The 144,179-nt window shown below is 37.2% G+C and overlaps 1 pseudogene; it reads right to left on the reverse strand.

Annotated features, from left to right (window-relative positions):
* Positions 1-42,204: 42,204 nt before the first annotated feature.
* LOC109084937 lies at positions 42,205-113,114 on the reverse strand (annotated as a pseudogene).
* Between the last annotated feature and the right edge of the window lie 31,065 nt (positions 113,115-144,179).

The raw sequence follows: 144,179 nt of genomic DNA on the forward strand, positions 1-144,179 counted from the left end.
AAGTCAAATACTCCATTTCAAATTCATCAAAAAATTACCACCTAAAGGGATAAAAAGAATAACTTGTCAGGGATATTGCAAATAAGCTGCTGCAGTTGTTCATACTGTGTGTTTTCATCATATTTAAACTGAACAATCATATTTAACTTACTTGATTCGCGTCGTGGCCATTAAACCTCAGTGGGCCTTAGTTTCTAATAGTTTTTATGTCGAAGTCCGTTTTATTCCAATTATACTTCGGTTACCACACCTCAATATTGTTCTGATGTTGTATTCAAGATATGTGGTCAGGTTTTTGTCCTTAAGAAATGGTATTTGTGTAGGATTAATTCATTACTCATCTCATCCAGCACCTGTTGCTAATTCCAAACGTCACTCATCAGATTCAAGCATTCACTAGCCCCGTAAGCCCCCAGTTTCTTAATTTTTAATTATTTCAAATATACAATTATTCCTATGATGCAAAGCTGAATTTTCATCAGCCATTACTACAGTCCTCAGTGTCATAGATCCTTTCATAATCATTCTAGAGTTCTGATTTGCTGCTCAAGAAACTTCTTATATAGAAATATTTATGCCAGCTTGTTATGCACATGCTGGCGAATCTATTTCACAAACATTTAATAAGGCATTTAGACATTTGATTAAAATAAAAATTAGCTTCCCTCCCAACATTACCAATATGCTACACGCCCCACAATCACTGAGATTGTGGCAAGATATAACTCTTTGAGGTTGCTGTAGCTCTATCATATCTCATCACTTTGATTAATTTACTTTCAAGTAATATCTATATTGGATCTGAAATGCAAACTCCCCAATGGGGAAGTCGTGGCCTAACGGTTACAAAGTTGGACTTGTAACCCAAAGGTTGTGGGTTCGAGTCTCGTACTGGCGTTCAATACCATGACTGAGGTGACCTTGAGCAAGGCACCCAACCCAGAACTGTTCCCTGGGCGCCGCAGCAAAAAACAATTGGCTGCCAGGCTCCCGGTTTATGTGTTCTGTGTCCCTGTTGTTCACTGCATGTGGCATTTTGGATGGGATAAATGCAGAGACTATTCCATGAGTATGGGTCACCATACTTGGCCACATCACGTTTTGCTCTCAATACACATGCTCATGCACCTTTTCTACTGCTAATGACACTAAGCCCAACATTGTAAGCAAAGCACCTGCTTTTTCTTGTTCCACAAATCAGTGCAACATCTGGAATAAATTGCTCCATCCCGCTATCTTTCAAATAATCAGTTCAATAAATTCTCCTTCGATACACTGCTCAAACAGAAATTTGAAGAGCAAACTAACTGCCATATAATACCATAGTCATGTGAGCTTTATAGACTGTTCTAACTCATCCCAAGCAATTCATTTATTACACATTCATCTTCAAGAGAATCATCGGAGAGTCCCTACGCTGTCAAAGTCAAAACCTTGCGAGTGGTTGATTTGTTTACTCCAGAATTCCCGCCGACAAGATGTTCCCTTCCCTCGCAAAAATCAGACACTTATAAGAAAGAGAAAACAATCTTTAATGGTTTTCCCTGGAAAGGGGCCGACTGTAAATTGAATTTAAATAATTTTTTCTGAAATCACATATTAGCATCTTAGCTGCTTAACACTTCACTCGCTCTCTTTGTTTGGTAAAGTGCCTTTAAAGTGCCCCAGTTCTTTTAGAACATGGATTTTGTCTATTTTTTGGGGGTTTGGGCCAGTCTTTGTATTGAAGATGCATTTGATAGCTGATAGACAAGGAATGTAAGGTCAGTCAACATTTCCAGTCCCTTGTTCGATGAAATTAGACCCCTTAAGAACATTTTGACTGAACTCCAAAAAGTGTATTAAAGGACTAAAGACTCCCCCACAACTGCATCCATGTTAGGAGTAAATCAATAAGCTGGTGCTTATAATGGCTCTGATTTACACCAAATACATCCATCTTGGAATATTTGATGAAAGGTTATTGACTTTTCTTTGTAAGAGATTTAGAAGCTGATGTTCACAAGGTGTTTTAAAAATTCAACAGAAATAAAGGATTCCTATGTATAGTTTTACAGTTTTATGTTAAAAATCATGATTGTTTTACCAGCAACCATTAAGGTCACAATGGTTTGTTTCTATCAAATCTGTCTTATATTTCAATACCGTATTACTGTATTTTGAACATTCTGATCCCTATTGCAAGTGGGGGTCAATGGGGGGCCCGCTTTTAGTGGTTGGCCCTGCTGGAAGTTTGAACATAATTTTCTTGTGGTTCCAAAATAATCAATCACATGGCTTTTAAGTCTCAGGTTGTTGAGAAAACAAAATCCCTTTACAGTAAATTCAACCAGAGCCACTGAACCAGAGCTGTGATTACTACTTGGAAAAATTTCCCTTGGAACACCACTTTAAGTCATACTTCCAAAACTGCCTACAAAACTACAAGTTCATTTCTCTGGGGAAGCGAGTGTATGAAAAATTATGAAAAACATGGTCACACCCAAAGGGGATTCACTTCACATTCACTTTTAACCAAGAATGCTTCAAATGAGACAAAGTTCCCACATTACCTGATAAAATTCTTCACAACCATTTGTGAGGCAGGTGTATAAAATGATTTATTAACTATCTCCTCATAATCGTACCGCACCACTGCATAACATAGCATAATTTTTCCTCCACAATTTGGTTTTCTGGAGACAATGTAGACAAACAACTACAAAAGCCAACCATTTCACACCCGTTGTGTAACAGGCTGAATGATATCACAGATCATGCAACTCCTTGAGCAAAGATGTTCTATTTTTTTAGGGTTTTTGCCAGTTGGACAAAAAGAACATAGGTAAAATCCCACAGACATCAATGAAGAAAGGGCAGAAACCCAAAATTTAAAACTGAAATACCATGCGCAATTAGCTGTTTGGGCTTGGCCCATTATGCAACAACTTAGAACACCCTAAAACTCACAATGCTCAGCTACTCACAACTACATAGCAACAGCACTGCAAGCACTCACAAAATATTCTTTATAGTGGCGGGTTTGGAAGGCCATTTGTTTTTTTCTGAAATTGCATTTGTTTTATATAAACATATTCGCTTGAAAGATGTGTATGATTATGCTTGTCATGTTCTTTATTTGTAAGTCGCTTTGGATAAAAGAGTCAGTTGAAAGATTAAATTAACAAGTAAATAAGAACAATTAACATCTGCTTTAATGTGGTGTTATCACGGATAAAACACATTCACGCATAAAATATTTTTATTCATCCTTGTATATTACAACCTATCACGTGAAGGCTGGGATAAACTACATGATTTCTGCCCTGATTTCCCCCTGATTTACAGTCTGGAGAAGTTGACGCTAGTTCCCCGAAAGTCAGAGCCGTATGCAGATTTGAATTGACAGATTTCATAGAAATTTATGTAGTGTATGAAGGTCACAGACTCCCATTTTTATCTTTATATGGGATTTTTCCGAACTTAATTTCCTATATACTGTAAGTGATTGATTGCCTATATCTTTATTATGATGTTTTTGAATAATAGATTATGTATGATGTACTTTATGTATTTTAATCAGAATACATTAGTTGTTCTGTTCATAATGAATGAATAAATATAAATATGAAATAAAACAAAAACAACTAATTGAATATCTATTCATTACAAGTCATCATATAGGTATTATATTCATTATATCAATTAATTAAACTAATTCATCAGTTAATTAGCATTATTTATTATTTCATATTTACTGATTATTATTTATAGTGTCAGTACAGACATTATGATAACAAGAAAAATAATAAAGCTAATAAAAATATTATCATGATTATTATGAATGTTATGAATAATATCAAACAATTAAACAATATTAAAATTATACAGTGGCTGATATATATAAAAACAGGTATGCTGATAGTCATTTCGCACTGCTACAAGTGTGATATTGCATTTATACAACAGTTCGACGGCACGAGTGAGTAAATGCATAAAAACAACATCAGAGTGCCTTTAAAAACCCTCTTTTGTCCTTCTGCCACAGATGCAAAACTCAAATCAACCGTTTAACAGCCAAAATCATCTAAGAATCCAGCTGCTGTGATGTTGGTTATTCAAAACAAAAGAACACAAGAAAAAAATAGTAAATCAATAGCTTTAAAGATTAATTTATATTTAATTTGGAATTAGTGTTTGATAACTTTATACAATATCTGTATATGTCCTACTTGCTGTAGGGCACAGGTAGCTAAATAGGACATTTATTTATTGTTTTTATGTGAAGATTGTTTAAAAAGTTCGCTTAAATTAGAAGTTGTTATTTAAGTCTACTAACTGTTATAATTGATAGCTCTCAATTATACTGTAATGTTGAATGGCTGTAGTCGATGGTTAAATATTAGGGGGGAAAAACAGTTTCCAGGAGAAATCATTAAAAAATCAAGATCTTTCCCTCTTGCCATAACAAGATAAAATCAATTCAGTTTCCACATTATGAAATTGCTGTAAAATGTTGGGTTATAAAAAAAAAACAAAAAAAATTTAAAAAGGGGTTTTACCAATTAGAAAATTTTATATTATTTTAATTTTATATTTATAATATTTATATATTATTTATATAATATAAATATAATATTATTTAAATTTTTATGTAAATTTAAAAAAATTTTTTAAATTTGAAATTTTATTAGTTCAAAGGGCTGAATTTGGTTTGAATCATTAGTTTTTGGTTTAACGATTGTTTTATGAAATTTTTCTGGAATTTTTGGTTCAATTGGATTCTTTTCCAAGTTTTCTACAAGGCATTAATATTTTATCTAGCTTAGTTCCCCACATTAAGTTGAATAAAGTGAATAAATGTATCTTTGTTTAGTGGGTTTTTTGGGGAAATTTTTCATTTTACTAAGTCCAGGGCCATCCTCACTATGTCCAGGCTGTGTTGCCCAGAACAGAACAGGACTGCAAACACTGAAAAAAATAACTTCAGATTGTCATTTTGACTTACTGTACAGGTCCTGGACTGAATTATGCTTGACATTTTTTTTCCTTCCTTTATTAATTTTTTTTTTCAGTACTGTTCAAAAGACAGTGCATCTCCCCGAGTCCCCTGGAAAGAGAGCAGTGAATGTTCTTTTCGCATGGAGGGAAAAGGAGGGCTTAAAAGGGCGTTCTCCATTAGCACCAATCCGCTGGTAAGCTGCCTTCCCTGGGTGTCTGTAACCAGAGGAAGAGATTACAGCACTTTGTTTATTCACATCCTTTAATATTAAAGCACAAAAAAGTGCTTTCACTGAAAGTTGAATCCCCTCCTCAGGAGATTGTGCACACACTTGCTGACACACAAACCGGCATTTTTAATTACATGACGTGTACAAAACTATGCCACATTTTTCCAGACCTTGCATGAGACTGACAGTTTTTACAGCAACTTGTTCATATAAAATTCTGATATTAGATCAAGTAATGTGTAATCTAGCACACATTTTGTATGTTTAGTTAGACTTACTTTCAATTATAATTAATGTAATTAATGGTCATTTAATGCTTTCCCTTTTTTTTTGGACTTAAAAAAAAATCAAATGTATAAATAAATATGCCAATTAACAATTATTTCTTATTCAAAGTTGTTTAATTTGACGCTAAATAGCCTGAAATTTGCCACCCAGGAGCATTAAAATATCAAATCAGAGAATCAGAATCAGAATGAGCTTTATTTTCCAGGAATGTTTACACATACAGATTTGTTTTTTTGACAGAAGCTCCACAGTGAACAGAATGACAGTGACAAGACAGGACGCCAGATAATTAAAAGAAATATACAAATATACAAAATAGACAATGTAAAAAAATGCAAAAAACAATATAATAATAAGACAATTATGTATGTACAGGGATGATATGTGCAAATTTGAAAAAGAAAAAAGTATGTGTGTTAAATATATAATGTATAATAGTGGGTTTTGTTTCCATATTTATTGTTAAATGTTCATGAGATGGATTGCCTGAGGGAAGAAAATGTTCCTGTGTCTGGCCGTTCTGGTGCGCAGTGCTCTGTAGCGTCGACCAGATGGCAACAGTTCAAAGAGGGAGTGTGCTGGGTGTGAGGGGTCCAGAGTGATTTTGCTAGCCCTTTTGCTCACTCTGGATCAGTACAGTTCTTGAAGAGTAGGGAGGGTTGTACCAGTGATTCGGCTCAGCAGTCCGGACTATCCTCATGTAGTCTCTGAGGTCAGATTTGTAGTTTGAGCTTAGCCAGAACAGTTATAGAAGTTCAGACTAACGTTGCATCTGTATGCATAGAGTAACTTTTCAGAGTTCCTGTGGCAGGGATGAATTTAGCTGGCAAAGGAAGGTACAACCTCTGCTGGCTTTTTTTAAAAGGGGCCAATGTGTGTCCATTCAGGTCCTGAAGATGGTGGTGCCCAGGATCCTGAATGACTCCACTGCTTACAGTGCTGTCCATGATGGTGAGGGGGAGTTGCAGGAGAGTTTTCCCTGAAAGTCCACGATCATTTTCACACTTTTGATGTGTCTAAGGCTCGGCGCTGTCTGAATGGGGCTGATAAGAAAGGTGTCTGCAAACTTAGGACTTGACAGGGGTTTAGAGGTGCAGTATTGGTAGAGAGAGAAGAGCAGTGGGGAGAGGACAACCCTGAGGTGCCTGATCGTATGGTGCTGGATGAGGAATTTTCCCGCTTTACTAGTGCTGCCTGTCTGTCAGGACCTGTTGATCCACTGACAGCAGAGTGGCATGAGCTGGGTTAATGTGCAGGAGGAGGTTTGGGATTATATGTTAAAGCCACAGTCCAAACGGATCCTGCATAAGTCCCTGGTCAATCAGATGTGCAGGATGTAGTACAGTCCCATGTTGCTGTATCATCCACAGGCTGTTTGCTCTGTAGACAAACTGCAGGGGGGCAGGTATCCAGTGATTCTTCAGATGCCAAAACTAGTCTTTCAAAATGATTTCATGGCTACAGACGTTAGGAGCCAAGGTGGTCCAGTCATTAAGTCCAGAATTTGGGGTTTCTCTTTTGGGACAGGGATGATGGAGGAGCATTTGAAGATGAGGGGATTTGCACACAGTTCCAGTGGATCTGCTTTTTCTGAATTTTTTGTGTGAAGATGGGGGGCCAGCTAATACCAGGTTTCTAGACAGGATGGTGTCAGCAACATCTGGGCCTGGCAGCCTTCTTTCCTCTTTATTCTTTCTCTCTCAAGACCTGGCAATACACCATCTCTTGATCTGGAAGTGCAGGTGTGGGGAGAGGGGGGGTTGCAGGAGGTGTGAAATGTGGTGTTTCTTTTCAAACTCCTGCACAAAGCCTGCTCAGACCATCTTCCAGCTGCTGGATTCTTCACAGCGCTGGGGGATGGTAGTCTCGTAATTGGTGATGTTCTTTGTGACCTCTCTACACTGAAGCAGGGCCACTGGAAAGAGAATTGGCTCCTTTAGCTTCTCCTTAGAATAATTCCTCTTTGCCACCTTGATATCCTTTTCCGTGCGTATATATGGTCTGTTTCTTATGTAAGAATCTGTCTCTATTCTTATGGTGCAAGTATGCTTGACTGGGATGTATGTCTGCTGTACATCTAAAAAAAAAACAACAATAAATCTACGCTTACCATACAAGAGCTGGGCTAATATTTTGTAATACTTTTTTTAATAATTCTTTTTAGTAGTTAATATGCTTTTATTTTAGTAAGGATACATTAAACTATTCTAAAGTGAGAGTAAAGATACTTGTAATAAAAGAGCAAAAACTTATTCTTTCTTCAAAAGAAGGCTTTCTTTTCATCAAATAATACTTGAATAAAATGTATCACAGTTTCCATAAAAATATTAAGAAGCTGCTTATAGCAGTATTTATAATAATAAAAATGTTTCTTTGAGCACCAAATCAGCATATTAGAAATGTGATTCTCTGCAGGATCATGTGACACTCGAAAAAAAGCTATTTTAATTCTATAATAATGTTTCACAATATTACTTGCATTTTTACTGTATTTTTGATCAAATAAATGCAGCCTTGGTGAGAATAAATTACATTTTTTCAAAAAGCATTACAAAATTGTATAAACTCCCAAGCTTTAAGATTAATAAATACATGTAAAAGGGCTTGACATTTTAGATTCTGCCAATACGCTAGAGCATTTTTCCAGGTTCCTACCCAAACCAACAAATGTATGAATAACACACTCTATGTTTTTATAACTATACACAAATCAGTCTAGCCTGTATAATTCCATCTCTTTTTTTCCTCCTCCGCCATACATGCACAGGGTGCCACCACTGCCTGTTCTGATTTAGTTGTGCCTGACCTTTGTGCCCATAAGTCCACACATGAAATCTCAAGTGGAGGATTTATGAGGACATGACAGCCATATTTTAGCATGACTCTACAACCTATGTTCCTTGTGAAAAGAGAGTGAAAAGCAACGCTTCTCTTCTTCGATATCCCCTCTTGATCCTCTTCTCTATTCCCACTGAGCAGATCTGGCTTTCTAAACCCTGATATGGGAAACCCTAGCCACATGTGCTGTCAAGCATCTACTGTTACGCCTATATGTCTACACTAGCGCTTTCTACCAATGGTACATCTATCTCTTTCTTTCTTTCTGAAACTTTGTATCAGGTTGGGGAAGTCAGCGGGGCTAATAAAATTCATGCCAGTTCATTTCATACACATTATATTTATAAGCAAAATCATCTTTGTTTTTAGATGAATGAGGAAATGAGTGCCTGAGTAGCTCTTGTAGTATATCAAACAGTGGGAGGGGTATCTATCAGCTGGGCTGTATGTATTCCAATGGATACAGGCAGTGTAGATAAATGCCATTGATACTAGAGGAATGGAGTGATTTAGGCTTTGATATGCTGTGATCGCCTCCACTCTCATCCAGTGTAGATATAGTATCTAAAATTCCCCAAGTTTGAACTCAAATATTGTACTTCTAAGTAGGATTATTGATGAATAAACAAACTCTTCACACACACAGTCACAGCATTTTTTTATAGGGCCGTTTAATTAGTCCTAAATCCTACTCCAAACTCCTCCTTCATATGTATATAGATTTGACACTATTTCTTTCTTTCTTTTCTTTTATTTTTTCCTCTCAGTGCTGTAGAGTCCTTGAACTCTTTGTAATGTTGCACCTCGTGTGTGTGTGTGTGTGTGTGTGTGTGTGTTTGTGTGTGTGTGTGTGTGTAAAAAAGTGTGTGTGCGCTTGTATGTGTGTGGTGTCTGCATCAGCAACTCAGAGTCTAACTACAGGTGACTACAGAGTTCCCTTTCCCACCTCTCCACGCAGATCTGGAGAGGGCCAGTGAAATTAGGATGAGTAAAATGCTGATAGCAGGACCTGTATGAGATAACTCTAAACCTTGCCATCTGTCCACTGCCTCCTCTCTTCTCCAGCTCGTGAGTAAAATAGCATTTACTGATACTGCACTTACTTATCACACATCCTTTAGATGTGGCTAAGTACATATTCTGATTATAATGGATGCTATCTGATGCAGGTATAGGTGCAGGTATTATGGCAAAATCTCATCCAAAAAGCTAAAGTACAGCTTCTGACATTATATAAGCAAAAAGATGCTCCAATTTTAGTTTGCATTAAATGTATGCTTTTCTGTTTAAAATTTTGTTGGATTTTAGTTATTTCTAGACTATTCCAATATTATATTACATTATATTATATTATATTATATCATGACATTATATCATATCATAGCATATCATATCATATCATATCATAGCATCATATTATATTATATTATAAAAGTTCTCCAAAAATATAGTTAACAAATCTGTTAAAAATAAATTTCAAATGAATTTCAAAAAGTTCAAGATCTAGCCTCTATTGTATTTCTTTATAAGTCTTCATCAAGACCGTACTTAATTGACCAAAAATACAGTACAAAAAAAAAAAAGGTTCCCCATTGTTTCCAGGAAGAATCTAAACATCCACGGAACAATGGTTCTTTTTAGATTATTAAAATGTTTCTTTCTACACTGGTTCTTTAAGATTCTCTTTCTCTCTACTTGAAAGGTACTTAGGGAAAAGCCCGTGGAAGTTCTCTTTGGAACCTTTTTATTTAGTGTATATTGAGTATACATGACCTATGTATATACTCGGACCTACATGAGTTAGAAGAGGTATAAGAATTTGTTTAGTGGTTGTCTACTGTAGCCCTACTGCAGCCCACGCCACAAAATATAGTTTATATGATTTTAAGATCAATCCTAATCTAGGTATTGACTTTTCTGTATTGAGAATTGCTGCTATAAAGCCTCAATCTCTTAAAAAGCAAAACAAAGGGATTACAACCATTTTCTTTTCTATCAGACTAATGTGGAGGTGTTGCAGGAAAAAGTAGTGTAAATGCTTTTCTACAATATCAACGGTGCAGTTTCTACAGGCTTCTACAGTAGGTCATTAGTAGCATAGCGGTCCATAGAGCCTCAACATGGCTGTCTCTACCTCCTGTCAAACGTACTGTGCATTTATATTCTAACTCAGCACTTTTAGGCCTTTGCTTATCCATATATAAAGTCGCTCTGATTCTTTTTTTGTTCCTACAATGTGAAATTAATAATTAATGATGTAAATGTCCGCCTGATCTACTCTATCACCTTTAGAATACAAACAATGGCCCTGAACGCAGGTAGAAAGGAATGTGATGGTGATGGGAGGGGTTTCTATGTAACAGGAGGAAATAAAATAATCTGGCTTAAAAATGATTTTCCTTATGTCAACAAAAGAGGGCTTTTGCTTTTGTTTTTCTTTTTCTGATAACTTGTCTATTTTCTGCATTTTGGAACATGAAGCGGTGAGAATTCCCCACTGAGAAAAATGTATTTACATCTGACTGGTTGGCTTTGAGATGGAGGTGGGGTGGTGCATTTATCAAATGGCTGGCTTGACAGTACATGAGCAATTGCTGGTTTGATTGGTGGCTTGAAGGATCTCTAAAAAGATGGCCTTCCAGCTAGCCTGTTGACGGGTATATCAAAATGGGGCTTGTCCCAGTAAGCCAGTAATGGATAGATGCACCTGGTCCTAAAGACTCTCTTTCACAGAGGAAGAGATACTATATAGCCAGATATTAGCTGCCAATTGTACTGACAATGGTAAAGAGTTAAAACTTGTGTGCCATGTTCAGTATTTAAATATATTTGTAATTACACATTTGTAATGAATTTGGTAGCCTAGTACATTTAAATATATTAAACTTTAAATGTACATCGCATTAATTGTGAAGCTAAATTTTATAATCAAGTATTTTATATATTTATATAAAAGAAGGCCAAATACCAAAAGTATTTGATATTTGCCTACCTTTTGTGCTTAAAACTTTTAATTTGACATTACAAAGTGCACTTTCTTTTAAGAAATAACTCATGAAAGTGTACTCTTTTAATGTATTAATTTATTTTTATGTTATCTGTGTATATACAGGTGTGTATATATACATGTATATAGATTTGAAGTGGTCTAGCAAGGCACATTCTCCAGTAATAAGCACACTTCTTTTCTACAAGGAATAGCTAAGTAATAACCATTTGGTTTGAAGTTTCTAATGTTCAGCATGAGTTCTCAGGAAAAACATTTGGATGATTCTTAATAAATAGGATTCTCTTTCTTATATATACATTCTGACTACCATCAGTCCCTTCTAGATATGATAATGAGGAATACATTGTGGATTGTACAAATGGCTGTAGAACCAGCTTTGGTGATTTTCTATTCAAGCCAAAATACAGCTAATTATGACCAAATATCCAACAGTGACTGCCACTTAACTGGTAAAATGATATAATTAAACCATAATGATGCCATTCTCTAAAGTATATCTGATATTCAGATGAAAGCAACGAGGAGTTGTAGTAACAAATCTTATTAGGGTTTGTTGAACTTATGGCCAAGCACTTAATAAAGTACAAACATTCACTGGTCTGAACGAAGTGCACGAAAATAACAGGATTGAAAATTGCAAAATACATTCCACTGGATTTATTCTCACTGAATGATATAAAATAAAAGCAGGATTACACCAAATTCAAAAAATGTACACAGTGGATCAAGTGGGGCGATAATACTGCTTGGGGCTAATAAGAGATGAGACTGTACTTTCTTTGATTATAGGTATAGATGCCGCACATTTAGGAGGGTAAATGTATATCGCTTTTGTTTTAATTAAAACGCTCTCTCTGTAGGCCAATAGCTTGACATTTCATTGCTGAAAGTGTATTACATCTTGTACCGATGTACTTAAGGAAGTGAACATGAGCACACACAGGAAGAGGAAATAAATAAGTCAATTCTTTTTCATCATGTCACTTCTTCCTTGTAATTACAAGGCCCAACACATCAATCTTTCTGAATTTTTTTTTAAAGGGGTGGTTGTGCGTGAGCAAATATGCTCTATGATGAAAAGGGATATTTAGGTACATAATGATGCCAGTAATTGCTGTAGGAGCTTCTTAGCCTTTTATTTTCTACTTTTCTTCTTCCTCTGTCTTGGCTTATTATACTTACTCTCCCCTACATCTTTCATCCGTTGGATTCACTGCATTAGAGGAATAAAAGCAGAGTACATTGGTGAATATGTGTGCGCGTGCATATATATATACACACATACACACACACACATGAGGCTACATATACACACACACACATGCACATACACACACATGTTCATGCACACACACACACACACATATATATATATATATACATATATATATATATATATATATATATATATATATCTATATATCACTGGTTTGCATGCTGTGTATAGAATGTTTTTCTTCACTTTACTTTGCACATAGGATTCTCCAGTGGCCATCTCTTTGCTGTGATGCCTTTTATCTGCCAGAAGTTTTTGAATTGAACTACCATGCTGAATCTAAGGTGGCTGGATATACTGCTCAGCACTCAGAAGAGGGATGTGCCATTCCATTATTATAACTGTAATAAGTTGGGAGATTATATAAAAATATCCCACACAAACCTGTGAGATATACTTCACTGGTTCATACTGCTGCATACATATCATATAGCGTTTTAAAGGGATGTAGAGTGCTATATTGTTGATTGTGTCAACTAAGGTGCATGTTTTACTATGCATTCTATTCTCCTCTAATGTTAGGTGAATATAACTAGATTTTAGCTGTGGGAAGAGCTCTATTGATAGTCAATATATTTTGATATAGTCTTCCAATCTAACTTTGTCTTCTATGCTACTGCTGCTTTGGTCTTGGAATTTGTACAGTATTTGTATAATCTCTACATTTGCTGTGGTTTCTCATGGTGGGGAATTGGTACTTGGTATATATGTGATGATAGTGGATAGTTCTTTACAAAATTTAAACTATGCTATCATTTACTCAGGCTTCTTGCTGTCAAGCAAAACTCTATATCAGTTTCTTCGCAACAATCTAACACTATAAAGTATTATTTATAATATATTGTTTCAGGTCTGATACACCTGTTTAAGACCTGGCAAGGTAATTTGTCATGTGTGTGCTTTTTTTTTTTAGTGATGCTTGATAGTGCTTAAGCTTCCTGAGGCCTAGATACGCCTAAGGTAAAGCCTAGCGGATAATCTACACTGAAAACCATTTTAGGCATACATTACTTGAGACTGCAAAAGATTGGTGATGTCTGTCTTTGGGTCCAGGTGCACTAAGATAATTACTTAAAGTAGTTTCTATGGCTTACTGCTTCGTGCATTGGCCTGGAATAAACTCTAGTCTCACTTGATACATGCTTGACCTATAACTCCTCTGCTATTTGTTTCTTTGTACTCATTTTTTTGTTCGCTAATTTGGTGTACCAAAACATTGTCTGTACTCTTAGGCCTGCTTTACATTTGCTCGAAAAGCAGTGCATATTTTTTTTGACGCCCAAAATAATGGGCTTTTTAAACAAGTGTAGCTGTGAGTTCCTTTTAGTGCTGAAGCTATTTTTGCAGCATATAGCAGGCTGGAATATTCAGTGAATCTATTTTTAAACATTTTTTATGAAAACAATCTTGAAAAACGGGCTTTTATGAAGCAACAAAATAATGGAGGTGATGCAAGTTCCCCACTCCATAATCATCCGCCTGAATACAGAGATTTAAGAACTTATAGCTGCAGTTTGGGTTTAGCCTTGGGATAAGTCAAATAGACTTCTAGCCTAATAGACTAAAACATATCTTGTCTTGCTTATTCATATACAGAAAATAAGACATTTGAAGTCATTTTTAAAAATTCTGGATAAGGAAGATGCATAGATATCCGTGCCAAACATTGCATTAAAACTGAGTGATCTTATAAAACTTTCAGTAAAATTTTTATTTTTGTATGTAACTTGTGTCCTACCCTGATTAATTTGAGTGAATATAAATTTTTATCACACACATTTACAGAACACACCAGAAGTGCATTGAGCCTAATTATCACACATTATGATGGGGAAAATCAAAGGTTTTAAAAACCCCTTGTCACGGGTTTTAAAACAATTATTTTGACCCCAAACCAGGCAATTCAGAAACAGTTGGAGTGCTGTTTTTGATTTCCTCTGAAAAAGAGGAAAAGGAGGGGGTTTAAAATTTGATTTATCTGACTTTAAATTACTTGGGAAAATTTAAAGGACCCAAACTCTGTCCAGATACATGACTTAGTTTAAGGATGCATTAATCCACAACTGCAGAATAGTTGACTTCACCTTTTTAAATCAAATTGCTCTAATTAAAAAACTTTCGATGAGTAACGATGTTAAAATGACCTACTTTAACTGTAACCCAGTCCATTTATTCTTATTGCTTTGATTCTTTTTAGGGGGTGCTCACTCTCAGACATTTAATCAGAGAAAATCACTTGACGTTTCCTTAAAAACACAAACATTGGATTATAAAATGAAACATTTAGGAGCCAAATTAATTCAAAACCGGGGCTCACACTAAAAGGATTTTTAGGCTGATTTATCCTCGATTTTCCCCCTCCTGAGAAACGAGAGAAAAAATCTTGTAGAGGACATTGGTCGGTTCCGCTGATCGGCATGGAGTGTTTCGCAATGTGAGACATTTGCAGATCGAGTCTTACATCTCTCGATCTGCTCGCACAAATCGGGGCCTCCCCGATTAAATCAAACATGTTTGATATTTAGGACTTTAAATGATCACGGCTATGATTACATCAGTACTTTCACAACAGCTAATACGCAAACTCAAAACAAACTGCTATACGGATCTGTTGGTTAGTGGAGATGAAGGAAACTGCTCATGGAAGTTTTGCAATAACAGGGCTGTCTGTATAATGTGTTGAAAGCATACCACAACCGTAAGGACAAAGAAAAGCTTTGGGGCAAAATCGCATCAGTTTTGAGCATACCGGGTGAGTGTAGAAAGCTGCTAGCACGCTAGCTATAATATGTAAACATTAGCTGCTGAAATGTCAATGATGATCTTCTTGGTGAGGTGATAAAAGGGGTGGTGCTTCTTGTGTGATGATATTTTTTATATTTTGTTGTGTTTTGTGATGTGCCACGATTTTTTTTATCTTGTTAGTAGGTGCACATTTAAGATTTCAGGGAAGAAAATCTGCGAAGATTCTTCTTATGTGTGTGCTGCAACCAGATTTCATAATCGGTTAGGATTTTAATCTCCTGTAGTCCGAGCCTGGCTTAAGTTGACAAATTGCATATTTGCTCAATTCATCATGCTGTGATGAATGGTCATTTTAATGCAGTATGTGCAACAATTTAAAGTGTTAGTTAGAGTTTTGTTTATCTTTAAAACACAAATGAACTTCATCAAATGCATCAAAAGTCTCATGGATTTGGAACGACAGGAGGTGAGTAAATGATGACCGAATTTTAATTTTGGTCGGACTAGAATATATGTGCCATATACTGTAATATCTTACACTTTTCCCTAATGAAGTCAGTCTGCAGCCATCTCTTTTCAGAATATTCCCTGTAGATCCAAATGGGCTGCAAGATCATTCACAACGCTGGACAAGGGGGAATATCCTCTAGTCGTAGTAGTATGGGAAGGTCAATTGGGACATAAGTACCCCCTAATTTGGTTAATATCTCACTCCATGCGAGCTCACAAAAAAATATCAGCTCTCAAGGGGCATGAACCAAATCCGCAGGACCAAAAGGGATTCCCCGCTCTTCCATGTTGACCCAGAAGTACAAGCCAATTGCAAAGGGTTTTCATTTTTGCCCTACTGCGCAACGCATCGCATCGAACAGAAGCTGGAGGTCTAAGTGAGGACAGCCGTGCACACTATTAACTACCCAATGAGTGATCTCAGTGACCTCTCCACAAAAAGCCTGCTTTTTTGGACATCCTGGGACGGGCCAAAAGTTTAGCTCTAGCCTATCTCAATATGTCTTGTTTGAGCAGCTCATTCCCAGGGACTTGCCATGAGCGCTTGGCATGCTGAGCAAGGAGCTGGCAGGGGCCAGACTGAGGACAATAGCAAAAAAGAGACAGGTTAGTCTTTTCTCGTCTGGCTAATCTTACACTCATTTCTTGCACCCATTTGTACAGCTGGGGGATTGACCTGGAAGAGATCCGCAAGTAGTTGCTTCAGGGTTGGTCCACAACACAGGAAGACTGCCAGGGGTTTGGGCACCAAGACCCTTGGTCCCTTTGACCCACTGGTGTGTCCCCACTTGTTCCTCACTGCCTTTTTGAGAAATGTCAGCCTACATGAGCGCACAAGCATATGGGTATACACATTGCACGCTAGTAGCTAAGACTATACTAAAAAGCTGTCTACCTCCCGTCATCTCTTTTTTTTTCCCCCGTTCTGAGGTTTATTTATTTCTGCCAGTGCCACTTGGCCTGCCTAGGTGAAGCTGTCACAAAAAGTGAGCGCAAGGTTTTCTTTTTGACAAAGGACAACGCAGTCCCATCCAAGATGGTGTGGGGGACCATCACGCTGAGAGAGGGCTCTGTAACATGCCAGGAGGGAGGAACAATCTCACTTAAAAAGCTTTGGTTTACATAAAAGCACCACATCTCTCCCCAGAGGGTTCTCTGCTCAGCCACGCAGTCAGCGTGTGAACATTAGCTGAAAACTGTCACAACACACCACCTAGTGCATTAATTGTGAAACGCCATCAACCAAGAAAGTTAATTACAAGCCACACAGCGTGGTCGAAGCCCTTAATCAGGTAGTTGATCACAACTTCTGCCTATTTCACCTGCTACTCTAAACGTTGTCACCCCTGCCTCGTTCAATCTCCCAAACATTTAAATAGCACACCATGCTTGTTGTCGTTGCAGTTCATGTGCCAATGCTCACATGCACTGTCACAAACATTACATAGTGGCTCGCTTTCCACCAGCACGTACTAGCCACAGACTCTAGCTGTGCCATCAAATTGTCAAAGGCATAACCTGTAATTATGTTCCTGTCAATTACAAGGAGCTTGGGGAGTTTGACTGGAAATTCAAATTACAAAGACAACAAAAACACAGGCTGAAGAATTATGGAGTACTTGATAGGGGTCTATTAAAAAAAAGTAAAACCGGGCTATTCCCACTATAATCAACTATGTCCTACCAAGTGTTTCGACATATACTGTTGTTTGGGTTTCGGCACTATTGCCTCCCTCCTTCCTTGGGATGTTTGCTCAAGGCAGCTTCGAAGGGCCCTTTGTTGTACGTATTGACAAATATGTTTGTAGGTCCCCTTGTCTCTCTTAGCAGGTCGTCCTAACGTGCGTACTTAAAAGATAAAGGTCCATTCTGTAGAAACCCAGCACCAGAGAAAACGAATCCAGCCACTTCTCCCAAAAGCCTCTGTCCAACCCGACGTTGTCTCAAGTCAATATACCCAAGTTGTTTTTGTTTTTTGTAAGATAATTAGGCCATCTTAATAAATAGTATCACACACTTTTTTTGGAGAGGGTTGGCTTGCACAGAACTAGCAAGATCCTTCCTATACACACAAAAGACCGAAACTGTGTGTTGATTACACGTATTAATCTACAGGGCTCACACACTAAGGATGGCCTACTGTCCCAGTGCCAGTGTGAGAGTATGAGGGGCCAGCTGATGTAAAGATTGCTTGTTCTTTTGGCCAATTTTGCATTCCACATTGTCTTTGTACTTTGACTTGTATTTTTGGTGTTGAATTGTACTCTGTTCTGGCTGATCACCAAACACAATTTTTTATTAACTAATGAACTAATGACAAAAAAAAAAATGAAGTTTGCTTAAATTAAAGCTAGAAATTAATGTCTTTAAAAAAGCACACTAAAACTTTTGAACACAGTTAACGGAATTGTCATTTTGCATAAGTTTTTTTTTTTTTTTCGTGATCCAGTTTGTTTCCGATATATCCATCAGAGTATATTTTGTCTGTGATTGTATATCGAATAAAGCAGCTATAAGTTAGTTAAGACATCGTATAATACTCAATTTCTTAACCACACTAATATTACAATGAGCACTATTCATTATTAGAGTGGTTTCCCGTGGTCACCACCATTTGTTTCTTCAAATCTCTTTTAACATCTATAAAAGAGCCTTCTGTTATGCCCCTTTTTTAACAAGATGTAACTTGAATCTAATGTCTCTCCTGAATGTGTCCGATGAATGTTTATCAACTCGAAATAGCCATGAAGAGTCGCTTATTATTAGGTTTTGCAAAGTGTCGCTTTTTGGGGGCAGGGGGTCTTAAAAGTGCTGTAATCTCAGGGGTGTGTTCCCTTACATGTAACATAAGTTCTTTTTTGCTTAATCTCTGGCAACCAACAACAAACCAGAAGGCAGATCTCGCCGTAAGTCTAAGATGTCGATCCTCTGCTTTATGCGTAGCCATAAGAAAAAACAAGAGAGAGAGATAAACAACCTGAGCGGACCGACTCGAAAAGAGACTGGTATTTCAATTCTTAAAGACAGCGTACAGCATAGTGTCACTAATCGGGCAGAGACAGGTCAGACTGCGATTGCATCAATTTTAACAGGCTCGTTACGAGATGCATTGGCGTATTGACATCTAAAGTCACCGAGTAGTTGTGAATAGAGAGCAGAGGTAGCGACTCTATGCAGATTTTGTTTGATATACTAGGCGGGGTCCTGTGCATGTGACGTTATTCACCTCGAATGATGCCTAACGTGTAATGAACATCCAGAATGTTTAGGAAAAAGTAGTTTGAATCATTTACTTACTTGTGCAGGTTCTTCACTGGGGGGGGGGAAACGATAGATAGTAGGGGTTGGTGGGTTCACCTCTACTCTCAGGGGGTTGTCATGCGCGCCACTCTACCAGCTAAACAGTCTGAACGTATGGGATTGGGCGCACAGCAGTCGATCGCGCACCCGCTACAAAAGGCAAAAACGGCAGAGTACATGGAACATCAGGACACAAACTCGCGAGTGAGCTGAGATCCTGGTAATAGGCCCGCCTGGATCAGAAAAGATAGTCGCCGGTGGATGGCGGGCTAACCGCCTAATATAGTTATGTACTATGGGGACGGAACACACATAACTGGGCAAACTCCTTGTATTTTGAATCCTGGTTAATGGATGCCCTTGCTTACATTAGGTGAATATAAGAAAAAAAAAGACTGGCCTGCTATTTTTATCCATCCTAAGAGGGTTATGGGTTAATTGCACAATATTAAACATAACACAAACATGAGTTCTCTGTAGGACAATCTCACAAAAGAATAACAGAAAATGTGAATTTCTGGAACATAATTATCCCTTAAAAAGAATCTCAATCAGTCCCGGCAACTTCCTGTTCCTGGTTTCCCAGGACCGGTATTAGAGATTACTTTTTTTCGTCATATGAGAGTAAAGAAGTGTTGTAAAATTAGACCAATTTTCTCATCATTCCTGTTAATCCTAAATGTAAAGAGGTGCACTTTAAAATTCTGAATCTATATCTCCAACAAAAGAATTTTAGAGGAGAGTTATGTTGGGATCCAATTTATGTCAAAGGATGTAACAGGTAGATGATAGAACCGGTTGAGACACTTGTTTTTTCATATGCAGTTTGAGTAAAAAAATTTTTAAAAAATTTTGCTTTTGAGATGGATAAACAAAGAATCCTGTAAGGTTGATACGTCGGGGGAATTTTTTAAAATTTGGGCTATTAATAAAGGAAAAAAAAGGATCCTAGTATTAATAGGTTTGTTTTTTGCTGAAATTTTATTCCCAAAAAGGGAAATTTTTCAAAATCCCCCCAAAAAATTGTGGTTTTAAAGGAGGATTTTAAAAAGAAATTTTTGGGAGCCCGGAGAAGGATAAAAATCCAAAAAGCAGTGTATTTTTTCTCCTTTTGGAAGATTTTGATTTTATAAATTGAAATTTCCAAATCCCCTACTTTTTTATTTATTTGTTTATTTAATTTTTTTTGTATTTTTTTTTAATTTTTTTTTTTTTCTTTTGTTTTATTTTTTACCAGGCTTAACTTTCTTGCCTGCTTATATGAATAGATATTTTGGGTTTAATATTTGTATGTACCTCAGGTTTGTTGTAATCTAAACTTCAATGACTTTTTTTTTTTAAGGTTTAAAAAATGTTAAAAAAAAAAAAAAAAAAAAAAAAAAAAAAAAATTTTTCCTCAGTGTTTCGTAAAAAAAAACTTTTTTTATCCTTCCCTTTGTGGCTCCCTTGATTTTTTTTTTTTTTTTTTGCCCATTTTAAAAATATAAGGGAAATTCAAATGCAGGGACATCCACACTCAAAACATACTGCATTTCGTCATTTTGTTTCTCTGAAATTTTTTAACTTTTTTTTTGATTTTATATGTTTTTTAAAACAAGCCTATGAAGACAAAGCAATTGATTATTTTTTATTTGTTTTTATGAATTTTTTGGGAGACTCCTTTTCCAAAAAATGCATTTTATAAATCATGAATTTGGAATTTTTTATAATAATTGGGGCGGAATTTATTTTTGCTTTTGGGGCTGGGGGCGACAAGGGGAAGACTTTGGGGAAGAAATATAAATATGCAGGTTTAGTAGTTTAACCTTTGGGTGTGGGGCAGCATTCCCCCCGAGTAACTGCACCCTTCTTTTGTTTTCTTTAAAATAAAACCCCCACTTTTGGGTTTTTCAAAAACCACATCCTTCCCCTGCCAACCGACAGTTTTTAGAAACGGCTTGTGGTTTTTTTCATTTTCTTTTTGAAAAATCTCTTTAAAAACATGGGGGGAAAACAAATACTAAGGGAGTTTTTTTTTGATCCTTGTAATTTTACTTGCCATTGCCAATTTAAAAAAACAATCTGGAACCTACAATGTTTGCTTCCCCACAGCTGTTGCTGCTTGTGGTAAATAAAAAAAAATTGACACCCCCCAGGGACCCAAGGGGTTTACCTAGTTTTCCTTTTTTTTCATTAATATAGCTCTTTTCTGCAGTAACAGCTTTTAATGAAGAGACACATACAGGTGTTCCCAGAGGAGCAAAGTAAACTGATTTATATGCAGCTCGCTGGGTCATTACCACATGCTAACCGCTGCAAAACTTGAGAGGAAGTGAGTTTCAGTGCATATAGACATAACATGCAAAATGTATCGATCTATACACAGCCAGGCATCATTGTGCTGAACTAGTACTGCTGCTGCAGCAGCACTTTTTCTGCATCTGTTTTTCAAAATGCAGATGATCCATGCAGCAGTGTGGCAGTGGCAGCAGCTGACTGACCCAGTTTCAGACTCCGGCAGAAATTCAAAGTTTTCACTCAGCACTTCTCAGGTGGCCGAGGGGCAGGGAAAAGATCCCATTCCTATGAAATCCATCCTTCTCTCACTGATTCTGTGTCTTTCCTACAATGTTACTAGGAACTGAGGTATTGTCCTCATGACTAGGACAGGAATTTGTGTGGTCCTCAGGAACCCTGTAGGCCGTTGCACTATGGTTTTGTAACTTCCCTTATAGTATGCAGTGACCTATCCTCTGCTGTTCTATCCTCTGCGTAATGAGAATAAAGTAACGGGGGATGGAGACCTTGTATCATTTGTTGAATATTTTTGTCAAGATTGTCATTTAACACTAATTTAGTGCTTAGAATTAATTAGTATAGTAGTAGTAGTAGTAGTAATATAGAATTTACATAAGATATTGCATTTACATAAGTTTTTCATTAACATTTATTAATGTTTTATGAATGATAATAACAATAAATATTTACATACAAATGTGGGGCATAATTAACTTAATTTAAAAAATTGTTAATAATAATAATAATAATAATGTCATTGTTATAATTATCACTATTCTCAGATTGTGTTTAATTGTGTTTATTATTTATTATTTTCATAATTTTCAAATAATGGTTTATTAAAATATTTAATGGTTTATTTAAATAATTAATTAATGAGCATATGGGGCGATTACTTCTATTCAATCTTAAATTGATTGTGAGCCCAAGTTTTATTTGTTTTTATTAAAAGCTGTAGGGGATGTTAATTATATTCCTTAATAACTAAGCTCACGTTGATTCATTTATCTATAGTTGTTTGCTCAATTCTGTTAATTCTTAGATGCAAAAAAAAAAAAAAAAACTAATTTAAAAACTTTATGGCTTTCTTGCACTTGAAAAATACCCAGGTGCTCCATTTTGAGCTTCTGAGCCGAGCGAAATAGTAATTGAATAACGTCCGAGAAATATTTCAATTAAGTCTTCTGAAGGATTACGCAGGGGCATGTCTTTAAAATAAATCGCCCCCCCCTAAAAACCTTTTTGGTAGGGGAGGGGCCCCTCCCCCGGGAAAAAAAAAGGGGCTGTGAATTTACGTCCCCTCCGGCAGGGCGGTGTGCCTTTACAAAAGGCCGACTCTAGGAGAGATGTGGGAATTTGGGGGGGATCAGAAAACCCGGGGAAATTTTAATCCATTCGGCCGGGATTAAGGGTTTGGGGAAAACGCCCTTCTCTTTGGTCGCTCCGTCGTGTGCTGGAGATTTTAATTTGGGGTGAGAGGTAGGGGGAGTAACTCCTGCAGTGGAGAAGATCAAAATTTGAGGACTTTTAAAATTTTTAAAGGAATCAGCGGCGCAGTGGGGACAAAAGTCGGGGTTTGGACTAACGCTCGGGGTTTTGGGCCCTCCATGTCGAGTTTTATACAATTTCTCTAGATTGATTTAAAAAGGCTTTTGGGGGGAGAGGGTGAAATGCTTTTTACAGGGCCCTGGGTTTTGTCTAGGTCAGTACTACCCCTCTTTTTTGACGGCTTTAGAAAAGGAACCCGGGTTACAGAGGGGTGGCTAGGGATTTTTTTTTTAATATTCTTGGATATGGTAATTCAAAAGGGGCTTGGAACCCACAGGTGCCGAAATCTTTTTTTTAAAAAGGGCCCCATAAAAATTCCATCCCCGGGGACCGAAGGGAAATTCCCGGGGTGCTGACTCGCGGGCCCCCTGCACCCCCCTTTACCCACTAAGCCCCAAAATTTTTAAAATGAGCAGGATCATCAGCGGGGTTAATGTGTTTTTATTGCCCAGGGGGAACCTTTTTAAAAACCCTCCCGTTTGCCTTTAAACCCCAAACCTCCCCCCATTCTCTAGAAAATTGGAGGACAGGAAAAAGGGGAAAAAAAAGAAAAGCCCTTTAAATTCCCGGGGGGGAGGGAAAGGCTGTTTTTGGGAAACTGGATGAGGAAAAAAACTTTTTGACAAAGATCCCTAGCTCTGGGACCTGAAACAAATTAAAAAAATTTTAAAAGGGAAATCTCTTCCCTCTTTTCCCTTTCCCCTCCATCCATTTGTTGCTGGATTTTGGGTTATTGGTGAATATTACATTGCTCAAAGAGAGAATGGCACAATGACACCTCTATACATCATCAATCCCAATCTAAAACTTGTCTGTTAATGATTTTAGCCCAGTCTCGAGCTTTGATACCGAACTCCCACTCATATGAGCACACTGAACTTTTACTCTAATGCACTATTGTTTATCATAATGATTGCATTAGCTGAATCACAAATAATGTCTCTGATGCCAGTTAATGGGATGAACGGAAAGCTGCAATAACTGATCAAATAAACAACTTTTGAAATGTTCCAGAGGCACATTCATTGCTTCAAATGCCTTGACACTGATAGACTGATTTATGTTAGTTATTTATCTGGAAATGCTGTGGTTATTAACTATCATGTCTAAATACAGGATATTTACCATAGTAAATATACTGCAACATTATAAATCACCATAACCAGGGATCCACAGAGTATCCAAAATTATGGTAGATTGATATATTATTTTGATGTTATAGCTGATAACATAAATGGCTGCTGTGTATAAAAGAGTCTGTGCTATTTTGTAAATAATAATAATAATAAATATAAATATGAATTTAAAAATAAAATTAACTTATATTTGATGATTGCTCAGTCATGATCAATTGAAAATGGACATAAACATCGCTTTTAATAGCTTCCTATAGAATTAACTGCCAGCAAAGTTAATTCGTTGTCACCAGTATACAACTCTGATTTTGTAAATGAGATGCAGAGTAAAAGGGCTCTATAAACAAAAAAAAAGCATGTTGTTCAGACTGAACATCTCATTATGTTCCATTTAGCTTTACCTAGAATGCTTGCAGATGTCCTACTGAGATCTAATATCACTGTAGCTCGTTGTATTAGAAAAACCCGATCTGGAACATCTGACAACATTTATTTTTTTATTTTAAAAAGGAAAAAAGTGTGCATAGAAGTAATAAAAATGTTTCCTTAACCAGTATTTTTTGTTGTTACTGTAGTCAGATTGGAATGTATTTAATTTAGGGCTCACAGGGTGAGTGGTAATATGCATTCCTGTAATTAAAGCAGCTCCTGCCAAGAAGGACAGTGTTGTGCATTCCTCTTCCAGCTGTCTTACAATGTGTGTCCATAGACCTGATGATCTCTCTTGCACACTCATCTGCCCTGGAAATGCATGGAATATTTAAGAGACACTGGTATTCCAAGCCATTCACCCAAAAGCAGTGTCTGAGCCCAGGAACATCCTCTAATGCTACCAAAACCCCAAATTGTATGAGTTGTGTCCACACCAAGAGTAGTCCATAATTTTTCCTGCAAACTACTCTGATGACTTGGCTAGGTGTTTTGTGGAACCATTCATGACACTAGGGAATTCACACAAGCTGTTTTACTACACGCCTAATGTAAATTTCCCCCGATATTCTCTCTGGGCGAAAAGGAATCATCACTAATTGCTTCCAGAAAGTTAATCATCTTGCAAACATACATCCAAACATTGTGGTGCCGAGTTTACTCTCTGCTATCATATTACCTAAAAAACTTTGACATTTTGCCACCATTTTGGAGGTAAGTAAATCATTCAAACTTATTGCTAGCTGTTTGCAGATGATTATGCATATCATCCCTGTGTGTACATTTGTGCAATTTCAGTAATTATTCAATATATCATTAAGCCGTACACCAAAATATTGACAAAAAATGTTTTTCAAAATAGTTTCCATTTATGGTTCAAGAAAGTCATATAGGGTTTGAAATAACATGAGGGTGAGTTAACGTTGATAGATCGAGAATTATTCTAATTATTTTGATGACACCATCCATTTCAATTAAAGTCTAATATTGCTACGCAATTTTATGTCTACATCTCTGCAAAGCAGAAAAGTTTTTATATCCACTTTGCCATTCTGGACACCTCAGATCTCTCGGCTGCACGTGCCCCGAGCTATCAGGTCTAGCTGAGGAATTGCACTCTGAACTGAAGTGGCCATTGAGAGATGGTAATATGTGGGAAGAGATGTAAAAAATGAAAAGGGAAAAAACAATGTCGGTTTTCTCAATTCAATGTTTGCCAGGAGACTCCTGCTCCCTTCCATGCACTCCCCTGTCCAGAAAAGTAGGATTACGTCCTCCCACTGAGGCCGAGTAAATCTCATAAACCCCAATTACTGTGCTATTTGGTGTCGATATGGGTTTACATTTAATGACAGCATTAAAATGCAATTAGTATTAGTATCCAGAACAAACTATGTGCATCCAATGAAATTCCCAGCACTGTAAATGACGCCGCTCTCGTCACATCGACGCCCTTCTTATTCTTTACACATCACTTGAGTGGCTGCTTGGCAGGGTTGAAATGGGCGCTTGTTGTTTTGCTGCCCATTGCTCCTGCGAATCCAACAACAACACTTAATAGCTCAGATATTTTTTAAACCCTACCGTCGTAAGACAATGTCGATTGATGGAGTTTATTTTATTTTATTTTATTTTTATTTTATTTTTATTTTATAGTTTATTTTTTTTATTTTATTTTATTTTAATACCTTAGACAGAGAAATTCATTCACTTACCCAAAATTAAAAGTCTATAGTTACACTGGTTAAAAAGAAGATACAAAAGCACTATAAAGTGCATAAAAGTGGTCCCTAACCGTATGAGTATTATTAATTGTTATTATTATCTTTTTTTCTCAGTGTGGGTGTCCATCCAAGTTCACACTAAACTGGTCAGAAACTGAATAAATTTCAAAGGTCTGATCCAGTTTTCCTTGAGCATCAATTCACCTGGTACTGTATCGGGGTTGCAGTTGTTAATCGTCTGAAAAGAACGTTGTTTGAGTGAATAACATACAGATGAACCATATGTTATAATACTTTATATGTCCTTTGTTGAAGAATCGTTGACAAAGCGTTGATGTATTACCCTGGAGGAAAAAACTCTTACAGTGACAGGTGTTTGGAGTGAGAGGTGGGGTGGGTACTAATCATTCAGGTTTTTTCATTTTAGGGCGCGTACGATTTCCGTTAAAACGGAATAACTGTCCGTATTCAAAAGAAAACCAATTTCAATCTCCCAACTTGGAACACGATTTAAACATAGTGTTGGACTAATAGCTGAGCGCAGAGGTGTCCTCCTGGCATTGGACCTACTGAAATGGAGGCATTAAGCTGTGGGTTTTGTGTCTAGAGAAACAGTTTTCTGTCAATATCCTCCATTGTAACCTCACACGATGGTCGGAACCAAAGACTGTCTCGTCCCTGATAGGAATTATAGTCATCTTTACATGGTGGCCAAACCATACAGAAATGCGCTCAGAGAGATCAGCCGCTTGCATTGTGAGATGGCCCCACAGCATACTGATTGCTATTTCTCGCGATTCTGATCTGAAAGAAGATGAGTGTCCCTCAGCATAAACAGCAAGCTTGCCACAAAATTACAAAGCACTGTTTGTTCATCGCAGGATGGCTGCTAATGATATATTTTTCATCTCCACTCAAAAAAAAAGTCCCCTACTATTGATGTCACAATGTGAGAACATCGGCACAATACAGATGGTGTACCAATGCACAGAAGCTGGAGGAACTCACAGGAACATCACCATTAAATACCTTACCAAGTCGATGCCATAAATGGACAAATCTCTTTGCTGAAATAAACTGATCCAAAACCACAGTAACAAGCCAATTTCCTGTAACTTGACTAACTCTTGTACTTTTTTTTTTGTGTTTCTACAGCCTGTTCTATTTAAAGCAAGCATTCAAGGGAAACATAGAGCAACAGGTTGCAAAGAGCAAAAATAGAAAAAAAAACCATACAAAAAAAAATAAAAAAACTAAAATAAAAAAAGAAAATAATAAAATAATGACATTAGCACTGGCTTACACATACAGTGGAACAAGAGTCTATTGGTCACACAGCCACAACGAGACCACGCAGCCCCACGTGTTGAAGAGGAAGTCGGGGCCTAATGGTTAGAGCGTCGACTCCCATCGAGGTTGTGATTCGAGTCTCGAAGCCGGCAGAGTGTGGCTGTGGCTGGGAGTGGTCGCATTGTCAGATTCTCAGCTCCACCGTCATACCATGTCTTAGGTGCCCCCTGTTATCTGCAGCAGCGACCCCACCACTGTATCCCCTGGCGCCCGCCGTGCGCATAAAAGGGCTGCCCAGGGCGTCTGGTCGTGTGTTCACAGGGTGTATTGTGTGGTTGTTCCTGCTCTGTGTGCACTTCGGATGGTTCAAAATGCAGAGCACAAGTTCTCGATATGGTCACCATGACTTGGCGTGAATATGTCTGCACGTCCGTCTCATCCTGATTCCCTCTGTGTGTGCGAGTCTGGTGGGGGGGGGTAGCGCGAGGCCTGTGCAATGCCATCTTTTGGACACCCGCTTGCATTTGTTGTCGACCAGTGTGAAAGACAGTTGCATTCAACTTGCATGTCCGCATGATAGGCCAAAAAATCAACCACAACAGTATTACAGAAGCACAAATTTTGAAAAGTACAAAAAAAACTTACAGCTTGGATTATATTTGACATCTGACCTTAAATGGAGTATCCGCATTGTAGACACGCCTGACAAAACATTTAATGGAAAAAAGGCTGGGACGAAATGCAGTCAGGGTCAAGGTTGCTTTAAGAGGATGGTAAGATCTTGAATTATAATGAAAGAGGTCAGTACAAGGAAATCACTACATGGGGTAGGAGCGTCAGACACTGTGCTGAGCCCAATCTGGTTCATCTTCACCCACAGGAACAGCTGGATCAGGCGAAATGACCAGCAGCCAACAGCCGCCACGTCAGCACAACTGACCTCCAAGGGATAGAGTCTGAAAAGGTTTTTACACAGTTTTCCATTTCATGAAACCCCACTACCTACATGTTTGATTCAGGATTGTGCACTTTTTTTCCTGCTCGTACAAGCCAAATTGGTTCCCATCGTAGCGATTTCTCTCCCCTCGTCTCTCTCTACCCATACAAATATTAACAGCACGCAGAACATATAGGCCGCACAGCACAGGGAAGTAAGCATATCAGATAGGCAAATCGGCAGTGAGTCACATTTTAGGGGATTTTCATTTATGCCTGGGCACATGCGATGCCAATGAAGCCTGGTTCGACGACAATACCGATGAGGAAGAATCCGACTCCTGTACAGTATTGTGGTCCATGGAGAACACGTGCAAAAAATATCGAAATTATATGTCTTTCTCCTTTTCCAGTGTTCCATGTGGGGATGTAAGCCCCTTAGGGCCGTATTCTTTAAGTGAGAATAGGAAACTATTTCACTAGCCTCTGCACTTATTAGGTAGAGATCTTGTGGAACAAAAATGTGTTTATTTTATTTCAGAGGATAATGAATGGTGACAGTAAGCGCTACATTCGCGACTGTTTCAAATGTCTCGCTGGGCCTCCGTTGACTAGATGTGTGAGTTCTTGATCTAATCTCTGCTTTAAGTAGCCGTGGAATATGTCAAACCTAACACTCTCCTCCATTAATAGCGGTCACTAAACCAGTTTTATCATTTTCCAGAACACTCTTTCCTTGCTAGTAACGCTGATGCACTTATCCCTTCCTTGACCAGATGTACAAAACCCCAGCTTGTACAGCTGCATTACTGCACTCAGAACAGATTAACAGTCAGAAACCAAATCAAGATTTTCTCCCAACGAATTAACTTAACTTCTGTTGAATGGAGGCCAATGGGGATCAATTTACTAATGCCATGAAATCTGCATAAATGTGAAGCTGTAATGAATTATGTAAATTTGGCAATATTTGCGACAACACAGGATGACGTTTCGAAGATGGGAATATTTATAGTTTGTCGGCCCTTAGGCATATATACAGACATATAATTATGGGCACCCCAAAAAATAAAAGCAGGGAATAAACATGAAACAAAATTAGTTTCTTTAAACATCACCTTGTGCCTTTCTTTTAGAAATGCAGAGTAATAAATGGCTGTTTTGTACATGTAACAATCTGCAAACTATACAAAGCCTGCCAAGTTCCATGCCAAGGGAGTTAATTTCTCCAACAAGAAAACCTTTGACTGAAAACTGCCATTTGTTTTTAGTCCTGCCATTTCTTTTACGTCGTGACATTAGCAATGATCTCCATGTTTTCACATTTATCATAATGCCCCTCTATGTTGTGCTTTGGTCTGCCCTGCGAGTGAACAATTGGGACTATGTGAAGTTACCATTTCGATTTTTTACAATACGACACCATAGTTAAACAAAGTGGGGTTACATTGCTTACACAGGCGTTAAGTGGCTTGACCAACTCACAACCGAGGTGACGTGGGCCACTGACCAATCTGAGTAGACTGAGGACGTTTTTGTGGAAAGTACGGCGTTAGTCAAGAGACCGGCACTAAAAACAGAATGTTGTGTAACGGTTTAGCAGCGGGGGCAAAAAAAATCTAAAATTCCCCTCTTCTAACAATACCTTCAATGACTTTAATGTTAGCATTATAGGTATCAGTGAGTGAAATGTGCCTTGCGGTTGGGAATTGAACTGCATTGCTTGAAAATGTATCTATTTTCTCTTCCACAAGAACAAGTGGGTGCTGCAACTGTGTTGCTCAGTTTTGGATGCGAGACCTATAACATCATGAGCTTTGGTCAAGGGGAACGTGGTTTCCCATGATCCTTATCACCACACACAATGTTCCACAGGTAAAGGTGACAATAAGCTAGCCCAGTTTACAATAAACACACCACATGAGGGGATGAGGAGACTTGTACAACACCAGATCATACAAGGCAGTTTTTCAAACACCAAGGACAATCACACTGGGCATCCGACTGAAGCTCTATATAGACGAAATACACAGGCTTTTTATGTGGTGGTGGAAGTATACAAAGCCTAGTCAAGCCCAGAAGCATTATATTTTAGTCATCTTAGTCTAGTCGGTGTAGCATTCCATCTTCTGTGACACACAAACCCAAAGAAATGACCAGAAACAGAAATAAGGCACACTTCCCGAGTCCAGTAGGTTTAGGATTTCAATACTAAACCCTAAAAATGCATTTCATTTGCTACCTACTGCTGTTGCTTATCAATTAGCCATGTACTTGCATACTCTCGATTAATCATGGAAGCATTCATCATTGATGCTGCTTGAGGAATTTAAATCTGTAGTATATCACGCCAGCAGCGAACGAGCCCAAATAGTTCCTCCTTGATCTTGAAGAGAGCTCAATTAAGGGGATAATTTTCTGGCAATTCCCCTCGGGCTTTGGTGGGATTAACACTGCCTCATAACCCCTGGGAGGAATCGATACTGACTGTCTGTTGTGTGCCTACTCAGACCCGTTCCCGCGTCCACTTCTTAAAGTGGTCAGCTCTTTAGTTCTCGCCATTTAAACACATCAAGCTTGACCCTGGGACCCAATCATTGGCGTCGAGTATCCACCCCCCACCCCCTACAGAGGCATCCAGGGGGTGTCTGACCGGCTCCACTCAACGGGTGCTATACGGCTCCAGTATCCTGTTTTTTCTTTTCCTTTTTTCTTCGATTTTTGTTTTGTTTTTCTTAGTATATATATAATATATAGATATTAATATATATATATATATAGATAATAATAGATATATATCAATATTATTCTCTTAGATTTTTAGTCTACTTTTAGTAATGTTTTAGGTGAGGAGGTGGCCACCACAATGACATTTTACAACTAATAGCACCTTAGTCAAATTATCTAATATTTTAAGAGACTTAAAGTGAGTGTAGTTAAAATAACAATTCATCATCATCATGTATACATGTTATAAATCCTCAATCATCATCATAATAATCTTTAGAAGGAATAATAATGAACGATCATAATTATCAAAAAGGAGGAGAAAAAAAGGCTCTCATTAAAAGAATGAATTAATCAAAAAAGAAAATTCTTCAATTTGGAATAATCCTTTATATAATAACCATAATAACAGTAATCAATAATATAGTAATAAATCTTCCTTTTCATTTTTCCTTCTTAATTTTTTTTTATTTTTATAATATTAGTTTATATTTTAAATCATATTTTAGATTTTTTAAATAATAATAAAAGATAATGCCAACCTACTTGACCTTTAATATATATTATTAAATCAGATATATATTATATATATATAGATATATATATGAATCAAAGAAAAACATAATTTTTGGGTATAAGGATTGCCCCACATGACAATTGTACAACCTGAACTAATGTTGCTTTGGTCAATTATCTAATAACAATTTCATCATCATTGTCATCCTCAATCATCAATCATAATAAATAGATTTTTCTGTAGAAACAATATAAGAGAGGGGGAGGGAGTTACTCCAAGCTTTAAGATTTTCTTTCTTTTCTATAATTATTATTTTTTTTTTTTTAATGAGCCCCTTTTCTTCATTATGATATGATCTCACCTTGACATTTTGTCTTTAAAAAACTAAATGAATTTTATATAGAAATGTATCCTAACGTGTATTCAACTTATTGCATGGATGAATTGCATATTTATTTTTTATTTTTTAAATAAAAAAAATGAATTTCTTTCTTAATGACTGGCTCTTCATCATGTGAGCGGAAGACTGTGATGTTCAGTTGTGATTATTTGCTGCAGTTGAGTTGTGATCAGCTGTTTTTTATCCGAAACTTCCATCGGTCCGAGGAGCATCAGCCAAACAGCCTGGTAGCACATCTACCTCTCTGCTGCATGTTGTGCAGATAAATGCATTACACATTCAGCAGATCTAACGTGTATCTGGTTTCCTCCATGTTACTCATTGCAGGCTGAGTGTCATGTGGTTGTTCGAGCAATGTGTAATTACTGAGATAGGTACAACAAAGCACAGTGCAATAGGGATAGGACTAGCAATACAAAATTGTCAAACGACAGTTCAGCGTCGGTGTCCCAGATGTCTTTCTCAGCGCTATTCAGAGGAATGAAACTCCTCAGTTTGGGCTTTTTCATTCCATAGCTAAAACTTCACATGGCAGTATGGTGAAATTCAAAGAAGAACGTTTGCCAAGGTGCAAGATATAAGATCAAAGAAAATTGATTGCGCAAAATGTAGCTTTGTGAATGATTAGCATGGTAACAAGTGATTGGTCAAACTATTTGGGGTCAGATACTGGAGTATGTCAACCATTAAAGAGCCTAAACACATCAGAATGCATGGGAAACCTTTACTGTTGAAATGTGAATCTTTTATGTATTGATTTATTTGTCTTTTCTGTCTATCTACCTTAGTCAAAAGTATGAATAGTGCACTTCTGTGATCAGCTGTCAACATCTTCTTCATTCATCTAGTATCCCCAGACCATCAAAGCCTCTGGGATTCTCTGTTGTCTGCCTATTTTTATGAGTAATATCCCACATCTTTTGCAAGAGTGTGTGACTGATAATGAGTGTCACAATGCTGTCCCCATCTCTCCCCCAAGCCTTAAGCCACAATGGGCCTATTCTCCCCATCTGTTGAGTATGTTCACGCTTTGCATGACTGTGCGGTGAGATCTGAGGCTGAGCCTCCATCATCTCTGACCTCTGCATCCAGAAAGAGGCCACATAAAATCCAGCACTCAACCTGCTAGACTCCCTTTCATTTAAACACTGTAAATTCAATTGAAACTAAATGAGTTTTGTGCTTTTATGTGTGTGGTCAAACATTTTACTGAATACTTAAATATTATGTCGCGTACACCATCGATGTGGCCTGTGCACCCTCATGTTATTAAATTATTTCAAAATAAATGCATAGAGAAACTTACATTCTTCTTCTTGTCTTCTAATTCTAATAATAATAATAATATTACATTTTATTTTTACTAAATATTAGAATTTAGTACTATTATTATTATTATGTATAAAATGAATAGTCAGTACTATCTAAGATATTTATTTGTGTAAAGCCTTTTATATTTTATATTAAATTACATTTGGACACCAGTCCTCCTCATATAACAGAAAATAGAAGTTGTGTAACAAACAAATAAAATAATAATGATAATATGTTTCTGTACAGCTTTTTTCTTTTTTTAATTGGTTAACCTGACACAGTTACACAAATAACAATCGTTCACAATATAAAGGCAAGGATGAAAATAATGCAATATTTTCAAATTAAAAGCTCAGTCTAAAATTCCATAAGGGTCTGTTTTGTTTCTCCTGTTCTGGAAATACAGTGCTAATCCATTTATCTTGCCTTTGACCTTTGAAATTGTCTTCCAGGCCTCAGATGCCATAAACTCTGGTGGTCGCCTGCGTCATTTTGAGCTCTATACCGCACCTGCAGTCATTTCGTCATCATAAATGAAATCTCTGTCCTTCCAAAATATGAGGGTGTCATGCCACAGGCCAGCTAATAGCTTGCACCCCTATTACTCATCCTGCTCCCCCGCATGCCTTTGAGGAAACCATCATGTCTGCCAGATCCATCAGAAGGAGGCATCAGCCAGCCTGTGAAAATTGATCATCTGCTCAGGAGATGGAGAGGATGGCTGAGAGGGGACATATTTTACTGGCTCCCCTTTAAATACTTAATGCCATAAGGTGCCATGAGCCCGGCCGTAAAATAAAAAAAAAAGGAAATGTTCAGATCCATGGCAGTCAAAGCGCTCAGACTGAAATTGCCTTTAGGTGTAGCAGGGATATATAAAGAGCAGCTGAAAGGCTTTTAATAAACACAATACAATATCCCAGAAGTCCAGTCACACTATCACCTCCATTCACCACTAAACCTGATATTCCAGAGCACAAGCCTAATATTGACCTTTGAATTCCACATATGTTTGCATTGGACATGGAGATACCGGTAGATCCAGTGAGCCTATTGCCACTCGTCAGCGTTTTGACCGAGGGGGGCAAAGATGTCATCCATTCAGCATGTTGATAAGATGGCTGATTATTAAGGTTGTATAACAGGCGCGCTGGATCCCCTGGCAAAGAAAAGCGCTCAGACATCATTATTGCATCAACAGTGCAGGGGAGGGTAATTACACCCAGACAAACTTTTCTTGCACCTTTCCAATTATACGTAACATCACGTTCCAGGGGTATTTTATAACCAGCAAGGAATTAGTATATTAAAAAAGGAAAAAAACAAAATCATAATATAAGGAAGAGGACACACACACACATGCCCATAGATTCACACAGATATCAGAATGTGGTTAAGTGTAGCTGCATGTTCTGGCAGTACCATTACTGGTAAAAGAATATTCTGGGCCAAGCACAAGCTTAAGCTCTGCTAAAGGCATTATAAATGTTGATTACCGCTAATAAATAAAAGAAATCAAACTCCTACTCTTTGTTTTCTTTTAAAAACAGAAAGGTAAGCATCTACTAATACAAAATAAATCAATATTGGCCAAATCATTTTAAAAAACTATTAATCTTTTTTTGCTAAAACTTGAGTATTATTTGAGCTGTAAAAGCTAATTAAATAATCATTTTTTAGAAACATTTTAGAGCTTATGGCATTGTAAATGTAAAAAAAAAAAACGCGTGTAAAATTAGATACAATCTCTCGCTATTAAGGAAAGTTCCCAATATATATATATTTTACTGACCAAAATCATGTTAACACAGTTCTTTCTGTCTCTTTCTTTCTTTCTTTCTCTTTCTTTATTCTTTCTTTCTTTCTCCGTTCTTTCTTTTCATTCATTCTTCTTTCTTTCTTTTAATGTTTTGTTGCGATGCTGTGTTATTTTTAATATCATTGGCAAGTTCATAAAAAATAAAATCATTGACACCTTTATGTTTTGTATGATTTATGTATTACATTATAGTTTAGTTTTAGTATTTTTTGGTATAATCATTTTTTTATTATTGTTATTATTTTTAAATATATTATTATTACATTATTTAATAGTATTTCAGTTATTTTATATTATTATCTTGTAAATGTTATATGTAATAACCACCAGCTGTACATTGAAACGGTGATGTATTTGAACATTAATGTTTGCCTATTATTATTTATTTATTTATTGTATTTTTGACAATGAGGGACACTTGCGAATTATTTATTGTCCTATGCAACATCATGCATAAAGGACTGACCTCAGCTTGTACTGAACCCAGAATATTCCTTTAATGAAACAGAATGACTGCTAATCAACTGCCTTTAGTACAAATTATTCTAACTTTCAATGTCTTAGTGTTTGTTTTGTTAGAGTGAGCTGCGATTCAAAACTTTAGGGAAACTTTGAGTAGGTTTCACGCTGAGCTGTTTTCTATTAGTGAAAGCTGCTGACATCTGGAATGCGTTCAAGTCATGTAGAGCTGTAGCCACCTGATGAATGAACGCTATATGACAGCTCCTCTCGCTTCATTAATGTCAAACATACGCCCCCACGAATCCCACATATGCACTTCAAGCCCAGTGGGCAGTGTCTCACCTTTTCCCTCACTTTCTCATCCGTTATATATATGCTAGGACACTTAAAATGTCACATTACCAAAGGCAGAAAACTCACAGGACTTACGCTCTTACTGGGATAAATTCTGGAAGATCTGTGTGAGGTGTTTGATGAGTTGTGAGGGAATATGGCACGCATCCTTGCCCAAAACGCCCAAGTAAAGCAACACTACCTTCGTGAAGGTTGGAAAATGGCCACCTGGCAAATTTGTCTACTCAACAGGATGTGCAGGTGTGGAGCAAAAAGTGAGGAACAAGGACTAACACACGCAGTCTTGAATCTGAACTGTTAACAGTGTAATATTAAAAAATTTTCTGTTAATTCCTGTATTTTTATAAGTCAAAATGTTTGTATTCCATAAATTGTTATACTTGATAATATGGTTATTGTGTTAACAATTATACTCAGGGGATGTGTTTCTACTTGGTAAAATAATAGTAAAGTAGAAATGAAAAGTGATTTTTTTTCTAGGTTTTTTTTCTTTTTTTTTAAGGAAGGGGTCTCATGCTCGATGAGCTGCGACGTTAATTGCATTTAATCAAAATACGGAAAACATACACTAGGATTTTGAACTATACAACAACACCAACACAAAACAGTTCTCTATTTTAATGTTTTTTTTTATTTATTTCTGTGATGGCAAAGCAGCTATTAATTCAGTCTTCAGTGTCACATGATCCTTCAGAAATCATTCTAATATGCTGATTTGGTGCTCAAGAAACATTCATTATTATTATCAATGTTGTAAAACATTGGCTGTTTTAAATACTTTTTGTGATTAAGTTTATTCAGGATTCTTGATGAATCGAAAGTTCAAAAGCACAACATTTACAGATGATAGAGAACTCTTTGGGAACATTTTACCATATATATATCATACAATATACGATATATATAATATATATATACTCATATAATATCATGTGTGTGTGTGTGTGTTGTGTTGTGTGATGTGTTGTTGGGTTTGTGTGTTTTCTGTCACTTTTTATCAGTGAGAATCCTGCTAAATTTGTTTGTTATGTACACTCTGGATGACTTTACAAGAGCTGCGTAAAACTTCTATTCAACGTGCAAACCAGTCTCTTAGTGTATAAAGGCAAAGAAACTGAGACCGACTGTAGTGACTTTGGATACTTGAAATGTGACAGAACACACAAACAACATCTGCTTAAAACGAACAGCTTGGCAACGCTCGAGTTGTGCTTCATCACGTCCTATCAAAAATATTCCTAATGAGATTCGCCAACTCTCACTTTTTTCAGTACATGCAAATTTATAAAGTTATAGTATAGGAGGGGGATATTGAAACACTACGACGATGTTTCGTCGAATAGCTTAATACAGAGCGATGTTACATTAGGCATCTAAACCGGCGGCGGTCATAATCCTTCTTAAGTGGGGGGAATGATGGAAGAGATCGATTCCTTTTCTCAGCTATTTACCACGTTTTATCTTGAGAATTATTTTCATTATCAAGGGTTTGATTAATTCAATTCTGCCGATTCTTTTAAGCTTGATCTTATGGGTGCAACTATTGTTCCTCCACTAAAATCTTCGCAATGCTAGCAGTCTTCTTGACCCCTTTTCATTTAGTTCTTTAGGAATATAAATCGTGCAAGACACATACACACGAAACTGGAAGTACATGGAGCAGCTGCATTGTTGTGTTGCCCTCAAAAAGCAACAACATCTTGGGTATTGTTTAGCAGGATATAGTATTCTGGCACAGAGAAATGGCCATGCCGCGTGGCCAGAGCCATCCAACTTGCTGCCAAAGTCTTTTGTAGACAAGCTTTTGAAAAACGCTAGGTTAAGATTCCCCTCGAGTTAATACATAAATATCAGAGTACTGCAGAGATTAATTTCATAAAACCATTAGCATCTATTTGTTTAACTCCCAAAGGGGCCATGCTTAACTTTCATGGTTTGAGGCTTGGGGAATGTCTTTTTAATAACACGAGCCAAGATCCCTGTCATGGCACGGGTCTCAAACAAATCTCCCACCCTCTCCTTCCTCTCACGCTCTGTCCTTGTCATAGCATAATATTTATATTAAGTCATGCGCTTTAGCGTGGGTCCCAAACAATTCTCAAGGGTCCTCCATTAGCTCTTGTCTCCCTGTTTGTTTGTGAATACATAAAAAATACATGATTTACAATGCAACATTTACATCATCGAAAATTGGGATGTCAAAATTCAGAATTGAAGTAATCTCACTTTCATGTGTAACTTGAACTGATTGGCTACGCCGATCAGGAAGCTCATTTGAAATGAGAATAAGAGGGTTTTACTGATTGCACATCCAGCCTGGCTAGAAATATATCTTCAATAGATTAGCTATCGAGTTGAATCTTCATAAAAAAAAGTATACGAAATGTTAATTCTACTACTCTCACATTCCAATTCAAAATGCGATGTATAGTATCTGCTTGCTACCTTATATCCAAGAATGTATTTATCAAGAAAGTAGCGAACTATGTTCGAAAAAAGCAGAATCAACCATTTATGGTCATTCATGACAATGTTGTCATTTACAGTAGGTTAATTACATGTGTGAATAATAATGTGTAAATTGAATGTGAAATTTGAATTCAGTCTGATGGCGCATAACCCTGTAAATCTAGAGCCCAGGCTCATCACGGAAACAAAATTGAAGGCCCGACAGACCAGCTATAAAGATTGCTTATATTTCCACAAATATAGGGCGTCCTATACACAGTTCAAAGCAAAAGCAAAAAAAAAAACAAAAAGGGCTATGTAACAGAACTCACTAGGTAATGACCAACATGTTTCTCAACTGAGGAAAATACTTTTTTGACCAATGAAATATCCTCCGACACTTGTCAGAAAAATAATAAAAATTTGACAATTCCTTTGTACTTACATTTTTTTTTTTTTCCAACCTAAAAGACAAAAAAAACAAAAAACAACAAACTCTTCTAAATGGAACCTCATTAGCTCTCTTTGGTCCTACAAGGAGAAATTACAGGTACAACTGAAAGTGGGGGTGACGAGCACACAGCTGCCTTGGATATAGAAAAATAGGTGCCCTTTTCATGAAGTCTCACTACACGAGGTACGTAGTGAAAATAAAGAAAGGAGATTATAAATAAAATATACCAGTTTTACAGCGAACATATACAAATGGCCTCTGGTTTGTGATTCCTCTGACACATAGCACACAGTGCCTGACCTTGGGAGATTCCACGTCATTTTGTCTAGGTGCGTCTCTGGCATCTTTGTCGAGAAGCTGTAATCACCCCTGCGGCACCGTGAACTCGAATTCACTCCACAGCACAAACTGTCTTGACTGAAAAGCTTCGCTATATCAAACCAAAAATTATAAGCCACTGCACAAGCAGCAAAAATTTTTTCAAGATTCTGTCCATTGAACCGTACGGTTTGGCCATCAATGTGGGATTGATTGATCGAGCGTTTAATCTCAAATTGGCTCAAATTGCTGCTCCCAGGGGCCCCGGATCTGAACTGGAGAGGGATAGATGTGGCCTGCGAGGGGGTCCCCCATAGTCCCGTTGTGAGATCAGAGCGTGCCGGGAGGCTGATCTGAGTGTGCTGCATCTGCTTACGAAGCTCGGAATTTTACTATGTTGCTGACCGATAGCCTTTCCCGCCCGCATTCAATTCAACAGGCCTTTGCGTGTGCTCAATGCCTGAGTTTAGCGAGAGGGAAGGATTTAGGTGAGCAGATGATTGGCATCTAACCAGGGTACTCTATGGACCGATAGAGACGCACACTACAAACCAGCTGGTTCACATGTAGGACGCATCGTAAATGATGCGTTTTTGGAAGCAAAACCAAAACTTTTAGCTAAATCCTCCATGATGTGCTGCGCTCCAACGGCTCCACATTTCGCGTTCTTCTATAAGAAAAATGCCAACTGTTGGCACGCTGGGTTTGAGGTTAACAATTGCATTGGGTTCCCCAGCAATAATGAAAACGTGTTGTGTGGCGTTTAAAATAGTGTCACATTAAGGTTTGCTCAGTAAATAAACAAAACTGTGTAATGGTAGAGTTTTTGTGGCAAAGCCCATTAAAGCAAGTCCGAAAAGGGTCTAGTCAGGCACTCCCTCAAAGTACTTACACTACAAAATGCGTAAGCGCTTTAATTGTCATTAACACATTCAGTTGAAGAGTGTCGACAATGGCTTTTATGGCAACTACAATACTGCAGTGTAAACCTCATCTTTGAGCTCAGCACAACAAAGGTGGAAGAACCACAACGAAACGCGCCGTCCTGGTGAGAGATCCTTGTATTACATTCACCAACGCGCTTTGAATCAAAGTTTCACAGCACTGCTGCTGATTTCCACAGTACGTGAGTAAAGTCTATACAGCGCACCTCAAATTCTGCTCCATTATTAGTCAGTCCCTTGCCCAACTTAGCTGTGATTGCACAAAGAATCTATTACCTAAAAATATACAATATTGACTTGTTTTCAAAAGCAGTATACTCCTTGACACCACAACATTGTATGTTTTAACGTCAGTCACCTGCTATGAACCAACTGATACGGACAAAACATGTAAAGTGGCTTAAAACAATAATCAAATGCCTAACCTTTTTTTTTTTTTTTTTTCATTTTTCCATCTTTATGGAAACGTTTTATGGTAAGTCATATCAGTAATAACAAGTACACATTCAACAACAGCACTGATAAATCCATTCATGGTGGTCAATATACAAGACTATTGCCACTGTATATTCTTACATAAAAAAAAAAAACACGCCACCTGCAGTTTTACCCATTCTCTTGTACTAATTTCACATCTAATTGTCATGTAGGATCATAAATAGACCTAACATCTCTCAGGCGGTTCTTAAACACAACCAGCCACTCTCAGGAAGCTTGACGTGACCGAGCAGTGTATATTTCTGCTCGATATAAAAAGACCAGGTCGGCCTGACTCTCGGCAATGCTTCTCTTGAGAAGCGTCATGTAGATTAGTGCGGGCTGGAGGACAACCCGCTCCTCTGTCGACTTTTCACGCTCTGGTTTCGGTCACGCTTTCTCATTCCAAGAGCCATTTTACCCTGTTTGTCAGTTCGTAACACAATCCGAGAAAACACCTAACACAATCAATCGTGCAAAGAGTAACGTCCCACCTGCCCCTTGTGTGGATATTACAAACCAAATATCCTAAATTGACTCACAGTAGCGAAATCTTCTATCCCTCCTAGTGACTGGATTTTGCTTATTTTGTATTCACCCCTTATTTAAAAAAGGACATCATGAACTTTATAGCAATCTATGAGCCAATCAAACTTTTTTGTGAACGATACAGACAGTCCATACAAAGCACTAAAAATCCCTTAGAATGCTCCATCTCAATCACGCGATGAGTTCTTTAGAGCATCCGGATTCACGTCTGTTTCAGATTCTCTCCCTCTCTTCTCGTCCTCCCTCTTGCCGTTTGCATTTTTCCTGTCTCCGTCACATCTCGGTGGTTTCCAGCACGCTATCGCCAAATCCTTCGCCGAAATAACAAAGAATTATTTCCTGTTCTGTCAGTTTCTTGGAGGTTAAAAAAGACAGAATGTTTTTTTTTTCTTGTCGATGAGTTTTTTGTTGTATTTTTTTTGTTTTATTTTGCTGTGTCACACACTTTGCGGCTGTGCTCCGTGCTGAGAGTTCTGGTTCATCGTTCGGGGGGAGCGCTGAGCAGACGCGCGTTCGTGCATTGCGCACTCGAGCTTCTCTCGTCCCGTGAAGAGTAGCATCTGGACTCTCATAGTCTGTCTACTGCTCCTAGCTTTTCTGATGGCCCACACAAGGAGATTCCCAAACTAATTTAACATCCCAAAGCAAAACACACGTCTCATAAATCACAGCAATGATGCATGTGAAACCCGAGAGGTATTTCATTACCTATGCAAAAGGAAACTGAGAAAGGCCATATTAAACACAACACGATGGTCTGATTATATCAAAGAGATCGGATCTAAACAGCAGCGCAAATGTCTGGTGATCGTATTGTGATGAGAGCTGAGGGCAAATTATCCTAGAAAGATCATGCATTTCTATAGAGTGTGGCAGTGTGCAAGAAGATCATATCACAGCGCTCTTACTCGATGTGCATTCTAGCGACAGATTCGAGCGAGCTGTACCCGCAGCTGTGAATTCGGTCCACGTATCGCGCCATCTGGAGGCGTCCAACCCTCACTGCCAATCGTACAAGAGTTGAAATCTGGATTGTTTCGGTCAAGCAGTGGGCCTTATTGGTCTAAGGAAAAGGAAGAGACAAATATGAATGTTATGTAGGCACAGAACCATTATTTTTAGGTACTGGTATATGATACTGTCCTCAGTTGACCTTTTATGGCAAAAGTATATATGTATGTATGTATGTATGTATCTGTCTGTCTGTCTTGAGCCTTCGTCTGTTCCTGAAAAAGTAAAAAAATAATTAACTAATCATCTATCTATCTATCTATTTAATCTATCTAAGCTATCTATCTATCTATCTTATCCTTCATGCCTTGCATGGATTATATGGTAAAGAAGGCAGGATAGTCCATGCCATAATGTCAATAGTTTTTATATAAAGATTTGATATACTTTGTGTTTATTTTGTTTATTTTGTTTTATAAACTAAATGTTTCTAGTTGATACAGGGTTATTAAATAATAATATTTAATAACTAATAATCATAAAATTATCATGATAATAATAAGACAAACCTTGGTCTGCATCCTTCCATTTTTAATCTGTTCTACTGGTTTTAATAAGTGTCTAGTCAATACATTACAACTTTAAGCTGAAAACTGGAATCTTTACTTAATTGAGAAATATTTTGCATGCTAACATGACATTGTTTATCAGTTTAATTTGTTAATTAAAACATTTTTTAAATATAGGTTTTTCAATGCATAAGATTCGTGTAGCATATTGAAACTGAGAATCTGAATCTCACTGATATTGGTTTTTGTTCCAACCCTAACTAACATTCCAGACAACGACACATGGTTTTATTGTATTATAGTTATTTAGGCGAACTGCTGTTTCTTTGCATTACTTGTAAAGATGTTTTAGGTGGACCAAGGGCTTTTCCAAGTTGAAAAGTCATATCTTCAGTGTGAGACACAGATCAGTATGACACTGTAAAACACACACTTCCTCTGCTACTACCACACTGGGGACGGGAGTTCCCACAAGGCTTTTAAAGTCCTCAAACACTCATTATGACATTGATTTAAAGTCCTTGTTATCGAACATGAAGGCCGGCGGTCATGTGGGTATCACTTTATTGATCCCCGTTAGCTTGATTTTTTCATCAATAATCCCTAGCAGATTAAATCAATTGCCGGACGGTATAGAATTGTTCACCAAATTTACTCGTGAACCTATAAAAGGGCTCAAAAGAAACTGCAGGGTATTGTGCAGGAGTATAAACCATAACGCGACTTGTCATGCGTCGTACAAGCAAACGCTGGTCTGTGAACAGCATCATTTTTCCTTGAGCAGAGTGGATCATTGCGGGCCGTAAAAAAAAAAAAAAATGCTGAATGGGGCGTCCTCACTCGTACAGGTTCCCATTGGTGTTTTTAATGGTGTTAGGCTTTCGGAGTGCATCTCCCGTCAAGGTATGCCGACGATGCTGATTCTCTGTGGATGCAGTGCCTCAGGGGTGAACCCCACGGGGAAATGCCCGTCTGCCAGCTAGGTGACCAACAGGAGGCAGGGCTACATGAAGCCCCAACGAGGCTGCTAGTCCGATCGGGGGCGGGAAGACGTTATCCCTCCTCTGTAGGCCTTTATGACCTGCAAGAGGCCGAGGCGAGAGGAAAAATTATAAACAGTCGCCTGAAAGGAACAACCAACAGGCTTTAGCGAGACAGAGATACAAAACAGCAACGGAAAAAACAAGTAGCGAGGCCATTACACAAACGAAATGCCACACAAAGCCCTGCCTGCAACTCCCAGCTCTCCATTTGCCTCATTCCTTTAATCAGGACCTAAAATAAGCCAGCAGCTTTGGCTGGATAAATCTGTTGTGGTGTAACCTCCAGTATACAAACTACAAAAGAGGAATAGGTGCTAACCAGAGGTGATTATTCTTGCGCACTGATTACTATAGAGGGAGCCCGAGTGCAATAAATAAGGGCACTGCCAAAACTGGAATGTGAATGACGACAAGTGCACTAAAAGAGCCGTCGGCTCAACAGCTGGCTTTGTGACCTGGGCTACTATCATGAGTCTTATGTAAATACAACTAGCTAACAGTTTACGGTTTAAAACCAAAGAATGAACGCATGTTGTCACGTGGGTTGTGGTGCAGATTACTACTTCCACAATTTTGGAGGTTAAGAATGTAAAGGTACCATAAAACAATAAAACCTACATGTTCTGCTTACTCCCAATCAGCATGCTGGGCCTAAGAGTTTATGTTTAACACTAATATACATACCATTCAAAGTTTGGTTTTAATAATTTTTTTAAAGACATCAATTCTTTTTTTCACCGTAAAGGAGGCATTAAATTCAAAATGACATGCGCTAAAAAAATCTATTTCAAATAAATGCTGTGCTTTTGAATTTGATACAGTGTATCCCTGGAGAAAAAAAAATCTAATATTAAGCAGCACAATGTGTGTTTCAACATTGCGATAATCTATAGAATGATTTCTGAAGGATTATGTGACACCCGAAGACAGTGTAATGGCTACTGACAATTCAACTTTGGCCTCAACAGGAATAAATTAACATTTTAAAAATGGAAAACAATTTAATTGTTGTATTCCAGAACACAATATGATCGGTTTTTAACTGTATTTTAATAAAAACAAATGCAGCTATAAGGAGTCATACGAGACTTTTCAGAAATGTGAATGGAACAACTAGCAGCGCTAAACTGATAGGATTATACTTATATCTGAGTTGACTAAACCGACCGAGAAAAGCTTTGTCCCAGATCTATGATTTTTCCCCCGTCTCTACTCCCAAGGAATAGTAGAAGCAGACTGTTATTTCCCGCAAATCCTCATCTGCTAGATTCTTTGTACATGTCATCTCCAAACCAAGACTCGAGCTACGGAAGCAAAGTGTCAAAACAGAAAAGAGTTGAAGAAATGTAAATATTGCCTTCTTATTGTAGCAGCCCTCACGGAGTTTTGTCGCCTCCCCCTCGCCAAGGGTAATAAAAACATCTGACCGTTGAGCCTGACAAGTAGCAAGACTCCACCGATTCCAATGTGTTAATCGCAACAAAATACAATACCATTTAAGATTGATACAAGCTAATTCACTCACCATGGAGAGCTAACGTTCACTTAGTGAGCAGAGAATTAATAAGTCCTCATTAGTCCTCCATGAATAAGGTTGGTTACCCTTCTCTGAGGCTGTTTCAAGCTTGTGTATTTTTGACCAAAGAATCGCCTAACAAGTTGCAGCGGACACAAGACATTGCCTATCATACAGCGGCAGATTAACAACACTGCCACTTGTCCCCTCATACATCTCGTTAACGCCAGTGACCATATCTGAAGTTCAATCCGCTCTCAACTTGCAACCATGCACGTCATGGTGATCAGAATGATGACGGCACTATTGGCTGTCCCAATTCTCTTTGAGACCAAGCAAATTCTCGAGCCCGTCAGAAAGTGCTGAGGCTCTGTGGCGATCACACTCAGAAGGGGATTGTGCATGGCCTTCAAGCAGACCTATCATAGGAATTGACTGGACCTCTGCTAATGACTGACTTTGGCTTCGCATTATCAATTTCTTCATTATAAAGTGTTGAAAAGTGTAGCAGAATACAAAAAGGAATTTCTACACACGCAAAACACTATTCGTTTTCCGCAGATTCCATTTAAAAAAAACCTTTTTACCTCAATGTCATCATTAAAACAAGGTCACTTGCTGACACCTGTGTTGGAGAATCCAGCTAGAAAATTCAAATTAGTCAGACGTGCTTAACTGTCCTAATACTTGAATACCTCGACAGATTCTGTTCGCCGCAGTTAAAAAAAAACAGGCCCTTTTGGTGCAAAGCTGTGGTTTTACAAGACGATACAGTAAGCTGAAAGAATAAGATACTTGTCCTTTTCTTTTTCTTCGAAAGTGCCTTGAAGAAGTTTGAAGGACTGTGGAAAGAATTTAATCTTTCGACTTTTTAATTAACACCGCATGCGAAACATTTTTTGAAACTGATCAAATATATAATGAATGCTTGCATTAAAAAAACGATGAATTCATGTAGAAGGAATTTTAAAACAAGATTGATCACAGAACCAACCTATGCCTTGATTCACTGGCGCAGTGAAGATGGATTATTGTGATGATGATTGGTTTCCTGATGATTTAGTGGAAACTGATTATAAGCCATGATTTAAAATAATTCGAGTAAATCAAAAAATAAATAACTAATACAGGGAGTTAGTACATTTTTAAATTGTATGTAAATACTTTTTTATATATTTTTTTTAACTATGTAATTTTATATATACATTTTTCTACTGGTTTTTCTATTATCTTATATTTTATATATTATGTTATATTTGATTCAGAAACCATTTGATTGATGTACAAAACATTCATCTGTACAAAAAAAGAAAACTTACATCTTGATTGGACATGTCCCAATAAGGTCGTCATCCCGTAGGACCATGACCTCCCACATGGAATCCCGTAGCTCCATACATCACTAGCTGATGTGAATTTTCGATACTGGGATGGCTTCCATTGCTGTGTCCACCGAACTGGGATCTTTCCACCCTGTGGAGTAAAATTCGCAATCACTACACTCTCCCGTCAACCAGAGAATCCTTCAAATTCCTTGTGTGTGTAAACGCTACTTGGTAACAAAGCTTTTTCTGACTTCTGACTTCTGAGAAGAGTTAGAGAGCACTGTATTGATGTTCAGTAACATTCTAGCATCACAATGCAGCACAGACAGTATCTATATTTGTACTCCTATCTGATGCACGGATTGATTTGTTTATTCTGAGAGCGCCGTGGGCTTCCAAGGCAGGTACGATGAGACAGTGGTTTAATTGACTCACACCGTCGTTGTGTAGACAGCTTCGGGATCGTCGTCAATCACTCTGGACAGGCCGAAAGTCAGACCCACTTTACATACGAGATTGCTGTTGACAAGGATGTTTCGCGCCGCCAGATCGCGATGGCCCGTAGCCCAGGTCTGAGAGCCGTATCTCATCATGCGGCCGCAGATGCGCGCCGCGCGCATTCCCACCAACTGAATCACAGTGAACTGCCCATCATGTGTTTCTGTGCAAGCACAAAAACAGAGAAACGTTGTCTATCCATCACCAGCACACAACAGACACACACACTCCAACCACCAAGGGGGCGCGCCGCTGGACAGTAACTACGGCATGAGAATTGAAGCAATGAAATGGTAAATCGCAGTGGGTGTATGAACAGAACAGACAAGATATTGTATTCACTGACCAGATTTTTCTAGGGTGGTTTATACGTACCTGAGGACTGCATTCTATGAGCCATTTTCCATGTATTCAATTACTATCATGACTGGTTTTCCTGAAAGAGCAAAGAACAGACTCCATTAAAGTGAAGTGCGGCCAACACACACTGTATAAAAGCAGTAATGAGAAACAATTCACAGAAAATTCTACAACACTGGATTCTCTTTAGTCTGTCGGTGGGGCTTTTTTATAAAGAGTGTACGCTCTCCAAAAATAATAATAAACGACCCTGAGCCACAAATAATATTATCCAAATTACAAGATCAAATCATAACAATATGACTTCACAACTGAGCTTACGGTAAGTCATAACTCTCTTTAGAAGTTTAGAAGATTATAGTATGCTTTAAAAGTTCAGTTTCAGTCGGACTGAAACAATGATTTGTCTTGTTTAAATGTCACGTAAACAACCACTTTAGTCTGACTGAAATCGCACCAGTCTGGTTTTGCAAAGTCAGATTAACAGATTTAGATCACGTCATTCATCGGACTACAGTTGGCCTTGTCATTTTTGATGTGTGTTTAGATATTTAATTTTGCAACCAACCATTCATTTCTTGACCCAACCTTTGTGAAAAGGAATACACTTCAGCATATATTGCTGACAATGACTCACTCTAAATGTAATTAAATGAAAAATTATACTTTAAATTCATATTAAATGCATTGGTAAAAGTAATCAACATTACTGTGATTATTTGATCCATTAAACATTACAGTGCTTTTTTTAAACTAGGATTTAAGTGCATCTTTTATTTTTTCTTTACATTTTTAATTATTTTGTTTATGTGTACTGACAAGCATTTATGGTAAATTAAAATATACTTAATGTAACTAATGTAACTGTTATTAAAATAGCGTGTCATGTATTTAAATATATTTGTGATTAGACATTTGTAATTAAGCTGCAGTTTAGTACGCTAAAATATTTTACTTTAAATATAATACCAAATAACACTACAGTGCAAATTATTACAAAGTGCTGTACATCTGTTTTAGTATGTTTGTCAACAATCAAAATAAATGTACTTTAAAGTGCATTTTAAAGCATTGTTGTTGTGCTTTACAGTAAAACTTTCAATTTGATATTATTACAAAATGTACTTGTAAGTGTACTGTAAAAGTGTACTTAAGGATGTCGAGAAACGGTCATGAAGTGAACTTAAACACACTTAAGAGGCTTTTTATTTCATTAATAATATTTTATCTGCATGTACAGTTTTTAAAAAAAAAATATACTTTTAAAATTTGAAGTACACTAAAAGGTTGAATTCACCTCTGGTGACGACACCCTCCAGATGGACCACATTCGGGGTGATCAAACTGGCCCATTATGCTGGCTCTCGCACAGGAAGTCCCGCCTTTGTTTTTCAGTGTAGCCTACTTTCAGCGTTTTTATGGCACCCGACACATCCCTCTTTCCCGGCAGCTTCAGTCGTCCACTGCACACCTCTCCAAACTCTCCTGTGAAGCACACAACCACCCGCAAGCTGAGTTCCAGAGATCTCCGGGCACATTTTGACACCGTTACCTATACCTGTGCTGCTTAATACATATCAGTCACCCACACTAGCAGCAGGATTCAGCATTATATGATGCCATGCATCTGTACACAGGGGAGTGCAACCAAGAGAGCAGATAATTGGATATGCTATATAGAGGACACTCTAACACACTTATGCGGTTTGTAACTCAAAGAGTTGCGGCAGCAAATACATCAATGGCAATGCTTTATGAGTATCCTGGCCTTAGGAGAAGACACTATATATTATAAACCAATCCTACAGCAGCACTATCAATAACAGGGGCTGGAGAGATGCTCCGGCCGCTATCGAGAGTGTAAATATTTGGTTGTCACTTGTGATAAATGAGAGAGGTGGTGTGACTAAAGCGAGGCAGCGGAGAAGACAAGGGAAGAGCTCACCTGCGCCGATAACCCTCTCAATCTTAATGCAAGAGGCATCCAGCTCCTTTGCGAACTGATGGACAGCCCTGTTTGGGTCTTCGTAGGTTTCAGGGTCAATGTATGTTTTGGTGCCTGGAAATTTAACTGTAGAAGGGTAAGAGGATTACTGTTACGATTAAATATGGATGCCACACTCACACACACAGAGCCCTTGATGGAATGATGCGATTAATGGAGGGTAGAGACACGGGGGTGTGGGCTAAACAGCACACTGTGATGGAAGATAGCATGTCAAAAGGTCTCTTTCATCAAATAATAAAAGCTATGCTTTTATTTTTCCCATATATTTCATGAAAGCGCTATTACATTTTCTTGTTAACCTTCTCACAATGGAGCCGAAGGTGTATTAGTGGTACAGCATGGCAGCAACATTCGTAGCTGTCACTCACTGGATAATGGGTTTCACAAGACTGAACTATTAGTCTGAATGCCGAGAAAGAACATTTCACTGCGTATGACCATGAAACAAACACAATTAGACTATTCTTCTACTTCTTCACATTAATACTATTAACAGCTATCAATGTTAAGATTGAGTATTTTTTAATGTCATTCATGGAATTAATTATTCATTGTAAAAACTATTTTTATTGTTTAATAATAAAAAATAAAAATATAAAATATAATATTAAAATCAACAACATTAAAAAAAATTAAGTATTATTATTAATTAACATTATTCATTATTATTATGATTGTATTTAATAAATTGTTATTATGAATAACAATAATACTGATTAATTAATAATTCATAGTAATACCTAAATCATTAATTGTATTATTGTTAATAATTAGTAATACATATGAATTGTATTGTTAATAATAAATTAACAATGTTAATAATTATTTTTTATGAATTACAATTAATAAAAACATAGTTATATAAATATATTTAAAAAGCCCAGTTAGCAATATTTGACTTTCTTTTATCCATACGCAAACACTTTAGGCCCAATTAATGTGTTCAACCAATTTTTTTAAATCTAATCAAATCCTATAAATACATTGCTACCTGTCAACTTCAACATTAAGCTCCATTTAATGAGATGCAAAAACTAATAGGCTACATCACGCTGGGATGAAAACGACTAAAATGGACTGTTGCTAACGAGTAATTAAATAAACTAATTTGTAACAAAAGCAATGCTGAGGAACAGGGAGAGAGCTTTTTCCTAATATCCCCCAGCTCCTTCACGGCCGTGTCGGACTACACGATGACATATGCAAACTGTGCTCCAGTCATATGCAACGACAGCTGATATTTCCCTTCTTCTTGCTTGCTATAATTGCTTCGTCCATCTAAGCTGTCAGTAAATCTGATAGAATGTGTTTATCACTGTTGCCCGCGCACAACACGAGCAACAAATTGGGCATACGAGAATGGTGCATGCCTTATCTGCCTTTTGTCAAACCAGCCAGCATATTGTGCTTTTGCGTAGCTGAGCAGGTTCTCTTTATAAGCAGATGTTGTCTGTAGTGTCTGGTGCTGTTTTTGGCAGGGCTGCGCAGCGGCGAGAATATGGCAAGCTGTAAGCCTTAGCGTGTGGGCAAGAACACTACTAAGGTTGAGCTGCCCCTGTAAAAGCAAGCTGTGCCACCTTGAACCTTTGTTTCCAAATCAGCAGTTTGCCTACAGCACTGATCATTAGCAGAGCAAGTCTAGGAGGCCGTCGCCAGTGATATCTCCAGGGGATTCATTAAGGACTGCTGAGAGAAAACATCTTACTGGCCGAGAGGCCTGGGTGCAAGGGTTCAGAATCCAAAGAAGTCAACCACCTAAAGGAATATCTTAAAACTGACAGCTCTGGAAGCTCTCTTTAGATGAAGATCGGGAGTTGAGGGCATGTTTCTGTAGGATTATGGCCTACTGTTACACCACAAGGTGATGCTAGACATGTATTAATATTAATAGTCCATGTATATAATTTAATATTCACTTTTATCAGTAAGACATTCATCATTCACTACCTCACATTGACATACTGTAAGTGTCAACCTGTTTGCACATTTGCCTCTTGTACAGCCTGTGTATCTTATTATTTAAGACTACAGTTTACTTTCATGCACATTATTTTCCACTATATATTTAAGTATCTCTACAGTATACATCTCTTTATATATTTTTATATTTTATTCTTATATTTTTATTGTTTACTTTTATTTCATTCTTTCATAGCTATATTTTATGTATATTTTCATCTGTGTTGTATTCTTTTATAATTGCACTGTCCATGAAGCGGACCTGACTCACATTTCACTGCTGGTTATATATGCTCTATAATTGTGTATGTGACAAATAAAAAATCTTGAATCTTGAATATTAAGTGATTATGTAACAGTTCAGAGCATCAGCTGTAGGTCCATACAGTTATTGGTGGACCTAGACAAAATTGTTTTAACACTGGTTTTTAAGGGGGAAAAAATGTGTAATGGATTCTCTTTCTCATCTCTTTAATAGAAGTCCATCTAACAATAGGTTTTAGTGTAAATTTTATTGTATTGTATTTTTTTTAACAAAGTAGTACAGATCAGGCTCATTATACTACTTATTATACTGCTACTTAAGAGAAAATTCACAGCTGAAAAGAGGGGTTTTTAATAAAACTTGGCTGTCAATGCAGGAGAAAAACATTTGTGAAATCGAAGTTATGTGACTAGAGAAAGCAGAGAAAAAGGGCTGCGGTGTTTGGCGTTTATCCAACTGTCTGTGGGTGGAGATATAAAAATGCAAAAGTTTGATCTGTAGTAGTTTTAAGAAACCCCTGAAGCGGTCAAAAGTCAGCAAAAATTGTCTGCAAAAGTCAGCTGGATGGTGCAAACCCTATTATATTATGTAATTATACTATTATATTTATATTTATATTTATATTTATATTTATATACATAGTTGAAACTTCTAAGTATTCAAAGGTGCAACCAACTGAAAAAATGCAACTTGAAGCCACTAAAAAAAAAAAAAATTAAACTTAAACAGAACTGAAACAAACAACAACAAAAAAAAAGACAATAAATAATATTTAAAAAAAGCACTACAATTTACTAAAAAATAAACAAAAATGAAAACTGAAAATATGAAAAATACAAGCAAATTTAAAATATTAATAAAAACTATAAAACTGTATAAATACTTTTAAAATGACACTGGTATAGATTAATAACTAGGGCTGCAACAAACGATTATTTTGATAATCGATTAATCTAACAATTATTAGAATGATTAATCGACAAATCATCAGTTATTTCGCTGACTGATCGGTAGACATTTACTGATATTCAGCTTTTGCAATTAGTTAAAATATTGAGTTTACATATTCTAACAAATAAATTACAGTAATCACTTCAGCTTTTGAAAGTCATTGTATGTAATTACGGTTATACAATTAATTTATACAAATAAATATATTTGGCACACAAAATGAGATGGCAGAGCAACTCTCTTATTCACCATTTAATTAGCTATATGAAAAAGTAGCTGAATGACACATCATTCTGCCTAAAATATCTTTTTGTAAGTCATATGGATAAGAAATAAAATAAAGGTTAGGTGATAAGACATTTTATTTTGGGATAAACTAATATTCACAATTTGATCTCTGCAAACCAAATTATAAATTTAATGAAATGTTCCCCCCCCCCCACTAATAAAAAAAAATATTTTATCATTTGCTAGCTCCACACTGGAGAGCTGCTTTATAACAGAAAATCAAGTTGTAATTCTAACTGAAAGTTTTTCATGTTTAATAATACTGTAACGCTGCTTGATTTAAGGTTATCTATTGCATTAAGTACTATATAAATAAACGTGACGTGACGTGACTGAACTTTACTGGAGTACTGAACTGCAGAGCTCGTGCAAACATCCACATCGTTGTACTCAGATGCATTTTAAACTGCTGCTTTCTCACTACTGTCAGTTTTTGATGTGTTTATTTTGTTAGCGTGCAGTATATATTTACATATTCATCCAAATGCTGCTCAGCAGCCTCAGGTTTGGCTGCGTTTCTCTTGATTTGCATCAGGAGAGCTGAATTACAGTGTTGTTGTATTGCGGTATTGTGGTAAAGCGGTGTTATTGCAGGCTCTTACATTAGGTCATATGAGATCAAACGACTACATCGACAACAGAAAATTTTTGTAGACAATTTTTTTCTTTTCAACATTGTCAATAATGTCGACTAAATCGTTTCAGCCCCTATTAACAACAGTCCGTTTTTCAATTATCGAGCATAACATGAAAAGAATTATTGACCAGAGTTTCGATGTTGGTACATAATCCTACCTCTTATCGCTAGCTGAAAGCATTAACCTAAAAATTAACTCTGTATATGAGGATTTAAAGGAAAGGTTCTAGATATTTCATGAGAAGGCACAGCTGTAATGGTTGACCAGAACATGATCAATGATGTACAGCATGGCTCAGTCCTGCTCCTCCCCTCCTGTAAAGTTTAAGTTCCAGTCCTGGCTTTAACACACCTGCCTGTAATTTTCAAGCGTGAGCCCGAAGACCTTGATTAGCTGGTTCAGGTGTTTGATTAGAGTTGGAACTAAACTCTGCAGGACGGTTCTCCAGGAGCTCGGATGAGCACCACTGATGAGCGTGTGTATAATGAGCTGATGAAAGCTGGCACTCACATTGAAAGTAGAGCTCCTCGTCCCCTTCCTGATCGGCCTTACTGTAGCCACAGTGTCTACAAAGGGAACAAAAAGAAACTAATTAAAGGCCTGCAGTGATTTCAAACATACGATTTCAAACATAATAGGACTATGGAGGGCAATACATGTTGGCTCAACCTGAAGAAATGGTGAAATTGGAAATGTTAATCAGAATGTTTTTCTTGACACGGAATAGAAATGCCATGAATTCCTGTTCTGTTCTGTTCCAAGCTATAAGCTTGGAGATAAATTAATCAATTAGATTAATTGTGTGTGTGTGTGTGTGTGTGTGTGTGTGTGTGTGTGTGTGTGTGTGTGTGTTTGTGCTGGCAATTTGTCTTTCAGAATGGCTTGAACGAACAGATTTAGGAAAAACAAATCAAGAATAAGTAAGTGATCTGCATTCTGGAATTTCTAGAAATAACATAATGAATTTAACTGATATGGAACACCAAAGCATTCAGAGCATTCAGTGTTGATGGACATGCAGGACAGCAATATGTGTTAGGGAAGGATTCATGAGAATTAGTTTATTCCAGTAATATGACAAACACCATGAGTGAAGTCTTCAGATGGAAAAACACTGGTGTTCTAGGTTCAGTCATGACAAACAGGTAAAAACAGGTGATATTGAGAAGGGAGGGTCTGCAGTTGTGAATCCCATTCTGGGTGTATGCTAGCAGCATGAGCTTGTGAGGGGGGAAATGTATCAGAGGTCACATTCCCACAGTGTACAACATGATGGTGGGTGGGTGTGCATCACAACGCAAGTGGGGAGAGGGTGTGAAACTCCACAGCTATGGTGGCCTTTGAGGGACAGAAATGCAAACTGAGAGAGCATATGAGACTCACAGTAGCGGAGAGTCAATGGGGGCCGCGAGAGCGTACCTTCTCCCTATGATGAAACCAAACACCATGAAGACCAGGATGATAGTACCGGCTACCACTACCGCCACCACCGCAATGATGATGACTGGATTCTGCTCACTCGATATGACTGTAGCTGCAATTTAAAAGACAAATAAACAACACAAGATGTCAAATCTACTACTGTAAGTTTGTTTTATAAAATACAGGAATTCACAACATATAGGTACCATGATGTTTCTCAACAGCCAATATTCAAGATTTTTATAAAATGTATCATTTTGTATTAATATTTCATGCTCATTTTCCCCCATTTTTTCAGTTGGGTTACCTTTTCTGTCATCTAACTAACCACTCAATTTGTCACTTTTTAACAACACTAACAATTTAATAATTACTATTGAATGGAATGTGTAGCAAATCTCAAAATTTATATCCATTTTCATACTGTACAATTAAGTTGGGATGCATAAATTCACTTGTTGAAGTAAAAGATTATAAGATAGGTAAATAGAAAATATATCGCATTTCATGTGTTGGGCTTCATGGTTTTTAGTGTTCTATTTTGAATTCATTTACACAAAATAATCTTGACGTTTTAAAATCAGCTAAAATCAGTCATATATGATAACATGAAAACAATTATCTGCTTACTACATTCAGAATTGCAATATTTGTTCATCTCTAATTAACTATTTAGCAAAAGGAGAAAGCAGAATAGCTTAAAGCAAAGCTCCATTGAAAAGGCATGGGGTGGTTGTAACCCCCTTTACATCCTCTCCCTGCTGCAGGGAGGAGCTGGCTCTATTTTAGGTTCTCGCTGAGTGCACGGTTCTACTGTTTCTGAAATTGGGCTTAACAGTCCCAGATGGTAATACAGTGGCCAGCATTTGAAACAATGACACGTTCAGGTTGGACTGTTTCTCGTTAGGTTTGTTTCTCCGAATTGAAAATACTGTGCTCATTGACAAACTGCAGCGGGAACCGAAACAGAACAAAAAGCACAATGTCTTAGGTATAGTCTGGGTCAGAGATTTTTATCTGGAAGAAACTGGACCTTGCCTTTAAGTGTAATAGGATAGATCATAATGAAAAAAAACCTCACTAACCTAGAGATAAACTAGTGGGCCAATTAACAAAAAAATAGATTTAAAAAAATAGCTTAAAATAGCTGTTTCACATACTGATTTGCTCACCCGATCCGTGGATTCTTCCTTGGTGGTGACCTCTACTCTGGGACCGAAGGTGCCGTATCCCGCGGCGGTGAATGCTCGGATCTGAAAGATGTACGCTGTACCTTGGCTTCAGATTATTGACTGTGGCTGAAGTAGACTTTGACTTCACGGTGGAGTAAATGCGATTCTTCTGGTCCTTCAGGTTCAAAAGAAGAAAACAAAGTAACAATTTTGTCACAGGGTATCAAAAGCACAAATTGTACAAATTCTTTACAGAGAGGGGTGGTTACGCTGAAGTGTTTGGCAGCGAATACTGCAGCATTTGGCCCTTTTCACACGCAAAGAGTTCAAGCAGAGGCAATATCACAGTATTTCATCCGTAACCTAGGTAACCAGAAGCAAGCTGTTCGCAAGGACCTGGAGCTTCATTTACAATTGAAATGTCAAAGAGAGCTTGAGGAAAACACAAATACATGCACACCCACACAGAGTATATGGCTGATCCCAATGTGCATGCTATCCGTCCTATATAGTAGGCGAGATTAAGATTAGTGTGTCACAATGGAATGCAAAAGATGCCTGAAGATGTCTGTTCTATTTTTAGTTGATTTTTTTTCCACCATGCCTTTTTTTTGTTTAAATATTGCCCACACCCCCTTGCACAACAAAAAAGAAAGCAGGTTGTACTGTATCTACTACCACAGCTTTTTTAAATATTTGAAATTAGATAAAGAATTTAGTTATTTTCAGATAACGTTAAGAATGAGAAATCAATAGTGAGGTGTAAAATCATTAAATAATTAGTTATTTTCAGATAACCAGAGTGGCTATTATGGAAAAATAAAGTTGCAATTAATTGTAAAAATGTATTAATTGTGATAAAGAGGTAATTCCAATATAGTCACATTGAAATATCACATTTGTAAATGGTGAAAAAAGTTAAACTTGTTTCTTGAGCACCAAATTAGCATAATTTGAAGAATCATGTGACACTAAAGATTGGAGTGATGACTGCAGACAATTCAGCTTTACCATGACAGGGAATAAATCACATTTTAAAATTACATATTAACAGAAAATAGTTATTTTAAATTGTAACAATATTTTATAATATTACTGTTTTATTCTATTTTTGATCAGATAAATGCAGCCTTGGTCAGCATAAGAGACTTAAAAAGAGAAAACATGAATAATAATAATAACTTGGAAATGGGCCTTCCATACTGTATATGCAACTGATTCAAACCTGCATCCCCTGTTTGAACACCATAGCTACAACATAAGAAAATCATCTGCACCAATGTTGAAACCACAGCATTTTCCCACTGATCTGTAAATTATCTCTCATGGACTTCAGAAGAGAGAAAAAGAAAGAAAGAAAAAAAAAAACTCTTAAATGGAATGCCACAGGCTGTTAGGAGTGAAGTCAAGCTTGCTTCTAATTTTCAAACAGGATGGACTACAGCCAGAGAGCACTGCTCAGGAGACTAATTCTGCTTTCACATTGCCTAAGAGACCAGAACCCAACAGGCCGAGTGAACGCGCTGGACCTTTCTGCTCATGCCTGACTAGCTGACATATGAGTCTGAAGGTAGACACTATGAAGCTGTGCTTTATAATGGATGGGAGGGTGGGATTGACAAGAGAAGGAGCCGAGGTGAAAGAAATTAATTGTGTGTATGTGTTTGTGTTCATGTTTTTTGGGAGTACAATTCTGATGAATGTTTTAGTTGCAGCGTGTGCATGCCTACAAGGGTTTGGTTTTGGGTTGTTTTTCATTGAACAGGTGCTCAGGTACAATACCAGACGTATGTGTGCTGCTCTTGTGTGTGCATGTCTGAAGTGGTCTTACAAGTGTGGCTGTGGTAAACAGAGACGGTCCTGTGTGTGTTTGTGTGGGATTAGTGAAGGACCTCAGTCTAATTAAAATTTTATGAGTGTCTCATTCATTACAGCAATTAGAGGGGAAGGATCCACTCAGACCGGAGCATTTGACTGCGAGCTTCGTGCTCAGAGAATGCAAATCATGAAAAAGACAAAAACAATACAGGATAGGATGGGTTAAAAGGGAATTGGGATGCTGACAGACAGATAGACACACAGACTTTTTCTGAAACACACAGACATATATTCATTAATAGCTTATGCTCTGGAGCAGGTGGTATGTACTCACTTTCTCATAATACTTGATCTCGTATTCGGTGATGACACCATTGGGCTGCTCTGGTTCCTGCCAGGAGAGCTGAATGCTGTGCTGCTGAACTCGCTCCTTTATTACCTCACTCACTTGCGATGGGGCTGAAAGAAAGGAAACAGGAAAGATACTGAGTTCTTTACACATATTCACCTAGTACAATTTAAAACAAAACAGTATCAAATTGACATGCCGTGCATTTTATTTTATTTTATGAATTGATATTTGTTCGGCTCAACAAAGCTTAGTATTTTGTATTTTTAGCGATTCATATTTAAAACTGCATTAATGTAAATTTTAAAAATGTCTAATTGTCAAGTCAAGTAATTACCTATATTTAAGATAATGTGTTAAAAACTTGTTAACAAAAACATATAAATAATGATAAATAATAGGGAGGATTATTACTTATAGTATTAGATGGTGTTTGGATCAAAGAACTTAAAACAAATCAACCTCATACTGAGCGAACAGCATCTTAATATATTCATATATGCATAAAAAAAAAAAACCTATTCCCTTGCTTTAATGCAAATTCAGTACCTGGCTGGCACAAATACACACAGACAGAATCTTGTGTCACTACTGCTCCTGCTGATGAATATTCACTTGGTGGCTGCTAAATGTTTACATCTCATAATGGAAATTTCAATTACTGAGCAAACAGCAGAAGACAGCCTTATCCCACTCAGAGTAAAACTCCAACGTCTGGCTTATGAATGTCAATTAAGTCAAATGAATTCTGCCAATACCTGCGGAAGCGCATTTTAGAGAAATGTACCCTAACTCTGCCGCTGCCTGACTTTCCCGGTGTCTCATTTATTCCCTCCCTTTAGCCTGATCCATGTGTGCCTCCTATACAGTTTCTTATCCAGTGTGCCATAATTGTCTTTAAATTACAAAGTTATTGCACACTTTGTACAACTCGGTATACTATTTCTAAATGCTGTGTGAATTTTCAAAACGAGAAGCTTGTAGGTAACCCAAATTAAATTCCTTGTTTTTAATAACTTCAGAAATAAGATCCATTCCAATCTCAGAAGGTAACCTTCGTATAAGGACGTTCTAGAAGAAGTGTATGGAAATGTAGCATTCATGCATACACAATTAATGAGTGTCCATTCTCAACGGACGTCTGTTAAAGTAAGAAAAGACTTTTTCCTCAAGTAGACGGGAAGGAAAAAGTGAATAGGGCTTCAAGAGAAATTTAACTGATTCAAGCGCAGTGAGGAGGGAGTGAGAGAAAAGCCTGGTGATCTGCAAAGGGCAAGGTTTAGGGTCACAACCTCGTTTGACTCAGGATTTTGTGTTTTGCGCTGACCTCGTGGTAATGAAGGAGCGATTCAGGATTAAAACCTCATTACAGGAGCACGGATGGCAGCACAGATCCAAAACCGCAACAGTCAGATTGTGTTTTGACATATCTAGCGTAATCCACTAAGATAATCTAATTTCCCATCCAGATCTAAAGGTCGGCCAGACCGACTCAGACATGAACGCACACCACAGTGTGCCGGCCTACATGCTCATTTGTAACAGCAGCCAAATTCCTCGCTCTCCTTAAGAGGCTATTCAATCCAACCACAGCAATCGTACTGATGCATTTAGGGATGTTACATACTCAAAGTGTTTTAAACTCCCTCGGTTGGAAACTGTGCTGATGAAGAGGCTGGCTTTTTGAACAGGAGTGATTCCTACTTTCAGCTGTAGTCAAAGCAGTCCGAACATCTCAGAATCGTGTGTTTGTTTTTCCTCTCTGTCCACATTCATTGTATGCAGAGAGTGTCAATTACCCATGAGGAGTGAGGTGATGCAGGCAGGACATAACAATTTAAAGAGCACACTTGTACAGCATAGAACCAGTTGTACTGGAGTAATTGGATCTTTTGCCCCTTTCAACTGACCGTTTCTTCTGTAGTAGTGTGTATGAGGTGCTTGACTGTCTCTTGGAGTAATAGCCTCGGTCCTTTTAACCTGATCTGGGAAATGAAAGTTGTGACTGTTTCTCTGGAGTTACTTTTCCCACATGAAGTGTTTTCTTGTTATTTTTGTATATCTATTTCCATATCCAGCACACCCTCTGACTTTTGAATTTAGTTACACTATACAAACACAAGTACACTGCTTTTGGGATCTCAGAGGCACATTTTCCGTTGACAAGTCAATCTGTTAGTCACTTGTATTTACTTGTAAAAGCACTAAACTTGGCCCCAAGATAAAAGTGAAAAGAAAGTGACATGACATACACCCAAGTATGGTGACCTATACTCAGAATTCGTGCATTTCTGCAGTTAACCCATCCAAAGTGCACATACACACACAGCAGTGAACACACACAATGTGAACACACACCCGGTGCTGGGCAGCCATTTATGCTGTGGCACCCGGGGAGCCGAGGGGTTTCAGTGTCGTGGTATTGCCAGCCCGAGACTCAAACCCACAACCTTACGGTTAGGAGTCAAAACTCTCTAACCATTAGGCCATGACTTCCCCCTTTAGAGACGTTTGCTAGTTTTGACAACAGCTGGTGGCCACTTGTTAAGAATAAAACCAAATAATAGGACGTTTGGCTTTAAATATGTTAGTCTCTATGTAGAAAGGTGGATGGGTAAATGTTTTTGTAGAGAAACTAGACAAGAAAGAAGTTCTTAAAAAACCCTTTCAGATCCAAATAGTCTTTTAGTCCAAGGCTTTTAATCTTGTTAAATTAAAGACTATAAGATAGTGAAGAGATTAACTGAAATTCTGTCCGATAATTATATTGAAGTCATGTCTGATAACTGATAATTTTGTCAAAATAAATATAAATATATATTTAAAAGAAAAATAATAGATTTTTTTAATGCTACAAAGTGAATTTTACTAGCTTGCTTAAGATTATACTTAAGAGTGTTGATACATATTAAAAAAGTAATCAATATGTAAAAATAAAGGAAATGAGAAAAAATATTATTAATTATAAATATTATACAATCTCAGCTGCTATTGATTTAAATAAATAAAATAAAAATCTTATATTGGGCATTATTAATACCAAGACATACTGTGTCCCTCACTTCATCTGAAAATTTTAAATAAATAAAATATTAAATAAAATTTTAAATAAAAAAATCCTCAAAATAGAATATTATTTATTAACAAAAAAAAAAAAAAAAAAAAAAAAAAACCATTAAATACTTTTTAATGGTGTTTTGAAGCTTTTAGAAAAGATAGAAAACTGCCCTCATAAACCAAATTTTTATGGGGTCTGAGACAAAAAAATAAATAATTACATACTTCTAAGAACAACCCTACCACTTTCAAAAGCTCTCCAATGCATTTTATACAGTATATGCAGAGATATATTTATGTGGTCCAAAATCTTCAGTACATCCCTCTCATGAAAGCTAAAACAAAAATCTTACTCCTGTTCGCATTTTTTTTTTCATGTTTGACATCATGTAAGGCAGAGTTCAAATTTTCATCATAAAGAGCAGCCTCCCGTTCCAGCAATGTGGGACCGGCTGCCCTCCCCTCTCTCTGCTGAGAACCAGCTGGGTAATTGAGAATTGAGCGTAGTGACAGCCCTCATATCGACTTGAATCTGCAAACTGGAAGAGAGACCCTGAGTTCAGTGTTAACATGGAGGAAATGTGTCCCTCACCCCCTCTCCGTGGAACCTTCCCCATGGTATGTTTAAACACTGCCCTGTAACATCCATTAATGACATGCTTACCTCAGAGCGAGTCAACCCACTCCCACTTTTATCGCACTCCTAGCGCAGAAGAAAATCGTATAATTGTTCTGTCTGTCCTGAAGCGGCTGTGCGGGGCGGGGGGCATTTTGTGTGTAGTGGTTTGGGTGACATAAAAAGCAGATATAGTGACCTTCTCGAGCATCCTAATGCATAAGTTAATGCAAGCAGAAGCAAGTGTCTATCATGTCCTGCATTAGAATACAGTAGGGATACATTATGCATGGATGTTTTTATATACTCTCAGCTCCTTTCTCTTTTTACCCCTTTTGGCTGACTGTGGCGTTTCTAGGGTATCTGAAAGCGCAGAAGCACTAGAAATGCAATAGAATTATATAACAAAAATCATTTTCTCTGGTTTGCTTGCACAGTATTAACTTTGAAGTATTTTAATTATCCAGCCACTTAAGTCAAGGCTGACACTCTCACGTCACTGATTTCTTTTCATCCACCTCAAAAACTATCGAACAAACTCTGAGCTCTTATCAAGAGACACCGACCTAAAAAACCGCGCCACAAAACATGTTCTTAAAGTGCTGCATTGCAGTTCCTATTCTTTGACAGAAGCCTGGAGATGGAAGAATGAAGGTTTCGCTTTAGCAAAGGGCGTAGGAACGATCTGAGAAGCATATTATAATCTTATCAGCCTAGCTCATTAATATTAATGAGGCAATGTAATGTTTGCCCAGTAGTTCTAACTGGTTTGCCGTAAAGCAGATGGTTGCTGAGTTTGTTTGATCGATTGCTGATACTACTAACATTCGGCAGATGCTTCTGATTGGCCATAAGCTGTCCTTTTTAGGTGGCTGGCTAAATTATTAGTGCACAAAAATCCCTTTCAGGGATGAGTTTTGAACTTTCTAAGCATTGCTATATTCAATAGCAATGGCTTTAAGTGTAATGCAGTTTAATAATGTGTAAATTAAATATTTCAGAATATTGATGGGCCTATGAATTTTAGTCACAAAGTCAGTAATTTATTTAGCACAATTTAACAGAGGCTGATGCTAAGTACTGTAAAATTTTAAATAAACTAACAAATAAATACTTTTAGTAAAAGTCTGTATTAAAAGTTAGTTAATTAAAGGTTAAATAAAATATCAAATATATTATAATTTTCGGGAGAGAAATATTAAATTATATTATAATAAATTATAATAAATAAATAACCGTCATTGGCTATAATAAATAAAACAAATAAATACTTTTAGTAACAGTCTGTATTAAAAGTTAGTTAATTAAATGTTAAATACAATATGAAATATCTTATAAATCTTGTAAAAAAAATTTTTTATAAATTATATTATAATGTAATAAATAATAATAAATAAATAACCTTCCTTGGCTGTAATCTGTCATTTCATGTGGCCGGCTACATTTATATATATTATTTTATTTATTTTTTTTTTAGTAAAAGTAAATAATCTAAAAGTCAAAGAAAGTGACAGGGATGAAATTTTAACTTTCTAAAGTGTTACAATAGTCAATATGGCTTTATACATGGGACAGTTTAACGCATGACACACCTGGTGGATGGGACAGCCTCTACCGAATCTACCGATTCCTGTCATTAATTGGATATTTTTTATATTTACGGTCATTTCTCAGCTGGAGCGATAGGCTTTAATAGAGCTGGGCCTCCCACAGACGGCTTTTCCAGAGCCCTATAAAAACATCAAGATCGGCTACAGAGCTCTCGTCGGACAAACACTAACGAGGACTGACATAATCAACATTACTTAGCTTGACATTTTGACTCTGAGCCGGAAAAGAAAAAATTCCCACAGAAGAGATGGAGCAGTATAAAAAAACCTCAAGGAGAGGCTGAACCGATGTCTGAGAGTGTGCAAATGAATATGTGAACGGAGACAGAAAGAAAGCGCGGGTGTTAGATCTGCCTCATTATTGCCCCGGCTACCAAAAAAAGTTTTTTTTTTTTTGGTGTGGAATGTCCTCTTGTTCCTGCTGTCTGCCACTGCTTCACAAGGCCAAGAAAATGGTCTCTCTCTCTCTTTCTCCCTGTGTGTGTGTGTGTGCGGGTGCATACTTATTTAGACTAGATTAACCTGCATAATGAGTCTGTGTGTATATGTGTGTGTAATTTATATCAGAGGGTCTAAAATGGTGCAAACATGAACCCCAAAATGATGGACAACATCATTTCAACTTTTCAGCAATTTTTTTAAAATGTTTTCTATTCAGAATATTGTTAGCACAGTATTGTTGCAGATTACAATGATAATCAAGGCAAGTCAGAGTTTATTTATTCAGCACATTTTAAAGTAAAGAGTTTGACCCATAGTTTTAAATGCTGCATACTTTTAAATAAATAAATAAATTACATAAAAAAGTCAAATTAATCAAATAAAAAAATACTGAATAATATATTAGATATATATATATATAATATATATAGAATATATATATTACTATTAATTAATTGATTAATTCTAATAAATTATGTTATAATAAACAATAATAAATAAAATAATATATTACTATCATTCATAATATCACTTGATTTTTACTTTGTTTAATTGTGTAAGGTCAAATATAAGATCTGGGTCTGAAGTAAAACCAGTTGAAGAATGTGATGTACATCATCATTTGCTCGTGGCTGTGCATGCTGGGACTGGCCTTACAGTGAGAGGTTATTCACTCACTCTCAGATTGACAGTGCATATAGTTGAGTGCAAACATTAGAAAAACTGAGTGGGAAAGAGAAGAGAGAGGACAAAACTGAGAGAAATAAAGAGACAGAAACCAGAAAGGGAAAGAAAGCAAAGAGAAGAGGAAATTCACTCCGTCAGTAGAGGCTCAGTGACTCAGAAAATAAAGTAGGTAGAAGATGATGGCCCGCTGTTTTGATGAATGTTGAGGGAACCGGCAGAATTGCCGTGACAAGGATTTCTCTTTTGCCGTCTTGTGCTGTCTCTCCCTCTCTCGCTCGCTGTCTGTCCCTCGACCCCCAGCCCCGGTGTCCTCCTGCTGCACACTACCAAACAGAAATGTGCTTTTCCAACCACTGTTACCAAATTTGTCACTTTCAGTTAGAGCAGGGCCAGGGGGATGCTCCGATTTGGCGCTCCACACAGGAACCGCTCAAGCTGCTAAGTAACACTTTCATTTCTCCTCAGGGATCAAAAACCCGAGCTTTTTCGGCAAACCGTGAGACTGCTTTAGAAGTTGAAAGGCCACTGAAAACTCACACTTACAGCTGAATCTGAAAGTTATAAAGTACAGTATTGGGTCTAGTCACATTAGTTTGCTTGGTGTTTTCTTTTAATGATGTAAATGTAAAGTAACTGAAACGCTTTTCGTCTAACAAACTGTAATATTTTGCTATTATATATGAAAAGCTGAAAGCTTTTTCCTCACCCTCCTCACTTTCAGTTCTTCTTGAATTACTAATAGGCAAGAATTCCTTATGAGAGTCCCTTCTGACACATCCTCTGACTTTAGAGGGGTGTTTTTGCTATAGGATAGCTGGATCTCAGGATTTTAAACTCTCCTATAGGCTGTAGGAGAGTAGTGGAATCCAGGTTCAAAAGCAGCTACTGTACCCAGACAGCAAAGGCTGTTTATTCTGGACAGCGTGCCTCTAATATCTCTGAAGGAATTCTGATCGGAAAATCAAGCTTCTTTCTTTAAAATTAAAAAATAAATAAATAAACTAAATTCAAATGTGTAGCAGACACTGAAATGCTTCATGCTTAAAGCAAAGCGTGGTGAAGTCGCCTCTCCACGACTTCCTCACATAAATTAGAGTCCAGCAGTGGCAGCCCTATGTATCAGCCATGACTGCTCCCGCTGCACCTTATAACCCCAGACAGGGTCACCTGACCCGCATCCTAAACATTCATTTACTGACATATAATCATACACTATTACTCACCCAAGGATTGCCACTCTCCATATACTGTGAGGTCCATATGTCAAAGATCACTAATGAAAATGCTTCTATCATGCTTTATATTATCAGCATAGCCATTTTAGTTAAGAGTTCAGAATGTCCTAGTAGTTAGTTTCCACTTTAGTTTGACACTCTTTTTGCTTTAATGACAGCAGCACACACGTTTGTGTCAATCCTGATGATCCGGAGAGGATCAGTGGATGAACACTGGACCATCTGTACAAAATATCTCTTTGATTAATAACCTTGAAATAGAATCTCAAATATTTTGTATTTCTTTTACATCATAAACAGTTTCTTTGTTTTCTCATTTTTAAAAGTCCCAAAACTTTGTTCTAAATTTAATTTATACCTTGAATGTCAGACTTTAAAGTGGTCTCAGAATTTTGGACTCACTGTATATTAAATAGGATTCGTGCAGCACAATCAAAAGTGTTTTGCCCTCTAGTTTCACCACAACTTTTTGGTCACACTTTGTAATGTATTATTAGTGTTATTTCATATTTCCTGTAATACAAACACCCATACATCTGGCCAATAAGACTTAATAAGAAAGCAAAAAAAGATTTGGAAGATAACATAACATAAACCAATGAGCGAAAACCATTATCAACACAGATATTACAAAACAAGCAACAGCGGAATTATGTTCTCATTTCCTAAGATGAGTAATCATTAAGGGAGAGAATGAGAGACATCCGTGTGCATCCCTGAGTCTCCACTGTGTGTGAAGAGAGAAGAAATAGAAATGTGTGTGATTATGACTTGACTCCCATGTGCTAGAAAAGACAGCACTCCAGATTTTAAACAGGATTACCCAGCATCCCCTACACCAAGCATGGATGGCCTTAGCCATAAGCACCTCATCATCTCCGCAATACACACATCAGCGCTCCACATTCAATTCCCAACTCCACCGCAGCTTCCGTGAGCGCTTCTGACATTACACTCCCCACCTGCTGCCACGAGCCACCCATGTGACTTACCAGCAAATCACAAATCAAAATCAAATGGTTGAAGTTGCATAAATGCAAAACTGCTTTAGATGATCTTGATCTTTGATCAGGATTTCTGCTGAAATAAAAAGGTTGAAAATATGTAATAGAGTTTGAGAGGCTTTTTTTTTGGGAAATTCGCACATGCTTAGACTGCCTAATCCTAACCCACCACCAAAACTCTAACCAAGTTTAATTTATTTTTATATACCGACACTTTTACTGACGAGAATTCTCCTTTAAAAGAAGGTCAGGTCAGGTTAAAACTCACAAATTTGTTTTCGAAAATATGGTTAAATAGGTACACACACACACACACACCACACACACACACACACACACACACACACACACGCCACACCACCAACACACCACACCACACCACACACACAAAGCAAGCTTCACTCTAATTACAGACTTTTCAGGAACGCAGAGTGCAGTGGTGGGGTTACAAGGTTGTGATTAATCATAAAAATATGCCACAGACCCCTCTCTCCCTGGGCGGTTTCATACAATGATCCTGACCACACGGCCCGTTGGAGCGAACAGCCGACCTCAAAAGTGATTGCAATCCAAATGAGGGTTTGAACATCCTGGGACAGAGGCCAATTTTGTCCCACACTTCCAGTTTATCTGCTGCCAGCCTGACCTTTTGGCTATACAAGAAGCTACATGACTACAAGACCTTCTCTGAGTGTTTACACGTGCCATGCTTTTATCGTTTGTCTTAAATAAAGCGGAGGATATGTGACAATTCGCATTTGAAGGCCTCACTAAAACAGGCAGAGAGGACCTCAACCTTCTCATCTCAGTGAAAGTCAAAGTAATGCCTCAGGCCTGTGCAACACACATTCACACTCACATGCCGTGATGATTGCATCTCTGAGCCATGGCAGAACTGAAAAGCGAAGATTATTCACAAACAAGCTGTGCTTTAAAACTGATGGGTTTTTCAGGGTCAGAGGGCACATAGCAAAAGCTATTATTTTAGATTTTGCATGCATTCAAGGCTACTTATCTTAGTTTTACCATCAGTTCAGTTCGTCTTGACTATCTCTTTAAAGAAAGTTCAACCATAAATGAAAAATCCTATCATTTACTCAAGCCTTGTGTCATTTCAAACCTGTAGCCTATGAATTTTTTTTTTGTTTTGTGAAACACAGAAAAAAGATGGTTTTGGATTAGAAACAGACTACTTTTATGAGACTTTATGGTGCTTCTATCCCTTTTAAGCTTGAAAACTGTAAATTAAATTTGTCATTTTATAAAAAAAATGAGCAACCAGAACATTCTTTATAAATTCTCCTTTTAGGTTCCACAGAAGAAAGAAAGTGTCATGCTGTTTGGAATAACAAAAGTAAATGATTTTTGGTGAATTCATCCTTTTTTGCACCACTGAATAACTCGTAAATTTTGCACCTGATCGATGAATTTTAAAAACTCAAACTAAAAACTGCATGAGCACTTGGGAAAATGATGCTATCGTAAATAGCCATTTATCCCAAAGTATCTGTCATCAGCAATACGAGTGTATAATCAGTCATCATATGCTCTTAATCACAGCTTTGGATGCCGTCCACATGGGTGGAACCAAATCACCACCGCTCCGTTTTTCGGTATATTTTCACTTACATGCATGGCTCTGATCAAAGCTTGTGTAAGTGCCAAGGGTTAGTCACTCACCGAGAGCTGACTAAACTAAAAATCACAGTCATTGATCTTAAAAAAAAAAAAAACGGAAAACATGCAGAATGACTTGAGTCAAGTGAGAAAAAGTCCACAATCGCACACACCCAAATATGGTAAGATTAGACTCACAGATATATATTTATATATACTCATATGTGTGTGTGTGTGTGTGTGTGTGTGTGTGGTGTGTGTGTGTGTGGTGTGTGTGTGTGTAATAACTTATTTTTATATATTACACCACTCTTTTATATAAAAATACAGAACAACTGTATTTTTAGATTAATTTTAATCTTCCGATTCTAATGGATGCTCTTTCTTTTTTGCATCCCTGCTTTCTAAGACAGTGAGTGATGAGGAGAAAGGGAGAAAGGCAGAGAGAGAGAGAGACGATAGGCTTGTAAATGTGATGTGATGTTTATTTGGCCTGAACGCTGCAATCAGACGGCGGGAGAGGGACACATCTGCAAAAGCCTGGACATGCTCCGCTCCAGCCAAATGGCATCAAAGCGAGTGAGAGAGGTAGAGAAAATGAGAGAGAGACAGATGAGAGATTGAAGGGTAAGAGAGAACTGCTCTTATTCAAAATACACTCCAATTGCGCTTGTAGCCTGAGAAAATATGAAATGAAAAACAGAGGAGGCTGCCTGGGCCTTAAAACCAAACAAAGAAAACACTTTTTCTTTCCACTAAAAGAGGCCAAATTTATTTTCCAACCTACAGTGTCGACCCTGCCCTTGCAGGTCTTCTAGTGATGGAGAGAACATTTGCTTAGGTTGGTGTCACTGTTATACCACACAGATAAGCTCGGACACTCTCTCAGGTTTCGTGTTTAACATATCTGCACAGTGCCATGCCTTATAGGCACTCATTCAGCCGAACACACCTGGCAACAAACAGATACATACCATACAATGTGTACGCGTGTTTCCGCTCTGTGTGTGTGTGCTCAGCTGGGCTTGGTCAAACCTTGTTAATATTTGTTCTGGTTATTTAAAGTAACACTCCCGTTAACCATTTTAAACAGAGTTACAGCTTCAATAACATATGCCTGTTTTTTTTTTTTTTTTTTTTTTTTTTTTAATGTGCACATGAATTAATAAAACATATAAACATTTAAGTCACACGCATATTAAAATAATTTGAAGACAAAATAGGATCTTGATGTATTATTATATTAACTAGGATAATAATAATAATAATAATTGTATTAATAATAATAATAATTATTATTATTATTATTATTATTATTCACAATCAAATTCCTTTAATGTTTCTAATAATAATGATTATTATTATTAATAACATTATTCTCATTGTGATTAACAATAATTTGATTTTATTATTAATATTATTAAAATAAACATATTAAAGGAATTTGATGGTAAAATAAGATCTTGCTATATTAGTAAACTAGGAATTAAATAATTATAAAAATAGTAAATTATTGTTATTGTGATTAACAATTTATTATTATTATTATTATAAAAAAGACAATTTTGAAAACATTTGTATTATTTTTACACATATAGCATTGGGTTCTCTAGAACTCAACTGGACATGTGTAAATCACAAAATTGCAATACTCCTTATGTATATAAAACATCAAACATGGATGAAGAGAGACTTCATGTTATAAATCCTTCCAGCCACAACACGCAGTCCCGTGTGGTATGTGCTCTTAGTTTGCATTCTTCAGTTGTATGAGAGTGATCAAAGAGAGAACTGTTCTTATTGGCTGTTTTGTGATTGACTGTTTCACGGCACGCCTTACTTTCATGTTCCGTGTGAACAGACAAATTGCTTGGGAGCAGAATTCTTGTTATCATAGTCAGGCAAAATGGATGACTCAACATTCCAACTGGCTTGTTTGGAGATGCGTCTGGTTTTGTTCATCTGTGCTGCAGTGAACAGACTTTGATAGAGGTCATCTTAACTAACATGAAACTAATTCCAGACACGCACACCAGCACCCAGCTGTCTGTCAGCCACTGTGGCGAACGTTTGCGCAAAACTTCTGAGTCATGCGGATGCGGATCGTGTTTGTTTGCATGTATCTGTCATTGCAGGTGAACAACCCTATCATTTTAAAGTCTCATCTGGGACTTGACGTCTTCTTTACAGACGCACAGAAACCAGCGTGAAGGTACAGCTGTGTATGAAAAGCCGCCACATCTTTCTTTTTTAGCGTGTTTAGACAAAGCCCTTGTCGGTACTTACAGATGTATTGCCTCCTGAAATGTATTCCAAGTGCTCTTGCTTCTGTTGGCCTGCGATATTACTGTTACATTACAAATAATGAGGCCCAGAAAGACCCACTGCTCTGCTTTGTTAGTGAACAGAAAGTTGTGTTGATTGTGATTAATGTCGAGTTGAAATGGAACCAGAAACAAACATTTGTTAATTAGGCTTTCCTATTTAAAAAAATAATAATAAAAAGACTATGTAAGTTTTTAGTGGTTAGTCAGTAGATCTGTTTTGATCACACCTGAAATGATGATTTGTTATCAGTTACCAGGATGTTTGCATTAGTCTCAATGAGATGATTCATGGCCCAATTAATTCTGCCTCTGTGAAACATTTGAGGGACCATACTATGCAACAGGGGCTGAAAGTTCAAGCTGATTTCAGTGCTTTTATCTTCTCTTTTGGTTTTGTTCTCTCTGGCCTGAGAATAGAAGTAGGGTGATCAGAGTGAGAAAGAGCTGATTATTCTCTCTTATTGAAGAGAAGAGGATTCTAGTATCCATCTGGCTCGCTTTAGTGTGAGAACCTGAGCGCTGCTGACGGATCCTCTACAAGCTAAAACAAAGCTCTCTCTTACTCAGCTGTGGTTTCCCAAACGCACCCTTTCCCACTAAATGAGTCAAATCGAAAACAAAAAAAAACATGAGTCAAACATTTTCGGTTTTAACTCACAGGAAACCTTAACCCAAAAAAAAAAAAAAAAAAAAAAAAAAAAAAATACAATGTTTTTACTGTAAGTAATGTAATTCCAAAAGTTTAAAATGACTAGTGAAAATTACTATGTTTTTTTATTTATTTTTTATTTATTTTTATTTTTTTTTTTTTTTTTAACTCACAGGCAACCTTAAAAAAAAATATATATATATATATATATATATTTTTTATTTATTTATTTATTTAATGTAAATAAACATGTCTGTTACAATAGAGTAAGTCTAAGCCAATGAAAATTGTATTTTATTAAATTTTATTTAATATTGTCTTAAATATTACACAAGTAAATATTAAGAGAAATAAATTAAATACACATAAAACATAAAATAACATAAAATACTTGATATTTATGTTAAATATAATATTCCAATAATGTATGTGATCTTATTTAATTAATGACATAAAACAGTGTAAAAATGTTTATATATTTCTTATTCAATTTGCATCATAATTCATTTTCATAATCCTGAAATTCAAACTTTTTTTTTTTTACTGCTGTTTAAATTCAATTTGAAAGCCATCTTTTTAATGTATTCTCAGTATTCTTTGGATCCCATTTTAAACTTCTTTCCCTCTCTCTTTAGTCTCAGCTTTCTAGGCCAAAACGTTACACTCAAACATGGCTTTCAGATGACAGACAGTTAAGTATATTCCCCTGTCTCTTCCCTGTGTCCCTTCATATCTCTATATCTCGCTCTGTACATTGCAGATTCAGCCAACTTAATCGCTCCAATTGAAAGTGCCTGTGAGCAGTCCAAGCTCCTAGTGCACAGTGCAGAGATAAAAGAGAGGGCCAGTTGACTCTCATCCCCCAGGATAGCTGGCCCCTGATCCTATTTTCTGTACTTTTATGAAATGAGAATAACAATATTCTGATGGATAAAGCGGTGGTAACATTCATCTCACTGCTGGAAGGGGTCTCTTTTAAGCCAGGCTCGTCCGGGAGGGTTGAACTCTGACCTGTGTGTAGTAGAAAGCTATTCCTGAGGTAAACATATCAGCTATCACTGCTATAAATGAGTATTTATACATCAGTGTGTGTGTGTGTGTGTTTGTGTGTGTGTGGGTTGTGTTTTTTGTTTGTGTGTGCGTGTGTGTTTGTATGTTGATGTGCACGATGTTGTGTTGTTAGAGTTTTTTTATTATTTCTTATCTTCACTTTCATCTTTAACTCTAAAAACTGTATTTTTCCCATATCACTGGTTTTAGCACGGCTTCTGCAAAGTCGCCGTACTCTGTTTCAGTAATGCAGTAGAGCACATTTTTAATAGGTCTAGGATGTGAAAGCCTTCAGTGTCAAATTTCACTAGCATTATTATTCGCTAATAAATCAGCGTCATATTAACATAGTAGTCAGAGTCAGTGAAGACAATAAAAGTGAGCTTTTAAAAGCCCATCTCCTCTAATGGACTAGATACTGACTTCATGTTTTGAGTACATTTCTATTATTCATTATTATTAGTAGCAGTTTTTATGAGAAACATAGCTTCTTATTAAACTGTCTGACTTCATAAAACCCCACAATGATGTATGATTAACTGCAATATAAACTATTTAGGTCTAAATGTAAGATTTATGTATTTGAACAGCATACTAATAAACATAATGTAAAACATATTTGTCAATCATACATACATAACTGGTTAAGATTTCTCTAATAGCACTAAGAAAATGTGTTTTAAATACACAATAATTTATATATACATAATATGGGTAATTTATATATTTATCAATAAAACCAATTTCTTTCAGTCTCACATTCATACTTTTGAATAAATCTAATTGTTCACAATTAGAATGCATTTTGACAATATGATTATTTAAAATCAAATAGATGCAAACTGCTAAGAATAAACTGTGCCAATTTTAAGTATCACATTAAGTTCATGTTAAAACACTGTATTTCAGATGGAAATGAATGTATTAATAAATTAATAAAATACATATCAATTCAAACACATAAAAGTCTACTTGGGGAAGAATTATCATAGTAAACCATTGAAAAGTTAGTTGAAATATCACATCAGGAAATGGCTGGCCATCAGAAGCACAAAGTGCAGCTAACAGTAGGTCGGCTTAGAGCTACTTCACTTGAAGAACTCCACAAATAGTCCTATAAATATGGTGGTCTCTAGATAACATACCTTGTGTCATTAAGTAATTATTGAGGGTACTTGCTGAAATTGCGCTCCATTAAATGGATAATGTTTTCTAATTTAGGATCAAAGCCAGACTCCCCTGTCACCGGTGGAGGACATTATTGCGGGTTTCTTCAAAACGAGTCAAATAAAATGCCGCTCAGCGTGTAAGATGAATCATTGCCCTTCCCGCTCTCTTTGTCTCCCTCTGTACATCTATAAGTTGGAAAGTATTGAGTTGTGAGGGGTGGGGGGGGTTAGAGAGGTCTTGCGGATCCTTTGAAGTCTGATTAAAGTCTGGAGAATAGCCAGATTCAAAACCTCAAGCTTAGATTAAAAATTCAGCGTTTTCCCCCTGGAAAAGATGGACAATGCATAAAAATGCAGAAGCGCAGAACAACGCACAAAGATGTCTGTGAATTTCCGGTCAGCTGAACTCTCCGTCCATACAGAACTAATCAGTATCCGATGCCGTGAATCACTCTTAATGGCGCTGCCTCTAAAAGTGGTCTGCCTTACATAAGCATCATTAATCAATGTGCACATCTTTAAAAAAAAAAGCTGTTCTAGTCTGGTCTTTGTTTATTGACTTAAATTACTGTAATCCCTCACCATTAAACCAGACCAATAGCCTTTCAAATCTAAAACCCTCCCCCTGTGTCAGACTGAGCCTATCAGGACACAAAGACCACCATCACTGTATCTCCTCAGGCTTTTAAACATACACTGGGTCCTCGTAACAATGAACATGGCCTAGATTAAGGGCCAAGAGAGAAACAGACGTGACAAGCCATAGATCAGGCCACACTAGCAGGTAACAACTTAACTGGTGCTACTATTTTCTCAGGCACACTATGGGGGACCGAATAGCTTTACTGTAATTGGTGATTTAAAATGAGCCTGGTCATAAATGGGGGGGACCAGGAGCAGTGCTTACTGAATAATTTGTGACCAAGTCCGCCCCCAACTTTTCCAAGCACAATGATGGTTAGAACAAAGCTTTGGCCTTTCTTTGTGTCCTAGCCTTGTTTTCTTAAGGGAACTAAATCCACTTTGTCAGCAGTTAATTGGAGGATGCTGCTTTTCTATTATGCAAATAGGAAAAGTTTTCAATTCATTTAAACAGAGACACCTCTTCCGTTAGTTAGGGGTAAAAGAGTAAGAAAAGTCTTTCAATGCCCCTGCTCTGTTCCCACACCTGCCTTAAGAGACTTTGTGGCTGGCATTTCTATCAATGATATTCAGAGTGGGTGGTCACAATGTACTGCCAGGTTCATGAAAACATGGAATCAGAGTATTGAGATGTTTATAAGTTGTACTTCTCTCTTGTTTGTTGCCATAATGTATATGTCTTCTGGAATGGGGGATATCATTGGCAATTTGGCAACCAGAAACTTGTGAGATGCTTGCCAGATTGTAATCCTACATTTGGAGCAACATTAAAAAAATAATTAATAATATATATATTTTTTAAATAATTATTATTAAAATAAATATATAATTTATTATTTATGATGCATTTAAATAATTAATTAAATTCACATTTTTTTTTCAACTAGTTAATATATCTTGTTCACATCTGTCACTGATGGTTTGGGTGAGGGGCTAAACCTGTTTTACAGTCTATGATCTTTCTGAAAGAGGAAACACACCTGTCAAGACCACGTGGAAGACCATTCTTTCTTTTCTACAGACAAAGAGGAAAGGTCAGCAAAAACAGACAAAGCAACACAAAGGTGGCGGTTTGTATTTTGTTTTGTTTTAATGCCTGCTCTTCATTTAAGCGGGGTGGGGGGGGGGGGTGGGGGGTGTGGGGTGTGCTCTACATTTTCGCAATTTCAGTTTTTTCCTCTGTATTGTCAGGAAAGAAAAATCACATTCCTCTCAGCAAAGGAAAATATAAAAGGAATGTGTTCTATAAATAAACCAGAAGGAAACGTAAGAAAGCAACAAAAGAGCATTTAAAAATATTCTTTTGCACAAATCTGCACAGGTACATTCCACATGGCTGGTTAGTACAATATCGTTATGCCAAATCCCTTGTTTGGTACCATTTACAAATTCAAGCATAAGGTTAAATATTTAACCTCTGTATATATTTAACATAAAAATATTTGTTTTCATATCCAGGGCTCAACAATAAGAGAGATTTTATTTCTGTTTAAGTTTAGATTTGTCCTTGCCTTAATAATATTTTCAATGGTCCCACTACAAATAAAATAAAATAAAATAAAAACACTAACAACAAAAAAATGTTTATGTTTGTCTGAAATAGATACATTTATTTACATTTTAAATACTTTTTATTTATGTTTATGTTTGTCTGAAATATATTATTAACATTTTTGCTTGTATTTGCTAAGGAATTTTTAATAAAAAAAAAAAAAAAAAAAAACAATATTTTTAATAAAAAAAAAAAAAAAATGTTTATGTTTGTCTGAAATAGATACATTTATTTACATTTTAAATACTTTTTATTTACATGTTATTTAAAATTGTAATATAAATCTTAATAAATAAAAACAGTTTTACATTCTTTTGGGGGGTGCGTGACAATTTCCTCAACTGGCCCGAGACACTCTCACACTGGCTCCGGGCTATCAGACCTTTCTTACTGTAGAGCCATGATAACTAATCCAAAATGACACAAATGGACACAAAAAGATAAAGAAAAGCCTCCTGGCCCATATCACAAGTGACAGAGAAGATGTTAATTGTGGTGAAACAAAGCTTGTCCTAAACAAAAAGCAGCAAGCATCTCCTGTCAAATGCAATGACAATGACAGAACACCTGCTGTTGGATAAGACAGAAATATGTTTTTCAAATCTGATGGTCACTATCTGCCATGCCAGCATCCTCTCTGCCTCCTGTTACCCTTTTTTACGGTGTCAAGTCCAGCTGTGTTCCCCATCTGTCTGCCAAATAGATTCCTCTCACTCAGTCTGTGGATGCTGTAATCTTTTTATTATTGTTTTATACTATAAACATTAAAAGCCAGGAGAGCAGATGGCCCTCATATCGTCCTGCAGCTTTGATGAAAAGGCACCAGAGTAATATGGCTGAGGGAGGCACAGTGTGTGTGTCTGTGTGTGTTTGTGTCACATATAGTTTACAGAAAACCAGCAGGTGGGTGAGAGATGAAAAAAATCAAGTTACACTAAGGAAACAGCTAAAAGTTGTCAAAAAAAGTTGGCGATTCTGTGCAGGTGCCCAATCGTGGAAACAAATAATATATATTTATTTTTTTCCTATTATATTCTAGTGAACGTTTATTCTACTTCACTTATTCCCATGCCAAAAGTAGCTAGACTAAAACTCATTAGAATTTCTTTGGCTAATGGAGAGAATAGGAGGAGGTGCGAACAGGAAGGGATGAAGACATAATTAGTTTCCTTCTCCACAGGAGAGACGGTGCGTTGATGAGACAATGAACAACAGAATAATGAGGAAAAGGAGAACTTTTCCATCATCTTCTGGCCTTTAATCAAGTAAAAAAAAGGCCAGTCCCTAAAAAAGGGATGCTATTATGTTTCATAACATTACGATTAGTCTGCTTTAAATCAATAACAAAAAAATGTCAAATGCACAGCTCGACAACAATTTTTATACTGTATGATTAAATGTATCATTTAAAATGATTGTTATGAGTGTTTTGTGATTTAGTCACAGAAAATAGTATTGGATTTTTAATATTAGCCATAATAACAATATAGAGTATATTAGATAGATAGATAGATAGATAGATAGATAGATAGATAGATAGATAGATAGATAGATAGATAGATAGATGATAGATAGATAGATGATAGATAGATAGATAGATAGATAGATAGATAGATAGATAGATCTTACTTTACCAGGAAAAGGTGTGTATATGTATGATTCCTTTACTGTAAGTGTCTGACAAGCTTGACAAGGCTGTTATAAAGAAGTATGATATCAGATGTGCCAGTCTGCTGTTCAGTTTGGCACACAGATTTGTGCTTATCACACAGGCAACAGACAGGTTTAAAGGATTTGCCGCTCTACAGCTGTTTTTCACATCCAAGCACACACACACTTTAAATGCACATGCACACAATTTCTCTCTCACAGTCACACATTTTAAGTGTGAGCTGTTAAGGCGATGAGTTTGTTCTTGAGTGTGGTAGGTTGCGGCAGCTGGTCTCAGGCACCGCTGACACATATCTCAATTCAGTTACACTCTACCAAAGTACTACCTCCCCTATGATTCAATCCTTCAGCAGCAGGAAATGAAACACTCTAACCCCAGAACAGCCTAACACAGGGACACATGTTGCATGTAAACAGGAGGACAGAGTGGCACATGTGCGTTTGTTTGTATGTGCAACTGTGTGCGTGTTAATATTTTCAAAAATGTTTGGTTAAATAATGTCAGGCTTAAGCTGTGGCTTAGCAGTTAAAACACATGTCCTGACATGTTGGTTGTGTCCAAAATTCCAATATCATAATGAATAAATTATAAAAATAGAAATGGAGTCATAAGTTGGAAAAAAAAAATATGTATATAAAATAAATCCATTATATATTGCTACTTGATATTGTTATATTGTTATTTCCCATGTTTAACTTGCAAGATTATTTTATTAATAATATATCTAAATATAAATATAGCATTATATTTTCAACAAAATAAGATTACCTCTTATATTACATCTTTACGCATAAAAATAAATGTGCTGCTACCCTGTACAGAAATGCCTGACGCAATTGACGGCTTCTGGGTTTAAAATATCCTCATAACCTCTTTATATCAGACTCATTGTGAGCTGAAACAGTTTCTTCAAAGCCTCTATGATTATCCAGTCAGAATGTTCAATTAATGCCTGTCAGTTAGAACTGGCCGTTAATAACCTCCCGCCACGAAGGCCACCAGCATTATGTGATGCTTCCATTTTTGTTCCAATTTATATTTCTCTGCTGACAGCACATCTGAGGAAATTCGGGTGAAAAGGCTCGGAGAGTTCAGAAGGGGGTGACAATTACAAGGAGACTAAAGCCTCCAACTTTTATGCATGGTAGGCACCTGGAACTCGCAAAAAGATTGATGGTAATTTGGAAAGTGTCTGATACTTATTTGCTCAGACAGAGACAGCACATTTGATGGCAAAAGCAGGGGATCGAAGAGGTGGGGGGATGGACTTTGTCTGAAAACTTTGTTGCTTGCCTCACAGAAATCTAAATAATTGAGCGAGTTGGTATCCGCTTGTCTGACAGAGGCACAGAACAATGAAGTGAATACAAATACATACAAGTTATGCTTTCATACCTGTCCTACTACCTCACAGAACAAAAAAAAAAAAAAGAACAAAAAAATGAAACTTTTTTTTACTATAAATGATGGTAAATAATTACAAAGTAACACATTGTAATGTTAAAGCAGAATGACTAAAATAGTTTTTCTCTGTGCATACAGAACAAGTCAATTTAACTGTAAAAATGGACCAGAAAAATAAATATTTGTTTAAATTTAACTAATATTAAAAAAATAATTTTAAAGCCCTAAACTAAACATAACGCTGTTGTTTATTAGTATTGTAAGTATTCAAGTACAGTTGATCTGGCAAAATCTCTGAACAGCTAGTTGTGCTTGATTCTACTTCTTGGATACTAGAAAGTCCTGCTCACATTCAGTCCAACAGGTCCCTTCAAGGTGGCTGGCAAACTTCCCCTCCACCCTCTCGCTCATGCTGAGAGACAAGTGTAGATCTCTCTTTCTTTTTCTCTCTGTCTGTCTCTCTCACTTCCGTGACAGTGGCCAGTTCAGAAGGACAGACTGGAGCAGTGGCTGCTGGGAGTCTGCAGTCAGTCAAGCAGAGAAGATTCTGGGGGATTTTGGGGGGCTTCGTTTGCCAGCAATAAAAGGCTTGCAACAGGATCCTCACTGAGATTAATGACCTAGATAGGCCACCGCAATGCCATTTAAATGGGAAAGTAATTAAAGTGCACCTTCCATGAAAATTATTCAGTGCTGACAGATTGGGTGACGGACGAATCGTGAGGCATTCCGCACAATGCACAGGTTAAGTGACCAGAGTAAGGCCGCCGAGGCCACTGTGAGCCAGACCACCAGCGATTTAACCACAGCTGTTAAATTGTAGCGACTGGTCCAGCTCTTATCAAATTACCACAGATGGAATTACCAAAAGAGGGAAGACAGAAAGAGAGAGAGTGGCAAGGGAGAAAGAGGAAGGCCTCTCAGGTAACATAAAACGACATACAAATGCTACAAAAGAGGCTTGAGGGATCCGCTTAACTAGAAAATTACACCACCTAGCACTAGCTGACTGGGGGATCCCGGGAATCAATCAATCCATTCTGCTTTAACCCCCCTGCAACAGATTAGGATTTTGCCGAGATCAATCAATAGCCTTATTGTTCCCCAAAGTGTGATTCTTCTCGGGGGTATTGAACGGGATCCATCTTGCAGTGATAACGTGTCGAAAAAGTGGCCATATTAATTACAGGAGAAATACCAGGTGCATCGTCTTTCATTCTGGGGCATGAGAATGCTTTTTCGCACTTTATAATGCTTGGCGCGACACTTTTGGACATCGCTTGAAGGTTGCAGAAGAAAACAAGCTGGTTTGGGTTCTCTATTTTTTTTTTCTAGTTCAAGAAGCTGTTTCACTCGGATATGTGTTACATTAGGAAAGAAAAGATCAGTTTCCATTTTTTCTGTGTTTAAAACACAGGGAGTGACAAAGCAGTCCCTGCTAATGTGACCAGACCGCACTGAACAAAAGACAACATTTTCTGTTATTTACTTCAGTCATGCAGCTCGAAACACAAAGGTTCTTTAGATCAAAGTACGGTGTGAGCTACAGAGCGCTTCTCCTCGAGAGATGAGAGGAAATAACCCGACTGGAATTTAGTAGCATTGGAAAAACTGGGCTATGTATGGAATCCATGTGCCTCAACGAATAAAATTTCTTATTTAAAGTTATTTCCCCTCTAAAGCATAAGATAAGAGCAGCGTATCGCGGAGTACAGGGTTAATGTGCTTCCTATCAAACACTTAAACAACTTTGCAACATCCTAGACAGAGTGGGCCACAGTCAGAGGCAGCTATCAGCGGGCAACATGCACATCGTGCTCTTGTGACATGTAACCTAAGCATTAAAAATCCATTTCCACAGCTTCTCGCCTTCCCTCGCTTTGATTCTGTTTACCGCGCATGCTGTTTGCATCTAAAATGCACGTCTCACATCTGGCTGCTGAATTCTGCGGCGTGGAAAGGGCTGTTTGGTGCCTGATTCCATACTGTTTTCCTCAGAAGGACTTTCCTGAATAAATATTAATGATTATTCTTTGAGCTATTTCTGCTCAAGAGCATTGGGAAGAAACAATGGGTGTTGTTTAGAAAGACACACAGAGAGATGAAGCGAGTGAAGGAAAGAGAGGGTGACGCATCCAAGGGCATCTCTACAGAGATGTCAAGTGACAATAGAATGCTGATTGAAATGCTCTTCACCAAACTTCCCATGCAGTCCTCTAGAAAGAGGGGGGGGAAAAGAACTGCCATTAAAGAGAGAAAATTTGCATTCATCTGCAGGGGGGATGACAAGGGGCGTCAATGGAGCAAAAAAGAACATAAAAAAAAGAAACGATGATGATGATGAACCTGCCGATACAGAAGCAGTCGCTATTTAAAACCATTTCATGAGAGCAGGGAAGTAATTAGGCTTTGGAGGAAAAAAGAGAACTCTGAGTAGCCCCTCTCTTATATGGACACATCCCTTCTTCTTCTCTCCCTTTTTCTCACTTATTGTGTCGCTCAGTAGTGGAAGGATAATTAAAGAGAGGATTCCAGAAATCCTCATTAGATGCATATTTAGCCATCTGAATTCGGGCTCCACACCTTTTGCTTTCTGCTGTCCTTACCGTTTCTACTCCTACGCTTGGTGCCTGAAGCAACGACTTTTTCTCATGCAGATGGAGAAGAGACAAGAGGGGTCCTCATTCCCCCCCTCTCCTTTTCATCCATCCCTTGTTTTCCTCACTGCCCTTTTCCTTCCTTGGTGCTTTTTTGCTGGTAATGTTATAGCTCAATATAATGGGTCAAAGTTCAGGGTTGGGTACAAATTATTATTTTTTTATTATTTTTTGTTTTTTGAAAAGTTCCTCCACTCACCAAGACTCCACTATTTATTCCTGTGGTGGCAAAGCTGAACATTTGTTGTGGCTGCTTAATATTTTTTGTGGAAATGCTGACACATTTTTTCATGATTCTTTCAAGAACAGAGAGTTCAAAAATAATTAAACATTCATCTTTTTTTAATATTATAATTTCTTTACTGTCAGTTTTGATCAGTTTGTGTTCTTGCTGAATAAACATATCCATTTCTTAAAAGTGAAGAAATAAAAAATCATACTGATCCCAAACTTTTGACGTGTAATATATTTTTATTACATTCATCAGCAAAGATGAGGAGGGTGATTATTTAATCTTAAACTAAAGTATTTATTAATGTACATTAGATCAGTTTTCATTCTTGCTCATCACCCCAATTGCTCTTCATCTTTCTGTTCTCTCTCTTTATACTCTTTCAGGTATCTTTCCCAAGGTAATAAGAGTTGGGAAGAGCTTAAAAGATGCCATTTTTTTCTGCTCTCTCTGAAGGCCGTGATAAAGTCATCAGTGTTAATGAGTGTCCTGCTCTGTCTGACCAGCCGGCAGCTTACTGTTTCAGGGAAGTTCTATTCTCATCCATTATGAGGTAGTCATCCATTGCCGTGGTAACCCAGGGGTAAAATTGCGCCTGTAAGGCTCCAGTGAGCAAAGAATTGAGCATGCTCTGATAGGGTTTAATTTTTCTCATCTCGGCTCTAAACAAGGGGCTGACTGTCCAGGGCTCCTATCGGTTTGCCATCACAGTGATCCTGTTTTATTCAAATGGAGCCTGTGCTTACTTATTAAAGGTGAATCTTTAAATACTTTATATGAGTAATTGAGTGGGCATCCATTTCATTTTCATTCAAATGTAGATATGTGCAAAGACAGAAGCAAGGACGTGCAGTTGATTCGTTCCTTTGGTAGTCCTGTATAATTAGACATATTTGCCTGACCCACAATCAGATGCATTTCTTTAGAGACTAAGAAGATTCCCATGTTCAAAATCAGCTGAATGAAGTGCAAAAAGGAAAATTTTATTCTTTATTCCATTTTTTTAGTCTCCATGGCCTACTTTGTAGTTTCAAAGACATGAACACGAAACTGGTTATACTGCCACTACAGAAAACAGGACTTTACCAATACATTTTCTCAATCTGACAATAGCTAATGACTAAATATCGCCCAGGGTGACTTGTGTAATTGTCTGTTGTCAGTATGCCAGACATAATTACGCATGACTCTCACTTTGAGACAAGGGTCTTTTCCCCCTCTCACTGTCCCTTATCTTGCTTTCTCTCTCTCTCTCTCACCCGCTCCTAACCTACCGAGGTTGTCTGTGTGTCCTTGTGGCTCCTTACTCCAGCGAGTGTCTCTGTCACGATCCCTGTCATGAAACAAACATCATTCCCCCTCTCCCCTTCCCTCCTCGGCTCCGTTCCTCCCTCATTTTACTGCCTGCTGGTCATTATCGCCTCTCCCTCTGTGTCTCTTCCCTCATCTCTCTGTGAACACGTGCATGCATGAGCTGCTTGTGTTATCCTGTCACTGACCTTGTTTTGTTGGCAAACCATAAAAACAACAAAAAATGCAAATGAGAACTTGAGTTTTGAATGCAGGAGGTGAAAACACTAGGGAGTACAAAACTACACACTCTCAGAATCAATGAGTCTTTAACTTACCTGAATGAGTGGATGACTAATTGGTCTAGATTAAAAATAACCTTTTTTTGTATTTCTTTGACAGTGTTTACATAAAACATGTCCCTGCATTCAAAAACAGCTGAACTAAGCACAACATAATGGAACAGGAAGCAGGATCCTCAAGATGCAATGCAACGGCAAAAATATCTGTCTTAAAGACCTTAGCAGTGGTGCTTTACTAAGTATGCTGCCTAGATAGGAATAATATTATAGTAATCTAGTAAAAGAGAAAAATAAACTACATATAGCTATTTAAAATAGACGAAAAATATTATGTAGACAAAAAAGATAAACTAGCCAGCATTTTTCATGTCAAGATAAAAATAATTATATAGATAAAAGATCTAGATAAACTAGTTGACATATGTCTAGATAAAAATAATATAGATTGGCTTGAGAAAAAATCAAGATGAACTAGGTTAACACCTTTCTAGATAAATCCACCCACTGTGACCATCTCTAGATATCTTTTCCTAACAACAACGACTCACAACAAAATAGTCAAATACTGTATTTGTTTGTATGTGTGCACGTACAACAACACTACAGTCTATTACTGTATTATCTATTACTGTCTACTAACCTCTTGTTAATAACCAGGAACCAGTATGCATTTGAAGCCAAATTGTATTTCATGGATGCTTGGGCATGAAAGAGAAATCTTGTTTTTGCAGATCCATAAAAAATAGTTCATTAAAAAACATGCATTTCTCTAGCATTTGCAGTCTCAGAAACAGCTCTTAAATTATGGCCAACTCCCGAGAGACGTGAGCATGACAGAAAGAGGGAGAGCCAAACACAGGCAACCACTCGTCGAGCTTAATAATGTGTTTGCGGCCATGACTTCAGCACCAATGCAAGCATTTGCCACCCATTTAATTTCAGAGGATAAAGTGAAAGCTCAATCATAATTTATCAAGAATTCAACAAAGAGTCTTGCGGAAATGTCAACCATGGCGACTGTAAGTGATATTTAAAGGTGGCGGTTCTTCTAGCAGACAATAAAAAAACTAAAGGGGAAACGGGAGAGGTATTCTTCTGCGTGACTTCTATTATTTATCATCTGTGTTGCTGTTCACCACTGTATCGTCGCCAGAAAACCACAAAATTATAAACTGCAGGAAAACGTTTTGCCAGATAATTTGTTAAATTATCCCAATGGCGGTAAGTACAGAAACATGAATGCAGCAGTCGGAAATTATACAGGCTTGAGATTATACAGGCTTCCAACCTAGCAACACGAAAAACACCAGAACTTCCTTCTAGTGTAAAAAATGCATCCAAAGCACAACACAATGGAGTCTTACCAAAATGCTGCAAATAAACATATTTTTAAAATGCAGATTCGGTTTGTATGCATCTATAAACCTGCCAGATCTGCAGTCGAATTGCCACAGAAGTGCAAACCCTCTTACCTGCTTGGCTGGTCGCAATGCTGACGGCTGCAAACAGTCGCTGGGGACGGCTAAGGGCGGACACCCACCGTTCACGGCCTCAACCTCAAAGGTGTAGTTTGCATGAGCTAAAAGGTCGGCTGATGGTGACGTAGGTGTCCGTTAATCCACTCTGCTGTGGCAAGTAGCCAACGTTGCTCCCGCAAGGAAAAGCACTCTTCTGGCTCCCAGGTGCAGCGGCGGCATATAATCCGTGTACATCACGTCGTTACGGCCGCCCGTGTCGGCTGGCGGGGTCCACTCTAGGCTGACGGTGGTGTGGTTGATGTTGTAAAGCAGGTTCTGAGGAGCTGATGGTGGCCCTGTGGTAAGAAAAAGAGGGGATGCTTAGATAAACATGTAACATATTTAATAGCACTCTAGATTTTTCCTCTTTCTTTTTCTTGAGACAAAACCCCCACGGAAATATGAGAAATCTGGGCCTTTGGCAAATCCTGACATGCAATTATACTGTAACCTAGATCCTACATAGAGATGTTATGCTCAAGAATGCTGGGGAGTTGAACTTGAGCCACTGCCAAGGTCGATGTAGACCAGGGATGTAGCAAAACATGAAATTGAGAACAATGAGATACTGTTTCAAGGCAAAGAAAATCTTGAGATAAGACCGTCTTCCTCCTACTTGGTACTCATCTACTTGGTAGCATTTCATTACTGAGACCAGAGAGTTATGAGTTTCCCGTGGAAAGAAAAGAGGTGATACAATTGGCAAAACAGTTTTTTTTTTTTTTTTTTTTTTTTTTGACTGCCAGGATGAAGTCCAAGCCATGGAAGAAAAGGAGTTTTTTTGACTGCCAGAATTTAAGAGTCAGATCATGAGCGAATTATCGTCCTGACAATAGCAACAGCGCAGGATTTCCGCTCAGCCTACAATAACCAGCTCACAGACGGATGACCACAGTGGAAAACAACCCATCTCCCCTAATCCCCGCCAGTGCCAAGGAATTAATTTGGCGCGTCTCATAAAGCAATGATTTTATACTTTGCTACTTTTATCCAACCACCAAGCCTTTGCTTTTATCACCCTAATGTTTTTATAACAGCATCGCTGCCTGTTCAATATCTCTTTTATTAGAACTTGTCTTTGTGATGGTCTTGCATCATGGGTTTGCCATTTTGGAGAGGTTCGATTTTTGTACCTCAAAGTGGAGCTGAATAGGTGTTTTCAATCTGTTCTCTAGGGGAGCTGAGCAACAGGCTCGCCAGAGGGATTGTGGGATTGACAATAGAGAAACTGGTGAGCGTTTAAATTATTATTATTTTTTTTTCTTTTTGTAGTTTACAGATCATTTATAAAACAGCCGTTCACGTTCACCACACACAAATAAAAAAAAAACCTGATGATAGTTGTGGAATTTCAATATTTAAATTACATCATTAATATATAATAATTCATTTCAACATGCCATTTGCCAGCTTTGTGCAATATTAAAACTTTACTGTTTTGTTAACATAAAAAACTAAACATTATAACTAAAATCTATCATTTTGTCTCTACAAAACACTGCCAGTGTAATCGCCCCCTTGAGTCGTGTCACCATTGCCGCCAGTCTGCAAAACTGGGGACATTTACTAACAAAACAATTGCTACATATGCATGAGGGGAAAGAGCAAGCATTAGAAATTGTGCAAATGGTTAAGATGACACTTTAACGTTTACTCCTCATTAAAGCATTTGGCACACACATCCATCCATATTCATCAAAGTAGGAGGGGAACGACGTCGGACTTGTGAACGTGAGGAGATGAAAGGGCCACCTTTGGCAGGTGAAGAGATGTGGTCTGTCTCTCCATCTCTCTCTTCTCTGCATCCATCTCACAAGCTCTAAGCACAACTTTTACCATACTGATGCTAATGAGTGTCCATTCCTACTCCATTCCCCACTGGGAAAGCCGCAACAGACACACAAACAGGAAAACTCATCTTCCTTCTTTATCATTCTATTTCTATGGTTACCTGTAAGAACAATATAATAACACTAATGGCTCCATTTGGCAGGGCCTTCTCATGCTGCTCTTGAGTGGAAGAGATCCAAGGGATTGTTTATTTTCATATGGACAGCTGAGACAGGAAGGGCTTCTAGTCAAGCTGTGATGGAGCATATCTATTCAAGCGACAAGGTAGCACTGAGATGAATCACTATTCGATGAAATGATCACCATGGAGAGGTCCTATTGATTTAATTCTCGCAAAACGTTAAAGCGCTATAATCCAGACATGTACACAAGTCTGAAGTCCGGGTCAAGTCTGAAGTCTTTGAGGAGACCTGGCTTAGCCCCCAATGAGGGTATATATATATATTTTATTTAACTTTATTTAACCTCAATCTGTAATTACAATCATTTAATTTTTAGTTAATAATTCATATACATCTATAATTTAGTTATATGATAATAATCATACACATAATTTGATTTAATAATAACCCAATCTAAAGCAAAAACAGAATGTTCTGACAAGGCTTTGTGAAAATTATACTGCATGCCTGAAAGAAACAAACAGCAGAAGACCTGAATGAGATGCATATTCACTCTCTCTGACAGCAGAAGGCGCCTCTGGAACACCAGATACAGACCAGAGACAGCGTTTCCTTGGTTACTGCAGTAAATAAAGCTGTGCTGAGCTAAAACACTGATTTAATATGAACTATACAGAGACGAGATGAAAAGAAAATACCACGTAAACTTTTCAGGACAGTCAACTCCCCTCAGAAACACATTCATATTACCCCCAAATCAATACTGAGGATTTTCTTCCAATAGTTCATGCATCATGAACAATGAGTGATCTGCCTGCTACAGTATTTTTCCTTTGTGCGGCCGTCTTCACCGTCTCTGGTCTGTGTGTTAATGGGCATTACAGATTTCATATTTTCACATTTTGGAAAATGATTGCATTGCAATGCAGTTTGTGCAAGTCCAGAACAAAGACTTGCAATAAGGCCAAAAACGGCCAGTTGCCGGTGGGTTGAAGTAAGGAGTATACTTCGGCCGTCCGTGCACCGTCTGCATTACGTTATTTTTGTCATCAAGAGGGCTCGCGGACAGCCGTGCACCCCGTGGTACTGCACATGTGTCGAGCTAGCTTCCGTCCACGTATACTTTTGAAAGCTGTGTGGCCATGGCTGTGCGCAAGACCGAAAAGGAACGCTGAATGTGAAGTGTAGCCAAGGCCTTAAGTTCCGGGGGGCAGCTCCTTAAGTTTTCGGCCATCCTACACACACGTGACTGACCGCTCGCTCGCACCAACAGGAGGAGGAGGGGGCAGTGTTACTCTCTACACTGCACTCAGCCTGAGGGATTCCTACTCTTTCAGTGGTTTTGAGGAGACATGGAAACCAGTGCATAGCGCAGGAACGGTACACATGGAAAATATTAGTGGTTTTAAACCGTGAAATTTTCTAATCGCGGTATACCTTGAAACCGGTAATCGGGCCCATGCCTACACCATGATGTAGCCACCTAGATGCTAATCTAATTCTAGATCTAATTAATCGCGAATATTAATCACACATCAATTTTAGCTGGAGAATATGCACCCCATAATATCACTTTAAACATTGTTTTAGATGAGTAAAGAATTGAATAAGCACATTACAAAATATAGCTTTTAGAGATTAAACATTTTTTTGATTCAGCATAGCATAAATAATGATAACAGATGGACGTAAATGGTTTTTAAAATTAAGTATTGAAATATGAAAGAATTATATAAAATGTGGTGTGCTCGGTTTAAAGCAAGATTTTTCGGTTCATGTTTTTAACAGGACCACTGCAGCTTATATGTCAGGTTAATGTTGCTAAACCTTTGTGGATGCTTTTTAAGATGTGGATTACTGATTCGGACACACTAATATAACCAAATGTGAGATCTAGATATAGTATCAAGCATATAAGTGAATTCCAAGAGATTTCTTGCTTGATGATATCAGTAGGTAAGGAAAAAAGACCCGAGGGTGTGTTTAAAATATTCACAGGTCTTCTTTTTGAGTCGAGTCTATTAAAATGCTATTAAAAAATGCAAATCGAGTCCGGTTCAACTTCTCGCGTGCCCCATCTCTGCTGTAATCCAATAACAAACCCATGATGTTGTTCTAATTTCATAATTTGAAAGCTTTGTAATAATTGAGGATTGAGGATTTGTGCACTTAATGCACAAGTTTTCTGCTGAAGGTGCAGTAGCTTCAAGGGAAATTGGTTTTCAAGTTTCTCCTACAAAGCACCACACCAGATGATTTAGAACCAATTCATTTGCGTTTTAGATATCCAAACAAATATTCAAGTGAATGCAATAGACATTTCCTATTGTAAATGCATATTGCAAAGGCATAATGTACTTTGTTTTATTATTATGATTAAAACAGTACAATTTATTTATTTGTATACATTGAATCATAATAGAACATTTGACATTCATGAAACAATTTTCTTCTAATTTTCTTTTCTTTTTTTGGAGTACAGGGTGAAAACACATGAGTATAGAGTAAAAACGGCTGAAGCAAGGACCTTCCTATTGAGTGTACCATCTGGTGTCTGGAGAGTCATGTAGTCATCTTTTTTTTTTCGTACACTATTGGAGAGCGTTCATCGTCCTGCTGGTTAACAACAAAATGCTGTCCGAGTTTACTGCTCTTATTTGCTCTTTCACACACAAGTGCATATGTGTTTCTATATATGTAATCTGTCACCTCCTCTGCAGTCTGCTTTAAAACTGATTCTGCAGGGACACTGGAGGAAGTCTGGGGGAAACTGGGGACAGCAAACAAAAAATCTGCCACAGACAGCTTGATTCTCTACACCACAAAACAAACTATTCTTTTAATGGGTATATAGAGTTTGCTTAAAGAGGCCCCCGGGAACACTCTTTTACAGTTCTTTTTTGCTTTTTTTTAGAGTATGTTTTTAAACCCACACTTTATAGATTATTTAACCTGAAACCTCTCACAGTCTTTTTCACGGAGACACATCTGATGAAGATTTTAAACAAAGCGGCTAACTTCTATTTTTCCCTGTGTTTTCAGTACAGTTGTTCACGGTAAAAAGGGGCCGCTTGCCATTTGAATGATTTTTTTCCACAACGGTCTATTGTTGGTGGTTATAATCTATTTTTCGATTTTCGGATAACCCGCCCTTAAATGGCATGTAAAAAACAAAAAATGTGAGATGATTGCTTTATATGCAGGGGTCTTTCCCTTGTCCAAGTAGGGCAGTTCTTGGCCAGAATGAGCTGCAATGTGAACCAAACTTTAAGCCTTTAGTCAAAAGTCTGGCAGATTAGCTTCTAACAGTGATTTTTGATAACAAAGGAGCTGAATATCCTTTAAATCCAAAAAATGTGATAATTAATGTGAAAAAAATAAATAAAATAAAATCATCTTTGAGATCTGGAAAATGTAGTCAAGATTCTTACCCTTGCTGTTTTCCTGCGAGAGAATGTTAATTAGGTCAACCTGCTGATTGTTGTTATGTGTATGTGTAGTGTAGTTTGTGTGTGTGTGTGTGTGTGTGTGTGTGTGTGTGTGTGTGGGTGTGTGCGGTGCGTGCTGTGTCGCATGTGTGTGAAAGCCTGAAGTCTCAGGGCAAAGCAGCAACTGGCGCTTAGCTCAGAAATGAATCCAGGTGGTTATCTGCACAGCTCTTGGCTGTCTTAGTGGTACTCCTCCTAGTAAAGGAGAATTCCCCCCAAAATCATGTTATTTACTCCCCATCAAGCCGTTCCAATCCTGTGTGACTTAATTTTTTTCTATAGAACACAGAAGGTGAATTTTAGAAATATCATATTTTTCAATTTTAAATTAAAAAGTAATGGATTTCATGTAACATTTTTTGTTGACTTAGATAGTAGTATATTGACTATAAAGTAATTGACTAGTCAATTTTGAAGTAAATAATGACTTCGTAAATTTTGGTCTGCTTGTTAAACAAAAGATAAAAGTATATATTTTCCGTTCAAAATGAATATTGTAATGTTTTTGGTTGTTAGTTTGTTTGTTGTGTTTTGTTTGTTTTGCATTTATTTTGATCAAAAATACAACGTAAAAACAGCAATACTGTGAAATATTACTTCAGTTTTAAAAATAATTGTTCTATTTGAATATATTGTGCAATGTAATTAATTGTAATGGAAACAGCTATTACTTACAGTCTTCAGTGTCCACACAATCCTTCAGAAATCAATCTAATATAAGTGGTTTTTGCTGCTCAAAGCAACATGTTTTATTATTAGCAATGTTTAAAAGCAGTTCTGCTTAATATTTTTGTGGAAATCGGGATCTTTTTTTTCAGGTTACTTTGATGAATATATGTTCAAATAACAGCATTTATTTACAATACATACATTATATTATATTTTTATATTATATATTAGGGTTAGTAAATGAGAATTTTAATTTTACTAATGAGGGACTATCCCCTTTAAGACCCTCACCACTCTAATGAGGGGTCCCAGAGGGCCGCCCTACTTGTGAACCGTGTTTAAACTGTCTAGGCCAACTAATCCTTAATCTATAAAAACATGGTACCTGAACTTTGACCTCACTAGTACCAAAAGCCCCAAGGATTGAGGGAAGGATCTGGAGAGAGATGGTGGCGCGAGAGGCTTGGTTTTTATTACTGTACTCCTGTCCCTTAGCAACTGTGGGAAAAAGAAAGTCTCAACCCTTCAGGGGACATGGACAACGTCAACGACAGAGATGGTGATGGTCCTCCATGGGGTTGAAGAGGAGCTGAAAAGAGAGTATGTAGGTATATGCGCTCTCGGCTTTATCTCTTTCTCTTACTTACTTTCTCACTTTTTTACTGTCTCCCGCTCTCTTTTTTCCTCTTTTTCTCTCTGTCACAAAGTCCCACCCTCCTACCGCCCATTCCAGACCTTTGCTAGGGTCCCAATACCACGCGCAGCTGTCGAGTGATTGATTTTATGTCATCATCTGAAAGCTGTCACAGAACTCCCTTCTTTCATTCATATCGAAAAAAACAAAAAAAAAAAAAAAGATCTTGTATGCAGCAGAGGTAGCCCATTATCTTGACAACGCTCACAGGGTTGTGGTAAACTGGGTGAATGTATGCTATGCCATTGGCATGTATTTTGTGCTGTAGCTAAAAAACCCTCTAAATAAGTGAATATTTCAGATAAACTGTGTGTGGCTATTTATCTGTTTTCTTCTTCTTGCCTTTCAACAATGACGAGACCTTTCATCAAGTGAATATTAATTCCTGTTTCACTCTGGAACTCTGAATTTCATTAAGGGCCCGCCTCTTAATCCGCGTTCTGAGGAGGCTGAGTGCGTATTGACAGAGCTTAAGATCCGGTAGGTTTACACCTCGCTCATGATTAAAAAGCTGTCCATCAGCTGGTGTTTATTCAGCGAATGTAAATTCACCCCCAATTACCATTCAGTTCCATGCGGCTTTTAAATCCCTCGCAAAAAAAGAAAAAAAACTCTTCAGAGCCCAGACAATTCAAGATGGTCACAATAACTTAATCCTGAGATAATTAAGACAAGTCTGGTGAGGACAGTTTTGCTCAACACTTCAAAAGAGACACGGTTTATGTTTGTTAAAAGTTTTTTGTTTTACCCCATTGATTTGCATTTTTTTCCCCCGCTTTCCACATCCTTATTATCTCCAAAACCCCCCCTGCCACACCACCATTATGACTCACTGTGATTTAGAATCCTCCCTTAATTCCGTGGGGGGGTATCTTTGTGGATCCTTCTTTAAACTATTATATATTTAACGCTGGCCTGGTATCGTTCTTCATCTAGATTTACTGTCGTTCTACACTACTTACCAAAAGGTTGGTAAAATGTTTAAATGTTACTACATTTTTTGATCAAAAATACAGGAAAAACGGTGAATAATATTACAAAAAATAAATATGTTTTCTGTTTGAATATATTTTAAAATCTAATTTATTCCTGTGATTGCTAAGCTGAATTTTCAGCACTACTATTACTTCAATTTTTAGTGTCACGTGATCATTCGCAAATCAGTTCACCTCTTGCTGATTTAGTGCTCAACAACATTTTGTGTTCGTCTGTGAAACAAAAAGTGTTAATTTCTCTCTCTCAAAAAAAAAATTAAATAAACTAAAACTGAGGTGTGTATTCATCTCTGTAGTAATCTCTCATGGCATCAAGGCATACTGTATGCGTCACCTTTAAGGGGGAACCCGGTTGTCATCTTCATAACTGCATTTACTACGTTGAACACCGCGCATGACTTCCCACATTAATTTTCCCTCGGGAAGCCATAGAGAGGGAAAAACTAGATGGGACTCTTCATGCCTGCATTCTGTGTGCATTTTTCAGCAACGTTTTTTCATGCCCAGACAGAGTAACAACAGCCAGACGGAGTGGTCATGCGAGTAAAACAGAGTCTGATTTGTATTGGGAGGGAAAGAGACACAAGCGGAATGAGAAGTAATTGTGTGGTGAATTTCGAGGCCTGTGGGTTCTCTGTTCTCAGTGGACTGAAGAGAGGGCAATGGGCAACAATTAGGGGGGACGATCATCGTTTTAGTGTGATCATCTCTTTTGGAAAGAGTAGTGGTGAGACGAATGGGTTGGGGAGTTACTGTAATGGAATTAAGAAGAAAGAAAGAATGAGGGTGGCAGACAGGAGTGGAAAATACGGTAGAGGTAACAGTGTAGTTGGAATGATTAATGCCTGCACCATATTTATGTCATCTGCACATTTGCCCGGATCCACAACAGCACAGCTAGGGTCAAATAGGTTTCTCTCATCTACACAAATTCATTAGTCATTCTCTGTTGGCCTATTGTAGCAGCATAGCACAATTGAACCAAATTAAAATCATCATCCATATGCCTTTGTGTTTTATGGTTTAAAATACAAAAGGGATTCCGTATGTGACTTCAGGATAGAGAATAATAAGAATAATAATAAGAAAATAGACAATAGTAATATGACAATAATATAATGTATACCAATAAATTAATATTGTTAAAAAGTAGACTGTTGGCAAGAGTAATTTCTATAGGCAGCAGAGTGTGGGGCAACATACTGTGTATAACTTACTTTCTTTGTCAAAAGCACTTGTTAGTTTGTAATTTTTGTTTCAATGTAATTTTATGGCGTTTTGTTCACACTGCAGCTCAATCACAATGTTTGTCAAAATAACTTACAATTTGTTTTTTGTTTTTCAAATATCATACAGCACTAATCCTTGCTTTAATGCACTCTCTCTATCTTTTTGTCTGCAGGGAAGTGACACACAGCCTGGGACCTACCTGATTGAAGCCTGGTCCTTGAGCATATTGTAATCCAGGCAGATCGACGTCGCCCGGAACTCACTACCCCGCCTCTCTTCCCCCTTGTCTGTCTGGCCTTGTAAATAGTCATCACTGGCTGTGGAATATCTTGTGCTAAACTCAAAAAAGAAGTGGCCGAAGAAGGAAGAAGAGGAAGGTGGTTATTAAAGGGAGGGGAGAGTAACGAACGCTGAACATGCCCGTTCTGCGGACTGTAATTTACCGGAATCATTATGCCTATTCAAACTGAATCCAAACACCTGCCTACTCAGATTTTTGAGCTAAGTTGATTTTATTATTAAAAAATTAAAATCATGTTACACAAAAATTGTAAGACTGGATTATCATGTCTGATACTTAAATTAAGTAAAAACTACTTAGCAGTTAAAACATGTTGTTTTTTTTTTCTCTCCTTATTTTGCCTTGGTGCCAAGTGTGCCAGGACTGCCACAGTGCAACTCAAAATGAAAGTGACGTTGATGTGTGGCCAAGTATGGTATCCCATACTCAGAATTTGTGCTCTGCATTTAACCCATCCAAGTGCACACACTTGAGCAGTGAGTAGTGAACCAAACACACACACTGAACACACAACACCCGAGCAGTGGGCAGCCATTTTTGCTGTGGCGCCCTGGGAGCAGTTGGGGGTTCGATGCCTTGCTCAAGGGTCTCGGCTTATTCGTGTTATTGAGGGTGGAAGAGAGCGCTGGTCATTCACTCTCTCCACCTCAATCCTGCCGGTCCCGGACTCAAAACCCATGACCTTTGGGTTCAAGTCCACTCTCTTAAACATTAGTCCGATGACTGCCCCTAAAATACAGAGGTTTAATGGTGCCTCGGTACCTTAAAATCTCATCTGACATGAAACAGACAATTGCTTAGGAGTGGGAATGAAGATACACCAGTTTTCAGTATAATTTAATACTATATATATACACGAAGGAAAAAAAGGGAAGATGCCACCAGGATCACAAACAGCTCACCGCACTATGCCAGGCGACTGAATGGGGGGGTCGGAGAGGGCCTCGTAATACCCGTCTTCACAGTCACATATCCCTGAGCCCCGCTCTGTCATTTTAACTGTGCGCGGCAACGGGAACACTGAAGATCCTGACATGAAGACTTTGTAGAATCCCCGACCACAGGCGCTGTATGGTGATGGCAAAAAGAGATAGAGATCAAAGCATGTGTTCATATCTAGTGTTTGGATCAGACTGCCCGCTTAAGCCCCTCTCATAAAACCGAAATAGAACAAAAAAATTAAAATATAAATCAATTTATAAGCGTTGATTTAAACCGGCGATAATTGTAACCCCTCGAAGTCAATCTGGCCTTGGGGAGAGTTAGCGTGTCTTCTCCAACATCGTGATAACACTTTTTGCCTTCTCTATTGGCAGCTCACCATGTTCTCGTCACATTCAACGATTATGATGTGATATCACAAACCTGTTAAATCTATTTGTTGTAGTCCAAATGAAGTCGTTCGCTTAGTAGTTTGGAACACTGGTGTTCTTGTTAAATAAACTATCATCCTTTTGAATTGGACATGATGAGTTTTGTAACTTTGCAGATCTTTTTATACTTAAACAGCAACATTACCAGACTAACTACAGGTTAAAAAAGTGAAAAATGCATAATACCCCACCCCTTTAAGACAAAAAGTTCCATTACATAAATACAACTAAATAATAATGCATAATTAAGACACTATAAAAGGATCCATCTCTGAGCACTATCATTTTCTGCTGGACCATTTAAAAACACTTGAGTTCACTCATGATGTGGCATCAATTAGGGGTCTAATATTCATGATCACCCCACAAAGACTAGCTTGCATGCCGTCACACAAACCTCGAGAAATGTCCTAGAGGCAAGGTTCCTGTGGAAAATAGGAAACTTAAATGATTATTTCAGTATTTCTCCTTTTATGAGGGGAAAAAAAAGGACCTCCCACAGGGCAAGACAGGGATCAAGGACCAAGCAGAAAAGTAGGGCCCCAGATCGCTATTAGGCCTATGCACAAGAATCACCCGCACACGTTCCAAGGACAACGAGTCATTTACTTCCCACACTGCATTTCCAATGCCCATATGGGCGCATGAAGAATTGCCATTAAGCGCCATCAGCTGGTATGAACGATTTGCAGGATAAGGAGACAACAGTAAATACCTACAAAAGGAGGTGTCCCCTTGATGCAGTTTTGGCATGACTTTATAAAGTCATCCTACAACCCACTTTGGTGTTAATTTACCTTCCAAACCAAAAAAAAACACTGCAGAGAACAAGTGGTGGGGGTGATTCCACGGGCTGAGGTAATTTCCTGGTTCACAATCAGTAAGCAAAGAGAAATAGAGCTATTTTCCCGTTGGCCTTTTGGGCGGGACGGCTGAGAGCCCACTAATCCACACTGCGCAGCTCGTTTGCTTTAAAACCCCCTTCAGCCTAAAGAGAGAGGAAGGGGGCCCCACATGATTTTTCTTAAACCCCAAACCACGCGCCCGGCAATCCCCTGGAATAAATTATTACTTTGTTTTGCACAGCTATGCATTGTAATGATTAGTACCAGGGGACCACAACACTCTCGATTCCAATTCGCAAACCCAGTGTTTCGAGCTGAGTACTTGCAGGATTGCTTTAAAGGCCTGCAAAAAAATGGGGAGGGAAAAAAAATACTGCAGCTTTCCGGTGACAAGACTAAAAATGGAGGGTCTAGCGCGTGAGGTTCAATGAATGAACCAATGAATTCCTCATTTTCACACCCCCACCTAGTTGAGATGGGGGTGGCTGAGTCATACCATAATCCCAGTTACAAGCTTCATGAAAGCACCTGTCAATGGGTGTATTTAGCTCAGAAGAATGGAATAGTGTGGCCGGTGCAACGTAAAGGACAAGAGCATTCTGATGCTGAGAAGTGGAGGGAAGGGGTGTGATTCTATATCTAGGATCTTTCTCCACCAGTAAGGACGTGTAATTGAAAGCAGCTAGTCTAGTTCTTGTTTGTAAGGAGGTGGTGCATGGCAAAGTGTCCATGGAAATACTGGTTTACATGTATAACGTGGGTATTTTTCCATTTGGATTCATTTAATTAAGTGTCCTTGAACTTATTTTTCCTTGTGTACATGAGTCATTACAAAAACATACCAACGGGGTTGTATAGTCAAAACATGTTAAGTTTTCCTTTCTCATTTACTCTGAACAAGAAGATTTCACCCATTGAAGGAGAGGAAGACGTATAGTGAAAGTAACAGAGAAGAACAGGAAAATAATGTTGAATACAGGAGGGAAAGGAAGGGAAAGAAAAGTAAAATAATCTGTAAAAGGGGAAGGCAAGAGGAAAAGGAAAAAAAAAAAAGACAGTTACAGAAACGGAAATGCCAGCAAAATGAACAAGAAAAGTAACAGGAAAAGGACATGTAAGGAAGATAAACAAGAGAAAGAACAAAAAGTAGGTAAAAATGACAAAACAGAAGAGAAGATGGACAGGGAAGGAATTAAAAGAAAAAGATAAAAAAAAGAGAAAACAGGACAGTATTTAAGGGAAGGGAAGAAAAAAGAAAAGGAAAGGGAAAGGAATGGGAAAGGTAGAAAGAAACCATTTTCCTGGTAGGTTGGTGTGTCTGTTTAGTTTTAGTTTTTCAGCTCTGAGCCAGTCTGTATGGGGAAAAGATCCCCGCCGAGCTAGAAAGCTCAACACCTGGCTGCATACACTCAATGGCTCTCTCGTGAACACACTAAGATTAGTGCCATCGCAAATCACCAAAACAGGAGGACTCTCAACTGCCGGACTCAACTCTGGCTTTTTACATACTCGGAACGGTTACTATTTTCATCCGGGCTGAACAGGGATTTGTTTAGCAGGGGTCTAAGAAGTCACAAGTAGAATACCTGAGTTGGTTTAAACAGAAAACCAACCAGAAAATTAGGCCTCAAATCACATATAGCGCTGACATTGTGGGGCTGCCATGAGCACAGTGTCCTAAACCGCCACCTCTCTGGATTTACTCTGAGTGACATTCTACAACCACAGCCATTTCTGGGGCCCAAATGCCTGTCCTCAAACACGAACACTGCAGGATACTGTCATTGAACTAGTCAAAGAAACCCACGAAACTACCATTGTGCTAAAGCAGGAACACCGCCACTGCAGCAAGAGAAATGAATAGCTTTGTTCTGTTCCCTCCTTCCTGACAGCTTTATTTCTATGGGAGAAAAAGATGAGGCTTGCCCCAATTATGCCGTCTTCTACAATTCTGCAGAATTGACTGCGAGCCAAAAATGTAATCAGGAGGAAATTAGCGCTCCACGACCCCGTGTGCCAGCGGCTTCCCCCTTGAGAGCATTGTAAACCGAGCTATGAAACTGACACTGGAGACGATAGCCGCCACTGCAACTGCCCATTTTCGGTTCTGGAACTGCACACCATTGTCCTGCCAACATAAACGCTTGGCTGGATAAAAATGTTTTTCGGAGCCAGAAAGGAAAAACACTATCGCTTTAGGCGGGTTAAAAAAGTTGTTTGAAGGACTTGTAAAGCACAGGGCGTATTTCGAGCTGTCACTAGAATGAATGCTTGCTAATGGAATGTGCCTGTTACCACTGGAGCACGCAGGAGCAGGGCAACAGTAACCTATGTACTATTACTGCACAAATAAAATCGTCGGCCCCTTTCGAAACACAGGGTGAGTCTCAACAGAACAAATGAGAAAGAGCTTACAACAGCCTGACAGTCGTCCCAGAGTCCTTTAGCAGGTGGCGTTGCCAGCATCTTGTAATTTACCATTTCCGTGTCAAGCCCTCTGCCTTCAGCTAAGGGGAAAAACAACAGTCTATCACGGTCCTTAACTGGCCATGCTAACTGCAGAACAGACTTTGCCACTATAGATTGCAATCTCTTAGGACAAGCCAGGCACACAAAACAGCATGTTCTAGACATTTGTAACGAGACTGCGAAGTGGGGGGGGGGGGGTTGTTTTTAGATACGGATTGCCTCAAAAGCAGCTTTAATGCGAATTTTGGCCTTTGCAGCAACGCATCTCTTCGGCCTTTTTAAAGACTTAGTCAAGAGCTGTAATAGCAAGCCCAGAGGTAAAAGTCAAGACAATGTCCAGTCGAACTGCACAGAACTCGGGGGAGGCGGCCCTGCCATTTACGAGCCACATTAGCGTTCTGAAATACAAACAGTTCTCCCCCTCTAGGGAGGTGAGGCGGAATGTCCTAATCACAGGCTTTCATCAAAGCAAGTGCTGGTTGTTTCTCGTGGTCTTGTGCTGTCAGTTGTTTTCTCTTGATGGCTTTCTTTCGATGGATTCCTAAAAACCCTCTGTACTGCCCTTTTTAGACCTCAGTCTATTATTTTCTGATCTCCGGCTATGTTCAGAATGAAACAGTAAGTTGTGCTACTTACAAGATACTGCATAGTACACACTTTGATGACTAGTGTTTCTTACACACACTTAATGTACACTTTAACACATAGTGCACTTTGGTAAAAGTCAAGTAGGTTTTTCTGCATTTTCGGTTTACTTTATGTAACATGTAGTTTTAGTGCAGTTTAGTGTCGCAGTCTAGCAAGTAATAATAAAGTGTATTAGATCTAACATATATTATATTAATTCCATAATAAGTAGGGAATTTTTTAATCGTATGTGCAATAGTAAATCTGTATTATTTACCTTTAAATGGTTCAAAGTGATTATGGCCACCTTATTGTTCACATTACTCTCATCTGTATCACATGATGACACGATCCTGCTAACATATAGGAACTACAACACTATAAATATACCTAAACAGCAAAAAACCAAAAGCTAATTTTGAGTGGAAAAGGTCTAAACGTTTGAAATTTACAATAAATAATGAGTTAAAACGTAGAAATACATCTAATTAAATTCCCATCACAATGGGTTACAAGAAGGTCAAGTCAAGCTCATATGCATTGGTGGGATACAGTATTTCATTGCAGCGTGCTCTGTTAGGATACTGCCCAGTTAAGGCCATGTAGTAGGTTATCTGTATATTTCATGGATAGAACATTTTTCATACTGTGACACAGGCCACAAATAAACATGTCTGCATTATATTAAGCGAGGAGCATGCTAGTAAGGTGATCACACTATCAATGGACAGGATTTCGAAATACAGCTTACCATATAACATCTATGTGAGTCATATAAAACTATATTTACCTTACATTATACAACACTTTGCTCTGATGTCATGCTGTTAAAACAAGTAAATAAACGAGAGTAGCAAGATATTTTAACCGCTTGAATAGTGCACTTTTTGGCTCTGAAAAAGAAGTAGTTATCAATAGATCACTATTATTTCCCTCCACCCCCTGATGAAACGCACTCTGAGAGAAACTAAAGACCTTTCAAACTCTCAGCCCCTTGTGTGGCAAGCATTTAATCTTTTCCCCCTAAGAGGGCTAGAAATCTACCCAACTGCAAGGAAACACGGCTGAGAGTTACAAAGGAAAGGGGGAAGAATCAAAAGGCAGCAAGAAAGCAAAAACCAAGGATGGGGTCTGGTGTTTGGCGGCATGTCCTGCAGCCTTTGCATGTCTCCTTACTCAACTGCTAGACTGATGACTGGGAACTGTAACAGTTACAGAAAAAAAAAGATGAAAGTTGGATTAGAGGGTTGTGAAAATGTCAGATTAAAATGTTTAAAAGATGGATCTTGTCGGGAACGGTAGCTCAACTCATTCGCACAGTCCCCCACGCATTAATCCCAGAGCGAACAGGTTGGATTAGGGGGTGTGTTCGCTTCTTAATGCAGACAAGAAATCTTCATTCATTGGCAGCTACCCTGTGTGGAGGAGAGGATAAGTAGCTCTGTACCATGCAGAAACAAAAGAGAAGATTAGCATTTTGCATTTTCACTGTGCTGAAGGGACACACCAGATGTCCTCTGAAGCCCTGAGAGAGGAACAAGAAAGACTTGTGCAGAAAGGAAAACAGATCAGAAGCCTGTCAGAGTGCACTCTCCTAAATTTATAGTTAAAAATGATTAGCATCAGAATCGTGTGCAAAAAACAGCTGATCGCTATAAGTTTTGAAAAATTCACTTCATGGTGCCAGACACCTCAGTTGTAAAAATAGACTTAATGATTTCTAGAAAAAATAGGTAGCCCTATGAAATACAAACACTGACCCATAAAAAACGTAAGATGTGACAAAAAATTTGAAAGGGTTTAAAGGGGGGGGGGGTAAAAACAAACACTGAGGAAAAAGTTTTTTCTGGCCACAAAACCCTTCAGGAAAAAGCAGCTGCGTTAAAATCATTTGCATGCCGCTAAAGCTAAATTTGACAATTTGACAACATATTTACTTGTCTCGTTTTGTGCACAAACCAATGGCACAACAATGGCTTATCTTTTTACATGTATATTTTTAAACAGAATAGAGTAGGAACATTATATCTCTGCAATTACTTGCTGAAATGCATTATGCTTTGACAGTCCCATTTGTGTTGGCTGGAGGTGGACCATTGTCGCCTGCCAATAAGAGCGAGATTTCAACTTGCCTCTCATCATTTTTCATAGTGAGGCGAATGCAAACAATGTGATGTTCGAACATACCCCTGTCGGAATGGGACTAAAATTATGGCAAAATACATGTAAGAAAGGAATCCTGTAACTGGTTATTGCTGTTAAAACAGACTCAAAAAAGGGAGAGATCCATGTCAGTTTAAATACAAACAGCTCACTCATCCTATGCATCTGCCCAGATGGCTTTCCTGCATATGATAGTTCTGTGATAGCGGAAAAAGAAGGAAAACATGAAATTGTCACTTTTAACGTGAAAAGAAGTGCTTGAGAACAAAGCAGCCTTTTAGGAATATAAAGGCTTTTGGGCTTTCACCAGAATTTAATGCCTCTAGTGTGAAAAATGCTTCCTTCCAAGTCGCTAAATGCTGGCTTGCTGTTTGACAGATGTTGCAAAATGAAAATGTAAGCACATCCTGAGGCAACCTGCACATCTCTTCTACGTCATTTCATCCTGATTTAGTGCATTGATTAAGCAAATGGAAAACAAAGAGGATTTTAGCATTAAAGAATATGGAACACACATCTTAGCAGAACTTTAGAATGCTGAAATTGGATTAGATTCATTCAGATTGACGAAATATGAGTGCTCATGATATCTAGGCATGTAGCTTCCAGCAGGTATGTTGACCTTTTCGATGACTCTGCAGCTTTGACAGCGGTGACAAAAAGTGAATGGCTAAATGGGGAATCGGCAGAGGAGTCCTCATTGCGAAGCCAAACACAGCTGGTGGCCTGTCAGAACCTGCATGGATGCACACCATTTGAACACACGCACTTTTGTCACCCAAAGCCGCCCGCGCTCTATCTAATGCCGCTTACTCAATCCCTGCCTACAGACTAAATGATGCGGCATAAATCGTAATGCAGCATCGCAGCTGGTGATCCATGAAAAGTGGCGTCGGCGCGTTTCATCGCTGTCATCTCATCAGACAAATGGTCGTTTTCATGTGGTATTGATTGCTATCAAGCTGCGTAGCTGTCACACAAGAAGTAGAAAAACAGCATTACTTTCCCTAATTTTATTGATTCTTCTTTGGCACAATGTGTTCCACTTAGAGTTACGCGTCGGTAATAGCGGCTAAAGGACCGTAGCTCTGTGTGTGTGACATTTCTCCTCCTTAAAATCATTTGTGCGAGCAGGAGAATTTAGTCTATTTCTCATTCAACAAACAGCATCTCGACACCCAGCAGAGGGACCACGAAGAATATTGAACAGCTTTGAATAGGGAATTTGGAGAAAAGCTTCAATAACCATGCTATTTTTTTAAACATTGATCTCAGAGGATTCGATTGTAAAAGTACACCTGTAACTTCAAAAAGCAACGTCAAATTAGTGATGCCTTTTATGCAAATACAGTTTATTTTAAAATTTCTCATTAATTTAATCCTTTTCCATGAGTGCTTCTATTAATCAAATTGCAGTTATACCGGTAATAAATAATTATATAAGTACAAATAAAAATAATCATTTCAGTTAATTTTAAAACTTAAATCATTTAAATTTATATATAGATATATATAACATATATATATATACTCTATATATATATATATATATATATACATAATTTAAGCATTTTTTTAAATATTTACTTTGGTATTATATAAATAATATATAATATAAACATTTCTTCAGTGTACTGTGTACAAGGGTTTTACATTATTAAATTCAGTTCACGACCAGCAACCTTAAAATTCACCAGCGGCTTGCTCTCAGTGTCACAAAACATCAGAGTGGCAAATAACCTGGCATGGGTCGTTGTGTTTTAAGATTAGTACACAAACTAAGCTTTTTGTCGCTTTTTGCATGGGTAGCATGCAGTTTTCCAGCGGTTGAAAGTATGTTAGCTTATGTCTAGTATGTTTTAATGCAAACTTCAGTAGTTCACCCAGTAAAGAAGCTGGGCAAGACGCATTCACAAAGGAGGAATATTATGCTTCTTTCATTTTCTTTTGCACTCAGCAGGGGGAAATGCAGCATTAGATCACAACCCACCTAGGTTTTTACAGCGAGAACCAAAAGCTGTTGAGGCGATGTGAAATATGCCGAGAAGTGAATAGCCAGGAATCTTTGTCATTTTGCTATAATGTTGTGATTTCCGTGGTGTCACCGGGGTCGCTCACGGGCTGGGAATGGGGTCAGTGAATATTAACCTCATTTACACACGTTTTTTGCAAACAGAGCAGCTGGCCCTGTGCAGGCCTGCGGTGCTCTTGCTTAATGGCGGCGAGCAGCCGAACTGACAGGTCACTTTGCCGGGGCTGGAGGGATGGATAGGCCGAGCAGTTGACGCTTGCTTGCCCTGAGGAGCCCGTTCTATCGGCCTGGCACTTCACCCTCTGAACAAAGACTCCCTACCAGCAACCACTCTTTCCTTGCAGTTCCAGCAGCACTAACATGATTCCGACACCTCATCACTCCTTGCATGCACACGCTTTACGCACGAAAATCAGGTTTTTGATAAACTGAGTCTTTTTCCATTTAACCACCCAAACAAGCGCTCTTTTAGGCCGTGCATACACCCTATGGTAGGCTTCACACCCCTCTTGGCTACGTCTTCTCTAAACGCTGGCTATTTTCACACTTCTCTTTTCGTTTCGTGGCGTCTGCTCATCAGTACTAATCGGATGCAGTGGACAGAAGTGGACCCTGTGTTAAAAGCACCAAAGCGGAGTCCTAAGCGTAACGTCTATTTGTTGTGTGTATTATTGTTCAGGGAAACTTTGTGCCCGGCGACCGGGTTGAAAGTGATATGTGACCAGTTTGAAGGCCTTAACACTCAGTGTGCATCAGAGGAGGGTCGTTTGTCAGAGTGATTCTCCTCTGGAAGCGCAGCGGAGCAGGAACTCCAACGGCTCACTCTCTCCCTAAGAGCAAACTCAATAACTTAGTAACATAACTGGCACACTACTTTTTCTCCTTTACAGAGCGAGGCAGAGAGGGAGAAGGAGGGAAGGGAAGGAGATCTTGTTCTAGTATGAAAGAAATGTCCTTTTTTACTGTGCTATATTCCACAGCCAGGACTCACGAAAATGACAAGGGAGCCACTGGCTCCAATAATGGTTGAGGTATCTTTGTTGCAAATTACAAATTGCTCATATAGATGTTGTTCAGGAATTGCGGTTGTCAATGCCATGGTTAATCACAATTATCTGCTGTGGTCTGGATCCATGAGACACCAATTTATGCTTTACAATTGTTAGACTATCAGTTAGTGTACAACAGTTGCAAAAAAACGTGTATTCAACTCACTTGATTCACAATCAACCTTGTATTCTCTATGCCTAGACAATAACCAATATTTCGTTTGTAACATAATAACATTTTAACAAAAAAATAAAATAAAAATTAAATGTATCTTTCTTAAGGATTATTCATTTGTTTAAGTTAAACTAAGAATTATCAGATAAAATCAAAAAAGACTCGGATGAACTTGGAATTGATTAAAAAAAAAAAGAAAGAACCAGTTCAAAAGAGTATTTTGCCTCACCAGAATAGGAAATTACAGAACCAAGTGTTTTTTTTTCAATGCTTTTTTTGTTTGCAAATGGTGTGGATTGCCATCTCAGTGACTACATTTTAATTTATTTAAATTATTTATTTTGTTTGTTTGTTTATTATATATTATTATTTAATATAATTACTTTTTAGAAGATCTACAGAGACATCTAGTGAATAGTGCTTTAATTATGAATGACAGTTTGTTACCCATTTTGCATTTTACTTAAGAAACTTTTTTGATTCCCATGAAACACACAAAATGTGATTGCCGAACATGAAGCTATACACACAATCCAAAACATAAATACTCTGGACTGCCGCCACAATTACAGCTCCACTCGTGTTCAAAGCCACGTTCTATCTGACAAAACCGCGGGGGAAAATCAAGCAACGCTCTTCTCCAAGACCCTGGCCAGGCGAGAAGGCCATTATCCATCAGCAGATGATTCTAATCAACCCTGGACAGCTTTCAGACCCATTGGCCTTCCCCGAGGAACTTGCCTCAGTTTGAATAATTCAGGCCCACTTACAGTTCTCTAACGGATGACCATTTGTAGCCTTTAACTTTCACACCTTATCAATCACATGTGTGTCAGGCTTTATACAATCTGCCCGCCCCCAGCTCCTGATAATCATTTGAAATGCAAAGCACGATCTTGCTCTTGCGTCCCTCCACCCCAGCTACTTCTGCACAGTTGTCTACACAACTAGTGCCCTCCTTCTGTGTTCTGGCAATCCATCAGGGCTTTGACTAACTTCTGTCCAACTATTTGACATCTGGGAGATGGATGGTGTCAGCGCCTGCCATTGCCAGTACCTCCTCCTGTTCGCCCGTTAGCCAACACTAGCTTGTTTTTCCCTTTAGATTAACTAAACAAAGACTTGCCTTGTAACTATACGCAAACTGTAAGAGAGGTCAACTATCCGTTAATATTTGGCAAATTTCTTTAGACGAGATACGGTTGTAATGTGACGTGATGTGACTGAGCAACATACATTCCACTGATTGTTCGCAAAAGCTTTACGAAAAAAAACAAAGACTAGATCACATGTCTGTCTACAAGGACTCCTTTTCCTGCTGCTTCCAAAGGAATTAGTGTCTCCATTTTCTCCGAGTAACCACTGTTGAACAGAGCTTCGCAAATGAAATAGACGCTTTTTTGCTTGAGCTCTATGCAATAAACTCTGGCATGCTGCTGAACACTTCAAATTGCTTTGTTTTTTTCCAACACTCATAATACTAATTCTTTTTACTGTGTTGAGCGGATCTCTGGAAAAGCATGAAGGAATGAAGACACAAGTGCCACAAAATGAGTTGAAAAGAGCAAGGGATGGAGAAAAAAAGTTAGGGGATGACCAAAATTTTGTCATTCCAAACCTGCATGACTTTCTTTTTTTCTGTGGAACACAAAAGTTGATATTTTGAAGGTATTTTTCAAAATAGCTTATTTTGTGCTCTACAGATGAAAGAAAATAATTGATGACAAAATTTTCATTTTAGGGTGAACTAACCCTTTAAAAAGTTGACTGTTCACAAAAGACAGATTTAGAGGTTTTTAAAAAGGTTGACATTTTAAAAGTTGGTGGCATCCCAAACATACGGCACTTATGGCTCAAGACTCGTCACAACAGTCAAAACCATCTGCTTAACTTGTGTTCATGTAAACAAAACACTTAAAATACTGTGCCAATGGATGCAAAAGTGTGTTGTGCGAATGCCCACTTAAAGGAAGAGGAAGGAAAAAGGAGGTAGAAATGCTTAACTTGTGTTCACATAAAGAAACAATTAAAATACTGTGCCATGGATTTTATGAAAAGACACACAATCCTCCATCAGGCTTCTGATATTTTAGTTGGTGACATTTTAGACTTTATCCCGTATGCATGAGTGTCTATTTGTGTGCATATCCCTATATAAATAGTGCAGATTTTATAACAGAACACGATAAGGTGGTGTAAAAACAGGAGCTTTTGAAGGCATCAGGGTCACAGTACCTTGGCCGAGCTCCTGAGGGAAGAAAGAGAAAGAAAAGATAAAGATAAAGAAAAAGACAGAGAGAGAGCTGCAACATGAGCTGTATACTCTTGGAAAGATCAGTCCTCCATATTAAAAAGATCCCTGTCACTCACAGGCCTTCAGCCCCAGATACCGTGCACTGCATTGCTGTTTCTCTGACAGAAGGGGAAAACACACCAGTATTTTTCAGTCTGGTTGGTGCCCAGGGGGAAACTCTGAACAGGCAATTTAATATCGGGAGGATCGCTAAGAGGAAGTGCTGATGCTGCAGTCTCATGCTCATTTTATTTAGATTAACTACGCGGTAATATCACAGCCACTTATGCCAGGAGCGACACACAACTCATAAAGTGACAATGGACGGGGTCAGGAATCTAAATGGGTGACAGGGTTTGTTTGTTGCCGGCTTGCCGAGAAACAGGCAACATTGTTTTTGTGGAATGTAAGATGGCTACGTGAACAGCGATTAATTCTCTGGAAAAGCATTCGAGACTTTCTGAGAGTTCGGCGTTGCTTCAAACCGCATGCAAATTTCACTTTTATTTATTTATTTTTTACTTTGAGTGAGTAAAAATTCTTGAATGTTTTAAAAAAGGGTGGAATTGTAAAAAAAAAAAAAAAGACATAAAACGCATCCTTTTATTATGCTTTATGTGTGCCAAATAGCCCATATTACACCAAATCACCATCAGCTTTCTCCTTTGCTCCCTTTCTGGCTTTTGAAATGGCTTTTAGCTTTGCAACAACCTCTCAGCGTGAAGCAGCCTTGCCCATTTTAGCATTTGATAACATAATAGTGTTCTGAAGCACCCTTTACATGATAACTTAATAAAGCAGAGGTGTATGTGTACCACATAAAAAGCTATCCAAACCTTCCAGAGATATCTGATAAATCATTACTGCTCTGCACACTTGATAATCTATAGAGGTGGAGGTGACCCAGATCGGCAGAAAAAAGGATGGACAGCCACTTAAACCACACAAAACCAAGAGCTCATATCCCTCAGATCCTAATCATGTGTCATATGACTGCCAAAAAACAACGCTTAGCACCATTAGTGACAGTGATGGCACCTAGAGTGTTTAAGTGTTAATTGCAGAGTATATCAGAGGCAACTGTAATTCCGTTTCCGGTTTAGACACTTCCTAAATAACCCCGGGCCTTGGCTGTTTGTTTCTTCTTTTTGTTGGGGTCATTTGAAAGGTCCGGAAGAAACTGGGCGACGGGCTGAACCTCCTCCGGACACAGTATCGTTTGCGAGCGAATGGTTTGGCTCCGTGCCAAATGGAAAGAGAACAAAAGAGAAGAAGAAAGAGAGCAGGCTGTTTTTGAGAACTAGGCTGGAGTGCTAGTTATCATTTAATTCCAGTGTCAACGTGCATAAAGCTATAAATTAAGAGCCCGCAAATCAAATGACTAACAGGGATTCCAATTATTGTGCCAAGGATTTTTGCTCCCGCATTTAATCCATCATTATTATCTCCGCCCAACAAGCATGTTTTTTTTTTTTTTTTTTACTCTGCTTTTTATTTTATGAATCGTTCGTCATCTGCTTTGTATTTTTCAGCATGGTTTGTTTTGTTATTGCATTGCTTTGCTGTAATTCGGATGAATTACCTTGCTTTGGGATAATTCTATGCTTAGGCACTCAGTCAAACAATTGGAACAAGAATTGTCTTGGTAAATGGACACATAAGCGAGTCTTACACATAATAATAACTTATTAATTAATTGCTTCAATGTCCTTTCTTCTGTCTCACATAAGGTTAATCAGCAGTGCTCTAATACATGCCTACAGATGTGTGCAAATGAAAATAAAGTACTCACGTTCACATGCATCTCCCTTCTGGTGAAATCCAGCTTTTGCATATACATTTCCCAATGGGTACAAGCCACTCTCCTTCTGCGCTGCAGTGCATTTTGGGAGAGTTGTCGGCCTCCTCCTCTGCGTCATTGACGCATGTGCCCTCCACTTCCACCAGCGATGAAAACTCAGATCCTGTCACTGTATCTGGGAATGTGGCCAGGTTCTCAATAATCGACCAACACTTCTTGTAATACACTTTGACGGAGACCAAAGCGATGCAGGCACCTACATCCTGAAAGGCCAGGTAGAAGCCTCGGCGGGAGAGGGGCCCGATTATACGCACCTCCGTGTTAAGCTTCATCTTTCTTTCCCCCAGGTCACCCTGAGTGAAACTCTCGTCCGCAGCTATAGTGTCAATTTTCACATACTGACTCTCCCTTATATTCCTGCCCACCTCCACATCGGTTTCCTGGTAGTACAAGTTTGAACGTCCTCCTTGCAAGAGCCTACCCACCCCTGGAAGGCTGTTACAATCCCTCAAGGTAAACTTCAGCTCCACAAAAATCCTCTGGGCATCGCCCTTCTCAATCCAGTTAGTCCGTAGCCAATTGTTCTGATTTGGCTCCATAACCTGGCAGACCTGGTATGTGCGAATGGGTGTGTAGTTTTCATCTAAGCCGCTGATCTCTTCCCACTGAGAAAAAAGCAAAATGCAGTTAATCATCATTATATCATGTGCTTTACTAAAATGCTCAGAACTAACCGCAGGAGAGAATCTTACAGCATGTTAAAACTGGCCTCTGTGTGAACAAATGCACAAACGCTCCTCGATTAACAAGATCTACATGAATTCATCTGCAGCCAGGTGCTTAATTTATTTACATATTTTGCATAAAACTGAGAATTTGAAATTCTTGTTGAGACTATTAACCTAAAACATTCAATTTTTTTGTGATCTACAATTATATGCGCAGTTCTAATAATTGTTATCTGTCAATCAGTGCAAACACTTATATAGTAAGTACATTAAAAAATAAACAAATAAAAAATTCCTTGTGACTTACAGGAACAATGTACAGTGCCAATCAAAATGTTTTCAAATTGCACTATAAAATATTTTGTAAAATATATATAAAAAAAAGTGTGACATCAAAATTAACTGTTTTTAATTCAGTCAAAAACATTATTTAATATGTACAAGACTTGACTACTGTGGGCTACACCGGCAAAAGTAATTTTCTGGGCTTCTTTCAAACTACTTGGGACGCTTAAATTCCATGTATGCCGGACATTTATAGGTTGTGTGTCTTTTACTATTTGTTTTAACTCATTAAAAAGTTTGTAATTTATACAAACACACAAAAAAAAAAATTTCTGGGCTTCTTTCAAACAACTCGGGATGCTTAAATTCCATGTATGCTGGACACTTATTGGTTGTGTGTCTTTTATTATTTGTTTTAACCAATTAAAAAGTTTGTAATTTATACAAACACACAATACTACTTTCTTTGACTACACTGACGAAGTTTAAATATGCAAGTTTAAAATAAAAGTGAGCAGAACTGACAGAAATTATGACAAGTTAAATTAATAAAAACCAAATGTGTTGTTACAAAGATGAAAACATGTTTAAAGTCTAAATAAGATTGGATGCACTCAAATCACATGACTAACAACATAAAATCTGCATTCTAAACTTTTTAATTGTTGTTGCTTTTTTTAGTTATGACTTTTAAAAGTTATTTTGTGCACTAATAAATTGTTAAAATGCCTAAGACTTATAAAAAAAAGAACAAAACATAATTAAGAAAACAGCAAGTTAATACATAAAGTTCACTTTGTTGGCCTTAGTTGAACGACTCTAAAACAAACGCGTCTGTATTTTACACGCCTTCCTTAAAACTTTTATTTAAAAAACTAGTTTAGGATCGACAAACAACTTTTATAAGGAACGAAACCACCTTTGTATAAAGTAAAACCAAAATACCCATTATTTAGCTTTTCAGAAACAAGCCTCACAATTGGAAAAAGAACAACACATACCACCACATCATTTTAGGTTGCACACAAAATGCTACGAGCAGTAAGCGCATTACAGAAGAGGTGAAAATCATAAATGTTTGCTGTAAAGTAAAAAAAAATGTAAAGTTTCCAGCTTACCCCGCTTGGAGGAGACGATATCCATTCCAGCTCTGTCTGCTGCGCCTTTGAATCCAGCAGGATCACTGCCGACGACACATAAAGCGCACACTTACAATAATGCATCTTTAATTGTGATTAATGTCTGGCACACATCTCGCTCATATTCCAGAAGCATTTTACATCGCGAGCGAGCGCAGATACAAACCAAATGCGAGAGACCGCGCGAGTTTGACCCATTTTCAGCAGACAGCGGTGGAGATTTATGGCAATAAGCACCTCGCGCATCTGAAACCTGTGCGACACCTGTTCATGAGTCAATATAACCGACGGGCACGCTTTCGCTTGAGGTGTAACTAGATCGAGAAATCGGTAAAGTTCCTTCGTTTGAACCGCTGAATATTTCGCGGATACGCACGCGAGCGCACAGAACGACTTCTTCGCGTGCAAAATTAATCGCTGTTTTGTTATTTAAATTACATTTCGTTGAAGCGTTATCTGGTTTTTGTGCGGTCATATGACTAAATGGAGCTGGTTAAATAATAAAATAAATAATTTGATGAAATATTGTAATTAAAAACTCTCAAAAGGACATTAGCTAAGATCAGAATCTTAATTAAAATAATAATAATAATAATTAAAATCAATTTGATTTAAACCTCTAAGTGAACTACAACAAACAGTCATAAGATCAACTGGACCTATAGTATTTATACCACATACAGATTTGATCCTTTAATTTCATATTTCAGCAAGGAGGCACGATACTTCGGCTCAGGCTATATGTAGCTAATATATTTGATGTTGATGTGTGATATACATACTTGCAGTGCAGACATGTATGGTAGAAACGCACTGCTCTTTATACTAAATCTGTACTCGACTTGGTAAGCTAATACAGAAGCACTTCTATTGCTTAATGATTGCATTAGATTTTCATCCCGGACAGCTCATTTACTACTACTAACTGATGGTGATCCCATGAGTAGGCTATTTTAAAATAATAAACGTGATACATGTTGCAGTCAAGTTGCAGAATTGACTTAACGGTTGGTTAACAAGGCACATCAAGCGATCTTTTCAAGTTTGGTGTTGCTGTTGTCTCTTTGCAGTAAAAAGGAATGCACGTAGGCTAATGTTTTAAGATAAAACGAGAACGTAATAACGAGGAGATGGGGGGCTAAAAGAGTTAAGCTTAACCGGATAAACTGTGTCTATTATGTTTAGTGTGCAGTTATAAATCACTCGTCTTCGTGTGTGATTAGCGAAAGTCTGTGCGTCAAGGAAATACACACTCATGATATCAAACACAGTCAGGCGTGTTTCGTTGTCTTATGTGATAATAATAAAAAATAAAAAATATTGTTTTTTCAGACTGTCGATACTGTATCTGTACTAACTACTGATTTGCTCGTTCTCGCGCTCGCGCTGTCAGGATGCAATGAAGGAAACTTTAGCACTCACCCTCTCTTGTGTTCTGTGCTATTCCAGTGTTCACATAAAAACATAAATGAAGGCAAAATATAGTCCACAAACACGTAACTGAGGTGCAAACCATGGTGCAGTTGAAATTTGGCTAAACAGTGTGCGCTTTTTCCAACGCGGCGTTCCCTTCCCATTGACGACGCTCCGGCAACCAGCTCTGTGTGAATAAAACAGCCGTCTCTCACTCAAATAGCATCGGCAGCTGGGAGGCGGGGCTTAGGGCATTCAGCGTGTCACTCATCTTGACTGACAGAGCGCACACCCACATTTGGCGCGCGAAAGGCTGTCGGGGTAAAAACGCGGACGAATCATCTTGATGCGAAGGCGGATCCTCAGTTTTAGTCAAAAACCGACCGTGTGGATTCACAAACTTTATGATTAAATACTTTGTTAGACAATGTATAAAATCTTTTATATTACGAAAAATAGATTATATTCTAATGTTCGGCTCGAAATACTGTACTGGAAATTATGCTAAATTAACCGCTATGGGTTAAATGAAAAGTGAAAACAGTATGTAGGCTATATCAAAACAAACTTTGAGAACTGGTGAGATACCTTTCCTTGCAAAACACCACTTGCACGGAAGCCTACTCTATCAAGATAAGACTTGAACCTTGGGTAGGGCAGCCAAGCATGTCACGACATCCGAGGAAACGTTTATATTTTTCCCAAGTCATTGAAGAGCATTGCATCATCAGCAGACAAATCCTTAGCAAATCTCATCATGGTGCCTGTGTCTGGCAGCTGTTTTTGAAACGCATAGCCTACTCATAGCTTGCAATGTCAAGACTTTGTTTAGTCACTAACCTAACAGCACATTGCAGTTTAAGTTTCAGCAATAAAAAAAAATTTAGAGGCCAAATCAAGCTGAAATAGCTTCTCTATTTATTGAAGTACAAATTTCCTGAGAATTTACATCCCAAAGGAAAAAAGAAATGTTAGAACAGATTAGTTTTGCTTTTATGTTTGCTTGTATCTCTAGACACTCACTATTAAGGATTTGAACTAATAAGTTGACAAAACCAGGCTTTGTGTATAAATGTAGCCTACTCCAAAGGGACAAACGTCAAGTTAAAAAATAATGATCAAATTTACAAATTTAGTACAATTCTTGAACTATTTGTTTCCTGTACCGTATATATGTGTTTTCCATTGCAGAGGAGTAAAATTAAGTTAAAAACAAATACAGAAATTAAGAAATACGTAGCAAATACAATTAGATAGGATTAAGTTAGTATAGTATTCAGTATTCATTAGGTTCAATTAGTATTTGTGTTATTAAGTAATTTATTACTTTATAAATTTTTATTTATGCATGCATGCATACAAGTTTAGGCCTCATATTCCATGACATTTGGGCCTGATAGACAAGGATTTTTCACAAGTGTTATTTCCTTGTCAAATATACACAGTGTTTTCTGAAAATAAAAGTGAAACTGTGAAGGGAAGGAGGTCTACATTGAGACAGACAAACACAGATAAACATTGACTACTGTGTTTTTTAGAAGGTCACCTAATGAAGGAAAGTGCCCTGCTGATGGGCAATGGGTGTGGATGCATTGATTCATTATATGCATTACTGCTCAAGAAATGTTCACTGTGAAGATTGAGCTGCTGGGGTTTTAAGCGGCGCCATGGAATCGAGATAAACACAAAACACAATTAAGAAGTGTAAAGTTAATTTCCTGCTGCTCAGATGACTTGCCAAATCACTGATAAATGAAAGCATGAAAGGGACCTCATTACCCCGTGAAGGTATAATGCATTTGTTACAGGTCACTTATGAATCTCCATTTCCTAGAATGAGTAAAACAACTGTAATTATGCCACACAAATATTGATTAATAAACTCTATGCATCTCAAATGAATTGAGGTAGACAAGGACTCATTTCAAGGTTTATTTACCTCTGTTTTCTTATTTTTTTTTATTTATTTTTTTTTTTGTTGTTGTTTTGTTTGTTTTTTGGCCTGTTTATTATGCAAATGATTTCTAATCCTCTTTACCCTTGATGCACGCTCCTGTGTAGCACATTTCCATGTTGCATATTATTGGTTTATTAAACTAGCTTCAATTAGTAATGTTTTGGATGGACATAATTTATTAGCCTATATCTTAAAATAGTCAAAATCATCCCACATGAGTGTGAAAATGACAAAATATTCAGCATTTGTTTTGCTCATATGAATATCATCATCTGAGCTGGATTGAACCGAGCCATGTATGCATGTATGAATTCATGTTTAAATATTTATAATTAACAAAATGTTTATTAACATTCTCATTCAGCTGAGTCTCGAGTGATAGCGCGAAGCTTTCCAGGTTGTTCACGTACTGATTGTACTTTTCCTCATTTAGAAAAAAAAAAAAATCCCCAAATCTTCACATTGCAACTCAGAATAAGCATTTAGCAGCCACATTAGTGAGTCCTCCTCATCAGCTTAATGTTGCCATGACATCACTTAATTGAATTCTTTTGTTTGAATTGGGATTACACTGTAGTAGTCATGTGGAGATGATGGTTTGTGTGAGCGACGTTATACCTGACTCCACATAGAGCTCTAAGCTGAGCCCTCACAAAGAGCTAATCATTTTAGAGGATACTTCATTCTGAGTAGGTCTTTAGTGCGTCTTCTCTAAGAAGAATTACCATCCATCAGTGATAACACTAACCATTATTGTCATTTTACCAAAATTCATTTGAAATAAAATGGCAGAGGTTGGGTGAAGTGTACTAGACTACTAAAGCAATATTTTAGAAATTACCTATATTGTTCAAGTGGTGATCATGCACCACTATGAGGTCAAACAAATGTTTATTTGGGACTTAAAAGCAATTTTATTCCAAAAACTGTGGCAAACACGATGACCCTCAGGGGATACCACTTCAAGCGAGCGAATTGACCACATTTATAAATGTCTGCCTACACTCAAGTGCTTGTAACTAACAAAGAAGGCATGAAAAAACTAGGACATGGCCTGTTCAAGGTGTTCTTATTATGTCTGATCTTTTTGGCATTTATTTGTGGCATTTTTCACAGCACAAAGAGCATAGACTAGATCTAGATTCATCAGCGGGCAATAACATGCCATTCTATTCCTTTATTTTCCTTCAGGAGTGCATGTTTTTTTAATAGTTTCTCAGTCAATCTGCAGTAGCTAAACAACTGAGCCGAAATAAATGGATGGCCAGGCCAAAAGTATTATTAAATACTATAATATATATTTTCCACTTGTTTGTAATGAGAATAGAACACCTTCAGAGCGGCAGGCTGTTGGCCTGATCCCTTCACTCAGGCTGGGTGGAGCACAGCCTGGCTGTCTGGATTCTTTGAGACCTTGAAGGGAAAACCACCCAGAGATTTAATATCCAGAGGAACCGAAAGCTTGGTGGACGAATGGACTTGGTGAGCACTTGCGAAAATTTTTTGGTCCTTTTTATTGGTGAATAATATAGTATCCCAACAGATCCAGACAAAATCAAGGGTGTTTACTCAGGCATTGTTGCAGGCTGACTAATATTGACTTTACATTGTCTGTTGGTGTACCCACAGATCTAGACCTGTACTGGTTATGTGTTGTAAGACATATTCTAAACTGTAAAATAATAATATATATTATATATATATTTATTTTGTTAGTGATAGATGATTTTTAATATTGTGATTTTTGTTATTTTTTTTATTTTTATTATTCTGCAAAATTAAACTTTCATATATTTTTTAGATTCATTGCACACCAACTGAAATATTTCAGGTCTTTTACTGTTTAAATACTGATGATTTTGGCATACAGCTCATGAAAACCCAAAATTCCTATCTCAAAAAATTAGCATATTTCATCCAACCAATAAAAGAAAGTGTGTTTTTAATACAAAAAAAGTCAACCTTCAAATAATTATGTTCAGTTATGCACTCAATACTTGGTCGGGAATCTTTTTGCAGAAATGACTGCTTCAATGCGGCGTGGCATGGAGGCAATCAGCCTGTGGCACTGCTGAGGTGTTATGGAGGTCCAGGATGCTTCGATAGCGGCCTTAAGCTCATCCAGATTGTTGGGTCTTGCGTCTCTCAACTTTCTCTTCACGATATCCCACATATTCTCTATGTGGTTCAGGTCAGTAGAGTTGGCAGGCCAATTGAGCACAGTAATACCATGGTCAGTAAACCATTTACCAGTGGTTTTGGCACTGTGAGCAGGTGCCAGGTCATGCTGAAAAACGAAGATCTTCATCTCCATACAGCTTTTCAGCAGATGGAAGCATGAAGTGCTCCAAAATCTCCTGATAGCTAGCTGCATTGACCCTGCCCTTGATAAAACACAGTGGACCAACACCAGCAGCTGACATGGCACCCCAGACCATCACTGACTGTGGGTACTTGACACTGGACTTCAGGCATTTTGGCATTTCCTTCTCCCCAGTCTTCCTCCAGACTCTGGCACCTTTATTTCCGAATGACATGCAAAATTTGCTTTCATCCGAAAAAAGTACTTTGGACCACTGAGCAACAGTCCAGTGCTGCTTCTCTGTAGCCCAGGTCAGGCGCTTCTGCCGCTGTTTCTGGTTCAAAAGCACACGCCTGTGCACGGTGGCTCTGGATGTTTCTACTCCAGACTCAGTCCACTGCTTCCGCAGGTCCCCCAAGGTCTGGAATCGGTCCTTCTCCACAATCTTCCTCAGGGTCCGGTCACCTCTTCTCGTTGTGCAGCGTTTTTTGCCACACTTTTTCCTTCCCACAGACTTCCCACTGAGGTGCCTTGATACAGCACTCTGGGAACAGCCTATTCGTTCAGAAATTTCTTTCTGTGTCTTACCCTCTCGCTTGAGGGTGTCAGTGATGGCCTTCTGGACAGCAGTCAGGTCGGCAGTCTTACCATGATTGCGGTTTTGAGTAATGAACCAGGCTGGGAGTTTTTAAAAGCCTCAGGAATCTTTTGCAGGTGTTTAGAGTTAATTAGTTGATTCAGATGATTAGGTTAATAGCTCGTTTAGAGAACCTTTTCATGATATGCTAATTTTTTGAGATAGGAATTTTGGGTTTTCATGAGCTGTATGCCAAAATCATAAGTATTAAAACAATAAAAGACCTGAAATATTTCAGTTGGTGTGCAATGAATCTAAAATATATGAAAGTTTAATTTTTATCATTACATTATGGAAAATAATGAACATTTATCACAATATGCTAATTTTTTGAGAAGGACCTGTATATATATATATATATATATATATATATATATATATATATATATATATATATATATATATATATATATATATATAGTGTATATATTACACTTGGCAGTGTAAATTGATGTGATACAGTATATAAAGGCAGTGTGGTTTTGGAGTTTGGAGTCAGTAAGATTTACATTATACATTAAACTGATAAAATGTGATGGTACAAATTTTTAGATTATGGTTACAAAAAAAATCTGTTCCAAATAATGCTGTTCCCAGCATTTTCCACAAAAATATTAAGCAGCACAACTGTTTTCAACATTAATAATAAGAATAGATATTATCTGAGCACCAAATCAGCATTAGAATCACTTCTGAAAGATCATTTGACACTGAAGTGTGGCTGCTGAAAATTCAGCTTTGTCAACACAGGAATAAATTAAAATTTCATATATAATAAAATAGAAAACAGCTATTTTAAATTGTATTTCACAGTATTACTGTTTTTATTGTATTTATTTGATTAAATAAATCCAGACGTCTTCCATAAATATTACAAACTTTTGAACAGTAGTGTATATTTATATTTTATTTATGAAAAAACATATTCTTACTAATTGCATATATATATATATATATATATATATGTGTGTGTGTGTGTGTGTGTGTGTGTGTGTGTGTGTGTGTGTGTGTGTGTGTGTGTGTGTGTAATAATAATTATTATTAATTAGTGTTGTTAATTAATAAATTATATATTGATAAATTATACATATCCAATAATATACATATCCAATATATCCAGTCTCACAACAAAACATATAGAGAGAGGGAGAGAGAGAGAGATTTTATTGGCCTACTATCACAGATAGCCTACCAGCTTTTTCAATTATAGATTGCCCTTTATACTGTACACATTTTCGAAAAGCAACCATTACTTTTCAGGCTAAAGCGAACTGAAGGAATTCAATCCTATCTCCTTTTACCCTTTTCAAAAAGAACAATTAATGAAATTTAACATGTGCATCAATTTCAAATGTCTATTGTGGCAGGTCACTCCCACAGTGTTTGTCTAGATGAAAGACATGACACCTCATTTGTGTCGGTGAAAGCATGTTGCAGTGATCTGTCAGTTTAGACAGCAAGGCTGTTTAACTCCACTAATTGTCAGGAGTAACATGAAAAACAAAGCTCTTTTTATCTGTAATTTAATTATGTACAGAGCAACAGTCGCCATGCAGTACAAATCAGAGACAGAAGAGGGACTGTATCTTGAGCTATGTGAGTCTGTCACCAGAGGCGGCAATAAACTCCATGCATTGATTGATCTGCGCTCATTAAAAAAAAAAAAAAGGCCTGCTCTTGTTTCTTATATGTGAGCATTATTATTAGTCAAACAAAAGCTTTAAACCACAGCTTGTATTGTACTCAAAATATGTGTGAAAGAGTAAATTATGCAGTTTTTATACAACATGGGGAGTTTATCTGTCATCTGTCATACTCTATTTGACTTTAAAAATATTTATTTGTCAGATGAAGCTTCCCCTGCGACTTTAAGACTTGTGTCCTGCCTCAGTGTTACTGTGGATTCATGTCACAGGCATGTATAAGCACTATGTATAACTGTGTCTTTAAATAAACTCTTTATGGGGAGCTGTTCAGTTTACCCTGAAATGAAATACATGTTTATGAAAAGATTAAAATGAGAAGAAAAAAAAAATTGTCAGAATTATATAATTCCACAGGCACTGCTTTCGTTATTATCATGTCAACAACATGACTATCTCTATTTCCCTATGTGTCAGTTTCCTGGTCTGTACGGACTACAGGGACACTTGCGTAGTTGTACACAGATTTCGTAGTTGACAGATGAAGACATCCAGATGGCCGTGTAGAGTTAGTCACACTAGCCTGCTACGCTAGTCCAGCATGTAGAACTAAGCAGGGTTATGGCCGTTTGATGATGTCTATTTTGGCTTTTCATGTCATTCTACAAGCTTAGCATTACCACTTGGTCCCAGGATAAACAGACAAATCACATCTTGAAATGCAAATGTGGAGGCATCTGAGGCACACATCTGGAGAGTGTTCAGGCTTTCAAAATTGCAAGCAGAAATTTGGACTTTCATCAAGTTGACTGTACGAAAAGATTTTACTCCAACTCATGTGTCTTGCTCCCTTCACGATCAATGGAGATGAAAGCTAGGAATGGAAAGTAAAACTGCCTGAGTGATTTACTACACAAATTCCTTTTAGCTTAAAGGTAAAACCTAGCACTCATGCTAAAGGAAGTATGGAGCCAAAGATTGCATTTATACCAAGATAGTTTACTCAGATTATTCTGAATGGGAGAAAGTGCAAGTCTCATCTTCTAATTAAACGAGCCAATGAGCCAATTGATAAAGTTATTGTGTCAATGCACTTCATTGCAACAATCACCTTGACCAACCTGAAATATGCTAAATTAGCATTAAGAAAACATGTAAGAAACAACATTTAATGTTGGTTAAATGTGAGTTTGGCAAGCATTTTTTGAAATTTTGGTCCTCATTCAAGTAGAATGCTCATCTTGGAATTGGTCTTGAATGAAATGGCTGCCCAAAGGCATTGCAAATATGGTTGCTGTGTAAACAGACTTTCTTTGAAAGAGACTTTGATGTTTCTAGGCATGTTTACATGCACTTCGATTTCAGTCAGACTAAAGCAATAATTTGGATTCTTTAAAATGTCATGTAAATGCTTTAGTCTGACTGAAAATGTACCAGTATTTGTTGCTAAAATGTCAAAAAGTAATACCAAAGTAGTTCAAACGTATTGCATTTGCAGTCAATTTGGTGGTATACAATACTTTTGCGTGAGGTGTAGAGCAGAATTGGCACCAGAAGTCACACAGAACAGAATAAAATGTTACAATTTCAAATCAAGGATACAAGTTAACTGTTAAACAAATGCGATGGAAAATATGATTGTAAAGATTATAAAAAATAGTATCGATTGATTTATTCTGTGAATTCAGCATTCTTAAGGATTCATGTACATTTATAAGGTTTTTCATATGTAAATAATTTATGTTTTATATGCTGTCAATGCGTTAATCATGTTAATCATCACACTTTAGATAAAATACAAGTATTCTTGTAAACTATCAAGTACTCATAGTAATCTATCAGACCTACACATGCTGTAAAGAAAAGAGATAAGACATGCAACACACACACACAAAAAAAAAGAATAACACACACACACACACACACAAACACACATATATATATGTATATATATATATATATATATATATATATATATATATATATATATATATATATATATATAGATATATATATATATATATATATATATATATATATATACAGTACAGGTCAAAGTTTGGAAACATTACTATTTTTAATGTTTTTGAAAGAAGTCTCTTCTGCTCATCAAGCCTGCATTTATTTGATCAAAAATACAGGAAAAACAGTAATATTGTGAAATATTATTATTATAAACTTAAAATAATAGTTTTCTATTTGAATATACTTTAAAAAAAATAATTTATTCCTGTGATGCAAAGCTGAATTTTCAGCATCATTACTCCAGCATTCAGTGTCACATGTAACATCCAGTCTATCACATGATCATTTAGAAATCATTCTAATATTCTGATTTATTATGAGTGTTGGAAACAGTTCTGATGTCTAATATATTTGATGAATAAAAGGTTAAAAAGAACTGCATTTATTAAAAAAAAAAAATAATTCTAATAATATATATTCTAATAATATATTTTCTTTACTATCACTTTTTATCAATTTAGCACATCCTTGCTGAATAAAAGTATTGATTTTATTTAAAAAAAAGAAAGAAAAAAAATACTGACCCCAAATTACTGACCAGTAGTGTATATTTTTATTACAAAATATTTATATTTTAAAAACATAGCTTCTTTTTTTTTTTTTTTTTTTCTTTTTATTCATCAAAGTATCCTAAAAAAGTATCACATGTTCTGAAAAAATATTAAGCAGCAGAACTGTTTACAACTTTGATAATGAATCATCATGTTAGAATGATTTCTAAAGGATCATGTGATAATGATCCTAAAAATTCAGCTTTGCATCACAGAAATAAATGATAATTTAAAGTATTACAAATTTAAAAACAATTATTTTAAATTGTAATAATATATCACAATATTAATTTTTTTTTCTGTATTTTTGATCAAATAAATGCATGTTTGATGAGCAGAAGAAACTTCTTTCAAAAACATTTATAAATGCATGTTTGATGAGCAGAAGAGACTTCTTTCAAAAACATATATATATATATATATATATATATATATATATATATATATATATATTACATACATATACATACATACATATACACTATACATATATATATACACACACATATATATATATATATATATATATATATATATATATATATATATATATATATATATATATATATATATATATATATATATATATATAATCCTTTAAAAATTTGATTAGGCATTTTGTCATATATATTCAGACAGACAGATGAAGACTGTAGCTTGACTATGCAAAAACTATGTGTAGCTCAATTATAACTGCACATGTAAATGCACTTACTGAGACATTTTAATAGTATAATGGAAAAACTGGTCAACAGCCTTCATTTTATATGGGAATCAGACTAATTACCTCTATGTATGTTTATGTGGTCACTTCCATGACCACATGTTCCAAAAAGATAATGTATTATTTTTTAAGCATCCAAACACCTTATCACAACTGTTGTATAAGTTATATTAGCATGAATTGTGCAATTAAATATTGTCACAATGGTTAATTTGTATCAGTTCAGTCTTGCAGTTATGTTCTTCAGATCTTTAACATGACACAGCTGTTCTGCCAAAAATAAGACGGCTCTTAGCTTACCTTTCAAACAAACCTCCTGCCCAGGTACAGCAGACAGGCATGAACCAAATGTAGCAACGGTCTAACATTACTCAGCCAACTCTTATAAATCAACCAGGCATGAGAGAAAGAGAGAGAGAAAACAGCCTGTGTGGGTATTCCATGGTGTGAAATAGTAGACAGTGGCCCCTGTTTGAATGTGAAGGATGGCTAGCAGAAAGGTGTATAATTTCAGTGTTACCCCAGCTGCCTCAGGCAGCCCTTAAATGCTTACGGTACTCAATTTGCTGATCCGTGACCCACCAGCCACGTTGCATCACCTCGCTGTGCTGCCATTCGCATGCGTGTGTTATCCAGACATCACTCCCTTGGAATTAATGCTAATTTGTTTGTGTAAATATGCTGTATGATAAGACATTAAAGGCTTCATAAACTCTCCCCCAAGACATACAAACCAGCACAATATGTTTCACTTTATGACTACAATTATTAGCTAAATTTATTATGTATGAACATAATAACTTCAAATTATGTAATAACAATAGCTGTCATTATCAGGCTAAGAGGGAAACTTAGGTGTGAATTTGCTGTCCTTGAGGCGTGTAGCAAATATGAAGCATATTGATTTTTAATTTCACAAAAACACAACCAATAGTGATCCACAAACCTTCAGCAATTATTGTTCAATCAGGAGGCTAATGACATAAAACACAGGCCCAAATGAGCTCACTTTAGGGAAAGTCATTGAACACACAAACACACACACATACAAACTTCAATGACATGCACTCAAGCATCTGTAGTGATGAAAGCAAACAACACTGATTCCCAGCAATCCAGGTTTTGAAGACTGTCATTATGTTTCCATGGGTTCATTACACATCAACACATTGCTTTAGTTGTATCCAGAGACAAAAGAGATGTTCATATAAAAATTAATGGGAGACGTCTTAACAGTCAATCTGGAGGCTATAGTCCCACAGTTAAAAACCAAACAATTATTATTACACAAGATCAAAATCATCATCATCATCATAAAACTTAAACTACTGTGTGCTTAAAACAAAAAAAGAGATGACAGAGTACTACATCTAGTATGCTAAATCAAAGCTGCCAGAAGATGTTCAGAAGTGCTTTGTTTATTTCACACTTTGCCAACAATATTGACTTCACATTGTGCCAGTATAAGCTTGAGGACCCTAGCAATGGCCCCTGTTGGCTCAGTCCGTAATCCGTCTTTGTGTAGAGCTTTTTTTTTCTTTCAATTAATCCTTTTTCATAGAAAACAATTGAACAAACTGTCATAATCTTTACAACAGTTATAAAATTTCTTTTTTTTTAATGCCACTTTAGAAGGAAACCAATAGAAAATAATAGTTTTGTGTATCTTCTTGGATCAAAAATGAACACATGAAAAAGGCAGGAAGGCGAGGGAGAGGGGAAGAAAACTGCATTAGCCCCTATTGATAGTCTGAGGAGAACCCATAATGAGTTGCCAACAGCTCTCAGCAAAGTTTGGAATCATCTCCATCATTAAGGCACCCACATGGACTTTTGACTTTAAGCATAGGTAAAATTTCCTTGAGGGAAAGAAAAGAGGGATTACATAAGCTTTGAGGGGATTGAAGCACATACATCCCAGTTCCTCTGCCTTGTTTCATCTTTTGATTTAGTTAATTCTTTGCAGGGTAAAGGAGGAGGTGAAAGCGCTGACTGCCAACTGAATATACTCTCTCTCTTTCATTTGTGCTCTTCCGCTTCGTCCTTCTCTTTCATTTCACTCTTCCCTCACCCCTTCTTCCTCTCCTTCTGACAGTCTTTCATTCACACTTTCTCTCTCATTTCCTCTTTCTCTTGTTTTTGTTGCTCCTGTCACCTCACAAGTTGTTTTCACTGTTTGCTCTTCTCTGCACCCCACTTTCCATCACAGTGGGGCATAACATACTGAGGCTGACAGGAAGACTCCAGAGTCACATCTGAGTTAGCTGGCAGCTCATTTTCCCAAGTGTATTCCAAACACACTGCTGTGTACAAATAGGCAGTGTTGACCCTGTGCCACATACAGTAAGTGTCCGTGCTTACTAAAAATTGTTCAACACAACAGTACAGCACAAACATCCACTTGTTTCCATTTCAGAAGTTGTGTGTAGGTTTATAGGAAAAGCCAGCTCCAATTCTTAAATTTGTAAAAAAAAAAAAAAAAAAAAAAAGTGTATATTTATATATTATAAATATAAGCTTTATGTTGTAAATGAATCCTAAATTCTGAATGGTGTCCAGGCCTGTACTGGTGTGCAGTAATTTATGTATTCAGCAGAAGTGTGTCACAATTCTGCTGCTGTGTTGGAGCATGGAGCAAGGAATGAGGAGTCATGGAGTACTTCAACAAGGAAGCTTTAAATAACAAAAAAGAACCCAAGAACCCACACATATCACTCAGGCAAACAATACCACACAAATAGTTCAAAACCAGAAACACTTTAAATACACAACTTACTCAGGGGAAGATGAGACACACCTGGAATCAAATGAGAAACAATCAGGGAGGAGGAACAGGAAGATAACCAAATAAGGGCAAGGAAGGCACATGGGGAGCAAAACATACACAAAACAAGGAACAAAGTCTGACTGAGTGTGTGTTCTTTCAAAGTGACAGGACAGTACTGTGTGGTGTTAAATTAAGAAAGAGTCTTTTGGTCAATAAAAACATTGTTAAAACTTTGTGCTAACCCCCACATCATTTAAACTCAATATAACATTAGGAGAGTAGGTTATGATGAGTCATAAAAGAAAGTAGCAAGTGCAGTATGCTGCAAAGCTAAATTATTAATAGGGTATTTTTGCCCTTGCAGCAGTGCAGACAAACATTGACTATTTACATAGCTGAGGGAGCTTCAGGTTATGTACTGGAGCACATAATTGTAATGTTATTATCATAAGAACATACTAAAAATTGCATTCAAATTGCACACATGTTCAAAGCTTAGCCTTGGGTACGATTCTGATCTAAAAGTAGATTTGTGTTTCCTGACAAGGAGAATGTTCTAGAAATGTGATGACAGGCACCGCAAAGTATTAATCTGCCGGACCTTGAGGACGAAGAGATTTATAGGGATGGGAAAATGATTTTGGTTTAGACCGCGAGTGGCAAAGCTGCTTCGAAACATGAATTTAATTGAAGAAGCATCAGCCGCACAATGATATCAGATAATTAAATCAAGAAACAATTGTGGTTTATGTCTTCTTAACATCTCTGACTTAACAGTCTCTCTGGGAGACACAAAGCCTCAAAAAAAAAAAATCATTTTAATTCCCAGGGATAACTTAGCATCAGAAGAAATCGGAGAGCTCGTTGTCATGAAGGGCGAGATTAGCAATTATTCCTTATTCCGAGGGCTCTTCAACATCGCTGGCTATGTAGGTCCTCAAAGTTTGCACTTTGCCTCTGAATAGGTATAAAATACCTTTTTTTTTTTTTGCTATTGAATTGAAATTCAGCTCCCCTGACATAACAGATATGGCATCTGAAAACTTAATAAGTCATTTTCACAGCTCATCAGCCATTCCCCTTCCAGAAGCTTAGTCCTAGTGCCGTGGACATCGCAAGCCTCAGAGGCCAGGAGGATAATGTACTTTCTGTCAAATCTTGACACTTGATTGACATGCGGAGACAGGTATTAGGCCTAATTTTCCACCCATACATCTCTGAGTTAATATCTCTAGATGGCTGTGAGGAAAAAGAGGATGAAAATAGATTTATTTGGATAAGTGTTTACTCCCCTGTGGATGCTTTAGAAACAAAGCCCAAAACAACATCCTATCAAAGCGAATCTGTAAGCGAACGATACGTTTGATGACATGAAGTGGAATATCTGACCTCAATCTTAGCAATAGTCACACTTCTACAGGACGGACAAAGAATTTTATTAATAAAACTATTTGTAAATAATCCTAGAAACTCATACAGCCATGGTCTTATTTTACATCCTTGGGTTCTTTATTTTTGCTATGAAAACAAGCACTTTAAGAGCTCTCCTCATGTTTACATAGTTTCACACGAGTCTGGTTCCATGCGCAGTCATGCAAAAAGAAAAAAGAAAACATAAAACAATCTTGTTTCTTTCAGATTTTTGATTTGTGAACTTTTCTGTTCTTTCAGATTCTGATAGCAATCTCTTTCGGCATTCATTTTGCTCTCCACTCTGCCTGTGCTTGTGAAAAGGCAAAGGCTGTCAAGAGGACACGTCATTCTTTCCCATGATGCATTGAAGTCACATGCTTGCACTAACAGCTGTAAAGCTGTGTGACAATATAGATCATGTGTTAAAACCAGACATGCTTTATCACTCAAAATAATAAACTTTTTTTTAAAGGGATAGTTCACCCAAAAATGGAAACTCTGTCCTCATTTACTCGACCTCATGTCATTCCAGAATGATTATTTGGACTCCAATGTTCTTAAAAATATCTTCGTTTTATATTCAGCAGAACAAAGAAAGACATACAGGTTTGGAACGTCATGAGGGTGAGTAAATGATGACAGTATTTTTGGTTGAACTATTCCTTTAACATCAACTCATCACCATTGCCGTTTCTGTCATTGCAGGAATCTGGATCACTGAATTTATGACGATGTTGATAGACTGCAGATATGCTGCTTTGAGCAAATACAATTGGATATATTATGTGAAGAGAGAGCAAAAGAGAGGTGAATGTGGGATTTGTGGAATGTGAAGCTACATAAACAGTATAAAAGATGCTTTTTAACCATCATTGATCCACAAAACAGTGAAGGACATTTGAAATCAGACTGGCGTGGGATTGATATTAAGATTCAAAGGCTATACTACCACACCAAAATTTCAAAAATGCTCTACCGTCACATTTTACTCTGACCATCTGAGCAAAAATCTTTTAGATTTAAAATTGATTTGCTGTCAGTTTTGAAATAAGGCCTATTTCAAATAAAATCTGTGTAAAATCATAAGAATTTTTATTAGTTAAACACAGACACGCACCCATAAATATTCTCACCAATTGTATTTCACATGATGGCCTGTACCATTAGAATAAAACATTAATTTTTATTATAAACAAAGTAATGCCCTTAACTCCAGACCTGCAAAAGGTGTTCAACACATTATTTTTACATTTTTATTGTGAAATTAATTTTTATTATAAAATAATTATTTCTCTTAAACAGCTATCTATATCTGTATACATAAATGTGATGCCATATAACAGTCAGGAAGAGACTCATTTATAATCACACTCCCTTGTGTCTTTATTACAGACCGCTGGAGGCAAGGTTTCTACAATCCAACAGATATCAGAGTCTTCAGAGATTTATCAATGCATACGGTCTTCTCTGCTCATTCCTAGCCCACCTATTAACTCTCCATTAGTTTCTTGCCCTGGAAACTCTGAAGAACATGGCTATAGCATAACAAATGAAAACAGTAAATAATATGCAGGGCTTCTGGCAAATATGATAATTCAGGCTTGGCAGAAACTGTGTCCTGTTGGAAAGTAACCACTGTTTTTCAGGTTGTGACTGGTGCAAAGCTGATAAGGTTTTAAAAAGGAAGGAGAGAAGGTATTTAGCAGGTAATTAATCCAGAAAAGCCTGGTAAGTATCAGCTCAGTTTCAAAAAGTATGACACACACACACGCACACAAACTTTTAAAACTCATCACCAACCTCAAATTTTTGAATAGTACTACAATTCATATTTTACAATATAATGAATTATTAATTCATAATAATCATTATATATAATAATAATCATTATCATATATATTTGCAGAGTAACACAACAAATTACAACATGCCATGTCATAAAATGTTCAAATTATCTGATATTTCATGGACCTTTACATAAATTCATGAGGGACTGCATCTGTCCTATGACACAAATATATATTTAATGGGGTAGCGGGGAAATTTGATATTTTTCTAGGTGTCTTTGAAGAATATAATGTTCAAAAGAACAGCATTTATTTGCTATGGAAATTGTTTGTAGCATCATAACTAGTTAAAAAGGTGTATATATATATATATATATATATATATCGTAAGATGTGTACACATTTATGTGTATGTACAGTATAATATATAGATATATATATATATATATATATATATATATATATATATATATATATATATATATATATATATATACTATACATACACATAAATGTGTACACATCTCACAATTTTGAAAGTTTTGTTAATGGTATGAAAGCATGAACTTGTAAGAAATTGGGACTGGTTTAAACTAGTTTATAAAAACAATGTTCCTTTTTTTTATTATTATTTCTTATGATTAACACTCTCTTATATGTCATTATCCCATCTTCTAGCCCTCTCTTGCTTTATAGGCCATATAGTAGGCTGCTGGTAGCCATACACGCAGCACTGAGGCTGTACAAAACAATGCTCCATCTGTGCATCCGTTGGTAGTTTAGAGAGTCTTGCTGCTCTAGACATGGTGGGGCTGTCGAGGAAGTGGACTGCATAAACAGAGCTCCTCCTGCCAGCTGACCCAGCAGGTAGAAATCGCTAAGGTACATTCAGTGGTCTACATCCATCTCCCAACCCCAGGGTTCCTATCTTGCGCTCTTACTCCGACTAAAACCCTGGCTAATGCTCTGAGCTCTGAATTTTCATTCTCATTTTCCAGCTTATTTGTCGTGTCAATTTATAAGGGATGTTGGCGAATGGAGCCTGTCATTTCCTTTGGCTCATAAGAGTGCGGTTGTGAAACTGTGCCAGTATTCGAGTTCCGCTCATGGTTGCCCAAATCTGACTGCTCTTTGCTGACATTTTATGAAATAAAATCAATTTCTGAGCATTACTAAATTCAAAAAAAATTAGCATTCTCTCGGACCTCTCTCTCACTCTCTCCCTCTTTCTGTGCTGGTTTGATTATGTCAAGACATTGAGCCCCACTGTTGCTCGTTCTATCTGGAATCTCATGTGCATGTTTACAGGTAGAAAAGCGGACGGTTGTCAGCAAAGCTTGATTGTTATTTCAGGCACAAGTCCTGGCACCCGCTCAGGCACATCAATGTATTTCATTTTCCTGTGGACGCAACTCTGCCAAGAAGTTCCTGCTTATCTTTCTGTTTCCTACTTTCATCTGTAACTTTAATCCAACTCATCTCACAAAAAGCATCAGACAGTCGTAAACAGGATGTCAGGATATATTATACCCCTCATGGAGCGAAATCCCCTCAAGAAGGTAAACACACCTAAATTTAGGGTTTATAATGACAAAGAACATGTTTACATCAAGATGTGGATAGTTTGGTTGTTTGATAAGATATCTGGATTCAACAAGGTACACTAATATTAGTTGTGAGAGCGTATTGAAGTTCTCCTTGCCTCAGGTGATTAGTGATCTCATTATAGTGTTGGAGAAGATAATCATTAACCTTTGCATGCGCTGCAACCCTTTCCCAACCTCACTATCCCATTGTAGCTATGCAATAATCACCTCCTTTAATTAGCCCATAGTAGCACCTTTCCCAGAAGAGCAGTGAGTCATTTAAGAAAATCACCCACATGAATCAATTATAGGCCACTACAAGCCCAGTGGACAATGAACTGTTTGCACAAATTAAGTATATTGTTTGTGCAATAAAACAGTTACAGGAGCCCAATATTGTGTTTGTGTCTGAGAGGCTTTTGTAATTACTGGAAGCTTAAACCCAGGTAGAAAATGACAGCGTGCAATCTTGAGGATCACTGTCCTACTTTCACAAGAATTCAGATGAATTGATATCTCCACTAAATGAACATGATACCAAACAAAACAAAACACTCCAGGTGGAATCCAGTCCCCACGGGTGGTTCATCATTCTGTAAAATATTGTGAAATACTTATTTGATTTATTTGTATTTACAATACTATTCAAAACTTTGGGGTCAGTAAGAATTGTTAAATAATTATGAAAGAAGTGATACAGCATTACAATTATTTTAAATACAGTACGTTACTGCAATTAATTGGATTTTTCAATAATTGTTGATATGTGATATGCCTTTCTGTTTTAACTTCTACCTAAAAGCAATGATGCAACTTTTTTAATGTGAATATTTTTAAATATTTCTGTGATATCAACAGTGGAGCATGGCACTAGAAATGCCAAGGTCATGGGTTTGATTCCCAGGGAAAGCAGTAACTTGTAAAATGTACCTTGAATACATTGTTATGAATTAGATAAAAGTATCTGTTAAATTCAATATATATTTTTATAGGGCTTTATATAATTTATAGGGATATTTTTCTTAAAATATTATTTATAAAATATTATGTGCAAGCTGCTCTTTTCCATACAATGACATTAAATCAGGACCAACAGAAAATAACAGCTGGGACATTCTACAAAATGTCTTTGTATTTTTTATTTTTATTTATTTATTTATTTATTTTTTACTTTTGAGTGAACTGTGCCTTTAAACTCTAGGTGTTTTTCAGCATTTCACCAACTGCCAGATCTTGTTGGGATTGTGTTCACCGCTGGTCTGTCCTTAGTTACATAAGATAGTAAGCTGAATGGAAATTCTCTTGCTCTTTCCATTCAGTTCTCGCTCTGTCTGCCTCTCTGTGCGTGTGTGGAGGGTTTGGTGTTAAAGCGAACAGCATGGGACTGGCATGCGTTGGAGTCTCTGTATCTGACCATAGATTGATTCTGACACATTCTTTACCAACTATCTCCCTGTGATAGAAACCAATGAATAAAAATCAGAAGCTATTTGGTGGCTGCTGAAGAGCCGTATGTGAGAGGGAGGGTTTCCTTTAATCCATGTAATAGGTTATTGACTTTGACCCTTTGAGAGCTGGGCATGAGCTATTAGGTCGATTTAACTTACATTACCCGTTTAGCCTGTGGGATTATCAAACTTCACTTTATTTCTGTTCTCGCGTTACTGTGCTTCATCCCCAGAAAACTATAAAGAGATGTCACTGAATGTACCCTCAAAGATGCTGTTTTGCACTTGGACTACATTTGCAGTTTGCAGTAGATGAAAGAGCCAAGAATGTTCACGGGGTTAGGGGTCGCTATAGTTGCTATTTGAGCAACTTTTTAACTGCTGCAGTTCATTAAAGGGACATCAAGCATTTCCCTAACCATGTACAAATTCAACTGATTCATACAGAACTGACATAATCCCTGATCATATTTCTCACTCTGTTCAAGATGGCAAAAGGATTATTAGAAAGCATTGGATTTAAAAAGTAATGAAGATAGATGCCTGATGATAATAAAAGGAATGTGCTGGTATGAGATTAAGTCTTGTTTGATAAATATGATTTAAACCAACTTTTTCAGTGTCAGAATGCACTGTGAGAAACAATTTTGTTTTTTGTTTTGCCTTGTTTCTGTTTTTTTTTTCTTTCTGTTTCAGCATGTCATATTCATTGCTTTAAGACAATTTTGCTCTTCTAAAATCACATCTAATCTTAGTTGACTAAAATAACTTTTTTGTTGATGAGAGTACAATATTGTGTGAATTCTTACTGTACAATACTACTTTTTTTTTATACTTTATAGTCATTCATCTGGGGTTTAGTGAGTTATGGAAAGAGCATATTTACATTTGGGTTCATTTGAGAATTAAAGAGTAAAGTGCTTCAGTTTGCCAGTGATTGATTTTGCAATTATTATCAATCCCTAATATTATCCATTACGATTTGACATTTTTTTAATCATATTCTTCAAACAACATTGTTACATTACGATTTGACATTTTTTTAATCATATTCTTCAAACAACATTCATGTTTTATTTTAAAATCCTTTTCATTTTTTATGATACAATGGAAGTCTGTTTCAATAATATATATATATATTTTTTTTTTTTTTTTAAGTTAATTGTGACTTTTTTTTTTTTTTTTTTAAGTTAATTGTGACTTTTTCTTTATCTCTGACAATTTAGTACTTTTTTCTTGCTTTATGAGATAATTATTATATTTTATTAAATTGCAAGAAAAAGACTGAATTGTGTGACAAGTCGTAATTACGTTTTTATTTTATTTTTTATTCTATGCAAGAAATGGGCTTCCATGTGATACACAATTTTCATCTCATCGTTTTTGTTGACAAAATAATAATCGAAAACCTTTATTAATGAATAGTTTTACTGACAAAATCAAGATATGTTTGTAGCTAGTTTCTGACTTGCCAACTAATATTGGATTTCAGTAACACAAACCACTGATTTTTTCAAAGAATGGCCAGAGAAGGCCAAAAAGGTGAATCACAATTGGTTTGCTTTAAAAACAAACATAGCCCATTTTCACAATGACTCATTGTCAGTGACTGCTCAGTTTGTGTAGATTGCTGCCTCAGGTAAAAGCAAGACTTAATCATTAAACTAGAGCAAAGCTGTGAGAATTGTTCTACAGCTTATTCTCTCGCTCTGTGAGGCAGGAACTATGGAAGCTTTGTCGAGGCTTGAAACTGCAATGTTTGGAAATTCATCTATGGGCAGCCATTACATCATCATTATCGAGTTTTGAGCATGCTTTAAGATTGTCTTGATTGCCAAGTCAAAATCCCATGTCAAAGTTTGTTTTAATTACACTTAACAGGTGTTGCTAAGCAAGAGACAGATAACGGAATCATCAGCCACATTTGCAAAACAATGAACGTGAAAGCAACAGACTTGGCTGTCATTTAAAATGACTTTGCATAATAATGCATCTATTGAATAACTTTGTGCATAATAATTTATGTGTTAATGTTTCCCCATGAGAATCTAAAGCATGGATCATAAACCTGAAAAACCGAGTGGGTTTGCGTGTAATTGCTGTCCCATTCTCTTTAACTTGCGCCAGTGACAGGTCAAATGTATTCAGTCATTTGATTAAATAAAACAGTGAAAAAGTGTCTGCAACTGCATTTACACTAATGCCTAATGCACGCATCTGCTATTTTGAGACACATGGAGCATTTTTTTTCATCTGTTTACATTTAAGACGTTGCTATTACGTCAAAGGCAAAACATTAATGTAATAAAAAAGTGGAACCCTACTTTTCCCACTTAAGAGAGAAGACGTTGCTTTTACGTCAGTGGCAAAACATTAATGTAATATATAGTTTTTTATTGTTTACTTTATCTCACAGTTACCTGCTTTATTTTTTACTCTGATGCAGAAGCATGCTTCTGTACTGATCTGTGCCAAATATCAGTAGAAAAAAAATTTGACAATGTAAATGCAGCCGGTGAGACAAACTCAGCCGGTTCTGTTCATTGTGATGGATCTAATTAGTGAAAACGTTCACCAGCTCAAAGTCAGACCAAACATATTTTCTGCTATTCTCATATGCAGCATAGTAGAGAGTCTGAGCTGACCCTGTGGTCAGTAGGTCTGCACTTCTCTCTTCCAGTTTTTGGCAGACCCCAGGGGACCCATGGGCTGAAGCGAGGTGTTCCAACCCCCTTCTGCCATGTCAATTCCAGCCTCTAGCCCTGGCCGACCAGTCAGAGCCCCGTGTTTGTCCGGGTGCCAACTTCTGAAGGTAAACAACATGCACAAGGGCGCAGAGGTCAGGCTGCCAGACCGTCTGGACAGAGGCGGCTTTTCCCCTAAAGACAGATCCTGTCAGGGGCTGAGGGTGGCCTGTCTGTAGCCCGTAGAGCTTCGAAACCCGCCTGTCACTGTGGCTGACATCACGTCAAGCGTGGGCCTGTGGTTGTCATGGCATAGTGCTGTTTCCTGCATCTTAGAATTCCATAGTCGTATGCTGGTGTGTGTGAGACTGGAGGATCTCGCTGTAATTTTAAAGGCGTGCTGTCAGGTGAATACTAGCGTAAGGGCTGAGCAGGCCGAGGCTTGAATACCAAGACTGCCTACATGAGAATATGTGTATGGACAACGGCAAGAGGGTGTAAATTAATAAATGAGGCCTCACCCTGCTGGAAAATCCAGATTAAGTTGGTTGCTGTCTTTCTGGAATATGATAGCTGGTTTCTTGCAGGTCCAAACTGGTTATTAGTTGACAATCCGAAGACTACCAGCTGGTCAAACCAGCTTAAAGTGGTCAAGCTGGTTTTTTTAAAAACGTGATGGCTGATTGATCAGCATGACTAGTTTAAAAAGCAGCCACATCATTATTCAAAACACTGCTACATGATAAGTATCCCTTTGCCCGGATATATCTGATAGTGGAAAAGAGGAAAGAAGAAATGAGAAGGCTGTGTTTTCCCAGTCAAGGTTACAATTGAATGTGTTTGTATAATTTGAAGCAGGTAGATCTAACTAAAGCAGAGGAATTAATAGAAAGCAACTGTTCTTTAAATTACAGCTGTACCAGACAATAAGAAGAAAGTTTTAAATAGACAAATGCCAAAAATGCATGACTTTAATACATGTTGATCCACTGGTTTACAATGTACATCTTAAATTTCACATCCAGTCATTTCAGTTACTTTTCTTTTTTTCTTCTTCTTCTTTTTCTTTTTTTTTTTTTTTTTTCAGTGGACACATTCCTTGGTTTACACACAATTCTTGTGTTTTATTATTTATATAGCAGTTTCTAAAATTAGCATCTCTGTGTTTTTCAGTCTATTCAATTTCAATTTTTGGTGCTCTTTTTGAGAAACATCCAGCATGTTTTGTACATTAGCTCTCCGTGCACATATATATAATAATTCAAAAACTGACCATAATTGTTTTACAGTAAAAGCTGTCATCTAGTTTAAAGTTGCATTTACAATTGGACAGTTTATTTTAAATGTATTATGTTTCCGTCTACAACTAACACACGTACAGTAGGCTCCAATATATATATTAGTATTGTATAGATAGTATTGTATTTGTCTGCCTTTTTATTATGTTGTTGTTGTTGTTGTTGTTTTGTGGTGTTCAGTGATGTTTTATTTTTGGCATATTTTACCTTTTTTCAAATGGGACAACATGGAAAGTGGACATGGCGTGGAGGAGAGAGGACTGCAATCTGGGACTTGAACCTGGCTGAATTACGTGTTGTATTTGTTATAGGTATACATTTTAAATTTTTTATTGGTTTTAAGGAGCTTTTATAAAGTAACTTCAAAGTAAAATAATCAGATTAAAGTAACAACCTAAACACTACTGATGATTACACAAATGATGAAAACAGCTGTCATCGCATCTGCTTGTTGGAGAAAGTGTTAACAGCAGTATGAACTGACTGGACTTTTCAGATAATCAGCTAACCTTTTTGTTGATTGTCTGTGTTTTATTCAGTTTTAAGATTTGTATGTTAGTGAGAAGAATAAAAAATAAAAATCTTTTAGACATCAATCTGCATATGTGATAGACATCGGTCATGCTCATCTTTGGTAGATGTTTTGAAAGCATCTTAAGTTAAACAGCTCTATATTAAATGAAGCACATACAAAAGTCCTGGAACCAGAAGCGATGGGACCTGTTTTTAACCGTACACGCAAGTCTGTTGCACATAGAAATACACCCACTATCTGAGCAATAACTGAGTGCCAACAGCACAACCTTTTGATATAACAACTAAGATATTCAATTCAATGCCGGATATCGCTGGATGAGATAATAAACTCTTGTGAGTGAAAAGCTCTTCTGTGGTCACAGTACTTCATTCACAGAGTATCAAGAATTGGATATTTCGTGCTCGAGGTCACACTCAAGCACTGTGTTACTGTTGGCTATTTGGAATTATTACTGAGTCATAATATAATTCACCCTCTTTGACTCTCACCCTTTTGTGTTTCCTCTTAGCCACCAATTAAACCGCCACCAACGTGCGGTGCTCTTTAAAGTGCTGCAGAGAGACATTTTGACCAGCCGTGTAACTTGACATGACGACCTGAGTGCAGACGGCAGATACTCTCAAGCACTCGTACATACACTTTTGTGGGTTTACGTCTCAATCAAACCAGGCGGAACTGAGAGTGTTTTCGTCTGAAAAGAGATGCTGGGAATTTAAGGAGCCTGCCAGGTTCTCAAAGGATTTCGAGAGAAGTCTGAGGTCTTAAGCTGATTAGAATGCTTGTGAATCAGCTTAAAACAGAAGGAGAACAAGACAAGTGCTCAGGCCCGACCTCTGCTGCTCCCTCTAGTTCTGCCTTTGTCCTGAAAAGCTCCGACATGGCGAGGTGCATGTTTGTGCAAGAGCTCACGGACTCAAGCAGGCAGCTGGGTCAATTGATAACTTATTAAAAAAAAAAAAAAAAAAAAGACTTCAAACAAGGTGAAGAAATATAAAAGGGGGAGGGAATTCTCATTTCAAAAATCAGATTTTTCTGTGTAGCCATGGAGGTTATTATGACAGAATCCCAGTTGATTTGTTTTATTTATTTGTTTGTTTGTTTTTTTTTTTTTTTTTTTTTTTTTTTTCGTTTTCATTGCTCTGGAAATTTCATGGATAAGTTAAACTCATCAATTTTAGCCTGTCTTACATGTTTCTGATAAAATTCATTAGGAGAATAAGATTATCTGGAAGAATTTGATTAGAAATGTTATAGTTCATATAGAAGCTCATATATAATTGCATCTTGACATACATGAGCAAGGTTTGGGACGATTTGTGAATTAAACACTATCAATGTACCATTTTCAGTAGCATGCCAATAGTTCATCTGTATTGAAAATAGAGTAGCTTTTCCGTTAACAAGCTAATTTTTCTGTGAGTCACAATAGTCCAACACGTGCTATATTGCAGTTTTTAATGTCTGAGTAGAGGGAATAATAACATGTAGTGCTATATAAATGTAAGGAATTATTATTATTATTATTGCTGGAAAGTCTGCCTTGTTAATTTTGTTAATTTTAGTGAATTAATTACTGGACTAAACAGTTGGAATCATTCAATTAGCAATTCCTAAATGGTCTCTCTCTGTTTTGTAACATTGGACAGTCCAGTTTGTTCCAGTGAATCAGTTCGTTCAGACAGCCCGCTCTCTGATATGCAGCTTTGGAACTTTTTATTTGTTCTGGTGAAGTGTTTTTTTTTGTTTGTTTTTTTTGACAGTTCATGTTAATTAAAAAAAAACTCTTTTCAGTGGTTAATTGGATATTACATTTTGTACATTTTTGTATTTGTGATATTTATTATAAATTAACCTGTTCAAGTTTGATACTTTCACCATAAGTGAGATTAATTTATTCCAAATATGCATTAATGCATTAATATGTGCTTTATAAGTACAAATAAAGAGTCGATACGCTAGTAATATGCATTGGTCCCTAAACTAAAGTGTTACTAATAGTGTTAATGATAAAGTAAGTGTTTTGAGAGGCATGTTTACTGTTCCATTACAATATTATAGAAAAAAAATATATAAATATTTAAATACAGATTGAATACATTTTTAAAGTAATAATAATAATAAACATATGTGGCTTATAAGAAGAAATTGGTAAATATTACTTTAAAAACAACAAGGTTTATGTTTGATGAACTTGAGACTTTAGTTTGTAAACTGAAAAAAATTGAGTTGCCGTTATTTAAAGGGGTAATATGGGCATTGCTAAAAAGAACATTATTTTGTGTATTTGGTGTAATGCAATGTGTTTATGCGGTTTAAGGTTCAAAAAGCACAATATTTTCCACATACTGTACATTATTGTTGCTCCTCTATGCCCCGCCTTTCTGAAACATGCAGATTTTTACAAAGCTCATCGTTCTGAAAACAGAGGTGTGCTCTGATTGGCCAGCTATCCAGTGCGTTGTTATTGGATGAATGCCTCAAGCATGTGAACGAAATGTTATGCTCCTTACCATACTGTGATGGCATCTCCCGGCACGACGAGACAAAACCAATAAAGCCCATTACAAATGAGGCATATGTTGCATCCAGTGGGGACATAATTACTGATTATAATGACTTATACTGTCTTTTTATGCATTGCGTATCGTGCCGTGTAAACATAAAACCATGTCTGCATTTGTGATCTGAGAAACGACAAACAACAAGCGATACTCTACATTGTACAAAATCATCACAAAAAAAGTAATCATTGGCAAATTCCTTAAATATGTAAACGTACTTACAGCCTTTGAGTCAGAAGCGCCAGACTGTTCTTGCATAGCTGGAATTGCCCCACTTTATAGAAACAGCCTTTGTGCACAGAAGCATTGCAGGCTACTGGTTCAGAAACAGTCCTTGTCCTCCGTAAAATGCACTGCACACATCTGAATATTTGGGTTGAACTGTTCTGGAACAGTGTTGTAAATACAACTTAACCACTGATTTCTAGTTATGTCCTCTTTTGGAAGACCAAACAAAGTAGCTTTGTTTTCACAATGAAACACACAGCATCTCCACAACATGGAGCAGCGGCAACAGTGTGTGTTTATGTTAAGCGTGAATAAAAGTTGCGAACATTTGGGCAGTGTTATGCAAATCTTCCCACATCGTGACGTAGACATGTGGGGGTGTGTTTGAATGAGCCGTTTTAGGTGGGTGTGGTTGACTCTTAACTTTTATAAAGACTATCTCTTTGGGTTTGAGAGACTTTAGTCTTTTGCAACTTTACAGATCTTTCTTCATGCACAAAGAGCTTGTAACACTCCAAAGAGAAATGAAAAACTTGAAATCGCATCATATGACCCCTTTAAGAGTGCAAGTTTACAACATGTAAAGTCTAATAGAACAAACAAAGATAAAACGAGTTTCAAATACTCAAAATGGCTGAATCAAATAGTTGCCTCAATTTTATTGAGTATAAACTGGCACAGTATTTTTTTTACAGTGTATAAAATATAATAAAATTAGTAGTTATAGACTAATAAATAAACAAAAAAATACTATTTATTTATTTAGCTTTTTTTGTTGTTGTTGTTTTAGCTTGTGTATTTAACTACTTTTTCAAAACAGTAGTTTGACTGTAATTCAGCTACATTATATTAAGAGTAGCTTGTAGTTGGCAAGCTGCAATTTTAAAGTCACTTCCCTAACACTTGTTGTATTCTAGGGGAGACACATTAATGTTTACTTGGGTGCATTCTAAGAAGAAACATCTGATTTTTAAGAGGCTTGAGTCTGAGCTTCCCATTTAATGAGATCTCAATGATTTTTGTCTTCCTATACTTGTTAAACTCACCATTGTTGCCAAAAAAAAAAAATAAAAATCTCAGCTTGTTGTATCACATGATTCTGTGTTGCTATGTTGGAGTACATTTTAATATTACATGCACAAAAATGTCTCTGCATACTCATTTAGGTGATTCGATTGAACTATTCCGCTGGTTTAATGCATCCCTCTGTGTTTTTCATTGTGTGTTTTGATGGCCAACACACATCACGACTGTCACCGAGGACCATTGACTCCATCCCGCCCATCTGCAGGTCACATTTGCAATGGCACTCTGGGAGCTTGAGCTTAGCTGAGCAGCTCTCTCCAGAACTGAAGCATTGCTGCTTTCCTGTAGGTGGTGGACCACTTGGCAGAGGATGAGAAGTGGGTTTATTTTGCCTGCAGAGGGAGATAATTAAAATGCAGGCAAGCTGCGCCTGTTTCTCTTCTTAATTTAACCATAATGCTAGATACTAAATTAATAACCAAGCTTTAAAGGAGGACACGTCTAAACAAATTCATGGCAGATTAATTAAATGTGTTTGTGGCGTTTGTTTTCTTGCCTCTGGGGGGTTTGTGCACTTTGGCCGAACCTGATAAATTCAAAGTTTTGAACTTTGAGTTTAAGTTATCAGGTGAGCAGTATTTGGGCTGTTGACATGTTTGTGCTGAAGTGTGGCTCACAAAACTAAGAATAGGAGGTGGCAAAAATTGCTAAAATTGCTTTGATGATTGCTTTTTACCAAAGGCAACAGCTGTTATGTTCCTGTTGTCTTTGAGCTCCTGAACTTCCATGTGGGAGCTGGTTTTGTTTGGGAGAACAATCAGAGGCATTTACAATTGGATCTTGTATCTGTCACCAGTAGGGATGGAGCCATATTGAAATCTGTCTGTGTGATACCGATGAGCTAATAAGCATATTTTTGTTGTGAAAATAAGTAGCTGGCATTAATATTCTATACTACTTTGTCTGAAAAATAAAGCAGTAAAAACTAATATCAGTCATTTTAAATGCTAAAAGTGAATTTAGGGATCAGAAAATTACAGAGCATGAAAAATGTATATTCTGTGCATTCAAAAGTGTTATTAATTATTTTATTGGTGTTTTTAAAGTTTAAATGTTTAGATGACAAAAATAGTATACTGTTATCTTAATGTAAAAATAAATGAACATGAATAAATATCCAATAGTAGCTGATTCCAATAAATGAAATATATATATATATATATAGAGAGAGAGAGAGAGAGATTTTTTTTTAAGAAGTCTGTTTTGCTCATCAAATCTGCATTTTACTTAGAATCTGCTATTACTCCAGTCTTCAGTGTCACATGATCCTTTAGAAATCATTATAATATAAAGCTATGTAATGAAGCTGCTTTTTTTTTTTCCTTTTGTGTGTGTGTGTCTGGAAACTGTGATACTTTTTCCCCAGGATTCTTTGATGAATAGAAACTTCAAACAATCAGCATTTATCTGAAATAGAAATCTTTTGTAACAAATGTCTTTACTGTCATTTTTGATCAAATAAATGCATCCTTGCTGACTTAATTTCATTCAAATCTTATATATAGCATTTTTGACCTAGTACCATCTCATGAGGTCCTATCCATCTCGAATGCATCCCAGCAGTAAAAACGCACAAAGCACCCAAGTGTAAACACTCCCAGCAATGTTCTAAGACAACATAGGGTCAAACAGTTGTTAACTACAACAAAAGACACAAACAACTTAAAAGAAAACTGCATGTTGCAAATATTGACATCAAAGTCCTCTGCTGTGTGCGTTGGTCTTTCAGCTAAATTTAATGATAAGCATATTTGGACATACTCAAGTAGCCCCTTGTACTTCCCACATAAATTCAGATTTGCGCTTGAAAGTACTGCTTGAAAAGAAAGACATTTTTGAGTGACATGCATGTGCAGAGACCCTGAATATCTGCCAAGAGACTTAAAGAAAAGACATTCAGTGTGGGATTTAGAAAAGAGCAACATAAAGTAGAAACATGTCCAGAGGTGCTGTGCTGTTTTGCACGTCACCTGTCCAGATTAGTTTTGGGATGAGTCCTCCCCGCTGTGCCAGCTGCACATTCAGAGGCTTTAGGGGACTTCCTGGAGTGTCAGTATCGCTGTTGAGGTGAGAGAGAGTGTGAGGGTGTTTTTCTGAGGAGACTGAGGCTGAGCGCTTGTGTTTGTTAGTATAAGGCATCTGTTCTGGATGTCAGGAAGAGACGAGCCTCTGGCACTTCATCCAGTCCTTAAGGCCACTAAACTGCAGCAGGTCTCCACAGAAAGAAAGCAAGAAAGAAAACATATGAAGAGGATGAGAGAGAAAAAGAACTTAGAGAGAGAGAAACACTGGAATTCTGTATTGATTATCGAAAGATTAGTATGTTTACTCACCTATCCCGTCAATATTACACTTCCCCTGAGCCACTGTGAAATAAAAACAGACATTAGGAATGTTTTCACATAGTCTGAAAAAAATAAATAAATAAATAAAATAATAATAATAATAATTAAATAAATAAAACAGACTCAAAGTGTTTGCTGCCTTAAAAACAGGGAGAAATTCACTTAGAAAGAACTATGTTCATTGATAGTGCCGTTATTATTTTGCATCGTTTTAAACCCCAGTTCACTAAAGGAGTAATGCAAATCAGTAGGGATGCACAATATACCAGTACCATATTGGTTATCATCTGATATTAGAGATTTTTTTTTTGGTAACACTTTCTATGAAGCCCATTTTTATAACACATTATTAAGGTATTCTTAGGGCATTATAGTGAATGCATGATGAATTATAAAACACTTATAATATGTTGTTTCATCTCATAAATAACCATTACAACCATTATAATACATTATAAAACTTATTTGTGGTTATAACTTTTATGAGAATGTTTATATATATAACATGCAATAAACACAATGTTAATTCCACTTAATTTATAATGGATTATAAGTCTCATATCTTGACATTATTTATTTAAGGTCTGTACAGTATACAATAAATATAGTTAAAATCAAATGTGCCATACATATTCATCATTTCACATATCTGATCTTATGGCTGTTCAATAAAAAATATTATTATTATTGTTGTTGTTGTCATTGTTGTTGTTATTATTATTTATAAGTGGTCTTTGTCTGTTTTAAGTAAAGTAACACGTTAACAACGGCAAGTTATGAGACTTATAATACATTATAAGTATGGGAAATGTAATCCATTGTAAGTTAAGTGAATGCATTGTGTTCATTGTGCATTATAAATCATCATTATCCTAAAAGCTATAACCACAAATACAGTAAGTAAATATTATAATGCATTACAATTATTGTTATGATTACTCATGAGATGATACAACATATTATAAGGTTATTATTTTAATACATTATGCATTCATTATAATGACTTAATGACTTAATACTCTTATAATGTATTATAAATGTGGGCTTCATAGAAAGTGTTACCTTTTTTATCTGTATCAATCAATATTTTATATTTAATTGCACATGCACATATACAATCAATCTAACATTCATTTAAAGTCATAGTTTACCCCAAAATGTAAATTCTGTCATCAAAAAAAAAAAAAAAATTACTGTGACTCTTATTTTATGTTTCATAGAAGATAGAAAGTCAAATTATTTTGAAATCACGTGTAAATGAAGACAGAATTTTAATTTTTGTGTGAACTAAGCCTTCTAATTAAAAATACTAATATTTATTAACACTAATATATATTAAATGTAATCTTTAGCAAATCTCAAAATAAATATAAATACTGTACATTAGAAATGATTTGATCAGTGATTTTTGTTTTTAATGTTTTTTTATTTATTTATTTTACATTTATTTAGACTAAATAGTACAATATTGATAATGACTTAAATACTCAGCGTACATCTATTATAGTGCATTTAGCATCTGGTTAAACTGGATTGTGGGTGTTTATGAATTATAATACATTTTTGTGCCAAAATACCATGACACAACTATTTAGTGAATTTGCCCCGGAGTAGCTGGATCTCCAATAACAGATGTTTAAAGTCTTTTACATTTTCTGTCATTTTGTTTAATGTTGTACCAACTGTGTTACATTC

The sequence above is a fragment of the Cyprinus carpio genome, chromosome A20 (assembly GCF_018340385.1).
Source record: "Cyprinus carpio isolate SPL01 chromosome A20, ASM1834038v1, whole genome shotgun sequence".
NCBI lineage: Eukaryota > Metazoa > Chordata > Actinopteri > Cypriniformes > Cyprinidae > Cyprinus > Cyprinus carpio.